We start from the raw sequence: 139,225 nt of genomic DNA, 5'->3' as shown, positions 1-139,225 counted from the left end.
TAGAATATGAAAAGTCTATCCTATCCAGACCATGTACCAATCTATAAACCTGAATTAAATCCCCACGAATTCTTCTATATTTCAAACTTGGTAAGTCAAGAAATTCTAACCTCTCCTGATAAGATAAATACTGTATTGCTGGGTATCATCGGCGTATAGATAATGACAGAGACAGAAGGTCGCGATGATGTTTCTTAAGGGTTTTGTGTACTTTGTGAAAATATAAGGGCCAAGCACTGAACCCTGTGATTGCTTATAGGCCCAGCAACGAGCAGCTTGGTTCTAAACAAAGAAAATCGGTGCTTTTTATTATTCATGCTGGCTAGAACTTTTTCACATGTCATGTCATCAGAATGTATAAAAGTCAAAACATGATCAGATTTATAATGTTTTTCTCCTCTGAATACGCTTTTATGCTCGTGGGAGAAGTATTTCATAAGGGCGTCCGCCATTGTTCCGATAGTTTAGAACCAGTTACAAAGTTACTATGTGTCATTATCAGGGAAGTGACGTCACGACTGTTGAAGCGTATTGTTTGGCATGCCAATTTTAACAAAACTCATCCCTCTCACAACTATCGGTCACACGCGCTAAACCATCCTGAGAAGAACCAGTTCTCAAATTTCAAACTTGTAAAACGTTTTAATTATTTAGTCTATCGGTTGAAGGTAATTTAATATTGGATTAACTTATTCAGAGTGGAACGGTATATTACTGAATTCAATGCAATTTATCATAATTACTATTATCGGTCATGCCTATTTTATATGTGCTTTATTCTATAGACGTTCGCAAGTTGAAAGACTTTTATAAAAGTCTTTTTTTTTCTATTTGATGAAATATCCTAAACTTATGTGCATAGTCATAATGAATATGTTTGGGAAGGACGATTGCATACAACTTTTTTCGGAAAAAGTTGCTCGTTGCTATGGAAACGACGCCATATTGGAAAATAAATAACAAACATTAAAAAGTCTAAGGCTTTTTTGTTTATCAACCGATTGCCATAACATATTGGCCACAGGTGGTTTGGACGAATTCAATCCCTCGTGGGGGCGGGGACCTACACTCCTCTAAGCTTGGTGAGAAGTTGCCAGGCTTTGATACCAGTAAGAGGAGACACTGGGTAGCTGCGAATCGGCTTCGGTCGAGGAGCTGCCTAACGGCCGGTGCGTTACATCAGTGGGGTCTAACTTCCTGTCCTTTATGTCCACGCTGTGGGCAAGAACCCGAAACGGCAGAGCATCTAGTCGTCGAAAGGTGTGTTGTGACGATGCTACCAGGCGGGTTCGCGACGGTGCACGAATGCGGACCGGACTTTGCTGATTGGGTCGATCGTCATAACATAATAGTGTGAACCATAAGAAGCTGCTGCCACAGGTGGACAAAAGGAAAACAAAGAGGCTCTAGGAGCCCGAATCTTTAAAAATTAAGTCAAAGTTATTACTCGATTATTCCCCTTGAAAAAAGTTACATAATTGCAAATTACTCATAAAATAATTTTTTTTTTCAAAATCCGGCTACTTGAGGACCTGCGTATTTGTAGAACACTCATTTGTAGAAAGTTTAAAGAAGATTGGTTGAAAATTAAGGGAGGAGTTGGTTGTTTAGTGTTTAGTGAAGGAAATTGTACTTTTGAGAAAGACGCATTTAAAGTCAAAGTAAACTAGTTTAGGGAAAAATTCTTACCATCCAGACTTCTCGCTCTCTGATTGAATTGTGACCACATGACATAATTAGGAACAAAGTGATTGGTTGTTGAAAAGAGAGGAGAGTTTTGACTTTTCATTGATAAATGTTTGTCTTTACTTAGTTATAAAGACCATTTGATATTCTTTCACGAAATCAGTCATTCCTTTCCACTGAAACTAAATATGGGCATGGATTTAACCATACCATGGGTCACAAAATACGTTATTTTGAGTTTTTTTAAACTGAATATGAAGTTCTCATGCAAATTTGTATGCTGACAAATGGTCACACGACAACCTATAAACCTGAATTAAATCCCTACGAATTCTTCTATATTTCAAGCTTGGTAAGTCAAGAAATTCTAACCTTTCCTTATAAGGAAAGCCAAACCAAAATCTAATTAAATTTTAGCGAACTGCGTCAAATTTCATCATTTTAATGCCCCCCCCCCACCCCCTCCCCCTTAACAGAAGGTCACGGGCAGCCCAGAACAGTCCTTGGAACCCCAGAACTATCCTAACCACAAAAGAAACAATTCGTGAGGAACCATAACCAACCCTTGAACTTGCTGACAGTGCACAAGACCACAGCCCGTCCCAAGAAGGGTACCGGACAAGCAAGCCCTGGTTTGGAAGTCTTCAAGAACCACAAGTTGAGATCGATAACCGGCTGGATTAAAGATAAACCAAACGGGTTTATGCCATTCTCAAATCAACAACCCAGTGACACAGATGATTATAATTAAATAAATAAAGAAAGAAAGAAAATAATAAATTAGATCCACTAAATTAAAATCATTCTTCCTGTGATTAAATAAATACAGGATTAATAGATAAAAATGTAAAATGTACATCATCCATCATAACCTTCATTCTTCTTCTTCTTCTAGGTTCCATGCCTGGTCTAGGCTTCGGATACTGCATGAATTATCTCTCTCCATTCCTCCCTGTCTCTTGCTTTTTCAAACAGCTCTTGGATTGTTCTACCTTCCACTTATTCCCTCTATCTAACATTTCATTAAACTTTTGTATAGAATTGTTATTATTGTATTGGGTGTTACTATTGTCTTGGCTCACTTGTCATTATTACAATTAGTTATAAGGGACCTTCTTAATCATCCCTGAGCCGTTTGTGGTGCAGGTTGAGTTGAATGGGCGCAGCTGGTAACGATAGCCATAGCGTGCATACTAGATTCGAACCCAAACCATTGAGTTCATCATTTGGATACAAACCCACTTCTAACACAAAACCTCCGCCACAATATTTAACGACCTGAAAACTCAAAACTTGCTTATGAAGCAGGGTTTTTTTTTTTTTTAACATTACAAAAAAAAAATCAATCTTCAGCGACTGGGGATCGAACATGAGATCTCTTGATTACCGGTCTGACATGATACCATTACACCACAGAGGTTACTCGATGGTTTGGACAATTTTAATGCCTATAGATAACATAGCATCAATATCCGTCTCGATCTTGTGCGGCTATGTGGTCTAGTGGTATGACACTCGCTTTCGGATCGGAAGGTCCTGGATTCGGCGCATAGTTGAGTCCTTGGAAAATGCTCTTTACTCACATTCTCTCACCTTACTCAGGTGTAAACTGAGTACCTGGCCGTTAACAGCGTTGTCTTTATCCGAAAAATTGTAATATCGCCTAACAAGCGTTATGTCCCGTCCTACATGTTAAATGTTGCTGTTGACCAGGGACCCTCTGTAAAGCGCTTTGAGCACGTTTAGTGGATATTGCGCTATATAAAAGCTCAATTTAAAAAAAAATAATTTCAAAGGCACGCGTTCAAATGTTTATCTTATACCAGTGCCTGTTCCCAAAATTTGTCACTTAAATTAATTTTTTTGCATGTGTGTTGTCGCCTTGCGATTGCATTGCCTTTCTGACTAATGTTTTTCTTGCTACTTCTCTCGTAAGCCGGTCGCATACTAAATGGTTAATTACTGTTTTTCTCTAAATTTTTTTTTTATACCGGCCATTATAGTATCAATAGCAGGCGTTTACGGAAAAAATGTATTCACCATTTCCATTACGGATGTCAACCATGAAATTACGAAGGATTCATCTGGGACAATCAGACATTGTCCAATTATTCCATCAACGGCTCCGTTCCCAGTAAAGGATTTGTATTGTAATTTCACAAAATGTCTTTCTAAATTTTGGCCAGAAAAGTTGAATTAATATACTGATCAATCAAAATAACTCTCAACTTGTCAAATCTTCTTTAAAAAACACAGTTTTAATTAAGGAGTTTTGGCAAATTGTGAGGCACTGAAGTTAATTGATATTTACATTATGAAGTAAAAGTTTTGTGGTCCATAATTTGATGAGTTTTCTTTTCGTAATTTAACGAGTTTTCTCGACAAAATTAAATGAGGTTTTTGGCCACTTGAAATGAGTTTCCTTGCCAAAATTTAATGAGTTTTCTGACAAAAAAAATGTAATTTTTTCTTGGCAAAATTTAATGGATTTTCTTTCTAAAAAGTAATCAGCTGTTTTGTTGGGGGTTTTTTTTGTTTTTGTTTTTTGGCCGAAATTAACCCATTGCTTCTCAAGAAAGGTTTTCCCTTTTAACTCTGTACTACTAAATGAAGGGAAATAACTCTTATGAATTACTGACCTTATTTTACAAAACCATTTACTGTTTCGGTACCATTGATGAAACCCTAATTAAAAGGATATTTTCAAATAAAGAAAAAAAATCCCATTAATTTGATATATCACATGCATATTTGCGACAAGTACAACATTGGGGAAAAATATTTTTAAAATAGATGAAAATACAAATTTTGAATGTGCTTGATTACTTTTAAATATTTTCCTTTAAATAATCAAATATATTTGTGAAATCGCCACCTGAATCAACACTAAAGCACTTTCAAAGACCAAAGATGTTTTTTAGAAATCAAATGCCATCTTTCAAGTTTCAGATAGATTTGAGTGGGGAAAAAATTCTTTTCAATTTTAAAAATCCGAGTTCAGCTTCAATCGTAGTTTTTAGAAACGGTAAACATCTACTTTCACTTTCATTACTCCTCAACATCCGGGATACTGGCTAAAAAAAAAACAAAAACAAAAGAGGTGTTCATGTCCTTCCATGAGCTTACTTCAATTCACTGAACCTGTTCCATGGCCTTAGCGGGCGCATTTGGGCGCATTGAGAAGCACGATGTTGGATTTGGGCGGGCGCATTGAGAAGCATTTAATTGAAATCCTTTCAAAATCACTTCTCATAAAGGGTTGTCAGAATTTTGCAACCTGGTCAAAGTGTTGTCCCTGTATATATTTCGGAGATCTATCTATTTGTCTGACAATCGGTGTGAATAACTAAGGCTACTTGCGTGTGTAGAACCAATGATCTACAAAAACAGTTACCCAATAAACTGACCAATTAAATAAAATGTTCACAAGCATATTGATCACTGTGCGGCCATGTGGTCTTGTGGTATGATACTCGCTTTCGGATCGGAAGGTCCTGGGTTCGAGCCACTAAATGTGCCCAAAGCGTTTTACAAGGCCAACAACAACACTTAACATGTAGGACGAGACATCACACCCATTACAATTTTTTTCGGACAGAGACAACGCTGTTGACGGCCAGGTACTCATTTTACACCTGAGTACGGTGAGAGAATGTGAGTGATGAGTATTTTCCAATGACTCAACTATGCGCCGAGCGAGGCTCGAACCCAGGACCTTCCGATCCCAAAGCGAGTGTCATGCCACATGACCACATAGCCGCACAATTAATTGTAGTCAATTGTGCAGCCAATGAGATTATAATTTGTTACTATGAGATGAGGTTTACTTTCTTTTGTTGATCATTGCTTTAAATTTTGACGTTTATTTTTAGGAAAGCTTCGGTTTGATGATGCGCGTCTTGTTACGTGACGTCATTTTTGAAAGCTTCGGTTTTTCGTAATCGGCGCCTTGTATTGTGACGTCACTATTGGACAGCTTCAGTTTTGGTAATCCAACGACTCAACTATATACGCCGAGCAAGACTGGAACCCAAGACCTTACGATCCGAAAACGAGTGTCTTACAACAGACCACATAATATACCCATTACAATAACAATGAGCCCATAAGAAAATTGGTTATCAGACCTGCAAATAAGTACACGTCGGTATAAAACATCCCAAGACATCAACTTTCTTTGCCCCAAATTTGGAGTCCAGGAAGGATGGGTTTTTTTTGGGTTTTTTTTGTTTTTTTTTTTTTTGTTTGTTTGTTTTGTTTTTGTTTTTTAGTTGTTGTTTTTTTTTGTTTTTTTATTTTTTTTTTTGTTTTTTGTTTGTTTGTTTTTGTTTTTGTTGGGGGGGGGGGGGGTGATATGACCGAGTGGATACGGTATCACTTCTCCATCTGGGAGACCTGTGATTGATCCCCGCGATCGACATTTCATTTTTATTTTTCGTGAGCAAGAAACGCGGTGTCCATTATAACTCATGTTGGGAGCTTCACTGCGGCTGATGCTAATACTTTCTAGGTTTTCATTTCTCGAGATAAACCATATAAAGTACAAGTCTTCATGAGTATGGCTTGCTGGAAGAAACAAATAAAGTATTACGAAGCGCATTGAGCATGGTGAATTAGTCGAATTGCGCTTTTTAAAAATATATTCACATCCAATCTACATTATTTTATATTGTGACATTCAATGTATTTTATTTATTTATTTTTATCACACAATTTAATCAAACCGAACGCTTAGAATTCAGTGACTTGGATGGAGTCAAAGGTCAAAGGGTTATCTGTGTTATCGTCTTTAGTCTTGTCATCGAGTTAGAAGAGATATTCAACAGCTTTTGATAACTATACGTCAAGTTTAAGCGATAATATTATCTGTTTTTCACTGACAATACACTTTTTTTGGTAAACATAGATGGTAAACTGGACTCGGAAAACGAACAATACCAACAAAAAAATAAGACGTTTCGGTCCTTAACTAGGTGCTCATTTTAGCAGGTCAGATAACCGAACGCATTTATGAGCCCGATTTAACATTGATGTAACGGACAAAAACGTTACTTCGGTTTGGGAGTGTGTATTTCCATTACAACAATGAGACCATTACAATCTGGTTTATCAGACCTTCAAATACGTACACGTCTTTCGTTGGCCTTCCTCAGTGGACAAATAAACACGAACAAAATGCAGACCTGCCAACTTGATGATTTAAAAATTTGTAATTTTTAGGAGATAAAACTTGTAATCACTGAAGTTAACTTTAAAAATTAACTATTTCTCTTTAAGAAAAAAAAAAAAACGAGGATTAAACAACACTTCAAAATACTTAAAATGATGTCGTCTGGCATCAACTTTCATTTTCAATAAGATTTAATGACTTAGAGACGCTAATGAAGTTCTGAAATTGGAGCCGAACTTTCGTAATTCTACGAATTTTTCGTAGTCATGGGCAGTTCTGGAAATGTTGAGAGATTTTTTTTTCAAAAATGAATTTCATTATATGCCTGACATTGGGGCTTGTATTTTGACGTCATTATAATGTTATGTATAATGTTGGGGGTTAAGTGGCCGAGTGGTTAAGGCATTGCACTGTGACCCGGAAGGTCCCGGGTTCGAGCCCCGCTTCAGGTACTTTCGTTTTTTTTCCTTGGGCAAGATTATTAACCTCCAATTTGCTCACTTGGACAACATGGATTGGTGATTCCTGTTGACATCAGACATCTTATTTGATGAATTATCTATATTCCTTCGTGGAATGCTTAGCCGAGGTGACAATAACTTATGATGTCGCGGCGGAAGGGCATACTTTTTTTTTAATTTTTAATTATGTTAGTGCTCTGCCTCGTGATATCTCGTTAGCTTGTCGTGCTCCATGGAACAAGTGATTCCATTGATTCAACTATTGAATACAACTCACGACATATGTTCTGTTCGTGATTGTCGTCTTCTTTTATGAGGTAATTCTTTTTTTTTTTTTTTTTTTTTTTTGGTCAGTATTTGACTATTCGTTCACGAAGGATTCAATTGGAATCAATAGTCTGGTGTCACGTCCGCCCAGCAACCAGCAGCTTGGTTCTAAACAAAGAAAATGGATAATCTTTATTATTTATGCTGGCGAGAACTTTTCACATGTCATGTGATCAGAATGTATAAAAGTCAAAACGTGATCAGATTTATAATAATAATAATAATAATAATAATAATAATAATAATAATAATAATAATAATAATAATAATAATAATAATAATAATAATAATAGTAATAATAATAATAATAATAATAATAATAATAATAATAATAATAATAATAATGATAATAATAATAATCTTTATTGTCCAAATAGGCAATTATTGTTATGTTACACATCTCTTGTAATTAAAATAGTAATAATAATGATGATAATAATACTGATAGTAATGATGATAATAATAAAGTAGTAATAATAATAATAATAATAATAATAATATAATAATAATAATAATAATAATATAATATAATAATATAATAATAATCATCATCATCATCATCATCTTAATCATAATAATAGTAATAATAATAATCTCTCTCTCTCTCTCTCTCTCTCTCTCTCTCTCTCTCTCTCTCTCTCTCTCTCTCTCTCTCTCTCTCTCTCTCTTTCTATCGATCTATCTATTTCTTGTAATTCCAGTCACCATTGTTCAGTCAATGATTTTCTCCTCTGTATACACTTTTCTTCTCGTCGGAGAAGTAATTCTTAAGGGCGGTGATGGAAATAATGGCGTCCGCCATTGTTCCGATAGTTTAGAAACAGTTACTATACGAGGGAAGTGACGTCACGACTGTTGATCTGTCGCCATCGTTAACTTATAGCCTGACACTAGAACCCACGAGAACGTACAGTTCGTCGTCATTTTTACAGTTTGTGCAGCGTCTAGTGAGTTGTCGTTAGTAGAGCTCAAGGAAACAAGTGATCCCGTTGGTTGATCTATTGAATAAAACTCAAGATTCGTTTTCTTTTGTGGCCAAAGACTTGTCTTTTGACATCATTTTGTGGTCAGTGTCAGGCTATAAGTAAACAATGGCTACGGTTCAACCATATGACGTCACTCAGCTCTTTTTTAAATTGCTTTTTGCCATCAGCGTTTATGAATAATTCTCACTTAACTGTATTAACCAGACTATAACAGTTCAAGTTTACACATAGTTTTGTGTGTTGGTCCATTATACTTCCGGCTGGCAATGTTGTGAGCTTCTAAGCCAAGCGCACACTATAGATAGAACGAAGATGACGTCACTCTGGTCTTTGTTATTGTTTTTTGCCATCCATGTTTATGAGTAATTCCCACTAAACTGTATCAACCAGACTATAAAAGTCCATGGTTACACAAAGTTTTGTGTTGGTCCGTTATACTTCCGGATGGCAATGTTGTGAGTTTCTTAGCCAAATTTACACTATCTATAAACACGAACAATAGGACTTGTATTTTGACGTCATTTTAGGTAAGTGTGCTGCCCATTGAGTTGTTGTAAGCTAACTTGAGCTTGAGCTTAACTTGAGATTTTATATAGCGCAATATCTACTAAACGTGCTCAAAGCGCTTTACAAGACGTCCCTGGCCAACAACAACAACACTTAATATATAGGACTAGACATGACGCCTTTTCGGCGTTGTTTCAATCTTTTTTCGGACAGAGACAACACTGTTTACGGCAAGGTAATCATTTTACACTTGAGTACGGTGAGAAAATGTGAGAAAAGAGCCTTTTTAAAGGACTCAACTATGCGCCGAGCGAGGCTCGAACCCAGGACCTTCCGATCCGAAAGCGAGTGTCATACCACTAGACCACATAGCTGCACGTGTGTTGGTCCGTTATAATTCCGGATGGCAATGTTGTGAGTTTCTTATTCAAGTGTACACTATATATAGATAGTATGCACTTGGCTAAGAAGTTCACAACATTGCCATCCGGAAGTGTAACGGACCAACAACACACAAAACTCTGTGTAACCTTGAACGTTTATAGTCTGGATAATACAGTTAATTGAGAATTATTCATAAACGCGGATGGCAAAAATAAAAACAATAACAAAGACATGAGTGACGTCAACTTCATTCCATCTATATTAACAATACATCAAAAGAGGGAAAACGTGTCTTGGGTACGATTGTTTTGGCTTGCAGATTATAGAGTAGAGAAGTCGTGACGTCACACCCTTTGTTCTTTCGGCATTCGGAGGACTAATACTAATAACGGATAGGTTACATATTGAATCATAAGGTGGCATAACTATTTTAGTAGCAGGATGTATAGGCAGATACTTTGGATTACAGGACGTAAAAGAGCGAGGAGGGATGATCTTTATTGACGACCAGCATATATTAAGACTAGAAAATAAGATGTCATCACTCTGAAACCAGAAGATCAATTACACAAGGTATGATATTCAGTCAACCTTTAAGAGTGGTTTTACACTTCCAATGAGATTGGAACCAATTTTTTTGAGATCACACTTTCGTTTCTTATTGATGAGTATTTTACTTTACTATTTACTATCGGTACAAAACATAATATATTATAGTGTTAGACTTAGTAGACTGAAGTCGAGAAAGAGCTTCGTGACGGAAGAAAGCATCAACCCTGACCATGCAGCTGTATACAGACTTACATGGAGGGAGTGGGACAATCATGCAAATGAAGCCGTTGAAGATCCGAGCGAAGAACCGCCCTACGGAACTGAACTCCCAATAATGAATGGGTAACACTGAACAGAGCACGGGCAAAACCCGGGAGAACACCTGGAAGCATGAACAAGTGGGGTAGAGAATGCCAGGATGGGCCAAGCTGCACTGACCATGACCTTAAAGAGTCTTCTCCCCAGCTGATGCTGTGGAATGGGTTCGGAGTTGGAGCGACAAGCCGTAGCCATCGTTAACATATAGATAGCATGCGCTTGGCTAAGAAGCTCATAACATTGCCACCCGGAAGTAAACGGACCAACACACAAAACTGTGTGTAACCATGAACTTTTATAGTCTGGTTCATTCAGTTCAGTGAGTATTACTCATAAATGCGGATGGCAAAAAACAATAACAAACACCATAGTGACGTCATCTTCGTTCTATCTATAGATAGTATGCGCTTGGCTAAGAAGCCCATAACATTGCCATCCGGAAGTATAACGGACCAACACACACAACTGTGTGTATCCATGAACGTTTACAGTCGGGTTAAAACAGTTCAGTGAGCATTACTCATAAACGCGGATGGCAAAAACAATATCAAAGACCTGTGTGACGTCATCTTCGAACTATCTATAGCCTGACACAAGAACCCTCCAGGACTGGCAGTTTGGCGTCATTTTTTAGGTTTGTGTAGCGTCTAGTGAGTTGTCGTTAGTAGAGCTCAAGTAGACAAGTTATTTCATTGGTTGAACTATTGAATACAACTCACGATTTGTTTTCTTTTGTGGCAAAAGACTGGTATTTTTACGTCATGTTTTGGTCAGTGTCAGGTTACAACTTTACGATGGCAACGGACAAGCTATGATGATGATGATGATGATGATGATGATGATGATGATGATGATGATGATGATGATGATGATGATGATGATGTTAGACTTAAATCGACCCCGGAATGTAACGAGTTAAAAAAAGACATGTCAGACAAAGGGGAAAGATTTTAATGCGCGCAACGGGATTCAGATAAGTGGTGAGACGTTGAGTGGTTGATGAAAGCAATCGCCTCCCGTTGATTTGTGTCTTGATGGCTTCGACAAAAGGTTTGTCACGTCATCGCCGATTACAGCAGATACCCACGATAAATGATAATATAATGCTTTCAATCCATTTATTTGTGTACATAAAATACGGCACATCGGGAGACCAATTAGTGCCCATTAGGCTCTCTACCGACGTGAACTGAGTACCGCGTCCGATATAATAATAATAATGATGATGATGATGATGATAATAATAATAATAATAATAATAATAATAATAATAATAATAATAATAATAATAATAATAATAATAATAATAATAATAATAATAATAATAATAATAATTACTTTATTCATCCAAAAAAATGGAAATTCGTTTACAGACGTGGCATGCACAAAAAGGTATAAACACAAAGTTGAGAATCTATGGCGACAATGTATACATTATATATATGCAAATGCACAATAATGTAAAAATACACAACCAAGAACCTATGGCAACACTTTATATATTAATTTGATAAATTGAGATAGGCCATACCTCTGGTCTTTAGTCCGAACTTGTGTGTGTATATTTAAAAGATAGTATTAATTTAATTTAAATCACAGTTGCTCGTTAAAAATTCGTACACCATGTGGCAAAAATGAATTAAGGTGACGTGTTGTCTTTGTTTTTATAGATATAAGGCGACGGCTCCTCGTGGAGAACTTAATATTTTGTGAAGGGGGTGATCGCCATCCTTCATAACTTTCTCCATTTTACTTAATTTTTTTCTAAAAGAACATCTAGCAGAACATTTAGCAAAGTTGTTCAACAAGTCACTTAAGCTCCCCAGCATCTGGAAGGATGCAAATGTAACTCCAGTTTTTAAAAAGGGTGAGAAGAGCAAAGCAAGTAACTATCGTCCGGTGTCATTAACGTGTGTGATTTGCAAAATAATGGAATCCTTGATTAGGGACAAATTAGTCAAATACTTAATGGAACAAAAGTTGCTGTCTGGGTATCAACACGGTTTTATATCAAAACGCTCAGGTATCACTAATTTGTTAGCTGCTCTAGACTCTTGGACTAGGTATTTGGACAGCGCTGTGTACCTTTATTCGCCAAAGCATTATATTGACAGTGTTCCACATCAACGCCCCATTAAGAAACTTGGATCATATGGATCAGTTCATGTTTGCTGGCTTGGATCTCAGAGTTCCTGATTGAGAGAAGACAGCGTGTTAGGGTGAACGGCAGTTTTTTTGACTGGGCACCAGTATCGAGTGGTGTTCCACAGGGAAGCTGCCTTGGTCCAGGTTTGTTTGTAATCTTTATTAACGATCTTCCAGACGTTGTTGACTCTCTGTGCCAAATGTGTGCAGATGACACTAAGGTGTTCTCTAGAGTAGACAAGGAAGAGTTCATAACTCAGCTCCAAAGTGATCTTGACAGCTTGGCACAGTGGGCTGATACATGGTAGTCTTGCACTTGGGATATAGAAACAAGCACCATCAGTACATAATGAGAAAACATGACTCTAGCGAGACTGTCATACTTCATTCAGCCTACTGAAGAGGAAAAAGATTTAGGTGTGTTAGTAGATCAGGAACTGAAGTTCTCTAAGCATATAGAAACCCAAGTAAATAAAGCACAGGATCGTTGGCCTCATTAGGAGGTCGTTCACTCATCTTGATAAAGATAGCATGAGACAATTGTTCACTGTACTTGTACGTCCCCATTTGGAATTTGGCAATGTAGCATGGGCATTACGACTGTAGAAAAACAAAGACCTCATAGATTCAAACTCTCCAAGGGAAAGTTGTTCTCTAAACCTTAGGCAGAACTTCTCAGTTCGGTTAGTCGACAAATGGAACCGCTTGCCTGCAACAGTTGTCGACGCCCCTTCATTGCAGGCATTGAAGTGCCGTCTCGACGCTCATTGTGAATCAGAAAAATACTGTTTGTAGAGTTGAATTCAGACACCTCCTTCCACTATGTGGCATGCCCAGTTTTGAGAGACGTGAATTAAATACATTCATGAATGCACAAGAGCAGATAAAAGGCTGTAAAAGCCTACATAAATCTGGACTTATATCATATCTTATCATAGCATATCATATCAATATAAAATTCAAGCTTTGTGCTCGAAAGAGTAAAATCGTAAGTGGATCAAGAATCGAGAAGGATGAGAACTCGGCCCATTCGAAATCAGCTGGTTTTACCGGAAAGTGACAATGAGTAAGTTCACAAAGCTCTCTACGCATAACACGTTGAGTTTTGAATCTTTACATTTTAAAAATAGCATTGCCAATCTGAAACAAAACGAAAAAAAAAAAACAAAAAAAAAAAACAAGCAAACAAACAAACAAAACAAAAACTTTTTTTTATTTGGTTCATTAATTGTTTCATTTATTGCTTATAGATAGAATGGGCTTGGCCAAGGAGTTCACAACATTGCCATCCGGAAGTATAACGGACCAACACACAAACTCTGTGTAACCATGAACTTTTATAGACTGGTTAATACAGTTTAGTGAGAACAACTCACAAACGCGGATGGCAAAAACAATAACAAAGGCCTGAGTGACGTCATCTTCGAACTATCTATAGATAGTATGCGCTTGGCTAAGAAGCTCACAACATTGCCGCCATCCAGAGTATAGATAGTATGCAGATGACGTCACTCAGGCCTTTGTTATTGTTTTTGCCATCCGCGTTTGTGAGTTGTTCTCACTAAACTGTATTAACCAGACAATAAAAGTTCATGGTTACACAGAGTTTGTGTGTTGGTCCGTTATACTTCCGGATGGCAATGTTGTAAACTCCTTGGCCAAGCGCATTCTATCTATAACGGACCAACACACAAAACTATGTGTAACCTCGAACGTTTATAGTCTGGCTAATACAGTTTAGTGAGAATTGCTCATAAACGCGAATGGCAGAAAGCAATAACAAAGACCAGTGTGACGTCATCTTCATTCTATCTATATTATAAATTACGGAACACCAGGAGGCCGATCATACATTACATACGTGTTAAGTGGTGCTGTTGACTGCGGACCCTTTGTAAATTGCTTTGAGCACGCTTAGTAGATATGCGCCATATAAATGCTCAAGTTTTTAAAAGATAAAATTTGCGTGTGAATTAGTTACAGTATGAAACTATTGATTCGAGCCACATATGCCAGTTGAAATAGTCTTTTTTTTTTTTTTAATCAATTCTTTTGCTGTTGATAACAATAGAGAGAGATGACATTTTAGTCAGAGAAATTATCAAGCATTGTATAATATCAACGAGAACTTTGCAGGTCTGATAGTCAAGAGTTGTGACGTCACTTCCCTCGTAACGACGCATTATAACCGGTTCGGGAATAATGGAGGAAGCTAATATCTCCATCATCTGACGAACATAAAAGGAGAAAATTATTATAAATATGATCATGTTTTGACTTTTACACATTCTGATTGCTTGATATTTGGTAAAATTAAAGCCAACATAAAAAATGAAGAAAACCGACTTTCTTTGTTGAGAACCAGCCGGTTGGTTGCTAGGCGGACGTGACGTCAGACTGTTGAACCTTCTTATGGGATTGTTAAAACACTGTTTTAGAAGTGCTAAAACAAACATACCAACAAAGGAAACTAATGCCCTTAATAGTGGATCGACAACTATCCTTTTTCGGACACATAGTAAGGAAAGATAAGAATGAATACCTGGCAAGTTGTGGAAAAATACCTGGTAAACGCGCCCGGGGAGACAAAGAAAAACACTCATAGACCAACTGAAGGGCTTCACCAACCTAACAATCCAAGAGCTGTTTGAAAAAGCAAGAGACAGGGAGGAATGGAGAGAGATAATTCATGCAGTATCCGAAGCCTGGACCAGGCATGGAACCTAGAAGAAGAAGAAAACACTGTTGTAATGGACAATATTTTGCGTTGTTTTGTGAATATTTCCATTACAACAATGATACACAACAATTTGGGTTATCATGCTTGTCAATACATTGTGCACATCTCAAAGCAAAGTGTAACTTTAAATGATACAACGGCGATAACTCAGTAATAACAAAGCTCTAGAAAGCATAAATGGGTAACGTCCCTTTCTATTTCTTATTATAATTTAATCAGTGTCACTTTGCCTTCGCAATATACGATTATAAAACTATGCCCGACGTTAACATATTTGCAGATCTGATAATCAGACACAACTATAAATCCGTTTTAACACTGGAATGGAGACGAGAGACGGCAAATCACTTTCTGCCAGACTTAACATCACCCAGATACAAGAAAGTAAACTTTGCGTCATTTCCTACAGTGACCGAAAAGAAACTTGCTTTTTGCTTGTTAAGAGTTTTACGGCGCTTGCAACACGTTGAGTTCATATCAGCGCCAGAATAAAAGAAAGAAAATGGGATAGTAAAAAGGTTTAGAATTACAATTAATGCACTCAAGAAAAGGTAAGACAAAGGAGAATCGGTTCAAATAGGAAACAGATGTAGATTCCAAGAGCACACTATCAACGTACTTAGTTTGATTTTGTTTGTTTGTTGCTTTAGGTCTCTTCCAACACAATTGAGGTTATATGAGAGACCGCTGAAACAAAAAAACAAGCAATCTAACAAAAATAGTACAAATGTAAATCAAAATCATAACCTAAAGATATCATAAGCTAAATTATAAATAACCAAGAACAAACAGGCAGAAGATTTACAGAAAAAAAAAATATCCCCTGTCAAAAATACAATCACAAACCAAAGAAGCAGGATAGGCTAGTAAAGAGAAGAAACGACATCACTATCGGATCGTACACCCATGCGAACATCATAGGTATATGATTCAAGGGTGATGCTCCCATCCAACCACCCGCATACTTAGTTTGAGATCACAAAAAGTCTCATCCAGACACAAGCACAGGTCCCTATTAAAGGAATACACTCAAATGTTTTACAAATCATATTATATAATATGTAAACAAAACATAATACAGTGTATAATAGATGATTTACAAGGAAAAAAATCATCATCTCCCAAAACTAACCATCCATTTGACTGTTTTCTTCTCAGCAGGGGCATCCGGCCAGGGTCAGGACAAAACTAAGTAAACTCATTCCAAGACAAAGACAGAAAGAAGTTAGAAAAAAATATATAGGGGGAGAGAAGACACAGTAACTACCTCCCTGCCCACTATGGGAGGTCAGGAACCCCACCCAGGACCTAAAAGAAAAAAGAGATACATATAAACTCTCACAACTAAAAATATGGATAGTAAATATAAATAATTTATTTCATATTTAAAACAGTGTAAAATTATTGAAAATCAGACAAGATTTGAATTTCAAACACTATGGCCGTCATGAAATATTCTACAAGCCAAGGGAGACCACCGACGTAGGCAATGACACTTTTTGGTCAATACAGAGTATGTCGGGGTCTGTCAGGCATACATATATAAAAAGAGAGTGAGAGAGAGAGAGAGAAACAACTTAAAATCAAACCGTAACTATTGGTAAAAATCAAAATAAATCAAAGTCTTATAATTGTTGTAGGCGTTTGGTGCATCTATTGATACATAGGTATTGTATAACAAATATATTTTGAACAAAGTAACAAAGACACGAAAGTTACCAAGTTCCTTTTAAAAACAGATGCGTTTGAGATCAACAGTGTCCCTCTCAACAACTCATCAACTAGCGCTGGTGAAAATTTTTAAGAAGTAGTAATTTTTTTTTTTTAAACCACCAGTCCAGCGGCAGACAACTGCTACCCACCAATCCAAGGACAGACAACTGCTCCTAAACCATGAGGGCATTTCCACACACCACAATCAAACATCTTTTGATCTTCTGGAAAGTTCAATCATTTTTTTAGAGACAGGACAAATATCTGACTTCCAATTACCTTAAACTTAATATTATATTATATATAATTTTAAAAGAACTAGTCTTTAAAATAATAAATAGCAACACATAACATCATGATGATGATAATGCTGATGATGATGTTTTGTTTGTTGTTTTTAAGGGTTTTACGGCGCTTGCAACACATTAAGGTCATATCAGCGCCAGTAAAAAGGAAGAAAATGGAATAGTAATAAGTTCTAGAATTACAATTAAAGCACCCAAGAAAAACTAAGACAAAGGAGAATTGGATCAAATAGGGAACAGATGTAGATTCCAATTCCAAGAGCACACTGTCGTAGTATTTAGTTTGAGATCACCTAAAAGTCTTATCCAGTCACAAGCACATGCCCCCACTAAGAGGAATACACTCCAATGTTTACAAATCATATATAATATGTAAACAAAACATAACATTACATAACAGAGGGATGATTTACAAGGAAAAAAATATCATCTCCCAAAATTAACTCTACATTTGACTGTTTCACTTTCACCAAGGGTATCCGGGCAGGGCCAGGACAAAACCGAGTAATCTCATTCCAAGACAAAGACAGAAAGCTAGTTGGAAAACAGATATAGGGGGATAGAAGACACAGTAAGTACCTCCTTGCCCACTATGGGAGGTCAGGAACCCCACCCAGCTGATGATGATGAAATGATGATGAAGATGATGATGATGATGATGTTGGTGATGATGATGATGATGTTGGTGATGATGATGATGACGATGATGATAAGACCGATATTGACAATATTATACTTAGGATTGGAATTGAAGAGTGGTTTTCCAAAACTTCCTAACTCCGTTTTTCCCGTTTTGAGATATTGAGGATTATTTCTCCTAAAATTTCTCATTAATTCGGTTTGTTATTTTATCACATTTAAGCTTCAAATTCATACAAATCTAGGGAAATTCTTCTGCCAACTGATGAATAAAATAAATTTTACATTTCAATTTAACTCATGAATGGAAAATCTCATAAGTAGAAAAATCGACTTAAAACTAGCCTTCAATTGTAAGTATCAATAAATATCCACAACCAAGCACTCCACATAACTATCACTGTAAAAATGAGAATAATCTATCTTAATCTTAAAGATCACGTCAGAGTTGCGAGACACAAGTCCTTCTAAGCCAAGAAACCCATAGAGTATACACTTATACCTGTGGGGTCGTTTGTTTTGTTTTGTTTTTGAGGGTTTTACGGCGCTTGAAACACATTTAGGTCATATCAGCGCCAGTAAAAAGGGAAAAAATGGGATAGTAAAAAGTTCTAGAATTACAATTAAAGCACCCAAGAATAAGGCAGACAAGGGGGAATTGATTCAAATAGAAAACATGTAGATTCCAAGAGCACACTATCAGTGTACTTAAATTGAGATCACCTAAAAGTCTCATCCAGACACAAGCACAGGTCCCAACTAAGAGTAATACACTCAAATGTTTAGAAATCATATATAATACATGAATAAAACAAAATAGAGTGCATAACAGAGAGATGATTTACAATGAAAAAAATATCATCTCCCAAAACTAACTATACATTCGACTGCTTCCCTCTCAGCCAGGGCATCCGGCCAGGACCAGGACAAAACCAAGTAATCTCATTCCAAGACAAAGACAGAAAGCATGTTGGAAAACAGATATAAGGGGATAGAAGACACAGTATGTACCTCCCTGCCCAATATGGGAGGTCAGGAACCCCACCCAGCCTGTGGGGTCAAAAGACGGTAATTTTGATCACAGTGGGTTGTCCCTAAACAGGGTTTTTACAAAAATGTACCTATGTCCTTTTAAAAAAAAATTAATGAGCTTTTATAGAGAGCGATATCCACTAAACGTACTCAAAGCACTTTACAAGGGGTCCCTGGTCAACAGCAACATTTAAGATTCAGGACTGGATATTTATTACAATTTTTTCGGACAGAGACACGCTGTTAATGGCCAGGTACTCAATTTACACATGAGTGCAGTGAGAGAATGTGAGTAAAGAGCCTTCTCAAGGGCTCAACTATGCGCTGAGCGATGCTCGATGCCAGGACCTTCCGATCTGAAAACGAGTGTCATACCACAAGACAACATAGCCGTACGCCTTTATATGGTGAGGGTTTTTTTAATTACTAATGATATATAGGAAAAACTTTGGGGACTTTACTCCTTGTTGCTATAACGGATGTCATCATAAAAAAATGCACTGTATTTTTATCCAGAACAATAAGTGGAGCAGGCACTGAGAGCAATAGAGAATAAAAATAATTTGTAGCAATTGGGGAGTTGAACCCATGACCATACTGTTATGGCACCTCTGCCTGGCCCCAAAAGGGACGCTTTACAATCGATTTTTGTTTATTTGTTTTTAAGGGTATTACGGCGTTTGCGACACATTTAGGTCATTTCAGCACCAGTAAAAAAGGAAGAAAATTGGATAATAAAAAAGTTATAGCTTTACAATTAAAAGCGCACAAGGAAAATGGCACAAATAGAGAACAGGCGTAGATTCCAAGAGCATACTATCATTGTGTATTGTTTGAGATCACCAAAAAGTCTCATCCTAACACAAGCACAGGTCCACACTAAGAGGAATACACTCAAATGTTTACAAATCATATGTTCAAAATTATTTTAAAAATTATACCATATATAACAGATGTACATGAAAAAAAATATCATATCCCAAAACTATCACAATACATTCGACTGTTTCCTTCCCAGCCAAGGACTCCGGTCAGAGTCAGGACAAAACTAAGAATCTCATTCCAAGACAAAGACAGAAAGCAACTGGAAAACATATAGGGGGAAAGAAGACACTGTAAGTACCTCCCTACCCATTATGGGAGGTCAAGAACCCCACCCAACGCTTTACAATCGATGCCACCACCTGGCGCTTTACAACAGAGACAGGACCGTTACGGACCAGATGCTTATTCCACTTGAGCTTTTATATGGCGCTATATCCACTAAACGTGCTCAAAGTACGGGTGGCGGAATGTGTGTAAAAACCTTTTCCACGGACTCACTATGGATCATCCAGAGCAGGACTCAAAACTAGAAACCTACAAGTCTGAGGTCGACTGTCATAACACAAAGTCGAACAATAATAAGTACATTGTAAACAATTTAGAGTGATTAGAAAATTCAAGAAAAGGCAAGGATGATTATGATTATAGAGAAAATAACATCACAAATTACCCTTGTCCGACTGAAAGAGAATTAGTAAATTGACCTCAAATAACATGTCGAGGGCTTCGGCCACAAACCATTCAACGCCAAGAATACACGTTTTCTTACTTCAGACCAAGATTCGTCTTCATCACAACAACACGACATGTTTATAAATATTGGGTGAAAACCATCCAATGAAAATGCCTTATTTTGACAAGTGACAAAACAGTTTATGCTCATCGGACGATTATATTGTCCTCCTATATTCCCCCCTGAGTTTGTTTTTGTTTGTTTTTAAGGGTTTTACGGCGCTTGCAACACAATAGGTTATATCAGCGCCAGTAAAAAGGAAGAAAATGGGATAGTAATAAGTTCTAGAATTACAATTAAAGCATCCAAGAAAAAGTAAGACAAAGGGGAATTGGGAAAAAATAGGGATCAGATGTAGATTCCAAGACCATACCATCAATGTGCTTAGTTTGAGATCACCAATAAGTCTCGTCTGAACACAAGCACGGCCCCCACTAAGAGGAACACACTCAAATGCTTACAATATAAATTATAACAAATATAAAAATACATAACAGAGAGATGATTTACAAGGAAAAAAAAATCATCTCCCAAAACAATAACTATGCATTTGACTGTTTCCCTCCCAGCCAGGATTCCGGCCAGTGCCAGGACAAAATCAAGTAATCTCATTCCAAGACAAAGACAGAAAGCATGTTGGAAAACAGATATAAGGGGATAGAAGGACAGTATGTACCTCCCTGCCCACTATGGGAGGTCAGGATCCCCACCCAGTTCCCCCCTGAGAGAAACATAAATATTTACAAATCATAATATAAGTAAAACAAAACATAATGCAGTGCATAACAGAGAGATGATTTACAAGACAAAAAAATTAACATCTCCCCAAAACTCTAACTATATATTTGACTGTTTCCCTCCCAGCCAGAGCCAGGACAAAACCAAGTAATCTCATTCCAAGACAAAGACAGAAAGCAATTTGGAAAACAGATATCTGTCATCTGCAATTTTTGCCAAATTCGGACCTAAAATTTGCCAAAATTTGCCCCAAAAAACCCCAAAATTTGCCAAGAAATTTGCCAAAAAGACCAAAATTTGCCAAAAAATTTGCCGAGGAGAACTAAGCGTTTCAGAAAAAATTAACACGTGATACAGAAAAAATATATATTAAAAGACCATTTATTATATTTAAGGAGGCTACATTATGAATAGCGTTGTTACAAAGATTTTAAAGGATCATTATCCGTAGAGAGTAGCTTCCCTTGGTTTGGGCCCAGGCACAGAGTTGGCCCAGGCAAAGCTGCAACATTTCTCAAGTTTCGCACTTTTTTTTTCGTTATTTTGTTTTCGCTTCTTTTTTCCCCCAAAATTTGCCAATTTTCCCAAAATTTGCCACGATTTGCCAATTTTGGGAAATTTGCCAAAATTTGTGGATCGCCCTGATATTTGCGAGAGCAAATTGCCATTTGCGGCCGCAAAAAATGCAGATGACAGAGATATAAGGGAATAGAAGACAGTAAGTGCCTCCCTGAACAATATGGGAGGTCAGGAACCCCACCCAGCTAAATCAAATTGTCCCAATTGTTAAACAGAACAAAACACGGAAGGGACACAATTACGATATATGGAAAAGCAGAGACATCAAAATTGGATAGATATAACATTACCCCTATGTAAGGGGAATTCTATTCACTATTGCCTCTTATTTGAAATGGCACATTTTTGAAAAAGATTAATAAAAAATTTTAAGGATGCGTCTTATGCTTTGTTCCATCTTGCTTAAAACTATTATTTCACTTCCAAAATAAAGAAATCAATAAATAAAAATAAAATAATAAATAAATAAAATTCCCCTCATTCATCCCCGAGGGGAAATTTGTCTTTTGGGTCTATTCCATAGGAAGTCTGGAATAACCCAGGCATCAGCCGCAGTGCAGCGCCGTAAAGTGAGCTAGGGCGAGGTGACTTTCTCAACGCCACACAACAAGGTGGGTAGTCAAACTTGGTACCTTTTGGGTACGAAGCAAAGACAGTACCGCTGAACCACGCTGCCTAAAGACGAATTGACGTCCAACTTTGTGATCATCAAAATCAAATTCATCTTCTGATAACTTTTTTTTTGGTTCTTGTTGTTATGATTATCAATTCAACAATTGAGTAGTCTTTTTTTCACTTTAAATAAAAAACTCAATGAGAAAAGTTTTCAAAATAATCATGGATCATTATTCTTTCTGCAAAAGCAAACGATGGTTGAGTAAAGTATAAAATTTTATAAATAAATAAATAAATAAATTGTATTCATATGTGATGAAATTGGGTATATTACGATATAATAGAGAGAATGTAGTGAATACGTATCACATCTCCGATAATCTGACAACAATCTGATGAAGAAATGATTGGAGTCAACTTTAATCACTCTGTAAAAGATAGGAGTCTTAGAGAACTCATACACCAGAGAAAAACAAAAAACAAAAACAAAAACAAAACAAAAAACCTTCAATAAATTAGTTTGCATATCACATACAATTCAAGAAAAGTGACGTGACACATCACTTTCGGAGCTTTAGACATTTCAACGTATGGACTTTGTTTAGGAAATGTAGAGACGACTCGGATAAAACTTGGTCTTAGCATAAAATAATTAAAGTAGTCCATCAGAGCCATTGGGCCGATGGAGATGGAATTTATATCCCAGTTTTTACAGTGGGAAACAGACAATAGCAATTGTTGACTACCATGTGGATAGGATACCAGTCTATCGCATGTCTTAGGCGCATAATTTTCACTAATATTCAGATCAATAAGCAAATATATGATAAAAAATGTTCAACTGGAGGGCTGCATTCACAATGAAACGGATTTGATATGTTAATCAAAATTCAACAAAAATATTCAAACATTCATTTGTCTAGCATTGAGCTAATAATATAAGAATATAAAAAATCCAACATTTAACAATGGAATGATTACATTTTTTAAAAAACCTTTTCGTCATTCTTGACATCATCCTGACAAGAAGGAAAATTCAGATCTAAAGAATGTGAATAAACATGATAAAACGATTAGAAATCAAGAGACTTTCTTGAGCCGTATTTTGATAAGGCAAGTTTCACATGTAAGGGAAAATAATCACAATAGAACTGGTACAATACAATCGTATTCAGAGATTCACCAGGCATAAAAATAGACATTACAAATACATATTTTACTCAACACGGTAAGTAGTAAGTATGCATGCTTGTAAGATTATGACTAATATTATCACCTTGGACTGCCATGATTCTCCAATCAATCATCTAAATGCCAGTCAAATTTAGTTTGTGAAAGTTGTAAGTCAGAAATGTAAAATTTACCCCCCAAAAAAGTAAACGACAAATTGGAAATAAAGACGACAATGAAAGTTTAAGGGAAATGTCATGCGAAATCAAGAGATAATATTGAGAGTTTATTCATGCAAACATGCCTGACATGAAGACGACTGAAAACACTGGAGTTTAAAATCTAACACAATATAAACAAATTATAAACACCATCAAATTTAACTTTTGATCAATTTTGACAACCTGTATAAAATAAATTTAAGCAAGAAAGAGGATGTAAAAGTCAATCTAAGGCAAAGAAAAAAAAGTAAAAAGTCAAGATACTTAAATTTTAATTGATAAAAAGGTAAAGCGCTCTTCGATAGCTTTCCTCTCGAGGGAATGTCAACTTTAGCTGGTTTTGATCATTTTTTCTTTTTATTGTCAGAGCAAAAAGTTGAGTTTGATTAAAAGAGATTCATGACAGCCTGGATATAAAAGTCATTTTAAAATAAATTGAAACATAAGTTTTCATTGAGATTTTCTTCAAAATAGCAAGTACCGATTTAAATTTGTTTCACACCAATATTAAATTTTTTGTGAAGATAAAATAAACTCATAATATAAATAAAACTATCACAAAGCTTGACAACACGCGAGATAAAACACATCCACCACACAAGATCACATAGCGTATTTCACCGTCCATTCTTTCGCTGATTTCATGTACTCATCTCGATTGAATTTGTATTTTTGGGCAATTTCCGGCACCAGTGGGTCTTCGGCATTGGGGTCGGACATCAACGAGCATATAGACAATAAAACTGTAAATAGAAGAGGTAGGACGTGATAGATGAATGATGTCTTTAAAATAAAAAAATCCACTATATAAATTTATTAAATCACTACCAATTTTCAGGACCTTCAGAAGTCCAGAACATGTTTTTTTTGTTGGTTTTTTTTTTAATGTTTTACGGCGCTTGCATCACATTAAGGTCATATCAGCACCCGTAAAAAAAGAAGAAAATGGGAAAGTAAAAAGTTCTAGAATTACAATTAAAGCACCCAAGAAAAGGGAAGACAAAGGGGAATTGGTTCAAATAGGAAACAGGTGTAGATTTCAAGAGCACACTATCAAAGTACTTAGTTTGAGATCACCTAAAAGTTTAATCCAGACACAAGTACAGGTCCCCACTAAGACTAATACACTCAAATGTTTACAGATCATATATAATATGTATACAAAGCATAATACAGTGCATAACAGAGAGATGATTTACAAGAAAAAAAATATTATCTCCCAAATCTAACTATACATTTGACTGTTTCCCTCTCAGCCAGGGTATCCGGCCAGGGCCAGGACAAAACCAAGTAATCTCGTTCCAAGACAAAGACAGAAAGCATGTTGGAAAACAGATACAGGGGGATAGAAGATACAGAAAGTACCTCCCTGCCCGCTATGAGAGGTTGGGAACCCAGCCAGCTATATAGATTTATTCAATCACAAACAAATTTCAAGACCTTCATAAGTCCAGAACAGTTATTTTCGACTTTACATTGCCATGCTGATATATTTTCCTATTCAAGGATGTGCAAAAACAGTCTGTAAATGATACATAACAAGCTATTTAAGATTTTGTGATTATAATCGTGTAGCAATCCAAAAACAGTCAATAAGAATAATTATACATGAAAATTGGAATTAAAAAGAAAAAAATAAAAAGAATAAGAATAATCTGTATATATATATATATATATATATATATATATATATATATATATATATATATAATATATATATAATATATATATATATATATATATATATATATATATATATATATTTATATATATATATTATTGTAATATTTACCACGATGTTGGAGTAAGTCTAGATCGATGTTTCAGGACTTCTAGCCATCGTCCGGACTGCGTGTTACATGAGTTTGGTTTGTTCAACAAGCAACAACACATCAAACTCATGTAACACACAGTCTTGACGATGGCTAGAAGGCCTGAAACATCGATGTAGACTGACTCCAACATTGTGGTAAGTATTACAATAATAATTCGCTCCATTGTTACATGTTGAGCACTATTCGTACCATATTTGTATTCAACACGATTCAATATATATATATTTTTTTTTTTTAATTATTTTTTTTAATAAGAAGAATCGTAAAGGTATAAACAAAATCATTCCTTTCATTTTCTTTTTTAATGTTTTACCTTTGGCAATTGTCAAGGCAGGAGACCACAGAGTCTTTAAGATGTCGAGGCATATGACCCCATTACTGTCGATGTTTGGATGATAAATCTTTGTTGTGAATGTCACCTGCCAAAAAACGGGATTGATTTTTTTTAAATGTTTTTTAGGATTTGATTCTTTTTTTTTTTTTTTTCGGCTATGTGGTCTAGTGGTATGACACTCGCTTTCGGATTGTAAGGTCCTGAATTCGATCCCTGCTCTAGCATAGTTGAGTGCTTGAAAAAGACTCTTTACTCACATTTTCCCACCGTACTAAGGTGTAAAATGAGTATCAGATCGTTAACTGTGTTCTCTATCGAAAAAAAATAGTAATATCGCCTAACAGGCATTGTGTCTCGTCCTATAATATGTTATGTTTTTTGGTCAGGGACCCTTTGTAAAAAGCTTTGAGCACATCTAGTGGATATTGCGCTATATAAAAGTGTAACACAATTTCAGTGCTGCAAACGTAGTAAATGTGTATAACAGAGAGCAAAAATGATAGGTAAGATTTTGAAAAAATGCATACAGTCCTTCAAATATTATGATTAAAAAAACTAAATCTGATAATAGGCAATTAGACCATAATGACAAAACTATAATCGATATTTAAATCAATGATAAACTCTCTGTCTATAGTCCAGATAAATAGTATTGACTAAAAAAAAAAAAAAGAAGCTTTTATATAGCGCAATATCCACTTATCATGCTCAAACCATTTTACAGAGACCAACAGCAACATGTAACATGTAGAACAAGACTTGACGCCTGTTAGGCAATATTACAATGTTTTCCGACAAAGACAATGCTGTTAACGGCCAGGTACTTATTTTACACCTGAGTACAGTGAGAGAATGTGAGTAAAGAGCTTTTTCCAAGGACTCAACTATGCGCCAAGCGAGGCTCCAACCCAGGACCTTCCAATGCGAAAGCAAGTGTTATACTACACGACCCTTTGTAAAGCAGCTTAAGCAAGTTTAGTGGATATTGCGTTATAAAAACAAGCTCAAAGCTCAACAACAATAGTTGTAAGTAGCCTGTCCCAGGATTTTACATAACTCATATGATATAAATAAGGATTTTAAAAATGGAATAAAAGCTTCAATTCAATTTACAAAGACAGATTATGTGGACATTTCGGGTTTTCCCCTTTGTTGACGAAACATGATGAATGAGAAAGTAAAAATGAACGAGAGCTGAGAGGATGGTATTGTTTTTAAGTTTATCAGAACTGAACTCACCTTGGGAGGTTTAAAAGGATAATCTGTAGGGAAATGTATTGTAAGAAAGAACACGCCGCCGTGATAGGGAGTGTCACTCTAAACGATGAAAGAAAAAAAAAGATAGGAAAAAACATATATTTTTTAAATAAATATATTTGTCAGAAAATTTTAAAATTAATAAATAAACACAGACTAATATACCATTGGCCTTGGTATTATAGAGAAATTTACTAATAAAATACTAAAAATTGTAAGACAGAAAAAGACATTATTATTATTATTAATATTATTTTTATTTTTTTTTTATTTATGCTTTTTTAAAATTATCATTATACTCATCATCATCATCATTAAATACTATCTTTTAAATATACACTAACAAGTTCGGACTAAAGGCCAGAGGTATGGCCTATCTCAATTTATTAAATTAATATATAAGGTGTTGCTATTGGTTCTTGGTTGTATATTTTTACATATTTGTACATTTTCATATCTATATATATGTATACGTTGTCGCCATAGATTCTCAACTTTGTGTTTATACATTTTTATGCATGCCACGTCTGTAAACAAATTTCCATTTTTTTGGAAGAATAAATTATATATTATATTATTATTATTATTGTCACCATTATTATTATTATCATTATTATTATTATCATTATCATCATCAATTATTAATACAGCAGTAAAATGAATGAAGGAGAAAAAAGGGTAGGTCATCTGAGATGGAATATTGATATAAAAATAAAGAGGATGAGCAGCAAAAGCAGCAGCAGGAGTAGGAGGAGGAGAAAAGAAGGTGGCAGTAAAAGAGGAAATGTTGAACAGAGACGAACAAATTAAGGAAAACAAAAAACAAATGATACAAATGTGCATTATATGCTTACCGGACCCATGATAGTGGCTTGCCAATGGAACACTAGAGAAAGAAAAAAGATAATATATAATATATATATATCATAAAAACTGATGAAAAAAAACCCCCAAAAAACTATATAAACAATAGTACAGTGGAATTTGCATAAAGTCAACACTCTTAATGTCAACACCTCTTGTTGGTCCTAAATTTGCTGTTCTTTATCTAATTCTGTTCCCATTGATAGTGGATAAAGTCAACCTTGCTTAAAATCAACCAATCTTTCTGGTCCAGCGTAATGGCTTTACTTTATCAGATATCCCCTGTATTTCACTACATTGTTCATGACTTTCCATATTACAAGATGATTTCTAAAGGGACTACTTTTGTTATTACAATTAAATTAATAAATAACAGAGAGATGATATACAAGGAAAAAAATATCACCTCCTAAAACTTTAACTAAACATTCGACTGTTTCCCTCCCAGCCAAGGACTCCGGCCAAGGTCAGGACAAAACTGAGTAATCTCATTCCAAGACAAAGACAGAAAGCAATAGGATAAAAAGCTAAAAGGGGATAGAAGACACAGCAAGTATCTCCCTGCCCACTATGAGAGGTCGGGAACACCACCCAGAGAGGAAATGTTGAACAGAGACGAAAAAATTAAGAAAAGCAAAAAACAAATGATACAATTGTGCATTCTACGCTTACTGGACCCCATAATAGTGGTTTGCCAATGGAACACTAGGGAAAGAAATGCGGCTATGAGGTCTTGTGATATGACACTCGCTTTCAGATCGGTAGGTCCTGGGTTCAAGCCTTTTTCGATGCATAGTTGTGTCCTTGTTCTCTATGTAACGTGTTGCTGTGGGTCAAGGATCCTTTGTAAAGCGCTTTGAGCATGTTTAGTGGATATTGCGCTATACACAGCGTCATATTTTCGACTCTGAGCGCTACTTCAATCGCCTCACATCAGGCTGACCACCTGATACCTGATACCCTTGCTCTCGGGAAAAACGTAATTGACCGTGACACGATAGGTATGTAAGCCGGACGTTGGCGTGGCATGCGGGTGTGGTGCATCACTGTGATGCAATTATTTGCTTTGAAAACCCCTCTTTTGCCCCCTTCCCCCCACCAAACCTTCAGAACGATTCATTTTATTTTCATTATTCATGTTATCACCACGTTCAGATTTGTTTCTGTGTAATTGTTATTGTTTCTTGGTTTTCAAGTTGGAAAATAATATTAGTTAAAATACGACTGCTTATCGCTCTTGGAATGATATCAAATTTGATGTAAGTGATGTGATTAATTTAATTAATAGCTCTGGTTTGGATCCATGACGTTTTATTTTTTTTTCGTGATTCCCTATTTTGAAGTATTTGTCTTTAATATAAGTTTTAGAATAAGTTCGCGATATGAGCGATTTAGGGATAAATGTTAAATATTCACATTTGTGCTCAAATGTATTATCTCAATGTGTTCTCGGGGGAGGTGTTAAGAAAAAAAATCTATTTATTGCCATTTTTATCTACAATGTTTTAAGCGTTTTAATGGAAGTTATCATACAGAAATGTTTTATTATTTGTTTATTCCTTCCAAAATATCAGGTTACATAAATAAGAGACATAAAAAAACTACATATAATGGATCATTCACGGGATGTTCATTTAAACCACCTCGATAGACTGTGTAGGATTTGTGCACCATTCTCCTTATCAACAAAATAAAAAAAAGTTGGGACGAAAAAAAAATTTGTGTGTGGGACATAGAGAAAATATTTATCTTGTTTTTGGTGTAGATGTGACTGGTGACTGTGAAGATAGACATCCTAAAAATATTTGTAGAAAATGTATTGATTTAGTCAGATCAGTTAAAAAACGCTGCTCTGAGTCATTGCGTCAACAAGCTATTGACATTGCGAAACAAAATGGAACACTATGGTGCCCCTTTAATCCAAACACAATTATCGATGACTGTGTGGTCTGTAGTCACACTTTATCACTGGATGGACGCTTTAAAAAGTCAGACGATACGATAGTATCCAATGACTCTATGGAAATGACCCAGTCAAGCCATGAGGAATCTACATTAGAGGAAGATCACCGTGAGCCATCACAATATGAGGAAATATTAGAATTTGAGTGTCAGCCTACATGCAGTCGATACTTGAACGAACAAGCCACTATTTGGAGGCCTTTCGAAACTTCTACTCCATCGAAAAAGACAAGTGATGCTGCAACCGCTATGACACCTCAAAAGTCCGATGAAATCAATACATTGCCGAGAAAACGTAAGCATGAAGAGGACAATATCACCGAAGCTGAAAAGAAAATAGCTTTGAAAGTATTGAAAGCAATGTTTAAAACGAATCCTGTTGCCACGTTCAAACAAAGAGGGGGGAGCTTTTCCGTAGTGCGAGTGAGTGTGCCTCGAAAAGAAAGTGAGAAGGCAAAGACACCGACCAAAAGAAAACGTGTCAAGCTTTTGGAAAAGATTAGAAATGTCATTGCCGGTGAGAATGATGAGTCTATAAATGTACAGACGGCATCTGAATTAAAGAAATTACCCATCAAAAAGAGGCGGATTATCGCTGAGCGTGTTGGCATCAAGGACAAAGCATTCATTCCCCATGATGACACTTTGGCAATGAAGGAATGCATGGGATTATCCTGGAGACAAGTCAGGAAACAACGAACGTTTCTGAAAGGAAGGGGAATAAAGATGGAAAATGAAGGAGCCAGTCGAAGTGCATCAAAAGAAATAACGGGGAATATGGTGACCGTGGAAAGCATGAATTTTATTGGAGACGAAGACTTGACAAACGAAAAACCATTTGCCTTCGTCAATGATATCAGTACTTTGTTAGAGGGTCTTTTAGATTCATACAATAGTAAAGATCTCATTTCATCACACAGTGACACCATCCCAGGTGATAAAGTGTGGGTTAAGTTTGGTGGAGACCACGGAAAGGACTCATTCAAATTGACCATGCAGCTTTTGAATGTAGGCAAACCAAACACAACAACAAATACCGTAGTGATAGGATTGGCATATATCAAGGACAGTTACGGAAATATAGAACTAATGATGGAGAAGATAGAGCCCCAGATCAATGACATTCAGAACAATTTAAGATGGAGAGGTAAAACTACTTTTATTTTCATCAATGGTGATTATGAGTTTCTGACCAAAGTGTACGGTCTGTCAGGTCCCCAAGGCACCTTTCCATGTCTGTGGTGTACACAGCCAAAACGATATTTTAGTTCAAGAGCAGAAACCCCATTTCCAAAAAGAACACTAAAAGGGATAAAGGAAGACGCCTCATGCTTGATGGAGAAGCATAATGGAGATAAAAAACACGCACCCAAGTTCAACAATTGCTTGAGATGGCCATTGATAAACATTGAACTTACACACGCAGTACCTCCATACCTTCACATAATGTTAGGGATAGTCATCAAGCACCATAGACTTTTAGAACAGGCAGTAGACAAGTTAGACATGAGAATTATCAAGGATGATAACAGGAATCTATCGCAAAGAGGGAAAAGTTTGAAAAGATTTGGAAAGAATTGGCGTCATAGAAGGGATTTGAAAAAACAACTGAAAGACACAAAAACATGCTTGATCCTTAGTCGTACAGAAAGGGACAGACATAGATTCGAACTATCGTACAAAAAATTGAAAAGAAGTTATAATGCATTAGGATTTGAAACCCTCAGTTCAAGATCTGGCCCAATCTGCTCGAGCCTGGATGCGATTTTAGCCAGACACAAGATAACACCCCAAGCCTATCATAGTCGGGCCTTTGTCGGCAACCACTGTCACAAGTATTTGACTGCGGAAGTCAGAGGGCCCTTATTAGAAGCTGTTGTGGAAGAAACATGCAAACACACATGCAATTTATCAACAATTGACTTGGCTGGGGAAATCAAAGCTAAATTCACACAACTGAACACCCATATACCAAATTGTCCATGATAGCATTTCGCATTCCAGGCCTATAGACAGAACCCAGTTACACAAGACACAAGAAAACATCGATAATTATCTCCACTTTTTTAGAACACACTTCACAAACATGATCATTCCAAAACAACACATACCGGAGCACCATTGCGTTCCATTCATGGCCAGATTTGGGTTTGGTCTTGGGCTCCATGGAGAGTAAGGCACTGAAGCCAGTCACCAAATCATAGGAAAATTGGACAAAAGAATGTGTGGTGTTAAAAGTGACATTAAAAAAATCAAGCTCATCATGGAAGCAAATATTCTCTATACATCACCACGACTACGCAACCAAGGAAAGTCACCAAAGAAAGCGAAAAAAAAGTAATAAGGGAAATTCTCAATTATCTTTTAAAATAAAACAAACAAACTGATGCGCACATTTTGATAAAATTAACTATTATGATTAAAATTTCATATTTGGATTATTGAAAATTATTTGTACAAAGTAAGATTTTATAAGATTGACAATTCCAAGATTATTGTGAAGCTAGCTTCAGTAAACCTCTAGGCAGACTTTCAACAAATTCAGTAATGGGATATAGATAACTACTTCAAGAGCATTTTTTGGATTAACTATGAAATTCACAAGAGAAATTGAGGGTGAGTTATAATTGTAATAGTTTTAAGAGTAATATAAAACAAAAAAATCAGATGTCCACGGATTCATTGTCTTGTAATCGACACTTTAATTGAAAAGTGTTAATGATAATCAGTTTAAAAAATGACCTACATTTGTTTCGTTCTAACTATCATTCCATCATTCATAGACTAATGAAACTTCTCATGTCATAACCATACATCATTACTAACAGTTTCCACCCTACATGCTTTCAATAGCATGTTTTGATTTAACGGGAATGCCCAACTGTTGATTGCATACAATTACTATAACATGCATGTCCAGCAAGCGCGCCGTTCGTTTTCTCGCCGAAACTGGGTGAGTCATCACCTGGCACATCTGGCATCACTTAACCGCGGTAGGGCTGTGGGGAGGCCGCGGTATTAAAGTATCGCAATTTGGACACTGTGTATATAATAAAGCTCAAGATCTGGCAGAAAGTGCTTAGCGATAGATAGCATCCTATCCAAAGGGTAACAAGCAATTGCTATTGTCCATTTCATGCTAAAGAAACCGGGAGAAACTCCAGCTCCACAGGCCTAATGGATCTGAAGAGCTACCTCTTTGTCTTTTCCTTCTTCAGTGTCATGAATACTTACTGTCATCCTGAATGGGGCCTGCTGAACAATTGGGAGGCGGATCTCTCCCTAGATCTTGAAGCTCCTAAAATGGGTCAAAAATAGAAAAGACATTCTTATTATGTATTTGTCATCGTAGTAGTCGTAGCAGTAGCTCGTCCTTTAAGTAAGGCAATGTTGAGAGTGAACACAAACAACAAAAAAATGCATGTTCGTTGAATCTGAAATCTTAGTTAATAGGGAGTTAGAGTCTCTGAGATTTCAGTATATAATATGTTTTATTCTATTTTACTATTTTAACAAAAAATTAATCAATTGATTAATTTCTGAATTCAATTTGATTTTGTTAATGTCTATTTATCTATTCATTTATTTGTTTGTTTATTTAGTTATTTATCCATTTATTTATTTATCTTTAAAACTTTTAAATTGCCATGTGAATATAATTGTTTCCATTACTTTCATGATTTTGTAGACTGGTAAAATGTATGAAACCTTAAATAATGTTAAATCATGACAATTTATCAGAGACATGTATGATTATCATCGTTGTTGCTTTCATGATTATTTTTGTAATTAATATTTAATTGTACTATGAACTTTGCACATATGATTCATTCGATCATGACCAATTTTCAATTACCATTATTCTATGATAATATTTTTCGATTTTACATTGCCGTATTGATATATTTTTAATTACATTGAAAGTTGCGTAAAAATGTATGTGAATGATACAATGCAAGCTATATGAGATTCTGTAATTGTTAATTATTGTATACGGCATTTAAAGGATAATTCCTATATTATTATTAAGCATTTAGTAAGATAATATAAGATAAAATAAAGAGTAGCCTAATGATTGTGAGAAGATGGATCCTTACAATGGCAATGACCGCAATGGCAGCAAAATTCTAGCCATGAGTCCTTGTGTAAGACAGTTTACACTTATTACCCAACTTGAATCAGGTGTGAATAAATAAGTAAATTTTTATAACCCATTTTTGTAACATTCTTTTTTTTTAATTTAATTTAAAGGAGGTTTCCCGTCCGGCGTAAGTTCCTCTTGCTAAGGGAAACAGTTGAAACGAAACAGCCCACAAGTATTCCTGTACGAAGTGACTATTCTCATCCCCCTAGTCTAGGATGCTAGTCTTCATAATAGTAGTCCACAATTGTTGTATGTTTAATCCAAAGGTTGTAATGCAGTAATTTGTTAAGTTTCTTGTCACAAGTTGCACAATTAAAAAAAAAAATCAATCAAATCCAAATCGCAAAAAGCCGGCGACATTTTTTTCGGTAATCCAATCGGCCGGGGGGGGGGGGGGGGGATGAGAATAGAGGCAGCCATTCCTGTAACTAACTTGAGTTTGAGTGAGTGACAGTGACTTGGTAACTCAGTTGACTCAATGGGTAACACAGTTCCTCCCAATCAAATCAATAAGTCTCTAGTCATCCTAACAACACTAATTAATTAACTATCTAGATAGACGTAAACTTTCAACTTTAACTTTAACCCTACGCTGACGCTCTCCTCTTCGTTCACGTTGAATCAAGTTCAGCAAGTAAAGTGTAAAGAAAGTGCAATAAATATGCATTGGCAATATATTTCACCTTTGTAATTCGTTTCAGAGCCATGAGACATCAATCTCAAACTCAACATAAACACATACACAAAGTTTGCTGAGGACGTCTGAACTAAATTGTATATGATATGGTTTTCAACTTCAACTTCTTGGGCTTCAACTTCTACTTTCTTTTCTTTTCTTTCCTTTTCCCGGAGGAAAATAAATCGAATATAAACTCTCTTGTTTTGAAAATTGTAAATACCTATATATACCATTAGAAACGGAAGTATTGCCAGGAAATTTTTGTGATTAATTTCAAACAAAGATGGATGAGTCAGTTTCTATTTTCCAGAATCGATTAGCTTTGATGGCCAACGTACACATTTTTAAAAGTCTGACAACTCATATTATTAGCATGGGCTCATTGTTGTGATGGAAATACTCTCAAACGCTAAAGGATTTTTATTAGTAACAATATAATATTAAACCAAGCCCACGATTGCACCCCACTGCCATACTACTTGTAAATTTACGTGCACTTTTAGTCTCTTTATACTCTTTTAGTCTTAACTAATATTAATGTAAAATTGCCGTTCACAGATTAACATACAAACACACACACACACACACACACACACACACACACACACATACACACACATACTTTTAATAAAGCTAAGATAAATTATGGGAAAAAAATTGCTTGCTACGGCGAATGCACTACAGATAATGTAAATTACCACTCCAGTGTATATAATTACGTGGTTGACGTCATAATCTTTTCTGCTGTTCATAATAATATTTGAATTTGCCAGCCGCTTGTCAACAAAAGAAAGAAAAAAGTACTGCTATTTCGTCTAGATCTCAAATGACACTCGATTTGAAGTCCTTGTGGGGGGGGGGGGGGGGAAGGTTCATTACCCATATTTTTCTCACCAAACTCATGTGTAAATTAGTACCTAGTCGCTGACAGATCTGCCTGACAAGATGAAAGGATAATAACTCCTTATTAATAGCAGCACAGTCTAATATTCAGTATTGTTGTTATTGGCTTGAGGCCTGAGTGTAATGATGGGGCTTGATTTGATAGTGTTGTAATGGAGTGCCTACCTACATCTTTATTTGGTTTAAGCGTATCTTTTATCCCAACTAACAATAAGACTTTACAAATTTTGATTATAAAACGTGTAAATAAATAAGTTATTTAATTTACGCACGTTAGTAGCAATTCAGGATATCCACTGTTAAACCTTTTCTTGAGCATAAATTCCATTAAGTGGCTATTACGATAAATATAATCTTGTGAGAGAGAGAGAGAGAGAGAGTGTGTGTGTGTGTGTGTGTGTGTGTGTGTGTGTGTGTCTGTGTGTGTTTATTTATTTATAAATCTTCTTTATGAAGTTCGCATTTCGTGTTCTTCTACTTCATCTATAAATTCCGAAAGCTCGGGGTTTTCCCCGAAACTGAAAGTAAAGACAGCGCTCCTCCGCCATTCAATCAGACCGTTGCAATGTTACCCTTTCGACGAATACTGCATGCAACATGAATTTGATACACACACGTAGCTCTCTTCGGGCCTACGGCGCTTGAATCCTTTTTAATCGTTAGGTACAAGATTATCATTTTTGGTCTGATTAAATTCAAGCGTACCAGAGGATTAACAAAAATGAGTCTAAATGTCATTTGATTTGTCTACTTTTGAGAAGAAGAAGAAGAAGAAGAAGAAGAAGAAGAAGAAGAAGAAGAAGAAGAAGGAAATTGATTATTTTTGACACGAAATGAAATTGACACCATAAACCGACGTGCACACATTAGCACTGAGTTGGGGGGGGGGGGCGCGTGGCTCAGTGGTATGGTCTTTGCTTTGTACTCGAAAGGTACCGAGTTCGATCACCCGCCGCTGCGCTGTGTGGCCATGAGCAAGTCACATCACCCTAGCTCAATTTGCGGCGCTGCACTGCGGCTAACGCCTGGGTCATTCCAGTCTTCCCATTTGAATTGACCATAGAGACAAATTTCCCTGTGTGAGATGAATAAAAATAATTTTATTTTGTTTATTTTTATTCATTTATTTTTAAAACAGTTTTAGCTATCCGACCTGAAAATAAGCACACGTTGGTTTCACCCATAAACCTAGGCGCTGGGCCTCCTAACACTAATTAAGGACATATCGTCACTTGTCACGTATGGCTAATAGGCCTAATAATTTCATCACAGTTATATTAGATTTCTTGAAAAAGTGACGTAGTTCTATATATAGATCCTGGTTTGACTACCTAAGCCTTCCACGTCAATGTTTTCACTCCACGTGTAGTCTACTTAGTTCCAGGTCTGCTATCCCATGTTGTTATAGGCCCATTGTTGTAATAGGAAATACTGTACTATCAAACCAACCAAATTTATTTTCCATTACAGCTATGTTTAAAGCAGGCCCGTTATTACGTTCGGTCATCAGACCTGCAACTAGATATGTGCATATCGGTTTCACTCAACCAGCGACAGTTATTATTATTATTATTATTATTATTATTATTATTATTATTATTATTATTATTATTATTATTATTATTATTATTATTATTATTATCATTGTTGTTGTTGTTTTATTATTATTATTATTATTATTATTATTATTATTATTATTATTATTATTATTATTATTATTATTATTATTATTATTTATTATCATTATATTATTATTATTATTATTATTATTATTATCATCATCATCATCATCATCATCATCATCATCATCATCATCATCATCGTCATCATTATTATTGAATATCGCACACCCATCTGTCACTCTAAAAGGAAAGATATGAGAAGAAAAACAACCTTTTACATGCTGACCAGAAAAAGTTTCACTTCAATCATGGACGTTAAAGGTCATTTACTTCAATAAATGGGGGTCCCGATAGCTCAGTTGGTAGAGCACTCGCTTCACACGCAAAGGGACCGGGTACGGTTGAGATTTTTTTTCTGACCCTCCAGTATTGGATAGCTTGGTCTGTTAGATCTGGCGGAAAGTACCTACATTGCGAAAGACTAGCATCCTATCCAAAGGGTAGAACCACTGGGTCACCCCTACAACACTCAACACAAAGCTCTATGGTAAGGCTGAGGACCTAAAGCGGACCACAGACTTCATAGCAGATATCGGACTGCAGCCATAGATGTCCATCAGAGGAACGAAGAAGAAGAAGAAGAAGAAGAAGAAGAAGAAGAAGAAGAAGAAGAAGCTATGGAAACCGGGATAAACTCCGGCTCCATGGGCCAATAAATGGCTCTGAATGACTACTTTTTTTAAAACTTCAATATATATCGATCGAATAAGTGACCTTCGATATGTCAAGAAATTATTACAGCATTGGTATCGGGTACGTACTTTTTCACTAAAATTTCTTAGTTCATAGATTTATATCAAGAGGTGTTCAGCGAATATCTTTTTGTTCATTCATTTTTCAATCAAGGTAGCTGCTGTTGTCAGCTAACGGAATGACACAATGTTATAAATTAGTGACCCGCCATCACAAACTGGTGTTTTGTCAAGATGTATATATTATCTTATTGGACCCTGGCAAGTGACAACTTGAATTTAGAACTAAAATGAAAAGAAATAGACACGAACTTTGGAGTGGTTTGTTTTATTTTGTTTTGTTTCATTTGGTGTTTGTTTTGTTTTTATTTTCGTTTTTTTTTTGCCTTTCTATTTTTGGAAAAGGGGGGGGGGGGTATTGTTGTTGCTGCTGTTATTACGTTGTGTATGTGTGTGTGTGTGTGTGTGTTGTTGTTGTTGTTGTTGTTGTTGTTGTTGTTGTTGTTGTTGCGTGTTTTTGTTTGTTTGTTTATTTATTATTTTTATCCGATGCTTATTTTATTTTCCTTGTAATGGCGACCCTCTTAAATGCACGATTTATTATTTCGCCAAAAAAAAAAAGAAGAAAAAACAAAACAAACAAAAGCAACAGTAAAATTGGGCGATACCGCTATGTCACACCGATGCTAAGCGGCGCCGTTCTAAAAAATCATGAGCTGGTGGCTGGTACGCTTTTTAATCCAATACTCACCAATAACAAAGAGCTTAGTGACGTCACCATTCATTCTCTTAGCAGCTACCCTGGATAATCGGCAATATATCCCTGGGAAAGATACTTTACTCACAGCAACCTGCTCCACTCAAGTGTGAATGCTATTCTGGCTTAAAGCAGTGAAGGATCATAGTAAGAATGATAGAACGACAATGACACCAAAAAGGCGACTTTGAACGTATAATATAAATTAAAGTTTTTTGTTTTTTTTTTTTGCCATATGGCCTGCTGGAGAATACACGGAGCAACGTGAAGAGCAATTAGTATTTTGAATCGATAAAAATTTCTGCTACTTTTAAAAATAAAAGTTCATATTACATGCATTTTAAAACAATAAAATAATATTGTATTTTCCAAAAAAGCTTACTCTGTTGAAGTACTTTTGGTTGATAATTACATCTGGCATCACACATTTTAATTTCTCTCAAACGAAATATACTTCCTTTTTTTATTTGTTTATTCACAACTATTTATTTGGAAAGTATAAACCGCCTTTGTAACTTAAATTTGTCTTGAAAGATGTGCTTATTACCACAATTAAGCATTTACTGAAGTATCAAGAATATTTAGTATGCGTTTGTTACGGTGTACGCCGCTAAAGGCTACAAATAAAAGCATTCTTCTTCTTCTTATTATTATTATCTTAAAATATATTTTCCAGGAAGTAAAATTGACAGTAGTTCCCCCCCCCCCCCCCCCCCCACCCAGCACACACACACACACACACACACACACATGGTAATAATAATATAATAAATTATGTATTGCATTGTCATACCAAAGTTCACCCCTCCCCCCCAAACACACACACACACCCACGGACTCTACCGTCCTGTGTTATCTATGCACACACCCGCTTGATTTTTGATGAGGTTAGAGTTGTCAGATTGTTTGATTGGCGCCATACTAAATAAATACTTACTAATAAATCCTTACCATGGCAACTGGTGAGGTTTATGTTAGAATGAAAATATAAGTAATAATATTACTATCATAATATTCTATTCTGTCTTCGTGGTCATTCAAAACGCATTGATGCATATTTTGCCCTTGTATTATAGAGTTTAAATCGCAATAATGAAACATTTAAAACCTGGTATTGCCTGAAAAAGGATGTTTACAGAGAGCTTTAGCAATCATACTATTTAGCTCTATTTCCACACCGCCAAAAGTTTTTGGTTTCCTTTTGTAGTAGGAAAAAATCATGCGCAGATCTTCTTCCTTTCCTACTTCCTGCCTGATCGTTCATCTCGTAGGGATGGGTACTAGTTGCTATTTGCATCTAAAGGATAATATTGGGTACTAAAATCTAATTTAATTCGATATTCCATACCTTAATCGATACTGACGTCATGTAGTTTTTCTCTCTTGCCAATTGATGCTGTGCGTCAGCCGGATATAACGAACCAACACACAAAACTATCTATAACCTTGAACATTTCAGTCTGATTTATAGAATTTAGCGAGAACTACTCATAAAATCTAATGGCTAAAATCAATAATAAAGAGCTGAGCGACGTCATTTCGTTCTTTCTATACGATAATGTGCTTTACCAACGCTGGATTGGCCCCATTCAAATATCATCATCATCATCATCATCATCATCATCATCATCATCATCATCATCACCATCATCATCATGATAACCGCCTAAAATAGCCTATATATCGCCAACTGCGCGGAATAACTGGCCTAAGTATATGACAAAATGTTTACCATTAAGATACTCTTCTTGATAATCCGATAGTTTGCACTGAATACATTTTTCCAATTCTCTTGAAAATATTTATCACTTGCATTAAAATAATTTAATCCATAGGCGCGCATGAAATAATGAAATGAAATCTTGCAAACTTAAAAACGTTGCTTGTATATCTACTGCGTAATATCCACAAAATGTTCTTAACTCACTCAACCCTAGAGAGGTTTGCTACTTTTCAAAATTGGAAAAAAATGTATTTAAAATGAGCATGTGCATAGATCGTTTTATTCAACTGCCATTAACATGCAAAAACTAAAAATATTAGCTTTGATACTAAGCCTATAATTTGTGTCAGAAAAAAAAGTAATAAATAGGCATGGGGTAAAAGTGAACTGGGTAAACTACGGATATAGTCGGTGTTAGGGTTGAGTTGAGTGAGAGATCCCAAACCTACGGCAACATATAACAAGCACGGTGAGGCATGACATCTGTGAGGTGCTATTATTATTATCTCTTTTTTCCCCCCGACATTTTAGTTTGTGCATGTTAATGATAGGTGAATAAAACTATGTACATGTTCATTTTAATAAATTTTTCCTATTTTGAAAAGTAGCAAAAATCTCTAGGATTTAGTGAGTTAACCCAGAACGTTTCAGGCTAAAAGCCTTCTCGGTAGGTACATCGCATGTTTTCGTAAACCAACCACTCTTACAATATCCACCGCTACCTAAAGCCAGTTACTCTTCATTCATCTGGGCGAAGTGAGGTAATATATGTAAAGTATCGGACGCATGTATACACCTGATCCGTCTGGTCATTGGTCACTTTTACCATTGTTTGACATTGTTTCAAGACGCGATATTGCTAATTTTACTGTGAGGGATTCAGAAAATGGAAAGTAGAGTTTTCTTTTTTTTCTTTTTAAAAACTTAATAATAATAATAATAATAATAATAATAATAATATATAATAATAATAATAATAATAATAATAATAATAATAATAATAATAATAATAATAATAATAATAATAATGATGATGATGATGATGATGATGATGATGATGATGATGATGATGATGATGATGATGATGAATGATATAATATATATAATAATAATAATATAATAATAATAATAATAATAATAATAATAATAATAATAATATAATAATAATAATAATAATAATAATAATAATAATAATAATAATAATAATAATAATAATAAAAATATAATAATAATAATAATAATAATAATAATAATAATAATAATAATAATAATAATAATAATATGGTTTTTATATAGCACATTACCCCGTATCCACAACAAGCTCAAAGCGCGGCAACTTTCTCTCAAACATACAACCACTCAAACATGCAGTATGAAACAAAGCAATATAATTCTAGTGTTGCATATTAAAAAGAATTTAAGATGTTTTTTTAAAAAAGAATTCAGCATTATTACTGTCTCTTCTATATCTTGGAAGGGAGTTCCAGATAAGGGGTGCCGAATATTCAAACGCCTGCTCGCCAATTTTTCGAGTCATTTTTGGCTTCACAAGAATTTACGGTTTGCGTGTGTAGATTTAATCTCATAACGGAATTCATTTTGTTGAATTTTCAGAAAATAACCTTAGTTTTTATCAGGTGTCTCGATTAATTAATTGCTTTTATAAATATTGGTTTCTTCAAATAAATTCTAGTATCGGATACCACCGTATGTTGTATCTATTAGCGCCCATCACCATCATCTCGGTCAAAACTCGGAACATTGGAGAAACAGGGACTGAAATTCACTCACACATTACAACAGAAAAATGGCCCTCAAACGTATAAACAAGGTAAAATACTGTCGAGAGACTTGCTTAATTTATGTCCATGCTATTGTATTCGAATTTCAATAGATATTACTCAACCTGATTGATTTTTAAATCAATAAGGTACGAGATTTATTCATCGTTGGCTCCCCCCTGGTTATGGTTCCTTTACTTTCATGTTCTGGTGTAAATGAATGGGTTTGGCAAGGTAGTCTGATTTTCAATTATGAAAAAAGAATAATAATAGCAATGTCCCTCGTTCTACACAGACATTTTGACCTCTTAAATATATTTTCCTTGATACTCTACTAGTTTATGATTTTACGACTAAAATTTTGCCACTCATTTCTTCATACTGTACTGTACTTCATCTTCATGGTAACAATTTTATCATCTTTGTAAACGAAACTTGTCACTGTGGGTTTGTGTGTGTGTGTGTGTGGGGGGGGGGGTATAATTTAAAGGGAATTCAAAGGTCTTCCAGAAAAGCATGTTTCTAAGACTAAGTGGCAATTCGGACTCGAGTCTGAATAGTCTCCCGTAGCTATTGGGATTCCAAAATGTGCGTGCGCATACAGAGGGGAGGACGACACATTGTGGGCAGTAGGCAGAGGGTGGAGCTGATAAAGAAATAGAAAAAGAGTTAAGAAGAAATTCTATTTTGTCCATATCACACAGACTCAGCTCATACCCCTACATTGGACTGTAGAAGAAGGATTGTTGCCTGTCTCACACTATCACAATGTTTTTTTTCTTAAGACATCACGTTACTTTGTTAGAAAATCATTTAATTTATACCAATACCACAGTTACTTTGACTTTTGTTACTTTTGAAGAGTTTTCACTCTTTTCTTTTCAATTTCTATCTGTACCCAATAGGATTCAATAGTCATAACGTCACTTCCTTCCTAATGACGCATGGTAACTTAGTAACACTGGCTCTAAACTATCGGAACAATGGCGGACGCCCGTATGAAATATTTCTCCGGCGAGCATAAAAATGTTTCCAGAGCAAAAAAAAAAAACACATAAATTTGATCACGTTTTGACTTTTACACATTCTGATCACAAGGCATATGAAAAGGGAACGAAAAGTTCAAGCCAGCATGAAGAATAAAAAGTAATGATTTTCTTTGTTTAGAACCAAGATGGCCGCCGTTGCCGGGCTGCGTGACATCAGACTACTGAATCCAATTAATCTATGATTTTGTCTATCTTGTCAAATATAGCGGATTAATTAAACTACCTGTTGATAGTTACTAAAATCGTAATTTTGATTTGCATTAATTTTATGTAATTATCAAACATTAAAATATTGAAAAAAAACAACTAAAAAACTATACTGCCACCAGAGACTATTCAGACTGAATATCGTTTGATCGTACATGCGCATTGGAATTTGAGTCCCAATAACCATCAGAGTTCTATCGTGTTTATCAAAGTCCTTTTTTCCGTTGTCATTCGTTCGCAGTTAATTGTCTCTCTGACTCTCTGTGGGTTATTTATCTTAGAACTAGAACCATACTCATTTGTGACAATAGGCCAGGGCCTTTTACAACCATAACCAAAGGGCGACGGTGACCTTAATTTTATTCACAGACCTGTCTCTAGTACTAGTATTGCCATACTCGTTTTGAATAAAGTAGAATCCAACAAATTCAATCAAGTCATTGGAAACAAAAGATGTGATCCCATTTCAAGCTTAATTTTTTCGTCACATTCATGTACATTTATTAAAAGTAAATATAAATGCTCATTCCTAGTGGGTCTTGGTGTTATTTGTCTAATTTTTAAAAAATTGAGCAGTTTTATATAGCGCAATATCCACTAAATGTGCTCAAAGTGCTTTACAAGGGGTCCCTGGTCAACAGAATATTTAACATGTAGGAAGGGACATGACGCCTGTTAGGCGATATTAAAATTTTTTGGACAAAGACAACGCTGTTAACGGCCAGGTACTCAGTTTACACCTGAGTACAGTGAGAGAATGTGAGTAAAAAGTCTTTTTCAAGGAGTCAATTATGTGCAGAGCGAGGCTCGAACCCAGGACCTTCCAATCCAAAAGCAAGTGTCACACCACAAGACCACATAGTCGCATAACATTAATACTAATACTTCTAATAACATGTAAAAAATATGTGTAGGTATCAAAATGAACAATTTTTTTTGGCACACTTCTGTGGATTTATCATGCTCAATGCACTTCACAATGTTTTATATTTATTTCCCTATTATGCCATATGAAAGAATATTTCCATTTCAAACACTGACGCTCACCTACTATTAGGGATCCTTTTTGTATAACGGTTACTGCCCATAGCCAGGTACTTATTCATACCTGGGTCAAGTGGGGTAATGTGTGTAAAGTCAAGGATCTCTGTCACCCATCCAGCCATTGACCATGCTTAAGATTACTCAACTTGTGTGACAAAGTGAGACACTGTACTGCTTAGCCACTGACTCACACACTGAATCAGTTTTATTGTTATTTTTAACACCACATGATGAACAATGAGATAGGGTTAACCGTATATTGACTTGCATCCACTGAAATAAGATTCAGATACAAATTGTATTTTTTGGGGATTGATTCTTTGCAAAACTGTCCTTCTTCCCAACCCTCTTTCTAATGATAGTTGTACCTCTTTATATTGCAAGTTTTCTAATTTTGTTTTCCAAACATTTTCAGGAATTACAAGACTTAGGCAGGGATCCACCAGCAAACTGCTCAGCCGGTCCAGTGGGTGATGATAGTAAGTATAAATATGACTACTAACAAGAGCTTCTGAATCTTTATAGATGAGAATCAAGATGGTTCGGGATGACCTTTAGACCAGTCATCTGATGATGTGACATGGCAGTGAATTCCATTCTCTAATAGTAATAGTTTGCGGGAAGAAAACACGATTTTGGAGACAAGAGGGGAAATAACTTCCTTTTAAAAATTGCATTTCCCCTAATTGATGTACTGGCAGTGAGTTGTGTGGTGGAACAAATAAGTGTAGTTTCCCCACTCTCTACTTGCTTACTTGCCCATTATGCCTGTTGACATGTAGGTCAGCAAATTTTTCCCACTCTATTGAAAGTTAATCATCTCTCTTGCTCTACTCTAAAAATTGGGGTTAATGCAGTAAAAATGAGGCTCAAAGGCAATTGTTAAAAATTTTCCTCCTATTTCATTTTTTGTTACTATTAACACTGATGAATTTCAGCCCTAAAGTCCCCTGTGTAAATCATCTCAATGTTACACGTTTGTGTTGAGAAATGGTGTTTTAAATTATATGAAGGGTGAGAATTCCGATGTTGCCTTGATGTTTATTTCAAATGGCAACAAAGAGACAATGAACAGATGTGACTTCTTTCTTATTTAATCCATCTGTTAAAACTAATGCTACTTATTCATTGTTTTAATGATCTTTCTCATGGACCACAAATTAATGCGACTTGCTGAACTTTTGCCCGTTCAAACCGCCAAAGTAGTTCCATTTGAAACCTCTAATTTTATTTTTTTTAAATTTTCGAGTGGCAAAGGATTTGCAGAGCTTCCTCTGTAAATCATTTGGAGGGTGTCATATGAGACAGGTCTTGGGTTCAATTCCCATCACCCCATGAAGTTTTTTATCCTTTATTTTCTTCTGACAATTCTCTACTCATTTTATTTTTTGTTATAATAATGAATCAAAGTGTCTGCCCCACTGCCTATTCTGAATAAATAATTCCGTTTTTTTTTTTTGGTGTTTTTTTGTTTTTAAAGAAAATAATTTGATTGCTTTTGCTTTTTCTCCCACTCCCACATATAAAATTTGTTTATTTTTGTTTTTAAAATGATTTACTTTCTTACATGTGGAGCCAAGGGTAGAATATTCAAGCACCAAAGATTGATGCTGCTTAAGATTTTAGTATTGGAAATGGTTGTTAAGTAGAATTTGATTCTTATGGCTGTTAATGGCAATAAATACTAAGAGCTTTGCATAAACCTCTATATTACCACAAGTAAGCTGCTTGATGTTGATGTAGACTAAGAAAATGGTTATGAAATTTTAGTAGTTTCTTCAAGTTCACATTCACATCATTGCGACTTTTTTCTCTCTGATATTGTAATTGGAAGATAGCACTTGTGATGATAATGATTATGATGATGGTAGTAATAAAGATTATATTGTGTCCTAGATATTGATATTCCAATTAATGTATTTTTCTATTTCTAATTTTTCCTCAGTGTTCATGTGGCAAGCTACTATACTTGGGCCAGTAAGTTTAGATTTTTTAAACCAAATGATTTCAACCGTCTAATCCCTACTGTTACGAAAAATTTGTAGGATTACGAAATTTTGGCTCCAATTTCAGAACTTGATGAGCATGTCAAATTCATTAGAACTTATTGAAAATTAAAGTTGATGCCGGTGTGCATAATTTTAAGAATTTTGATATGTTATTTAATCCTTGTGAGGGTAAATTTTTTTTTTAAAGGTTAACAATAGCGACTACAATTTTTATCTCCTGAAAATTACGGATTAAAAAAATTTCAGGCTGGCAGGTCTGTGTAAATTCTGTGCTGCCCTTTTGATAGATATAATATCCGGCTATGTGGTTTAGTAGTATGACACTCGCTTTCGGGTCGGAAGGTCCTGGGCTCAAGCCTCACTCGGCGCTTAGTTGAGTCCTTGGAAAAGACTCTTTACTCACATTCTCTCACCTTACTCAGGTGTAAAATGAGTATCTGGTTGTTAACAGCGTTGTCTCTGTTGGAAAAAAAATTGCAATATCGCCTAACAGGCTTCATGTCCTGAACTGCGTGTTACATGTTGCTGTTGCTCAGGGACCCCTTGTAAAGCGCTTTGAGCATGTTTAGTGGATATTGCGTTATATATAAAAAGTCAATTATTTATAATACAAGATTATCTGGCTGTCAACTGTTGACAAATTAAGAAATTCTGCTCAAAATTTCAAAATTATATTTCTTCATTTTGACACAAAGACCGCAATAATTTAAGTGCGAGAATAAATTTTGATAAATTTGATCATGAACTTAGTAAACGGCCAAATTAATTAAAACTGGCTCAAAGCCTTTTATTATAATTGAATAAGGAGATAAGTAGCTGATTGGCATGTCTGTAAGTCTACCGGGTTTATTTTTTGCAAAAAGGCCCTTTGGGCCAACTACCCCAAATCTTCCATGAAACAAACGTAAAATGTATGTGTCTGCTCTCTAAATTCTAAACCACACCAATTTATTATTTGTTTAAACAGCATTTTTTGTTCTCCCTTCCCCCCCCCCGCTACCCCTCCTCCTTTTTTTTTCAGGCAGATAGTCCCTACCAGAATGGTGTTTTTTTCTTAACAATCCACTTCCCTACAGATTATCCCTTCAAACCTCCAAAGGTAATGTTTTTTAACAGTTTGTTATTTTTCCTCCATACCCCCAAAGGTAATATTTTTTATGGTTTGTAATTATCCGTTCAAACCTCCAAATTATAAATAAAATTTTTTATTTTTCCATAGTTTATGATTCGAGAATATTGCTTTATGGTCTCTAATTATGATTTTAAACCTCCTTAGATAATAATTTTCTTATGGTTTGAAATTTACCCCTCATCCCTTTGTAGTTTACGGCATTCATATTCACATTTTTAATGCCTATTCAAATGTTTCGCCTTGATGGAACAATATTCTTAGAACTCCTTCAGTCATTATTTTTTGGGGTTTTTTTTTTTCACTTTCGTGGTCTGGTGGTATAACACTATAGTCTTCATCCCTGCAGGTCTATGGTGTGAGTCCTCTGAGCGGCGCAAAGTTGTCCTAGCAAAAGGCTCTTTATCCACATTCTCTCACCATACTCAGGCATAAAATGAGAACCTGTATAGTAATATTGTCTCTGTTGAAAAAAAAAATATGGGTCATGTCTTGTCCTATATGTTAAGTGTTTTTGAAGGCGTGGTACCCCTTGTAAAGCGCTTTGAGCCCATTTAGTGGATATCGTGCTATATAAAAGCTCAAATTTATGAATTTGCATGGATTTATTAATTTTAAAAATTAGTTCTTTACATGCATGGCTCAAGGGTACATTCTTTTCTTCGTACCCGAAAGGTACCGAGTTCAAAAACCGTCTGCGCTGCGTGGCCCTGAGCAAGTCACCTCGCCCTAGCTCAATTTGCGGCGCTGCACTGCAGCTGATTCCTGGGTTATTCCAGTCTTCCCTTGGAATACACCTTTGATACAAATTTCCCCTTTGGGATGAATAAAGTGAATTTTACTTTTTTAAAAAAAATTATATTAAATTTTCCACTTACAAATTTGAATTTTTACAATTTCATCAGATCGCCTTCACAACCCGAATATATCATCCCAACATCAACAGCAATGGCAGCATTTGTTTGGACATCTTAAGAAGCCAGTGGTCCCCTGCTCTCACTATATCAAAAGGTTTGTTTATTTCTAATAGGGTTCAACAGTCGTGACGTCATTTCCTTTGTAATGTCACATAGTAACTTAGATACTGGTTCTAAACTATGGGAACAATGGCGGATGCCCTTATGAAATACTTCTTCGACGAGCATAAAAGTATATCCAGAGGAGAAAAACATTATAAATCTGATCATGTTTTGACTTTTATACATTCTGATCAAATGGCATGGGGAAAAAGTTCTAGCCAGCATGAAGAATAAAAAATACAGATTTTCTTTGTTTAGAACCAACCTGCTCGTTGCTGGGTGGACGTGACATCAGACTATTGAATCCTATAACAAGAAATGATAGAGAAGAAAAGTGCCAGAAGGCAACAGAGAATAAATAAACACTTAGCCAGATGATGGGGAGTTGAACCCCAGACCCTGACAAGTACAACATCCTTTTCCTGGCTGTGTGATAGGTGCTGTACAATCGATGCCATCCAGGTGCCTTCTTTCATTTCTTATTATTTACAAAATTGTCTGCTCTACTCACTCTGCTATATGATATTCTTCCTTTCCTGTGGTTTGCTGCAACTTTGCCATTTCAGCCCTTTGACTGCCTACAGCAGTGTTTTTTTTTTTTTTGTTTTTCTTTCATATTGGCTTAAAAGCTTATTACCTACTTCAAACATTGATGAATAAAGATAGATAGTAGATGTCCTTCGAAAAGCTGTTCGGACCAAAATAAGTTCATCTCGTTTTACTATAGTATTTTTTGAGAAAATAGCCATTTGATACAATACTAATCTATTTTGAAGTACTTTCCACAAGATCTGACAAAACCAGCTACCCAATCCCTCATCCATCTGGACTTAGCGTGATGTATTAACGGTTTAATATTATTATTGGTTGAAGAAGGGTTTTTGGTCCAAAATGTTCTGTGTGTCTGGAATTTTGTTCTTTTTTGAAGCTGTAATGTTCTAAAGTCAAGTTAATACTTTTAAAATTATGAAAATTAAGTGACTTTTGTAGCATGCCAACACTTCATACCCACAAAAAACCCATTCCTTTTGTGGATACCAACTCTTCATACCCATAAAACACCTATTACTTTTGTGGCGTAGCAACACTTCATACCCACAAAACACCCATTACTTTTGTGGCATACCAACGCTATATACCCACAAAACACGGATTACTTTCAAGATTTCGCCCATTCTATTCCAAAAGGCCAACATTCTTAAAAATAACCGCATCTCACCTCTTGTGTACTTTTTAAGTCAGTCCGATTGATAGTTTTGGAGATGGAGCAAAACAAAAAACTGTATGTGTTTTCCAGACTTTGCACCTTTTTAAGTCCCCTTTCTGAAGCACTTCAAAATCTTAACTCAGTACTCAAGTGGTTAACATGCAGACTTTTTTCCTTAAAATTCGGATAATTTCCCTACAAATTTTTTTCTTAAAATTCAATTTTTAAAAACTCCCAAATAAAGAATTTTTTCTTTAAATTATGATTTTTTCACAAATACAATTTTTTTTCCATTAGAATTCGGATTTTTTTTTCAAAATACATTTTCTTTTCCTTAACATTTAGATTGTTTTCCCAAAAACTCCCCCCCCCCCCCCCCCCCCCTAAATTCGGATTTTTTTTCCCCGCAGAGACTTTTTATTTGATTATTGCTAGTGGCAAATCTGATAACGTCTCTATGTACTATGAGTGTTTATTTCCCTTTTTTTGATGTATTTCCTTATCAAAGCTTTTTGTCTTCTTTGCAGTTCTCTTGTCCATATGTTCATTGCTAACCGACCCCAACCCTGATGACCCGTTAGTTCCAGACATTGCACGGTTGTATAAGACTGACAAGAGTAAATACTTTGAGACCGCACAAGAATGGACGAAGAAATACGCTGCATAACGCTGAGACACCAAGAGAAAGAAAGAAAGAAAAAAAAAAAAAGAAGTATGTTGTGAGCTAACATCATGAAAGCCTGTTTGTTTTTTTCTGTGGGTGTAATTCCCCCTTTGGGCAGGGGGAACATTGGACCCCCCCAGGAGCCAATGGAATGTCCATCGGCTCACAGCCTTGCTATCTCTTCTATCCCACTTAAATTGTTTGTCTTTGCCATGTTGCAGTGTGTCCTTGTTCTGGAATGGGGTCATTTGGTTTGGCCAGGACCCTTTCTGGAGTCTATTTCTGAGAGGGAGACAGTCAGATGGATTTATTTATATATCTTTTATTTTTTTATTTTGAGAGATGATATTGTTTCCCCTTGTAAATCATCTTTTTACCATTTATTTAGATTTCTAATTATACTGCTTATTTTGTAACCATCTGACTGTATCCCTTTTTACTGAGATCCTGTAACGGTGTGGGATTTTTGTATGGTGTCAGGCAAGCTACAAGGATATATGTTACAATGAATGACATAATCTGTTGGTTGGTGAAAAGATTTGAACTGAGGTATTGCCAAGTTTAGTTAGAAAGTAAATTTTTATCAAAAATGAGTTCTTGTCATAAATGATGAACTCAACCTTTTTTGTACATCTTTGGGAAATATGAAAGCTTAATTTCACTTCTAAATATTTTTTACAGCCAGTCAAGTTGAAAAAGTATGAAATTTGAGAAATGTTGCTGGATACCTTTCCCATACATCTGACCATAATTTCATGAAAAATCACCGGATTTACTTCAAATAAAGATTAAAATGCTCTGGGGAGCATATTCTTTCAGAAAATGCAAAAAAAAAAACAAAAAAAAAACATGCAGATCCAAAATTTTCACCTTCAGATTGATTATGTCATGCACTGACACATATTAGTCTTTGGTCTCTACCCCTGATCTCTGTTGAGCTTATCCCCTTTTTCTTACACTTTCTTTCCTGCTCAATAGCCAGACCTAAATCTTTTGATTCTTCTTCTATCACCTTTCTTTTATACCGGCGCTGAAATGACTTAAAAGTGTTGCGAGCGCTGCAAACAAACAAACACCCTGTTTTCAACATAATTGGTGTATACAAGTAAAACCATGTAGAGTGTTTGAAGTAACACAATCATTGATTGTGATGTATGTATGATGTGTGACCCTAACGGTGGTCACTCTTTGCTACACATTGCTGTACATTGACAATATATTTTTCCTCATTTAGGCCAGAAATTATTTTGCTTCAAAAAGTTATTATCTGAGAATCTACGTGTGTTCTGTATTTCAACCAGTCCCCTCTTAATATTTTTTAGATGCATTTGGTTGTTTTTCTCTCCATTTTTTTCTTTTTTTTTACTGGCGCTGAAGTTGCCTAAAAGTGTGGCAAGCGCTGATAATTTGTTAAAAACAAAAGCTGCAAGAAATAATTGGCAAATGGTCCAAAATTCTTAAACCTGAGAGTTCAAAAAAGTTCTTGGTTTAAGAATTTTCTACTCCAAGTCTTGAGTACTGTCTTAATACTTTGTTATTTGGATGGTAAAATTTTTCATAGCCAAAATGAAAAATGAGGAATAAAAAAAAAAACCCTGTGTTTTCTTAGTGTACCACATAGACCGAATATGTGGATTTGGGATACACATCATAGCAGAACGGAACAGAAACCATTGCAATCAATTTTGTGAAAATTTTTAATCAATGGAGATTGCGTCATTTGAATAATCAACTTCTTTCACTTTTCATTTCGACTTTTTATGTCAAAGTTTTAATTTTATTATTTTTTAATTTACATGATGTGTGTGTGTGTGTTTTTTTTTTTTTTTTTAAAGACTACCCTTAATGCAATCATTTCAGACATTGAGAAGAAAGATAGGGATTTTCTAACAGTTTTAGTTCGAGTCACAAAAGGTATGGTTGCTATTTTATATAAACTTGTTACACTCCAATAACTCTTGTACGTTTATCTTATCCAAAAATATTTTATATTATATTTTTTCCGTACACTTGGACTTTTTTTGTTTGTATTTTTTTGTAGTTGTTGTGTCGGTCCACCTCATCATTGGTTTCCATTTTCTCTATCCTTATTCACTGAATTGTTTCGACTTGACTGAAAGAAAGGATGTGTGATAACAAGAGCAAGTGAAGTTGTTGACTTTTTTTCAGGATTTTTAAAATTTAAAAAAACGAAACATTGACTAATTTATGTGTTGTTCCTACTCATCGCTGCCAAATGTTTCGAATCCTATCTTCTTTATTACTACTACTCGATATGTTTTTGTTACAAGTCGTTTATTGTTGATATTAGCCTCTATGTTAATCGCATGTTTGTTTGTTTTTGTTTTTTTTTCAAATCAAGCCATGAATATAAATAGTATCCAAGCATCCAATCCGAAACATTACAAAATTAATTTAAATAATTTTCATTATTTTAGATGGAAACTTATTCATCTATCTCACTATAACAACAACCTCATAAATGTTTTATTTTGTTAGAAGACGATGCCCGACGAGAACCCACATGCAAATTTGGTATGTAAATAAATATTGGTGTATGAATGAGCACTTGCAAAGCAAAATGACTGTATATATTATGCCTGCGTAACTTTTATGTTTAATAAATTCTGAAATTAAAAAAACGAAAATGATTTATAGTCTGATTTTTTTAAATAAAAAAAGTGTGCTGATTGTATTAAAAATTAGCTTTTATATACTATCACTAAACATGCTTTACAAGGGGTCCCTAGTGCGGTCTTCAAGAAAGTCTATGTCTACACATTACAAGTTACAAGTAAAGATTAGGTCTTTATCTGTAAAACGGCAGCCAAGCTAACAGCAACACTTAAAATGTAGGATGAGACATGACGCCTGTAAGGTGATTTTACAATTCTTTTTTCCCAACAGAGACAATGCTGTTGATGGTCAGATTCTCATTTTACACCCCGAGTACGGTGAGAGAATGTGAGTAAAGATTAAAGAGCCTTTTCCAGGGGCTTAACTAGGCGCCTCTCAGAGATGGACTCTTACTCGAACCCAGGACCTTCCTATCCAAAGTCAAGTGTTTACCACAAGACCACTTAGCCGCACCATTACAATTGAAGAAAACTCAATCGATTTGTCGTCACACGCCTGCAAAACATGTGCAGTGAAACCACCAGTTTTACCTAGAGTTGAAAGTGTGTTTCACCTGTGTCAATTAACATTTGACATTCTGGATATTTATTCTGTGCTGATGGTTTTCTTGGGATCCACGGAAATTGGCAATTTTTTTGGTCAGAAGAGGAAGTTCCTCCTTATTTTAACAAAAATATTTCCCCCCTATCAAATGTACTGACACTGAGAGACTTTGATGTGTGGTGGAACAAATGAATGCAATTTCCCTCGTTCCAGAAGTTAGCTAGAGCACCAATAATTATATATATATATATAAAAGATCATCTCCCAAAACTATAGCTATACAATCGACTGTTGTTTCCCTCCCACTTAAGCACACCAGCCTGGGCACCAGGTAATCTCATTCCAAGACAAAGACAGAAAACAAGATGTACAGGGGGAGAGAAGACACCCTGCCCATTACGGGCGGTCAGGAACCCGACCCAGAGAAGAAGGTGTCACAAACTAGATTGGGATACCTAATAGAAAAGATAGCAAAGACAGTTAGAAGGAAAGCGAATAAAACGGCTTAGTTTATAGTCATATGTGACCCATCGTCTCAAAACGGTATTATGTCGGAATGAACCAGATGCTTAAAAGCCGAATTAAATGTTAAACTGGTCAAAAATATAAATTGTTGGCAGTAGCACCCTAGAATATGGTATCCATTCTCCACAATAAAACATACAAATTCAACACAAGTCTGATATTTCTGGCTATAAATTCAATTTCCAACATCTTAACCAACCCGACTTAATACCATTTTGAGGCGAAGGGTCGCATATAAATTGGATATTGCAGCTTTTCATTCAGGAAAGTAACAAACAAACGCATAAATGAATGTATCAGTTTTATTTACAATCTTCTTGTCATTTTTATTCATAAAAATTTAAGATTTAGTGTCTTATTCAATGCATGGAACAATCTAACAAGAACAGTAATATAAATAAAGGTCTTTAACAGCCATAGGCCTTTGGAGCCATAAAATATCACCGTTTCTATAGCATTGAATGAAGGACAATAGCAATTGCTTGCTATCCCTTTTTTTTTTTGTTATCCTTTAGTCAAGCTGAGTAAGATAAAGATCTGAACAAGTGTGTATGAAACGAAACGGTGCCAAAGCAGAGAGACAAAGGGGAACTGGGAGCAAATAGGGATCGGATGTAGAATCCAAGAGCATACCATCAATGTAGGTACTTAGTTTGAGATCACCGATAAGTCTCATCTGGACACAAGCACAAGATCCAACAAAGAGGAATCCACTCAAATGATTACATTACACATTCAAAATAAATATAATAATACATAACAGATGAAGATTAACATGGAAAAAAATAACATCTCCCAAAACAATAACTGTCCATTTGACTGTTTCTGTCCCAGCCAAGGACTCCGGCCAGGGCCAGGACAAAACCAAGTAATCTCATTCCAAGACAAAGACAGATAGCAAATTGGGGAAAAAAAACTATAAGGGGATAAAAGACCCAGTAAGTCTGGCATGGCAGTTTTTTTGCATCGCTCTCGGCCGCAAAATATCACTTATTTGCATTGCGGCTGCAAAATCTACAATTTTGCAAAGAAAAAAACAATAATAATAATTTTTTAAAAGAGCAACCCCCCCCCCCCCCCAAAAACAAAAAACAATATTAATATTTTTTGTTAAAAGATAAAAAAAAAAAACACGAATTTAAAAAAAATTTAATTTGATAGCTCGTGTAGAACAAAAGAATGTGAAAGATAATTAATCAAGAGTAGTTTCTTTTTACTATCCCATTTTCTTCTATTTTACTGGCGCTGATATGACCTTACATTTGTTACAAACGCCGTGAAACCCTTAAAAACAAAATGAACCAAAATTTTTTGCAAATTTTGCTGTTTTTAGCTTGCAAAAGTTTGGATTTTGTTTGCAAAAGTTTGGATTTTGTTTGCAAAAATTGGGAATTTTTTTTTTGCAAAAAACCGCCATGTCAGGTAAGTGCCTCCCTGCCCATTACAGGAGGTCAGGAATCCCACCCACCAGCCAAGATTACTCTAGAATCAATGACACATCATGTCAATGAATGTTGAGAAGAAAAACTCAAGTATTGCATTCGAATAAGGTTTCCTCACACTCTTTTGAATGTTCCAAATTCTTTACTTATTATTATTTCCAAAAAAGAACTAAATACCAAACACAGAACGTTTCGGGCTCAAAACCCTTCTTCAGCCAACATAATAAAAAAAACACTTAAAATATAAATACATTACTAAAAATCCAGAATTGGTGTTTGGTATTTTGTTCTTTTTTTTTTGAAGCTGTTATATTCATTTTTGTTTTTTACTTTTTACAGTCCACAGCTTCTAGCAGCTTAGTATTACTAAAATCTCTAGGGAGATCGGACAGCACAGAGGTAGACTCTTAGGATTGTGTAAGTTGATATATTTGGATGTGTAGATCAAAGACATCTGGCAAATCCTCCAGATTAATATCTGCTTTCCCTTGATTTAGACTCTACACATTGATTCCGAATTTACAGATTCTGTACATATACACATCAATTCTGAATTTACATATTCTGTGAATGATCTCTCTCTCTCTCTCTCTCTCTCTCTCTCTCTCTCCCTCTCTCTCTCTCTCTCTCTCTCTCTCTCTCTCTCTCTCTCTCTCTCTCTCTCTCTCTCAAAGCGTATTGTTTTGTGCATTGGTTTCGTGCCAGAACAGGAATGTCAAGACGGGGCCAACTCTGTCCAGGAACCAGGCCTGTGGAAAAAGGAAGGCCGGTGAAATAAATTTAATAATTAACGATACAGTTTTAGTCCTTAACACAGGGAGTTTAGTTCTCTTTTTCTTTGTATAGGTTGAAACTGATGCTTGAATTGAAGTTCGAAGAAAAAAAACTTCACAATTCAATCTCCAAACAAATTACTGGACACAGAACTCAAAACCCTTCTTCAGCCAATAACAAAAACAATTTTAAAAATAGATTTTAAGTGACGTATTGAGGGGGCAGCTTGGCTCAGCTGTATGGTCTTTGCTTTGTACCCAAAAGGTACCGAGTTTGACTACCTGCCTCGTTGTGTGGCCTTGAGCAAGTCACCTCGGCCTAGCTCACTTTGCAGTGCTGCATTGCGGCTGACACCTGGGTTATTCCAGTCTTCCCTTGGAATAGACCCTAAAGACAATTTTCCCCTTGAGGATGAATAAAGGGAATCTATTTATAATTCATTATTAATGTTTGATTGAATTGTTTTTGTTAATGTTAGGCTGTCCGTATTTGTCCATCCAGCACTTTGTTTGCTGTCCTCTCCTTCTCCCTACAACCCAGGTCCCTTGTCGAATGTTATTTGATAATGTCTTATTTGTGAGTAATTATTTAAACGTATACCTACCATCAATTGTAGTAATAGGGAAAAATAAAAAATCAACTTAAAATGCCATCCTCTCCTTCTCCCTCCCACCCAGAACCCTTGTCGGATGTTATTCGATAATGTCTTACTAGTGAGTATTTTATTTAAACACATACCATCAATTGTAGTAATATATGGGGAAAAAAACCAACCCAACTTACAATGCCATCCTTGACAAACTGTCCTCGCCAATGTTTCCATTCCAGCAGTTCTGCCATTGTCAGGTTCTTTGTTTTACTTTTTCCCTGCTGTAAAAGACAATGATTGGAAAAAAATTAAATATATATATCTATTTTACAAAAATTTACAGCATTCTGAGATGCCATTGCCTAGGCATTCCACAAGGGAATATAGATATTAATCTATCAACAAATATCTGATGTCATATAACAATATAAAAAAGAAAAACAGGCCTCCATGTCTGTTTCGGACACCCCACCTTTCGTGTTCCTTGGGGGGGTCCAATCAAGGGGACTGGCAGGTAACGTTACTCCCTGGTCTTCTCAATGTATTACCAACCCATCTCCATTTCCTTCTCCTGATTTGGTTGTTGATATAGGCTCTTACTCTTATCCAGATTTAGCGATTTTAAAAAGTTGGCCGCTATGAAGTAAGTTATTCTTACCTTTTTTCCTCCACTATTCTGACCTAATTGACAAGGCCTGTCGTCTTTCTGGGGCGTCGGCTGTTTTGGTTGTGAGACACAAGACGATGGATCTCCCTGACAGTCACAGGCCAGCATAGAATGCGTCTCACAATCTGTCTTCTCATTCAAGGAGAACAAATCCTGAATTGATGAAAGAAAAAATAAAGCTGTTGAAAGAAGTCTCGTGTAATTGTGCGCCTGTGTGGTCTAGTGGTATGACACTTGCTTTCGGATCGGAAGATCCTGGGCTCGAGCCCGCTCGGCGCATAGTTAAGTCCTTGGAAAAGGCTCTTTACTCACATTCTCTCACCTTACTCAGGTGTAAACTGAGTACCTGGCCGTTAACAGCGTTGTCAATGTCGGAAAAAAAATTGTAAGATCGCCTAACAGGCATCATGTCTCATTCTACATGTTACGTGCTGCTATTGGTCAGGGATCCTAGTAAAGCGCTTTGAGCATGTTAAGTGGATATTGCACTATATAAAAGCTCAAGTTTTTTGTTTAAAAAAATTTAATTTACATGTATTGTAATGTAACGGGCAAATTATTTTATTTCTTGTCTATTTCTTTCTTGCTTTGTATGGCACTGTTTCATAGACAGATCTTTGGGAGAATTATATAGCACCGATATCCATTTACAATGCTCAATGACAATGATACCTTATAGTAGCAATTAAAAAAAACAACAACAAAAAACAGCCAGTAAAACTGCATGGCAAAGTTGAGTCCTTGAAAAGACTCTTTACTCGTATTCTCTCACTGTACTCAGGTGCAAAATAAAAACCTATAATATTGCCTAACAGGTGTCATGTCTCATCCTACATGTTAAGGAGTTGCTGTTGGTTTGGAAACCCTTGTAAAGTGATTTGAGCACGTTTAGTGGAAATTGTCCTAAATAAAAGCTCAAGTAATAACTTTTGGCTTCCCCTGACAATGTTTTTTTTTGTTTTTAAGGGTTTTACGGCGCTTGCAACACATTTAGGTCATATCAGCGCCAGTAAAAAGGAAGAAAATGGGATAGTAAAAAGTTCTAGAATTACAAATAAAGCACCCAAGAAAAAGTAAGACATAGGGGAACTGGGAACAAATAGGGATCAGATGTAGATTCCAAGAGCACACTATCAAAGTACTTAGTTTGAGACCACCTATAAGTCTCATCCGGACACAAGCACAAAATCCAACAAAAAGGAATACACTCAAATGCTTACATTATAAATTCAAAATAAAAATATAATAATACATAACAGAGAGATGATTTACAAGGAAACAAATATCATCTCCCAAAACAATAACTATGCATTTGACTGTTTCCCTCACTCCCAGCTAGGACTCCGGCCAGGGCCAGGACAAAACCAAGTAATCTCAATCCAAGACAAAGACAGAAAGCATGTTGGAAAACAGATATAAGCGGATAGAAGACACAGTATGTACCCCCCTGCCCACTATGGGAGGTCAGGAACCCCACCCAGCCCCTGACAACAAAAGAGATGATTGCAAACAGTTTGATGATCAAACCTTTAAGTCGTCGACAGAGAACTGGACATTGTTTTTATTCTGTACATCCATGATGGCCCCGCTCAGGCCTTGCTTGGAAATTTGTCTTTGATAAATCTTTTCCTCTATGGATCCCTGAAATGAGATATTGCATAGAAAGTAAGTCATTTAAATCTAAAAGACATAATGATGATGATAATAATAATAATAATAATGATAATAATAATTATTATTATTTAATGATAATAATATAATAATAATTAATAATAATAATAATAATAATAATAATAACAATAATAATTATAATGATATAATAATATATAATAATAATAATAATAATAATAAATAATAATAATAAAATAATAAATAAATAATAAATACATAATAGATAATAATGTAACAAGACGTACCGTTGTGAGAAGACGATAGATTTGAACTTTGCCCTTTTGACCGTCCCTCCACACTCGGGCCATTGCCTGGAAAGAAAAGTGTTAAAACGAATGCTAAGTAGTTACGGGCTGTAGATTGTCTTTGTTTTTTTTTAAAATCCCCTTTATTACTCTTAATGCTTAAGGGAAATTTCTTTTCTATACAGTCTCAAGAAAATACTGAGACAGACCAGAAATCGTCCACAATGCAAAGTGATTGAGCCAAAATGGCTTGTGGAAAAAATAAGATAGCCACATCTAAGATTGAACCCTAGTCCTACTGGCTTATGTCTTACTCATCTCATCCCTGGCATTTACAGTGTTGTAGAATTGCTAATTTGTCAGAAAAAATATTTAGGTAAATTTTAGGGATTAAATGAAGAGGATGATGATAATGTTGCTGCTGATGATGATGATGATGATGATGATGGTAGCGGTGGTGATCGTGATGATTTTGCCCTTATTGGTGTTGATGATCATGATGATGGAGTTGATGATGATGATGATGATGGTAGTGGTGGTGATTGTGATGATCTTGCCCTTAGTGGTGTTGTTTTTGTTGGTGTTGACGATGATGATGATGATGTAGGTGGTGGTGATCATTTGCTCTTATTGGTGTTGGTGTTGTTGGGTTGGTGATGATGATGATGATGATGATGATGACGATAATGATGATGAATGATGCTAATAATAAGAAGAAGAACAGTTCAAAAGCACATTATGCCAAGGCCTCAAAGCACTGATGATGATGGTGGTGTTTTTTTTTTTTTTGTTCTTTTTTTTGTGACATGCAAAATACTATAAATGCAATAATACAGAAATTCTTTGCTACTTAGTAAGAGTGTTAGTACAAAAAGGTGCCTAACAGGCAACTGTTACGGAATGAAATGGAAATATGGTTCCATATGGCCTGCTGGGGTAATAAATGAAACATTGTGAAAGACATTGAAATTAAAACTTGAGCTTTTACAGAGTGCAATATCCACTAAACGTGCTCAAAGCGTTTTACAAAGGGTCCCTGACCAACAGCAACATGTAAAATAAGGAACCAATCATGACGCCTGTTAGGCGACAATACAATTTTTTTCTGAGACAAAGCTTTTAGCGGCCAGGTACTCATTTTACACCTGAGTACGGTGAGAGAATGTGAGTAAAGAGTCTTTTCCAAGGACTCAACTATGCGCCGAGCGAGGTTCGAACCTCATTCAGCGTTTAGTTGAGTCCTTGGAAAAGGCTCTTTACTCACATTCTCTTACCTTACTCAGGTGTAAAATGCGAACCTGGCCATTAACAGCGTTGTCTCTGTTTGAAAAGAACTTGTAATATCGCTTAAGGGTGGGTGCGGCATTGAAAAATGTGAAAATTGGGCCAATTTGACCTAATTGGGTTATTGCTATTTTTAGAACCTATCTTGTGATAAAACATCATTTTTTTGCATGAATTTTATTATTGGGATATGGTGCAGGGCAATTCTGAGGCTATTTGTGAGTATAAACGTCATTGTTGTGAACTTTTGGTTGTTTTTTGCAATTTTCTCAAATTTTGTTTTTTAAAAACATTTTTCAATTTTTCTCCTCTATTCTCCGATAGATTTTCTTGAAACTTTGCCCAAATACTCACAATGCCATGTTCTTTATTTCGTATTGATGAATTTTTGAAATATTGATTACTTCAGAAATTATTGGCTTTCAAACTCAGAATTTTGACGAAATTTCAGATAAAGTATAGTGACAAGAAAGAAAAATTTATATTGTAAAAAGTATTTCACTAATCAAAAAATCATCAATAGGAAGTATTTGTCTTTGGATAAGTAATTTATTTCCAAAGTTATATGCTTTTATCTTTGTAAATAGTCTCGAAATATTGATTCAAAGTTATGTAAACAAAATCCAAGATGGCGGCCGTTACCATGGCAACGAACTTTCTTTTTTTTAAAATGACGTCATATTTCTCCATTATTTTTTATTACAAATTGCTGTGTGAAGTTTGAATCAATTTGCTTGGAAAATAAAAAAAAATTGGTCTATGTGCCGCACCCACCCTTAACAGGCGTCATGTTCCGTCCCAAAAGTTAAATATTGCTGTTGTCCAAGGACCCCTTGTAAAATGCTTTGGGCACGTTTAGTGGATATTGTGCTATATAAAAGCTCAATTTTTAAATATTTTTTTTCATACAAAATCTACCTGTAAGTCATTGGCTGGGTTCCAATCGATGTCGTATAGAATCAGTCTGGAGGCTCCGATCAAGTTCAATCCCACCCCACCAGCTTTGGAACTCAAGAGAAAAATTCCTGCAAGATGGAAGTGGGTTTTTTTTTTTTGGGGGGGGGTGAACTGCCGTTATTCTAAAATTTAAAGATATGAAAAAAATGCTTTTGTGTGGAAATGGTTCTGGGGGTCCCCGAAAGAAAGTTCACTTGGTAGAACACTCGCTTCACACGCATTGAGATCCAAGGTCGATCCCAGGTGAAGTCAAGATTTTTTTCTGACTCCCTGTCTCTCCAGTAGTGATTGGGTAGTTGGGTCTGTTAAATCTGATGGAAAGTACTTTTTTTGCAATAGACTATTGTCCATTCCAAAAGGTAGCAGGCAATTGTTATTGTCCATTTCACACTATAGAAACCAGAACAAACTCCATGGAAAGTTCTCCTTAAATGTACCGTATATACTCGTGTAAAAGACACCCAATAGATAAGTTGGAACCCCCTACTTTAGAGCAAAGATTTTAGTCAAAATACTTTTAATATTGTATAAGTTATAAGACACATCTATTTGTGACTCAAATCAGTGATGATAAAGAAAAAAAAAAAAATTCCCTTTCATTCATCCCACAGGGGAAATGTGTCTCTAGGGTCTATTCCAAGGGAAGACTGGAATAACTTAGGCATCAGCCGCAGTCTGCGCCACAAATTGAGCTAGGACGAAGTGACTTGCTAAAGGCCACACAGTGCAGCAGCGGCTGATCGAAATCGATACCTTTACTAAGCAAAGACCGTACCACTGCCCCTTGTGATAGCGGCAAAAAGTCAAAATGGAGGAAAATTACTCTACGCATCAGAGCAAAATATTTGCTGCAAACAATATAGTTTATATTTATATTGATTATAAGGGTTATCTCGACAAAGATGTTTGACGAGAAGAGGATGAGAATCTAAGATTACAAATACAATGCATGTGCAAACTATATTTTACATACGGTGTGTTGTGTTATGTCGGCTGTTGAATTTGTCCACCAGTTGCTGTCTCTGCGTGGTCGGTGTTTGTCCATCCAGTCTCAAGGAAGGATAACCCTGGTCCTCGCAGAACATTTGTAAGATATCCAAAGTCTGGGGTGGGAAGGAAGAAAAAAAGGTTTGAAAAGGAACAAAATTGACGTCACCTAGCTCTTTGTTATTGATTTTAGCCAGCCATTTTGGCCTTATGAAATTGAGCTTTTCTATAGCGCAATATCCACTAAACATGCCCAAAGTGCTTTACAAAGGCTCCCTGACCAAAGCAACACGTAACAAGTAGAACGAGACATGACACCTGTTTTTTCTGACAAAGCTGTTAACGGCCAGGTACTCATTTTACACCTGAGTATGGTGAGATAATGTGAGAAAAGAGCCTTGTCCAAGGACTCAACTATGCGGCGAGCAAGGCTCGAACCCAGGCCCTTTCGATCCGAAAGCGAGTGTCATACCACAGGACCATATAGCCGTTATGTGCAACTGAGGCATCAAAACAATCAAGCTATAAACATTCAAGATTACACATAGTTTTGTGTGTTGGTACATTATATCCAGCTGGCAGAGTTTGTATTTTGGCTAAATGCACAGCATCAATAAATATGTGCCCCATAGCCTCACATTGGTATTATACTGATGTGCTTTAAATAATAATTAAAAAAAAAAAAAGATTTTAATAGTCAGAAAGCTGATCCATATCCATTTGTCTTTAGTGTTTCAGTCATAGTGTTTTGTTGCTCAAATTGGGAACAGATATAGATTTTAAGAGAACAATATCAGTGTTGTTAGTTTGAGATCAACTAAAAGTCTCATCCAGATGCAAAAGACAGGATCCCATCAAGAGGTTTGTTTGTTTTTAAGGGTTATACGGCGCTTGCAACATATTAAGGTCATATCAGCGCCAGTAAAAAGGAAGAAAATGGGATAGTAAAAAGTTCTAGAACTACAATTAAAGCACAAAAGAAAAGGTAAAACAAAGGGGAATTGGTTCAAATAGGCAGCAGATGTAGATTCCAAGAGCACACCGCCAAAGTACTTAGTTTGAGATCACCTAAAAGTCTCATCCAGACACAAGCACATGTCCCAACTAAGAGGAATGCACTCAAATGTTTACCAATCATATAATATAATATGTAAACTAAACATAATACAATGCATAACAGAGAGATGATTTACAAGGAAAAAAATATCATCTCCCAAAACTATAACTATACATTCGACTGTTTCCCTCCCAGCCAAGGAACTCCGGCAAGAATCAGGACAAAACTATGTAATCTCATTCCAAGATAATGACAGGAAACAATTGGAAAACGGGTATGGGGGATAGAAGACACAGCATGTACCTCCCTGCCCACTATGGGAGGTCAGGATCTTCACCCAGCCATCAAGAGGAATATATGGATACAAAACACAATACTGCAGTACATACAAGAGAGAGAGAGATGTTTTACAAGGAAAACAATATCATCTCCCAAAACTAATAATAAACACTTGACTGTTTGCCCCTTAGCCAAGAACTCCAGCCAGGGCCAGGAAAAACTAAGTAATCTCATTCCAAGACAAAGATAAAAAGCAACTCAAAAAAAAATATAGATATATAAGGGTATAAAAGACAGACTATGACCTCCTGTCCATCATAGGAAGTCAGAAGACCCCACCCAGTTTGAGAGGATTGGACACAAACTATTTACAATACCTTAGTATGATTGGCTACCAAAACCACTTTTTCATGACTTGACGCTTGCCAGATGGAGGTGAGAATTCCAGCTAAAACTTCAAGCTTGCCAGATTCTTCCACATTGACAGAGTTCAGGTCAAAACTTGATGGAAACAATTGTAAGAGGTTGGCGTAGATGGAGTCCTTGGGGAAGGATAAATAAAATCGGATTAGATTGGGTTTATTTATTTTGTTTTTTAGTAGTCCTTCAGAGCCGGTGTTTATCCTAGTTTCTATAGTGTGAAATGGACCATAGTATTAGCTTGATATACTTTGGATAGGATGCTTGTCTATAATAAAATACTTTCCACCAGATCAAAAAGACCCAGCTACCCAATCATTGCTAGGTGGATAGGGAGTCAGAAAAAAAAATCGACTTCGTTAGAATTGACATTGGTCCCTTTACATATGAAGAGAGTACTCTACCGAGTATCAGGACTCCTAAAAGGTACTATATATAACGTCAATATCTATATTTTATCTATATGTAAATCTTCAATCTAGATGGCAATGAAATACTTGAATGCAGACACCTACTACATAAATTATTTTACTCTCTCAGAGTTGAAAAGAAAAATTTGTTTCACAGCACATGGATTCAAGACTTCTGAAGTGTTATTGGAGCCGGAAACATATTTCTATAGAGTTTGTTAGATAAAAAAAAAGTATAGGATCATAAAACTATCCTCTCAAGTTTTGTTTGGTGTTAATTCTCCATTGCTATTTCATCTTAACAATTCAAAACAGCTCAGTAAATCAAAACAATAAAAATACGATCAGAGTAAAAAAGTTGTGCCTTCATTATTGGGGTCATTTCTTGAAAACGGTAACTGGAATATAATTGAGAATGCTTAACAGAACAAAAATTTAAATAATTTCTTATCATTTGGTAAATTATATGTTCCACTGTGTTAATTAATTGATGAGTCATCTCAACTCAATTTATAATCCTACACATTTGCCAAATACCCTGTGCTATGGCTCATTTTTCAAATTGTGCAAGTAAAGATGGAATTGAGCTTGAGCTTTGAACTTTTTTTAGTGTATCACAATTTCAATTAAATGTGCTCAAAGCGCTTTGCGAGGGGTCCCTCGCTAACAGTAACACTTCACATGTAAAACGAGACATTACGCCTATTAGGCGATATTACAATTTTTTCAGACAAAGACAAAACTGTTAATGGTCAGGTACTCATTTTAAACCTGAATATAATGAGAAAATGTGAGTAAAGAACCTTTCCCAAGGACTCAACTATGCACTGCTCAGAACTGGATTCAAACCCAGGACCTTTCAATCCAAAGGCAAGTGTCATACCACAAAACCACATAGCCGAATTGACTTCCCAACCCAAGGAAAACAGTCATAGTCCTACCTCTCTGTCTTCCCTGTTCCCCCGACTCATTTCAAATTCCGATGCTTTCCTGTACACCAGGCTGGGATGATTACACACTTCCTTTAAGGCCCCGATGCAAATGAGATGTGGAGCACCAGACAAGTTCCCTGTGAGGCAACGACGGATGACCTGACTACAAATCAACTGTCTGTACAATGCCAGCTGTAAACCACTGGGTCTACAAAACAGAACCAGCTCGACTGAAAATAAAGGTATGAAAAAATATAAAATTTGGAATGCTTATGCATTGAAAAGAGCTTGAAAAAAGCATAATACAGCCTAAAAAACATAATTAAAATGCACAAATCAATAGAATTCAATAGTCGTAACATCACTTCCTTCCTAATAACGCATGGTAACTTAGTAACACTGGCTCTAAAATATCGGAACAATGGCGGACGCCCTTATGAATATTTCTCCGACGAGCATAAAAGTGTATCCAGAGGAGAAAAACATTATAAATATGATCTTGTTTTGACTTTTATACTTTCTGATCACAAGACATATGAAAGGTTCTAGCCAGTTTGAAGAATAAAAAGTAATGATTTTCTTTGTTTAGAACCAAGATGGCCGCCGTTGCAGGCGGCGTGACATCAGACTACTGAATCCAATTTGACCAAGATTTTCCCTTTTAAGGGGGCAGGGGCACCAGGGAGACAGGCATGAGACAAAAAAAAATTATAATTAAAAATATAGTCTTTCCCTTTGGATATAACACTAAAGAGTAATTTATCTATGACATAAATGTTTTTGTGTATTTGTGTTAAGTATAATGTGAAAAAGTGCATTTTTTTTTTTTATAATTTCAGATTTTCATAGATAGAATTGGAATACTCACCGACTACAAATTTTTGTAAAAGATTTGCCTGACAGTGTTTCGAAACTTTGCCAGCATGTAAAAATTATTGGCAATGAAAGGAATATATTTATAGCTCGTTACAGGAATAATATAATATGGAGTATGATGAAGATGGTGAATGGTGTTATAAGGGAATGGTGAAAGTGAAGGATTGTAACGAAAATATTAGGAAGGTTGTTGTGATGATGATGATGATGATGATGAAGATGATGATGATGATGACGATGCTGATGATGTTGTTGTTGATGCCGGTTTTTTTTTTGGTTTTTTTGTTTTTTTACGACAACTACTATGTTACTAGTGTGCATCTTGTGTGAGTGTGTCTATGTCAATATTGTATTGTTATAAATGTGTAACCAAATGACAAATTGCCACTTTTTTGGGGACAATAAAGATATATTATTATTTATTATTATTATTAATTAGATAACTGCTCCTGAATTATCAATTAAAATCATCATCTGGTGGGAAGAACTTTGCGATAAACTTGAGACTTATCCAAAGGGTATCAAGCAATTGCTATTTTCCGTTCCACACCATCTGGTCTGAGGGACTACTACTACTACTACTAATACTTGTACTTCGAACCGTCTAATTTAGTCCCTTTCATTCTTCGAACCCCTCACCCTTTGGTGGCAAATACTGGTTGTTGATTTCCTGAGTCCTTCGTAAAACAAACATTTGAGTCAACCTCGTCAGTTCCTCAGCCCTGTCTTTCCCCAGTTCTTTCTGGGAACTCGAAGCCTTGGGCTGTCTGGATAAGATAATGGGGTCCTCATACACTCTCTTGAAGGCCCCGCAGGAACCTATAACAAGACCACAGACGACAAATAATGTGGAACTCCTTTCACAAAAAAAAAAAATCGCATCACATTTAAGATTTTTCTAAGACTACAACAAACTATGGGGGGTCCAGATGGCTCATTTGGTAGAGCACTTGCTTCACACACAAAGGGACCGAGATCCATCCCGGGCGCAGTTGAGATTTTTTATCTGACTCCCCTGTCCACCCAGCAGTGAATGGGTAGTTGAGTCTGTTAGATCTGGTGGAAAGTACTTTGTGATAGACTAGCGTCCTATCCAAAGGATAGCAACAATCGCTATTGTCCGTTTCACACTATAGAAACCGGGATAAACTCTGGCTCCATAGGTCTTATGGCTCTGAAGGACTACTTTTTAAGTTTTCAAGTTTCAAAAGTTTATTTTTAGGCAATTGCCAATATAACTCATAGAAGAATATATTTTCATCAACAAATCAAGTAAGTAAAATCAATAATAAAGCAAGGCAAACAATGATAATAAAAAAGGACAACAAACTTTATAAAATATAAGACTAATCTAAAACTCTTTTTACAATAGCGTGAAAGTCAAATTTTCCCTCTGTCCAGATTTAAAGTGATGTGTCAATGTTTTCACTGTTTCCAAAATTGGCTGAACAAGAGTTTTGAACCTAAAACGTTCCATGTTTGATATTTTAATATATTTTTAAGCCATTACTATTTATTTTTTGGACAATACTTTTTACAGTCCACATCTTTTGGCAGCCTAGTATTTACAATGTTAAGGTCAATCGGTATCTATTAAATTGCATCTGTAATTTTAACATAAATATAGTGTTGTAAATATAACAGAAAAAAAAAAAAAGAGATTTTAATTGAGTTTTAATTTAGTGCACTAAACATGCTCAAAGCGCTTTACAAGGGGTTTCTGGAGAACAGCAACACTTAACATTTAGGACGGGTCATGACGCCTGTTAGGCGATATTACCAAATTTTTCGTACGCTGTTAACGGCCAGTTACTCTTTTTACACCCGAGTACGGTGAGAGAATGAGAGTAAAGAGCCTTTTCCAAGGACTCAACTACGCGCCAAGCGAGGCTCAAAACCCATGATCTTCCAATCCGAAACCGAGTGTCATACCACAAGTCCACATAGCCGCACATGTGTCAGACAAAAAAAAACAACCTACCTAAAAACCCAGGATTACAAAATTCAACTATGGAGTAAAACTCTTGTAGATCATTCTGGACAGGAGTTCCTGTGAGGACGATACGTCTCCTGGTTGGAAGACTCGTGATCATCTGTGGAATTATTAAAATAAATAGGGAAAAAAAAACAAATAACTGGATGAGACACAGAGACCTGCCTACTTTCATTTTAAATAAGTTTTATTGACTTAACTCACTCAATCCTAGGCCTCTATTTCTATGCTGTCCACTCTCCCTAGTGATTTTTGGTAGTTTTCAAATTGAAAAAAAAATAGATATATCATTAACTCAAAAGAAAATTGTCATGTTAGTAGTTTTATTCAACTTACCTTTCATAATAAGCCTATAATTTGTCAGAGAAAAGTGTATATAATGAGGGGGCAAAAGTAACAAGGGCCACATACTGAGATGGTCGGTGTTAGGTTGGGTGAGTTAAGAGGTGCTTGTGAAGTTCTGAATGTGGAGACAAAATATCGTAATTCTACGAATTTTTCGAATTGGTTAGGCAAGTCTGGACACCGGTGTTGATGGCGAGGTTATAAAATTGAACAATCGAGTAAAACTCCTGTAGGTACCATATACCATATTATCATAATATCGAACATAACCATTGTCATTATATCATAATCATATTACCACATTTCTTAATTGTTGTCACTTGAATGTTTATTAACATTACCTTTTAAAAATAATAAAAATGTAAAATTCTTATCGGGAAAATCTATCTGTAATCGGGAGTTAGGGAACAGGGTAACCAGATCAGGAATTTTCCAATCAAAATGGGAAGGGTTGGCAGATCAATAATAATAATAATAATAATAATAATAATAATAATAATAATAATAATAATAATAATAATAATAATAATAATGTACATTTATAATGCACAAAGAATCTTCTAGGGAGTGGCTTTGGGCGCTTTTATAATAATGAGTTAGGGGTACATTAATTCTAGAGGGATCTAATTTAATCAAAAGCAGATTTAATTGAGTTTTCAGCTTGACATTGAATCCACATGGATGGGAAAAAAGTTCTCATCACATCCAGTAAGGAAAAAAGGATGGTAAAATGATTCAGATCAGTCCGACATATGTGCATTTGATAGACCTGTGAATGGCAGCTGACAAAATTGAAAATTTTTCACAGAACGTACGGCAAAAATGTTTTAAGTCCATTAAGTACAGACAAAATGCAAAACAATCATGAAAAGAGTAAAAGGATTCTAATGATATTGTCAGAAATCCAACAGTTGTTGGACATTTCACAGGTCTGGAAAAATGAATTAATAACAGACTTGCCTACTAGTACGGAAAATTAGTAAAGTACGAAATTTTAGCCTGAATTTCAGAATTTATGAGCATCTCCAAGTCATTAATTGAAAATGAAATTTGATGCCAGACTACATCATTTTCAGGATTTTGAAGTGTTATTTAATCCTGGAGAGGGTAAATTATTGATCTATATAAAGTTAACTATTGCGGTTAATATTTTTATCTTTAAAAAAATACGAATTTTTAAATTTTCAAGTAGGCAGGTCTGTAATAATGATAAGCATATTTCTATAGTGCTTTCATCGAAACCTCAAGGTATTTATAGCTTATATATTATGGGAACACATTTTAAAGACTTATTGACAATAGATGATAAAGTTACTGTTGAGTTAAATGACATTGTGATCCCACCGATGTAGTTTTGATGGCTGTGTTCTTAAGACGATGGCCCTCATCACAGACGATCAGATCAAATCGTGCGTCCTTGATTGTGTCAAAACATCGCACCATCATTTCATACGAGATCACCAGCACAGGGTAGACACCAGTCTTAACAAAGTCCTGAAAGGTATGGAGGATAAAATATAATAATACAAATCAAAACAAGTAAAAAAAGCACATAAAATCTGACCAAAATAATGAACAGAAATAAATAAATATAGAAGTTTGGGGAAAAGACCAAAATATCAAATATGGAATGCTTTGGGCTCAAGACCCTTCTTCAGCCAATAACAAAAATAGTAAGAACACAATACATCACAACGACTAAAATTTGTGCTGCACATAGCGAGATTTGAACATTTGACCTACGAGTAGTAGTCCGAGTGTCAAACCAATAAACTACAATCTGCTTATATCTTCCTATCTTCAAGTTCAATCATACAAGTCAACTCCAAGCAGCCGAAAAAAAATCACGACTGTGAGTGTGGTGAGGACTAGAGCTGTAACGATTATCCACTCATAACCGGTAATCCGCGGATAAGACATGGACGGATGCTCAACTATTAATACAGACCCGTTCAACAGATAATCAACTTTATTCGTTACAGGCCTGTGCAACGAATATAATCATGAGTAAATCATTGAATAACTGATCCACTCAACTAAAGGTAGTAAAGCTGAACTGAGTAGGAGTGCAATGTATCGTGTGATGACGTAGACCTAGATGGTGTTGGCGACACTGATGTCGTTGTGGCGGTGTCATCAAAGAGTTATCTTGTTGCTCACAGCTGTCACTTGTAGTATTTTGAAAAATAAAAATTAGATTAAAAAATTTAATGACCATTTATTGTACGATCGCATTTCCATAGGTGTGTATTGCTTTGAAGAATTTCAAGTTGGCATTCTTAATGAGTCTTTAGTTTTCTAAACAGCAAAGCCACCTCAACCCCCTCTCCTTAACTCTCACTCATATTACAATTATTATCCTATCCCAATGAGCAGTCTATGCTCCACCCATTACTATATTTACTACTACTAGATTATTCGATGATTATCTGATTATCCGCGGAAAATTTTGATGATTATTCGTTTACTCGTTGGTCAGTAAATGTACAGATAAGATCCAAGTCTAGTGAGGATAGATGGACATGCCTAAGCCTATCCCATATAAAGACATTTTAAAGTCAACATCGTGAATGAAATGAGAGTACAACATACTTACATCCACTCGTTTATCACCAGATGCAGCGAAGACATTCAATCTTTCAACACCAAGCCACTTCTTGAATTCCATGTACCAGTTCTGGAATGAAGCAACAAATGTTACAGTAAATGACATAATCAGTCGGATGGTGAAAAGGTTTGAACTGAGATATTGCCAAGTTAAGTTAGAAGGTCATTTTTTTAAAATCAAAAATGAGTTCTTGTCATAAATGATTATATCAACCTTTTTTGTACATTTTCGGGAAATATCAAAGCTTAATTTCACTTCTAAATATTTTTTACAGCTAGTCAAGTTGAAAAAGGATGAAATTTGAGAAAAGTTGCTGGATACCTTTCCCATACATCTGACCATAATTTCATGAAAAATCACCCGATTTACTTAAAATAAAGATTAAAATGCTCTGGAGAGCATATTCTTTCAGAAAATGCAAATCCAAAATTTTCACCTTCTGACTGATTATGTCAATGACTGACACTAATTTTAATTTTGGTCATGTGAATCTTAGGCCGAGCAGTAGTGCCCCGAGGACTGCTTCCATGCTTCCTAAACTGAGAATCAGGGACCTGTTCTGAGGAGAACCGCTGACGGTTTTCACTTCTTACTACTACCTTTCTTTGGTCTCAAGGTTCTTTGTCTAGCCGGACATTCTGTCGCCTCATTACTCACTACCCTTTCATGAGTGGGGTGGTCCTGCCACAGGCACGTAACACCAATCCCTTTTCATAACCTTGACCCGCCCCTCCTCTCTGACACACACACAGACACACATCTATACATTCTTACAATCCATGCTTAGTTGATAGTATATAACACTATGTACATTAGAGCATCATTTTCCCACTCAACCGTGGCAATGTCCCTTTCCACTCTTACTTTCACTGATCGGTTTCACAACAGGGTGAAGTCAAAATTGTTTTTGATTTTTTTTTAGAACCCCCATGCCCAATATTGATTGAGCAGCTGGTTCTATTAGAATTGTTGGAAAGTACTTTACAATAGACCAGCGTCCTGTCCATAGGATAGCAAGTAATTGCAATTGTCTGTTTAATTCCGGCTCCATGGGCCTTATGGCTCTAAAGGACTTTTTTCATTTTCTTATAAACCACTATTGTAATTCTATAATTTCTATATCGTTACCGTTACTAGGCTTCCTGGGGTGACTATCAAGACTTTCTTTGCTACAGGCTTTCCTCCGTATGGACCTTGCTTTAACACTGTCCTGGGACCAAAAGAATAAAATGAATGGAGAATATTTCATAAGGTCTTCATCAATTGACTAAAAAAGGTTGATGGGAATTTAATTCATATTGGAAAGTCCTACAAGATCTGAAAAAGTCTGTATGAAACAGTGTCAGACAGAGCAAGAACGTTTGTTTTGTTTTTAAGGGTTTTACGGCGCTTGCAACACATTTAGGTTATATCAGCGCCAGTAAAAAGGAGGAAAATGGGATAGTAAAAAGTTCTAGAATTACAATTAAAGCACCCAAGAAAAAGTAAGACAAAGGGGAACTGAGAACAAATAGGGATCAGATGTAGATTCCAAGAGCATACCACCAATGTACTTAGTTTGAAATCACCTACAAGTCTCATCCAGACACAAGCACAAAATCCAGCAAAGAGGAACACACTCAAATGCTTACATTATGCATTCAAAATAAAAATAATAATACATAACAGAGAGATGATTTACAAGGAAAAAAATATCATCTCCCAAAACAATAACTATGCATTTGACTGTTTCCCTCCCAGCTAGGATTCCGGCCAGTGCCGGGACAAAACCAAGTAATCTCATTCTGAGACAAAGACAGAAAGCATGTTGGAAAACAGATATAAGGGGATAGAAGATACAGTATGTACCTCCCTGCCCGCTATGGGAGGTCAGGATCCCCACCCAGAAAGCAAGAATGAAAAGTACAAGAAGAAAAAAAAAAAAACATCCCAAAAAATCAGTCTTCCTCGACTGGGGATCGAACCTCAGATCTCCTGATTACCACTGAGACATGATACCAATATACCACAGGGGTTACCAGATAGTTGGGTCCATTTTAATGCCTATATTCTTCACAAGGTCTGAGGTTCGATCCCCAGTCAAAGAACACTGATTTTTTGGGATGGTATTTTTTTTCTTGTATTTTTCTCTCTTGCTTTGTCTGGCACTATTTCATACACACATTTTCAGAAGTTTATCTTACACCAGTGGCTGCTCCTTCATTTCTAAATTTAATAAAGTCCTGCAATGAAGCAGCAAAACAATCATATTGTGTAAATTCTTTCAACTTACCATATGAGAGAAATGCATTGAAGAGTCTTGCCAAGACCCATATCATCCCTATGGAACGAGATAGAATATAACATAAATGCAAGCGAAAATAAAACAACATTGGTGAGGATATGGAAAAATATTCTAAACATGAACAAAATAAACTTCTTCAATCAATCAAATAAATAACAATGTGAAATTGAATGTAAACTTCAATTTAATATACGAAAACAGATAAAAAGGACGTTTCGAAATATATAACGGCTACAGCCACTAATGATTATACTAATACTTACATCCCTTATATTTTGTATCTATTTCTAATTCCATTGTATTTATTTTCATACAATAGTCTACACGTTATTATATTTCACTTTCTATACTGCATTACACAGTTCCTCACCGCCTCCCCTCTTTTGACTTAATTAATTGCGCACCTTTTATAAATATCTATTGTTCTATCTTAATTTGTGCTTCCTTACCAAGGAGCATAGATACCATTTCCTGCCTATCAACATTTTAATTTATAAATCTTAACAATGTCACTACCACAATATCTCATTCGTCTGTAGTGTTTCATTCATCCTGTTTTATTGATAAAGGGGAGACCTGAAACATCTATTTTATCTGTTTTCGTATATCAAATTGAAGCTTACATTCAATTTCACATTGTGTTTAAATGCTTTTATGGCATTTTAGGGAAGAAGAAAAAAAGAGACAAAAAGAATAAATCGAAATGTTAGGCAATGCATGCTCAAGGATTTGATAAATAGCAAACAGAACAGGTGAGATAAGACAAGACTCACGCAAGAATAGCCCCTTGGCCTTCAAAGTCCCTCATTCCCATAATACACTCGTATAGGAAGACAATGCCATGACGTTGGTGATCCCGTAGAAAATGTGACAGATATGGATCCACAACGACATCGGAGATGGGCAGACCGCTTTTGTTGTGACGCCACTGGATTCATGAGATAACATCCAAAAAGAAAATAAATAAATTTTAGTAAAAGAAAAAAAAAAGTCATAAGACTCTCAGATTAAGTTACAACATGTCTGAGCTTTCAGTTATAGCAAAATATCAACTAAATGTGCTAAAAGTGGTTTGCAAGGAATCTCAAGCCATCAACACAACTGAATATAATAGACAAGGCATGAAGCCTGAAATGTGGTATAATAATCACAATTCAACAAAGACAATAATGTATAGCCAGGTACTCACTTTACACCGGAGTACAGTCTTCCAAGGACTCGATAACTTTGCACAGCACCATCCACAGCAGGGTTTGAACTTGAGGCCTGCAGTATCATACCACAAGACCATAAAGAGGAGAATAGTCCAATAAAATGAATTAACAGATACTCTTGCTCCTATTGGGTTTCCCGTCTGCTCAGTTGGTAAAGAACTTGCTTCAAACACAAATGGACCAAGAACAATCGCATGTATAGTCGAGATTAATTTGACCATCCTGTCCACCCAGCAGTGATTGGGTAGCTGGGTCAATTAGATCTGGCAGAAAGTTCTTTGCCAATTGCTATTGCCCGTTTCACACTATACAAAGTGGAGTAAACTCCTAATTGTTCTGAAGGACTACTTACTCCTAATTCTATATACTACAAAGACAGACGATGTCTTAACAAAGGGTCAATGAAACTTAACTGAAAAAAAAAAATGCAAATTCAAAACTAAAATCGTAATGTACCTGATGATCAGCACCAGGTCGAGGCATGACAAGAGCATTTGGAGCAGTTGGGTCATATCGTACTCCAGAGTTAGTTTCGGGTGTAGGTATAACCTGTAACGAAAATCAAAACAAAATTTTTCTAACCCAAATATTGTTTAAAAGAAAAAGATTAATGGCCTGATATGATACAAACCAATGAAAGTTTTTAGATTAAGCACTGAAAAATTCTTAACCAAAGAAGAAAAAATTGATAAAAATATCCATAATTGTTTTGTTTTATCTGAAGGTCTGAGGTTCGATCCCCAGTCAAGGAAAACTGATTTTTGGCATGCTTTTTATTTTCTTGTATTTTTCTTTCTTGCTATGTTTGGCACTGTTTCATACACATTTTTTCAGATCTTTAAAGACTAAATTATAATAATAATAATAATTGAGCTTTTATATAGCGCAATATCCACTAAATGTGCTCAAAGCGCTTTACAAGAGGTCCCTGGCCAACAGCAACAGTAAACATTTAGGACGGGACATGACGCCTATTAGACGATGTTACCATCTTTTTCGGACAGAGACAACGTTGTAAACGACCAGAGTACAGTGAGAGAATGTGAGTAAAGAGTCTTTTCCAAAGAACTCAACTATGCGCCGAGCAAGGCTCGAACCCAGGACCTTCCAATCCGAAAGCGAATGTCATACCACAAGACCACATATCCGCTAATAACTAAATTGAAACGTTTACCTGAGAAGGCAGTAAGCCCTTGCCGTGTTTGACAGGATTGACAAATGGTTTGAAAGAACCTGGGGATAATAATGTGGAATTGAACAGAATACAGTAAATGTCTTTATATTAATAATGAATTAGATTTATATATTGTACGGTATGCATTTTTCCGAATTTTTATTTGCTGTTCTACAGCTCTTTATATCAAAACCCAGACCTGCCTTGTATTATGAAAAATTAGTAGAACTACGAAATTTTGGCTCCATTTCAGAACGCCATGAACATTTTAAAGTCATTAAAACTTATTGAAAATGAAAGTTGATGCAAGACTACATAATTTTAGTGATTTTGAATTATTTTTTCATCCCTGTGACGGTAAATTGTTGAATTTGAAAATTATAAATATCAAGCACAATATTCATCTCCCAAAAATTTATGAATTTTTAGATTTTACAAGTTGGCAGGTGTATCAAAACCTCAGAGGGCTTTGTAGACCTATACTGCCGTTGTAATTTAAAATGCAGTATCTGGAATGTTAAACAAATAGCACACACTGTGTTCTGTAAAAAAAAACAACCCAGCAGCATACAAGTCATCGAAACCAACACTGGTTGAACATGGTTGAGTCCTTGGAAAAGGCTCTTTACCCACACTCTCACTGTACTCAGGTGTAAAATGAGTACCTGGCCATTAACAGAGTTGTCTATGTCGGAAAAAAAATTGTAATATAGCCTAACAGGCATCATGTTTCATTCTACATGCTACGTGTTATTGTTAGCCAGGGACCCCATGTAAAGCGCTTTGAGCACGTTTAGTGGATATTGCGCTATATTAAAGCTCAATTTTAAAATTTTATTTTTAAAAGCTCAATAAAAATGCCAAAAACCTCGTTATAGCACCATCTGCCAACCCAATGCCAAAAACGCTTTATATGAAAAATACTTATCATACCGCCAATGCTACTCAATAAAATGTCTTCCAAATTTTTTATCACAATGGAAAAATAATAAATCTGTGAGATACTTTCCATTTTGATGTTTTTTTGTTTGGTTAAATAGCTGTTTAGACCTAGTTATTAAAAGTATGATTTCTAATTAGAGTCCTGACAGTGATTCCAAATACTGGTTGAGTCCTATACAACATTGACCAAATTCATTATACTGCCATACTCGCTACACCACCAATTGTGTCTTGGTCCCAAACGTGGCGGTATAACGAGGTTTCACTGTATATAAAAATAAAGAAAAAATAAAACATACAAATAGTAAAAATTACTAAAACAAGCACGACTTTATCTATTATTCTTTGTTGATTAGGTTTAAAAAAACAACATTTCATTAACATACAACAAATATATCATTAAAAATAAGACGATCTGTGACAGCTTTGTTCTTTGAAATTGGCTCTGATCTTATGCTAATATAATAATAATAATAATAATAATAACAATAACAATAACAATAACAATAATAATAATAATAATAATAATAATAATAATAATAATAATAATAATAATAATAAAAAAAAAATTTAAAAAAAATTGAGCATTTATATAGCGCAATATCCACTTAACGTGCTCAATGCGCTTTACAATAATAATAATAATAATAATAATATGTCCTTTAACATTACACATAAAAAATCAATGCCAATAAATATAGAGACAGGATCTAAGAGATAATATATATATATATATATTTTTTAATCACACCTGTTTTTGACGAATTCAGTTTTGATTCTGACGTCGATTCTGAACAAGACCCAGCAGCAGCAAAACATTTTCCAGACCTGAAGTGCTCTTCTTTTAACAGAGACATCACCTAATCAAAATCAAGGCGAGTCACATTGAATAAGACAATGAGACTGTTTTCATTAAAAACATATGGTGATCATACAGAATTCCGTACACGCAGGGAATAAAATAATTCACAAAACTCACTCATATCCTTTACTTTCTTGTTTATCAAACCATCAACACGAATCGAATGGTTGCAAAAAATTCACTTTTATCTACAGAAAAAATAAGCGGTCAAATAAAATTGAAAGAACGAAAATAATAAATTCATAAATTACATAATCTAAAACTAAAAGAATAATGATAATAATAATAAAACTAATAATAATAATAATAATAATAATAATAATAATAATAATAATTTAAAAGTTGGTTTTCAATAGCTATGACAAATTTTATCACTATGGATTGCCATATATAAAATTGATAATATTGTTCACCTGGATTTCTTTTCCTCCAACAATGAGAGTTTCATCCTCAGCAAGGGTTTCTAGTTGAGCAATTTTGTATCCTGACCCCTTCCCGATGCTGATAGTATGAAAAAAAATTAAACAAATTTTTTTTTAAAACAACAAACTTACAATAATGAGTATTCGAGATCAAGAATAAAAGCAGGGATAATTCAAATCCAACAATTGTATCTATCTATCACAAGATGAGAAAAGCCACACTCAAAGTTGTAAATTTTAGAGTGAAGTCATGACAAAACCACTCACTAAATCGTTTTCAAAATAGAAAATTCAATGTTTTGAGTCATTCTAATGTCCCTTTAAATACATTAAGTTATATAAAGCCTTTAACTACCATAACATCTTCTTGCTTTCATTCAAATATCATGTCGAATTCATCATTCACTCTTTCGATAAACGGAAACATGAAAAGTTCAAATCAATTGCCTTCCATAATTGAAACTTAAAAAGATTTATTTATTTTTATTTTTTTGAGTTTGTATAAGGAACAATTGCTTATGAAGTCAAAGAAGATGTTATATAAAATAGAGTTCTAACACCGTATATTATATGTTTTTTTTTTTTGTCAGATGGTTAATTCCTAAAAATCTGAATTTTTACATACACTTTGCCCTCCATGTCATACAGAGTAGTTGATCTTCCTTTTGTTGACAGCACAGCTTGGGGAATAAAACGAAAATATGATGAGAATATTGTCAACAACACATGGAACATCTTGGATTTAATATTAACTTCTAGAGGTAACATGTTCTTTCTCCCTGGAGGATTGTTCTTGTTTGCTGGGTATAAGCATACACAGAGTTTATTGAAAGCAGAGAAATAAAACATCAATTTTTGGGAATTGTGAATGATTAGATTAACTCACTCAATCCTAGAGATTTTTGCTGCTTTTCAGAATTAGAAAAAATGTATTAAAGATGAGCATGTGCAAAAATAGTTTTATTCAACTATCATTAACACACAAAAACTAAAATCATTAGCTTTGATACTAAGCCTATAATTTGTCTAAGAAAAATGTAATAAATAGGCATGGGGTAAAAGTAACCTGAGTAAACTACGGATATAGTCGGTGTTAGGGTTGAGTGAGTTAATATTTTTCTTGTTAGACACAGATTACTGGTCAGTTCTCCAGAGATCTCAGACTCAGGCATGAACGAGTACCTTGTTCTAGACGGATTTGTAAGAGTGTTAGTACAAAAAGGATGCCTTACAGGCGACTTGCACTGTGTGAAGTGAGAAAGTGGCCCATGTGCCTTGCTGAGGGAATAACTGAAACAATGTAAAGTGCATTGAGCATGATAAATCCATGGAAATGCGCTATATAAGTGTTCATACATTATTCATTGATTAAAATTATATTTGATTTGTTTTGTTTTGTTTTTTTCTGATTTAACAAAACAAATATGAGGATGGTTAGTCTGTCATCTAATCACTTTATACAATAATAATAATTATTATAATAATAATAATAATAATAATAATAATAATAATAATAATAATAATAATAATAATAATAATAATAATAATAATAATAATAATAGTTTTTGTTGAGTGCTCTACCAGATCACAAGGAAGTGCTCAGTACACTTTACAGGAACATTAACACAATAATTCGGAAAAGAACAAAGTCTTAATTAAGATGCTTCTAAAACATTTCTTCCAATGAACAGTGCCATAATTCTTTTGGTAGTTTGTTCCAGAGCATTGACATGTTTCTAATTTTTTTAAATGTTTAAATTGAGCTTTTATACAACGCTATATCCACTAAACATGCTCTTAGTGCTTTACAAGGGATTCCTAGCTAACATCAACGCTTAACATGTAAGACGAGACATGACATCTGTTAGGAGATGATACATTTTTTTTTTCAGACAGAAACAACCCTGTTTACAACCAGGTACTGATTTTACACTTGAGTACGGTGAGAAAATGTGAGTAAAGGGCTTTTACCAAGGACTTAACTATGCACCACCAGGGACTCGAACCCAGGACCTTCTGGGTGAGTGTCATACCACTAGACCACATAGTTGCACAAAATAAAAGTAAAAGAGCATCCTCAACATACCATCTCCTTCCCATTTCTTGTGCTTTTTCTTAGACAACTTGCACCAGACCACATTGAAGTAACGCATGACTGGTTCCTCAGAGACATTCTTTTTGGGAATATCTTGTAGGGAGTCAGCAGTGCCACAGGGGTCTGTAGCCAATGGCAGTCTCTCGCTGTTGTATTCCAGCTCTTCCAAAGGTTTTCTGTTGTCCTGACTCTCATCATCAAACTGCAGAAAAAAAAAAATGTAATAGAATGCATGCTTGAGATGGAGTCTTTCAAAAGATTTGAAATCAACGTGAACCAAAACGAATTCCCAGTTCTTTGGACAATAAAGTGCTATTATTATCATTATTATTATTGTTCTTATTATTATTATTATTACTATTATTATTATTATTGTTATTATTATTATCATTATCACTATTATTGTTATTATTATTATTATTATTATTATTATTATTATTATTATTATTATTATTATGATTATCATTATTATTATTATTATTATTATTATTATTATTATCATTATTATTATCATCATCATCTAATCGGGAACCCCCCCCCCCCCCCATACACACATAAACAAAAAAAATAATTACAAAAAATATAAAGAACTCTTAAAAATTGACTCTCAATTTTTAAATACTGATGGGAGACTAAAGAGGTGCATATAATATGAAGAAATTGTTTCTAAATGCTCTATGGTATATCCGGAAATAATGTATCTTTTTAACACAAACCTCACTCAACCCCCCCCCCCCCTCCTCCTCCCTCTCCTTCCCCCACCCCAATCCCAATGGAGTAACACCTTTTTTCAAACTTGAGGGTTGGAATTAAGGTTCAATTACCGTAAAGCAAACCTGCCAACTTATAATTACAATTCTAAAAATTTGTAGTTTTTTCAAAGTGGAAACATACGTTTTTTATACAGATTTATAAATAACAAATTTGTCCATGCAAAATATTGAAATTTGCTACAAACAGGTTTTGATTGATGCTATAATAATAGCACCAAAATGATAATTTCAACATTTTCTATTGAAATAAAGATGCTAATGTTGCCCTGCAGTTAGAGCAAGAATTGGTGCTATGAATTGTTTCTGATAGTTGACAGGTCAGCATTATGTTAAGAGTCTTGTAAATTACTTTGCAATAAAGAACCATTATTCTTGCAACATGAGGTCCCGATAGCTCAGTTGGTAGAGCACTCACTGAGATTGATCCTGGGTGCAGTCAAGCTTTTTTATGAATGATATTAATGATGATGAATAGGATTCAACCCGAGAACTTAAGATGAGAAGCTGATATACATTTCTTTCTCTACAATGTATTTTCCAGAAATAAAACTCACAACGTCATGGATGTTGTTACTTCCATGCAAATCTTCAGGCAAGGGGATTGCAGTTTTAGTTTTAGTCTCAGTTAGAGAAAGAACAGCAGACAAATCTCTCCTTGGTGGATTTCTGGAAGTAAATAAAGGAATTATCTGAAGATCAGATTTATTAGTGAGGATTCATGGGTTAAAAAAATTTGGCTAGAAAACTCTTCCCTCAAATATCAAATCTGTAACTGTAAAAATGACTCTCATCTTGTCAAAAGCTGTCACCGTCGCCGTCAGTCAAACTATGGACTTTAAGTAAGGAAGCCTAGCTTAAACTTGAATGTGAATGAAGTCGGAACCATAGTTACCTGTTCGTATTTGATAACTCTTTAACTTGAGCATGGGATTGATACGAAAAGTTGGGGCTGGGTATCTTTAAATTTACACTTTCATTTCCGTTTCCATTCTGTTGAATTCGAGGGTGAAATAAATGCTGTTTGTTATCCAAACAACGAGAGGATTTTCCTTTGCTGTCTCTGTCATCCGATTTAATTACATTATTAAAGAGTATATTTTTGTTGACGGGTTGATGGACACAAGAAATGCTGTTTCGGTTATGGTTATCATCAATAGCAGACGACACTCCTTGCCCGGCTGATGACCCCCCTAAACTGGAATCTTTTCGAAAGGCTGGAGCTGGTGCTGTAAACTTCATCCGTTTAAACCCTGAACTTGCTTGGCTTGGTGCAGCAGATCGACGCATTTTGATTAATTGGTAGCAGCTATCTATTTCTCTAGAACAATTAATTTATTTATTATTTTTCTTCCATGTTCATTTTGTTTACATTCACAGGTGCCGCCATTATCCATTTTCTTGCATCACATCATAAAAGAGTTCTTATTTTCTGGTTACTGGTTAACTAAAGTTTCGCTTTATAATTTTAAACATTAAAAAATATTTTTTACTGTAAGCATAGAATTAAACGAATTGGGTAAATTCCTTGACTGTAAGCTAAATCTTTTTTTTTTTTTTTTAAATATACGAAACTGTTTAATTTTTTTCTTGATAAGCACTGTGTGTTTTGGAATTCCCAACAATTTCCAGATAATGCGTAAATGCGTACATACTGACGTATCCGTGAACTTGTTTAGGTGCTTGTGTCACAAGTCACAAGTTTGCTACGTAAACCCCCCCCCCACACACACACACACATTTGTAACCATTGAAGGCCGAGGTGCAAGGCGAACGCAATTACGGGCTTGATTTGACATTATAGTAATTTATTAGAGCGTATTTCCATTACAAAAATGAGACCATAACAATTAGGGTTTTCAGACCCGCGAATAAGTAGATAAAGGAGATGCTTGCAAAATTTAAAGATCAATGATACACAAAATAATATTTTTCTTGTTCTGTTTCGTTCTGTTTCGTTTTTATTTTTTTTTTAAATTTCTTTGTTGTTTTTTTTTCTTCTGTGTTTTAAAAAGATAATTTCTTTTCTTTATTTATTTATTTAATTTTTCTTTTCTTTTCTTTTTTATTTCTTAAATGTTTCTTCTTTTTTAAAATAGCTAATAACGACCTGTCCATATTGGCAATTATACATCCATCTATTTATCTATCTATCTATTTATCTATCTATCTATCTATCTATCTATCTATCTATCTATCTATCTATCTATCTATCTATCCATCTCATTTCATCTCGAGACGAGACAACGATATGAGTCATATTCAATCTTTCTTGAGCACATCTTGAAAGTCCCGACAATTTCCAATTTACGCACCAGTGTTTGTTTACATAATTTGTCACAAGTGTGAGACAAGTGTGTCGATATTTTTAGAACGCACTTTATGCCAATTTTTCACATCTCCTTGACGGGATGCTGTTGTTTAACCCTTTATGGTCGGGACTGAATTGCAGTCAAAGTTTAGCACATCTCATCACTTAGATCATACCTAACATCCATGTGTAATAATTCAAAATGATACTAGGCTGCTAGAAGCTGTGAACTGTAAAAAGTAATAAACAAAAATGAAAATAACAGCTAGCTGAAAAGAGAGAGAGAGAAAGAGAGAGAGAGAGAGAGAGAGAGAGAGAGAGAGAGAGAGAGAGAGAACAAAATACCAAACACGGATCATTTCGGGAAGAAGGGTTTTGATCCCGAAACATTCTGTATTTGGCATTTTGTTATTTTTTAAAAGTTATGATATTCATGTTTGTTTATTGATATGTAATAATTACACGAATGTTTTCATCACGAGGGCAACACAAGATGCGACTTAATAATAGTAATAGCAATTAATTCTGCCAGAATAGAGTTTTAAAAAAACAAGCCAAAAAAAAAAAACAAAAAAACAAAAAAAAAACAAAATAAAAACAAACAAACAAACAAACAAAAACCCCAAAGTCGTGAGCTTTTGTGTAGGGCAATATCCACTAAAGGTGCGCATCGTTAAGTTATAGCCTGATACTGAAATCCAAAAGGACTGGCAGTTTGACGTCATTATTTTGGTTTTTTTTTTGAGCTCATGGAAACAAGTCATTTTATTGGTTGAACTATTGAATACAACGATTTGTTTTCTTTTGTGGCAAAAGACTGGCATTTTCACGTCATTTTTTGGTCAGTATCAGGCCATAACTTTACGAAGGCCACGAATAGACACTTAGATAACCACGCCTCTCGGATAGTCGTCATAATGTAAACAATGGTAATGATTGCTTAATTGGCAATAATTTGCATTGGTTTGAGACAGAGTCTACTTATAGTACCTCTAAAGATGTCACTGGTTGGAGATTATTTCCATTACAACATTGAGACAATACAACGACCATAGTTACTATAATTACGTCATGGCTATGACACTCATCATATTTTGCATTTGTTTGAGAGTATTTAACAACATTTAGACCACAAAACGACCATAGTTACTATAGTTACGTAATGGCTATGGCACTCATCGTATAATCTCATAATAATAATAATAACAATAATAATAATAATAATAATAATAATAATAATAATAATAATAATAATAATAATAATAATAATAATAATAATAATAATAATAATAATAATAATAATAACAACAATACTAATAATAATAATAATAATAATAATAAAAAGAAGAAGAAGAAGAAGAAGAAGAAGAAGAAGAAGAAGAAGAAGAAGAAGAAGAAGAAGAAGAAGAAGAAGAAGTAGGAGCTTCAATTCAATTTACGAAGACAAATGATGTGGAAGTTTCGGGTTTTCCCTTTGCAAACAAACCACAATGAATAAAACTGTAAAACGAATTAATAAGAGATGAGAGAGGATGATCATTGTTTTTATTTATTCATCCCACTCAGCTCTTATTCGTCTTTATTGTTTCATTTATCTTGTCTTGTTGACAAAGGGGAAACCCGAAATCTTTTTTTTTTTTTAGTTATTATTTCTTATTATCACCCAGAAATAAACTTATTCTATAAATTAAGGAAAATTTATCTTTAAAAAAAAATCCACATCCTTTATTGTTAAAAAAGCGCGTCTATTTTAAATACTTCCTAGAAAAGTCAGATACCCAGTAAGCCGGAGACATTAAATAGGACTGTGCCCGTCCAGGGAAGTAAAATAAGTAGGTGCTACACAGTGCGGTCCGAACGTAAATAAATACAGTGCTCCATTTGACTTCCCTATTCACACGGCTTTTTAGTTCGCACCGGTAAGTCGAGATTTTCACAAGTAGTAGTAGTAGTAGCTTCGCTTATTTATTCAATACTAGGTATGTTTTGTACAATTTATTCTTTTAAATAGATGAACGAAATCCTTGCATACTTTACGTTATGCACGGAGTAGATGTGATTATAAGATGGGGATGCGTTTCGCATCGATCTGTGTCTTTGGATGTAAACTGATGTAAACTAATTGGATGTGTCTTCGTCTCCTGTTCGTGTATAATTAGTGTGTCATAGACGCTATACATTTCTGTAATTCACTCACAACAAACACATCAAACATACCAGCAAACAGAACTATGTGTAACCTATAGCGTTTATATTACTATTCAAACATTTATTTAGTGAGAACTGATTTTTTAAAAATTGAGCTTTTATATAGCGCAATATCCACTTAACGTGCTCAAAGCGCTTTACAAGGGGTCCCTGGTCAACAGCAACATTTAACATGTAGCACGAGACATGACGCCTGTTAGGCGATATTACAGTTTTTCGGACAAAGACAACGCTGTTAACGGCCAGGTACTCATTTAACACCTGAGTACGGTGAGAGAATGTGAGTAAAGAGTCTTTTCCAAGGACTCAACTATGCGTCGAGCGAGGCTCGAACCCAGGACCTTCCGATCCGAAAGCGAGTGTCATACCACTAGACCACATAGCCGCACATTATCCAGAGGTGTTTTAAAAACGATAACAAAGAAACTCCGTGTGTTGTTTCACTCTGTTGGAAGGAAACTGAAAGAACTTTTAATTCCGAGATAAAAACGTCCCCGTTCGATTCCTATAGATAGAATGCGCTTGGCCAAGGAGTTCACAACATTGCCATCCGGAAGTATAACGGACCAACACACACATTCTGTGTAACCATGAACTTTTATAGTCTGGTTAATACAGTTTAGTGAGAACAACTCACAAACGCGGATGGCAAAAACAATAACAAAGGCCTGAGTGACGTCATCTTCGAACTATCTTTACGGTTTCGGCAACTAAAACGAAATGAGTTGCACTCACTTTGTTATGAATAACAATGTGAAGTTGAATGGAAGCTTCAATTTAATATACGAAAGCAGATAAAATGGATGTTACGGGTTTCCCTTTATCAACAAAACAGGATAAATAAAACACTACAGACGAATGATATACATAAATACTACTAGGTATGTTTTGTATAATTTATTCTTTTAAATAAATGTCTGAAATCCTCGCATACTTTACGTTATGCACTGAGTAGTTGTGACTATTAGAGGCGGATGCGTTTCATTATCTCATTCGTCTGTAGTGTTTCATTCATCCTGTTTTGTTGACAAAGGGTAAACCCGAAACGTCCATTTTATTTGTTTTCGTATATTAAATTGAAGCTTACATTCAATTTCACATTGTTATTTATTTCTTCGAGCTTCGAGCAGCAACATTTACGTCACTTTGTTATGATAAAACAAGAGACCGACTGAGAGGAAAAGCCACATGTAGGGCAAGACGGACTGGAGTGGAAATCGAATGCACTCAGTTTACAGTCATAGACGTAAATAGCATTTTTAAAAAGGCTTGATGGCTTTTAATATAGAAGAAATGTCTTGACGTCACACCTTCTACTTTTCAGGTTCCTAAATCATTGGAAGTGTATATGTTGCCTGTCCTTCGGAGGACGAATAATGAATAGATTTCATATTGAATCATAAGGTGGCATAACTATGTGTTTTTTAAGTTAAAGGCTGTATAGGCGGATTCTAAGAATTACAGGACATAAAAGAGCGAGGATGGATGATCTTTATTGACGACTAGCATATATTTAGACTAGAAAATAAGACGCCATCATTGAAATCAGAAGATCATTTACACAAAGTATGTATTCGGTCCTCCGGAAGAGTAGTTTTACACTTTCAATGAAATATGAACCAGTTTTTTGACATCCCACTTTTCTTTCCTATCGTAAGAGTGTATGCATGAAATACTAAAATATAATCAACGCATGCGCAAAATCCGCCACGCTTAGGTGGCAGTCCTTGTGTGTTTACGTCCTTATCATCATTAATATTTTGTCACCAATCAAGGGAGTGAATTAGGCAGCACACGTATTCATTCACTTCTATGCACAAGTTTTGCCTAAGTCCGATAAGTAAACTGGTAGTGGTAGTGAAAGGGAATATTAATATAACCACCAAACCTTGTCCCTTGGCCTGATTCGGACAGTCCGAATGTTGTCATTCATCAGTAAACAATGGCAGTGACTGTTGAACTTACCCGAGTTAAACATGCGTTACTTTTGATTGTATGCTTTTTGTGTAAAATACTCACAAGTTCTACTCGTCTTATCAATCGTACTAACCCACAAACTATGTGAAATTCAAATTTTTATCGTCTAATTATGAAAACATCTATTGAGAAATAATCACTCAACTGACGGTCTGAAATACAAAGACAAAGAGCGAAGCAGCCTCAATTTCATACTATATTCACTCTATTGTTTGTAAACAACACACCCAAATGGGTGATAGTTCTCCATAAAATAAATCAAGATACATTTAATGCTACGCATAGTTTTGTATGTTGGTATGTTTCTTCTTGCCGTCAAATGTGAGTATTTTACCTAAGCGCATAGCATTAATAAGAGATGTACCTTTTAAAACAGGAAAAAAGTTTTTACTCTCTCTCTCTCTCTCTCTCTCTCTCTCTCTCTCTCTCTCTCTCTCTCTCTCTCTCTCTCTCTCACACACATAAATATATATATATATATATATATACATATATATATATATATATATATATATGTGTGTGTGTGTGTGTGTGTGTGTGTGTGTGTGTGTATATACCAGGCATAAACTTGCAATAAAATGATATGTTGCTATTGACCCAAAAGCACATCAAATTATCAAATATCTTATGTCCTTATTTCTGACTACTGGTGTAGGACCGCTGGAGTTACCCTACTGACACAAATTTAAATAATCTAATTTTCGAACGTTGGCCACAGCATACAGTGCTATTAATAGATGGTGCGCAAATCTGTTGGCTCCCCATGCCCTTACAGAGAGAACGTCAACATAGCATTTTGCGCATGCGTCTCTCTTATTAACTGAGGAAATATATCGTTTGGTTAATGAGATATCACTATATTGAGAAATCACTTTTCAAGATGTTATTATATAGCTACATTCTTTTATATAATAAAAAATATAACCAATAAACTTATTTTGATGAAAAGCTTTCAGTGACGTGTTGCAAAGAATGAACAGTAATAAGGAACGCACCCAAGATTAAGATTACCCGCCATGAAATCACTGACTTCACGGTTCGGTAACTCAGACAAAAAGATGACTGAGAAACGATTTTACTGGTGCATGACTGAGAACTTTTCATCAAAGTAAGTTCATTGGTTATATTTTTATTTTATAAAAGTATGTATTAAATAACAGTTTAAAAGTTATTTCTCAAATATAATTAGTGATATCTCATTAACAAAACGATATATTTCCTCAGTTGATAAGAGAGACGCATGCGCAATGCTATGTTGACGTTCTCTCTGTAAGGGCATGTGTGAGTTCCAATATTATCATCTATTATAAATGATAAGGGTTCCAGGCAAGCTTTTTTTTTTTCTTTTTCTTGATACTGAGATGGCAAAGTTGTCACCTGTCCAACATGTAGCCTTCCCATTGTGGGAACGAGCCCGAAAACGCAGAGCATCTATTTGAACGGTGCGTTGTGACGAAGCTTCCGGTTGCGTTTGCGACGGTGCCACGAGAGCGGTACGGAATTTGCTGATTGGTCCGATTGTCATAAAATACCTAGTAGCGCGAGCACCATTAGGTACAAGCTGCTACTGTGCATGATCTGGTGATGGGGGCTGCCTGACAACCCTCACTTCATGGTACCAATAAAACACGGCACTGGACCTGCATACACATGTACACCTCGGGTTTGAACCAATGACGTGTGCATAATGTTTTGATTGATTCCAGCCCTGGCTTTAAGGCTTATAATTCATATATTGATTTCTAGATAAGAACTGATAACGTTTTGGGTTTTTCATACGACGTTCACAAACATAAATCACGCCCCCCCCCCCCCCCACACACACACCTCCCCCAATAGCAATGGAGTACTGAGACACAACAGAAGTCATGTAGCTGACGTAGCTATTATGATAATATGATATCGGTGGTTTGAATTACAAATGTTTATTTAAATTTTATTTCCAATGCTTATTGAATCGACTTTTAAAATAAATGGTTCATCGTGACCTTTTTCAATTTGACTCAGGAATCGTATTGTTTTCGTTTTGGTATCGATTAACAAAACAAACAAAACATTTCACATTACAAAAACAACAACAAACAAACGAAAACAAAAAAAAAAAAACAAAAAAAACAAAACAAAACAAAAAAAACCCCACCCCCCAAAACAAAACAAACAAACACACACACACACACACACACACACACACACACACACACAACAACAACCCAAAATAAAAATGAATAAATAAAACAAAACAAACATCACGACCAACAACATTTTTAAAAAGTCAATTCAATTCAACAACACGGTGACGTTCATAAACTATGATTACAGACATTACGGATCTACAATAAAAGAAAATATCATCCTGTACAACAACAACAACAACAACAACAACTTCATCATCATCATCAACAACAACAAAATCATCAAAAGCAACAACAACAACAACAACAACAACAACAACATCAAAAGCAACAACAACATCAAAAATAACAACAACAACAACAACAACAACAACATCATCAACAACAACGACGACAACAACAACAACAACAACAACAACAACAACAACAACAACATTAAATAAATCAAGTATGAGGGTATAATTACCGATCTACGATCAAAGAGAATTGACCTGGGAAGAAAAACATAATTTAGACAATACATTGAATGACGTCTGTGCCGAAACCCCACAAACCAAAACAATTTAGTTTTTGTTTCTTTTCTTTCTTTCTTTTTTTTTTTTTTGTTTGTTTGTTCTTGTTTTGGTTTGTTGGGTTGTTTTTTTTTCCGTTTTGTTTTTGTTGTTGTTGTTGTTTTTTGGTTTTTTTTTGTTTAATTTATATATTTTTTTGACCTGCTTTGGTTTATTATTGCTTTTGCATATTTATTCTCATTTATTGTTAATCGTAAATTCTAATTAATATTATGGTATAATAATGTGGAAAATTGGCAAGTGCCTAAAAATTAACCCTTGTATTGAATTTTACTCTTAAATCATAACTGTAACTGTAACCCTGAAATGAATACCTTTATCGAGGAAGGTAAGTTTTATTTATTTAACTTTCGAAGCTCCCCCCCCCCTTCCCCCCAAAATTATTTTTAATATTTAATAAAATACAACTTTGATTTCCTTATCTACCTTATTCTAAAAAAAAAAAAAGAACAAACAAAAAACAAAAAAAACAAAACAAACAAAGACAAACAAAAACCTTAAAAAACAAAACAAAAAACAACTAAAAAAAAAAAACAAAAAAAAAATAAAACACGGACCTAAAGTTTTTGCAAGAAAACTTTTCCTTCAAATATCGAACGATTAAAATAGACCTTGTCTTGAAAAAAAAAGACAAAAAAAAACAAACAAAAAAAACAAAAAAAAAAAAACAACCAAAAAACAAAAAAAAAAAAAAAAAAAAAAAAAACTAAAAACCCTCAAACCGGGGACTTCCTTGAAGAGGTTTGAGAGTTTTTGCCAGACGTGTTACCATTAACACGAGTGATCCCCAGCCGAAGTAGATTGGTCTTTTGTGATGCTCTCTGTCTTGTATATTTCTGTCTTGATTTGTCCGGCACCTTTCATACACACTTGTTCAGATTTTTGTTCTTACATACACTGGTTGCCTTGTTCCCTTCCTTGTTTCTTAGAAGCGTTATAACTAAAATAGAAATGATAAGATTGGGGAATTCCCGTTGTTGATTTTTTTTCCTCTGGAGAACTTACATTCATGTAAAAAGCTTACCTGTAAGACTATACTATAAGCATTTTGCAGTCATGAAATATTTATATGCATGTTCTATATCATTATAGATAGAATAGAGTTGACGTCATTCGAATCTTTGTTATTGTTATTTGCAATCCACGTTTATGAGTAATGCTCACTTAAATGTATTATCTTGACTATTAGTATTCAACGTTACACATAGTTTTGGGTGTTGGTCCGTTATACTTCCGGATGGTAATGGTGGGAACTTCTTAGCCAAGCTCATACTACTATCTATATCAATAATTCCTTGACAGTACAGCCCTCTACACACTAGAGTGTGTTTGCTTGTAGTAAACCCATGGCCTGACACGTTCTTAAAAATCACGTCTCGATAGATAGTGTGCGCTTGGCTAAGAAGCTCACAAAATAGGATTCAATAGTCTGATGTCACGTCGCCCAGCAACGAGCAGCTTGGTTCTAAACAAAGAAAATCGGTACTTTTTATTCTTCATGCTGGCTAGAACAATTTCACATATCATGTGATCAGAATGTATAAAATTTAAAACAGGATGAGATTTAGAATGTTTTTCTCCTCTGGATACACTTTTATGCTCGTCGGAGAAGTATTTCATAAGGGCGCCTGCCATTGTTCCGATAGTTTAGAACCAGTTGCTGAGTTACTCTGCGTCATTGCGGGGGAAGTGATGTCACGACTATTGAAGCGTATTGCCATCCGGAAATATAACGGACCAACACACAAAACGTAGGTGTAACCTTAAGCGTTTATGGTCTGGTTAATACAATTTAGTGAGAATAACTCACAGAAATCGGATTTTATGAACGTTTTCTAGTCTCTGACTACCAAGGCTCTTGCCTAGAAGTGGACGTTGTCAGGATGGTGATTATTTCGGCTATTTTGTGCTGGTATCATCAAGCTCTCTATTACTCGATGGCAGGTAAGATTACCAGCCTTCAAACTTTCAACGCAATAAATATCCAAAGAGGAAATTAGCAACACATCCAGTATAGATAATATTTCGTTCGGTTTCATGATGAGTCAATATTGACTTTCGACTAGTCAGACTAGAATGATGTCGAAGTTTGACTGTCATTTCTATATTAGGCCAATGAAAGGTTCAATGAAACTCAAACAAAATTAAATAAAAAACAAAAACAAAACAAAAACAAACAAACAAAACAGAAAGTGTGTTCTGATGACTCATATTATTTCAGTCAGTTACAATGCCAGCACAAAAACTATTGTCTCCACTACACTTTCTCATCTTTAAAAAAAATTTTTTTTGGTTGTTCTTTGAAACTAACCCTTTCATTTTGAGTCTCCGTTCACTCGCAACTCGGGGAAAAAAATGCTCTAGTTTTTAAAATAATGTTGTCGATGATGATGATGATGATGATGATGATGATGATGATGATGACGATGATGATGTAATCATACCAACCATAATACTCGTAGTAAGAATATGAGGAAAAAGAAGGAGGAGGAGGAGGGGGGGGGGTAAAAAAGGATAATAAAAAGCTGAATTGTCAACAGGAGGAGATGCCCTCGTGGCAGTGGTGATGGATGATGAGGAGGACGTGGTTTCAAGTTTCATTCAGTCGTTCTGGTTGCAATCTGAAATCAATATCGTAATCTTTATCATTAGCTATTTCGGTTTAGTTCTCCGTATCGAAACCGAAACTGAAAACGGAATCGAAAGAAAATAAGAAAATCGATATCGATGCCAATATAAAACAGTACAAGGATGTAGTTGTACTCTAGCTACCTAATATTTATTTTGTTTTACCTATAACATGATTGCCTGTATTTTCATTTCTTTTATACTTGATATTAAAACGTTCAGGTACGCCATAATTTGATGTCTGCAATTTAGGTGAGTACTAGTACTATTCAGTATGTATGATTTAAAACAATATCGATGCTATGTGGGCGGGTATCAACAGCAGCCTTAAAAATCGGGGTGTGTCTTTTTTACGAAACCCGCCGAAACCCTGCGAAACCCGCCGAAACCCTGCGAAACCCGCCGAAACCCGACGAAACCCGACGAATCCCGACAAAGTTATGGGAAGTAGGTGGCTGTGGGGAGTGAACCTAGAACTCAGGGAAGTGTACACCATTGGGGAGTGAACCTGGGACTGGGTTTCGGCGGGTTTCGTAAAAAAGAACCAGTGCTTTTTTACGAAACCCGCCGAAACCCGCCGAAACCCGCCGAAACCCGGCGAAACCCGACAATAGCCAGCAAAGTTATGGGAAGTAGACAACTGTGGGGAGTGAACCCGAGACTCAGGGAAGTGTACACCAGTCGGGAGTGAACCTGAGACTAAGGTTATCGGCCGGTTTCGGCGGGTTTCGTAAAAAAAAATTAGTGCTTTATTACGAAACCCGCCGAAACCCGACAATATCCAGCAAAGTTATGGAAGTAGACAACTGTGGGGAGTGAACCCGAGACTCAGGGAAGTGTACACCAGTCGGGAGTGAACCTGAGACTAAGGTTATCGGCCGGTTTCGGCGGGTTTCGTAAAAAAGAATTAGTGCTTTATTACGAAACCCGCCGAAACCCGCCGAAACCCGACAATATCCGGCAAAGTTATGGGAGTTTGGCAACAGTGGGGGGTGATCCTGGGAGTCAGGGAATTGCATACCAGTGGGGAGTTAACCTGGGACTGTGTAAAAAGGATATCAGTGGGAAATAAACCTGGGACTAAAGGGAGATGGATACCATTGAAAGTTGAAGCCGGATATGGGAGTTGAGTACCAGAGGAGAATGAACCTGACACTATAGAAGGGGGCGCCAGTGGAGAGTGAACCTGGGACTATGTAAACAGGATATCAGTGGGAAATAAACCTGGGACTAAAGGGAGATGGATACCATTGAAAGTTGAAGTCGGATATGAGAGCTTGGTACCAGAGGAGAATGAACCTGACACTATAGGAGGTGGGCGCCAGTGGAGAGTGAACCTGGGACTCAGGGAATTGCACACCAGTGGGGAGTTAACCTGGGAATATGTATAAAGGATATCAGTAGGAAATAAATCTGGGTCTAAAGGGGGATGGATACCATTGGGAGTTGAAGCCCGATTTATTTCCCACTGATATCCTTTTTTAGATATTCACAGGTTAACTCCCCACTGGTGTGCAATTCCCTGACTCCCAGGTTCACTCCCCACTGGCGCCCACCTTCTATAGTGTCAGGTTCATTCTCATCTGGTACTCAACTCCCATATCCAGCTTCAACTTTCTATGGTATCCTTCTCCGTTTAATCCCAGGTTTATTTCCCACTTATATCCTGTTTACATAGTCCCAGGTTCACTCCCCACTCGCGCCCACCTCCTATAGTGTCAGCTTCATTCTCCTCTGGTACCAAACTTTCATATCCAGCTTCAACTTTCAATGGTATCCATCTCCCTTTAGTCCCAGGTTCATTTCCCACTGATATCCTGTTTACATAGTCCTAGGTTCACTCCCCACTGGCGCCCACCCCCTATAGTGTCAGGTTCATTCTTCTCTGGTACCAAGCTCTCATATCCGGCTTCAACTTTCAATGGTATCCGTCTCCCTTTATTCCCAGGTTTATTTCCCACTGATATCCTGTTTACATAGTCCCAGGTTCACTCCCCACTGGCGCCCACCTCCTATAGTGTCAGGTTTCTCTCTCCTCTGGTACCCAACTCCCAAATCCGGCTTCAACTCCCAATGGTATCCATCTCCCTTTAGTCCCAGATTTATTTCCTACTGATCTCCATTTTACATAGTCCCAGGTTCACTCCCCACTGGCGCCCACCCCCTATAGTGTCATGTTCATTCTCCTCTGGTACCAAGCTCTCATATCCGGCATCAACTTTCAATGGTATCCATCTCCCTTTAGTCCCAGGTTTATTTCCCACTGATATCCTGTTTACATAGTCCCAGGTTCACTCCCCACTGGCGCACACCTCCTATAGTGTCAGGTTCATTCTCCTCTGGTACCAAACTCACATACCCGGCTTCAAATTTTAATGGTATCCATCTCCCTTTAGTCCCAGGTTCATTTCCCACTGATATCCTTTTTACATATTCCCAGGTTAAATCCCCACTGGTGTGCAATTCCCTGAATCCCAGGTTCACTCCCCACTGGCGCCCACCTTCTATAGTGTCAGGTTCATTCTCCTCTTGTACTCAACTCCCATATCCAGCTTCAACTTTCTATGGTATCCTTCTCCGTTTAATCCCAGGTTTATTTCCCACTTATATCCTGTTTACATAGTCCCAGGTTCACTCCCCACTCGCGCCCACCTCCTATAGTGTCAGCTTCATTCTCCTCTGGTACCAAACTTTCATATCCAGCTTCAACTTTCAATGGTATCCATCTCCCTTTAATCCCAGGTTTATTTCCCACTGATATCCTGTTTACATAGTCCCAGGTTCACTCCCCACTGGCGCCCACCCCCTATAGTGTCATGTTCATTCTCCTCTGGTACCAAGCTCTCATATCCGGCTTCAACTTTCAATTGTATCCATCTCCCTTTAGTCCCAGGTTTATTTCCCACTGATATCCCTTTTACATAGTCCCAGGTTAACTCCCCACTGGTGTGCAATTCCCTGAGTCCCAGGTTCACTCCCCACTGGCGCCCACCTTCTATAGTGTCAGGTTCATTCTCCTCTGGTACTCAACTCCCATATCCGGCTTCAACTTTCAATGGTATCCATCTCCCTTTAGTCCCAGGTTTATTTCCCACTGATATCCTTTTTACACAGTCCCAGGTTAACTCCCCACTGGTGTGCAATTCCCTGACTCCCAGGATCACCCCCCACTGTTGCCAAACAGCCATAACTTTGCCGGATATTGTCGGGTTTCGGCGGGTTTCGGCGGGTTTCGTAATAAAGCACTAATTCTTTTTTGCGAAACCCGCCGAAACCGGCCGATAACCTTAGTCTCAGGTTCACTCCCGACTGGTGTACACTTCCCTGAGTCTCGGGTTCACTCCCCACAGTTGTCTACTTCCCATAACTTTGCTGGATATTGTCGGGTTTCGCCGGGTTTCGGCGGGTTTTGGCGGGTTTCGTAAAAAGCACTGGTTCTTTTTTACGAAACCCGCCGAAACCCAGTCCCAGGTTCACTCCCCAATGGTGTACACTTCCCTGAGTTCTAGGTTCACTCCCCACTGCCACCTACTTCCGATAACTTTGTCGGGATTCGTCGGGTTTCGGCGGGTTTCGGCGGGTTTCGGCGGGTTTCGGCGGGTTTCGTAAAAAGACACACCGTTAAAAATTGTGTTTTCTAACCGTCAGTCATAGCAAAATATTAGGAACTACTGCCATTTATGTCCGCCAGATCAATCGCATCAACACACACAAAACTGTATATTATGTAAGCTTAAGTGTTTATAGTATCATAGAGTGACTTTGAGTGAGAACTAATCGGGGGTCCCGATAGCTCAGTTGATAGAGCACGCGCTTCGTAATCAAAGGGACAGAAATTGATCCCGGGTGCAGTCGAGAATTTTTTTCTGCCCCCCCCCCCCTCCTGTCCACCCAGCAGTGTTTAGGTTGCTGGGTCCGTTAGATCTGGCGGAAAGTACTTTGCGTCCTATCCAAAGGGTAGCAAGCAATTGCTATTGTACGTTTTACGCTATAGAAACCGCGATAAACTCCGGCTCCATGGGCCTTATGGCTCTGAAGGACTACTTTAATCGCCAAAGTGGGGGTCTAAAAACAATATATACTATACTATACCTGCGAGTAAAGGGTTCCGTTCACCCTCAATGCCGTCCTTAGACGCGGCTATGATGCGGCTATGAGGTCTAGTGGTAAGTTCACTCTCGCATTCGGATATGAAGGTTCAGGGTTCAATACCCGCTCTGATTGCCGCAAAGTTGAGTCCATAGAAACGGCTATTCGGCCACATTCTCTCACCGTACTCAAGTGTAAAATAAGTTCCTGGCCGTCAACAGCGTTGTCTCTGTTTTAAAAATAATGTAATATCCCCTAAGAGTCGTCATGTTCCATCCTACGTGGATTGTTAATGCTCAAGGATTTGTAGACAACGGTACAAATCTTATAGGCAACTCTTTTCTCCCCAGGAAGCCAATGTAACTCACGGAGAAAGAGGGTTGCCGACGGATTTTTCATTTGTGTTTATTTCGTATAATGAGCGTGGCTGCGATATTTTGACCAACCTGACGTTTACACATTTTGTCTTTAGTTAAATTCGCCAAGAAGGAGTTACAATAGTTAAATTTGGAAAAAACAAGGGAATTAATCAAAAGTTCAGCTATAAGCTCTGGTATTAAATGGCGAATTTTGCTTAATTTTTTTTCATTTCTATAAACATAGATTGTATGGCGTTATTCACATGGTCATGGAAAGATGTTTATCAATGATGACGCCAAGGTTTTTTGCTTGATTGAAAAATTCGATTTTACTGTTTCCGAGAGTAATAGCTGATTTATTTGTCTTTTTAATGATACTCGGCCTTCCACACATCAAGATCTCAGTTTTATCATCGTTTAGTTTTCACTTGTTTTGGTACATCCAAGATTTAATTTCGTTAAAACAGCTCGAATTTCGTTGTGTTAAGAATTGTAACTTACCAAGCGGTACTGAATTATAAATTTGCATATCATCTGCATAAAAATGATAACTCAGATTGAATCTGGATATCACACTAGAAAGGGGCTGCATATACACAATGAAAAGCACAGGGCCAAGAACAGAGCCTTGTGGCACTCCAAAGATGAGTAAACCTTGCTCTGCCTGAACACAATTGGCCAGGACAGTCTGCCATCGATCCTGTAAAAATGATGTAATTCCTTTTACGCCGAACGTATTTTCTAGTCTTCTTAACAATAATATGTTATGGTCAATGGCGTCAAAGGCAGCTAAAAGATCTGAGGGACAGAACATATTAATATAATATTGATTTTATTAGCATCGGCATTAGATAACAAGTCATTCAAAACTTTAAGAAGCGCCGAATGTTCGTCCAATTTATAAGTTAGCGCACCTACTAGCAAGTTCTTGTTTGTATAGCTCGAGGAAACAATAAATTATCTCATTTGGTTGAAATATTCAACACATTTGTTTTCTTTTGTGGTCGTGAACTTGTCTTTTGGTCAATGTCAGACTTATGAGTTTCTGAAGGCCACGGGTTAAATCGGTGTGACCTTCATTTATAAGTTATGGGCTTTTCTCATATTAACCTATAGATAGAACAAAATTGACGTCACTCAGCTCTTTGTTATTTTTTTAGCCAGCCATTTTTATGGGTAGTTATCACTAAACTGTTTCAATCAGACTATAAGGTTACACATAGTTTTGGATGTTGCTACGTTATATCCGGCTGGTGAAATGTGAGCTTTTTGGCTAAGCGCAATGCCTCGATGGTTGCTTTTGTTTCTGATACTAATGAAATAAGGGAGAGAGAATTGGTCTCTCGGCCCAACCTAAATGAGATCCACCAACTCAAAATCGTATTATTTCGGGGAGATTTAATATGTTGAACATTGAAGTTTTGGTCAAAATTATTATGAGACGTGGTAAGATAAAGATACAGACTTTTCTGAACTCTTGTCTGACGCGATCTACAACATAGTAAGGTAGATAAAGAAGACGGGCAAATGAAAATGTGCGGCAACAGGCAGATCCGACGGAGGTAGTGAGGCTGTATTGGGCATATCCTTAAGAAGCCAGTTTCCAGAATCAGACGGCATGCACTCATACGGAACCCCTCAGGGGAATCGAAAGAGGAGAAGGTCAAGTAAAAGTTGGAGACGCAACATAGAGACTGGACTGAAGGAGAAGGGGACGAAATGGAAGGAAGTGGAGGGGGCAGCCCAGAATAGTGTCTGGTGGAATCCCGTCATTAAACAGTTAACTGCTGTACTCTAGAAATACACATTGAAAAGAAAAATTGGCCAGAAACTCGTCCTACAAATATCGGTCGATTTAAATAACCCTCATCTTGGTAAAACCTTCTGTTCTGGATTATAAACTTATCACCCTGACTGATCTACCTGACCTTTTATAGATTGAACGAACTTGACGTCGCTCAGGTCTTTGTTATATTTAATGTTTTTAATATTTTTTTTTTGGTGCCATCCATGTTTATGAGTAATTCTCATTAAACTATTATCCAGACTATAAACGTTTACGGTTATTCACCGTTTTGTGTGTTGGTCCGTTGTATTTGCGGATGTTGTGAGCTTCTTAGTCAAGCGTACAGCATCTATATTCTAAAAATAGAGGATGTTGCTTATCTTTCAAGATGTTCAAAACTTTTTATATAGGAATATTCCTCATAGAGGGTATTTTGAACAGGCAGGGTGGACTGCACAATGCATTCGGCTCTTTTTACAATTTTATCTATTCTTTCTCTATCCCCCAGCAGTGACGGGTTCACCCCAACAGCTGATTCCAAATGTTATAACAATATATTTATAAATAGTAACAGATAGGAGTAGCAGCGGGGCGATAATATAACACTGGGGATGCACACCATTAACTCCAAGACCCTCACTCACTTAGTTCAGATGCGCTGGTTAAGACTTATCGTGTCAATTTCTGTCCCCGCTCTCTCTCTCTCTCTCTCTCTCTCTCTCTCTCTCTCTCTCTCTCTCTCTCTATCTCTCTCTCTCTCTCTCGCTCTCTCAATCTGTCGCTCTTTCTTTCATTCTTTCTCTATGCCTTTCTTTCTTTCTCTATCTCTCTCTTTCTTTCCTTCTTTCTCAATTTCTCTCTCTCTCTCTCTCTCTCTCTCTCTCTCTCTCTCTCTCTCTCTGTTTCTGCGTGTGTCTCTATCTCTCACTCTTTCTCTATCCGTTTCTTTCTGTCTTTATATATATATCTTTCTTTCATTCTTTCTCCATCTCTTTCTCTCTTTCTTTTTCCTTTCTCTTTTCTCTATCTATATCGCCCCCCCCCTCTCTCACTCTTTCTATTCTCTCCCCCCCCTCTCTCTTTCTTTCTACATTCTTTCTTTGTTTCTCTCACTCTCTCTCTGTTCTCTCTTTATTTTTCCTTTCTCTTTTTCTCTATTTATCTCTTTCCCTCTTTCTTTTTCTATCTCTATCTTTCTTTCTTTATTACTAACTTTCTCTCCCCCTCTCTCTTTCTTTCGTTCTTTCTATCTCTCTCTTTCTTTCTACATACTTTCTTTCTTTGTTCCCCCCCCCCCTCTCTCTTTTTTTCCTCTATCTTTCTTTCTCTATCTCCCTCTCCTCCCCTCTCTCTTTCTTTCATATCTACCCTCCCCTCTTCTCTCTCTTTTTATTCCTTTCTTTCTCCCCCTTTCTCTCCTCCTCTCCCCTTCTATCTCTCCCTCCCTCCGTTTTTTAAATATGTTTTTTTATTACATTAAATGAAGGATTGCACGAAAGAGATAAATAAACCATGGGATAAACGAACGCAAAAACTAAAGAAATACGGTAAGCGGCAATGACGGACAGGGGGAATTCCCGAAAGTGAGGGTCTTATCGTCAATGGCGGACACGTGCAGTGAAGTTATGGGATATGGAAAGCGGTAGAATGGTACGGGCCTATCTTTCTATTTATATTTATACACCTATGGTTATAACATTTTGAACTAGTGACAAATAGAACATATTAAGGATTTCTTTTGTAACGTGAAAACATAATAGTTTTCAAACAAACAAAAATGATCTCGAACTAAGCTTTGAACAAATAATATTATTATTTACCTGCAAATGCCAGTTAAGCTTGATGTCACCGGTACATCCTAGATATTAATTAATTGGAACAACAATTTCTACAAATTGATTCTCAATTCTTAGGGGCACTGTTTGATTTTTGTTTAGTCGAAAATCAATTATCTATTTTGTTTCTTTTTAACATTAAGTTAGGGTATAGAAAATTATCCTTACACCAGTTTACACATTTTGCCACCTCTTCAAAGTAGGTTAAGCAGACTCTTGAGTCACGAATAAAACCCTGAATAACCGAATCGTCTGCAAACTTAATAATTTTTGTATTATCATACTGATAACCATAATGTGCACCTATCTAAATATGTGTCTATTGTCCTGCGTAAGTCCGATGTCTTATAAATTTTTTTTAGTCTTTTCTTTAAATTACGTATAATCATAGAGATAAAGAGCCCGTGCGAACTGTACTGTTAGCGAAGTGGAAGAAAAAAATATTCCGGAATTCCCGAAAACAGAACGGTTTCGCCCATGATTGCCAGATGGCCATGTGAGTGACCAAAATTGGCTACACAGACATTTTGAGTTTTTAAAATTATTTTTATATTTATAATTTCTTATTTCTTTTCTAAATAACAATTTTATTAGTCTTTTTGACTATTTGTTTATAAAAACCGATGAACGTTTCAAGGGTGGTCAGATTGTTAGTAAATGATCTGTTTAATCACATTTAAAGTCGATTTTGGCTAGTATCATGGCCATCTGATCTGGCAGATTGGTTTCGTTTTGATAGGTTTCAAAGAAAAATGCTAAATGAATGCAATGGCGACGTTATAAATATGAGTAAGTTCCCTTTTTTGTTTGTGTGGGTAGGGTAATTTTCATGCTACAAACTGCGTATTCTCCTAGCTATTTCCAATATTATAATCAGTTTCTTTATTCTAGCTTACGTGTGATTAAGTAAATTTTTCAGTCCGATTTAATTTAACAAAGAAACGTCGATTCAAATTGAAATATCTTCCACTAAAAACTCAACTTTACGAAGCTTCTAAATTAAAACTCGTTTCACCACCATGTACTAACCCGAACAGATATAAATACCAGTAACACATGATATCATCTGGGTAACCAGGTCACTGTCCAGTTAAACCATGGCCCCAAATCCAAAGAGTAGTGTGTATAATTATACTAGATATCTGGAACACATTTCCTTGTCGAACTTGGTAAGTTCAAATTTCCCAGTACCCTAATGAAACTGTTTTCACTTCCTTGTTATGTTACCATGAAATATATTGTATGTGTTGTTTATGTTTCATCTCTTGACTGCCTGGTGCGGGTTTTCATATCGGGTGTTGTTATTCTCAGACATGTCTGCCAATAAAGAAAACTGATTATTGGCAAACACTTGTCTGGCAATAATACGAAGTGACTATTTCTCGGAATGATCGGGAAAATAAACTTGATCTCCTTTCTCCAAATGGGATCAGTTCTCAGGATTTTTTGGGGTTTTTGTGAGAGTATCTGTGTGAATGATGAATGTGTATGCATTTTTTTTTGGGGGGGGGGGGGGGGGTTCTTTTTGTCAGTGCTTGGGCGGTCTGTCTTTTATTCCCAACTTTCTGATAGACTTCTATCTTGAGTTTGTGTTATCTTGTTTTACAACCTCTGTTCCCGTCTTGAGACTTTGGCTTTGTTATTTAGGTTTACTTCTGTTCTCTCTTTGATAGTGCAGCGCGAAAAGCAGAAGTGAATGCGCCATGGTGTATTCGTGACAGTACAACTTTTTTATAAAATCTGTCTTTGTCCTAATAAACACTAGATCTAGCTTGATGATTCGTGAGAATTCCCTGACCACTCTGTTTGAGCATTTACTTTTGCATCGACTTCGTGCCGTAACCCATCAGTTATTGGAGGCTCAGACATGTCTGAGAATAATCACGGCGTCTCTGTTTGATTCATTTGTTCTTTTATTGTGAACTTATTTATATTTTAAAATTATTTATTATATTTTTTTTTTTTTCATTTTGACTTTTAATTAAGAGTTTGCCCTTTTAAAGCTATGATTAATACTATTATAGGTGTCTGTGCCCAGAAATAAAACAGGCTGCAGTATGCTCATACACTTGTGAATGTAAAAGAACAAAACTTCTCATTCAAGATTGGATTTAATATTCAATCTTTTTTTTGTTCGACATCATTCAGTTTTACTCTAGACTGACATCATACATCTTAGTGTTTTTACCATAAGAAAAATACAGAAGAATCCACATATAGTCAACACTCTTAAACACCTTCAGGGAGTCCCAATAGCTCAGTTGATAGAGCACTCGCTTCATATGCAAAGGGACTGAGGTCAATCCCGGGTGCTAGAGATTTTTTCTGGCAGCTGGGTCTGTAAAGAACTGGTGGCAGGTACTTTGTGATAGACTAGCATCCTATCCAGAGGTTAGCAAGCAATTGTTATTGTCAATTTATGAAGGTAGCTATTGTTTTATTTTGATGAAATGTTTTAAATTTACTCTCCATTCATCTGCAGATACAGTACGAAATGTAATTTTGACAATTATGTAATGCAATGTTGGATACAAATGATTCTAAGGAAGAATTAAAGACAAAATTGAAAATTATGGAAAAGCAATTGGAGAATGAAGCAAGTGAAAAAGAAAAACTCCAAACGCGTCTGAGAGGATATGAAACAGTGGGTATGTATATCTTCTATCTTCAATGGCTTGTATTTGCAAAAGGCCCACAGGCATCACTGCAAATGTTCTCTTTCAGTCCAATCAAATCGTATAGGGAAACATTTGTATCTAAACATTGCAGAGTGTTGTGTAAGGTGTGTTGCTTAATAGTGATGGATATAAATATAATAATGATATAATAATAATAATAATAATAATAATAATAATAATAATAATAATAATAATAATAATAATAATAATAATAATAATAATAATAATAATAATGATGATATTAATAATACTGATAATAATAATAATATTATTAATAATAATATAATAATAATAATAATAATAATAATAATAATAATAATAATAATAATAAATAATAATAATAATAATAATAATAATAACAATAATAATAACAATAATAATAATAAATAATAAATAATAATAATAATAATAATAGTAATAATAATAATAATAATAATAATATATAATAATGATGATGATGATATTAATAATACTGATAATAATAATAATGTTAATAATAATAATAATAATAACAATAATAATAATAATAATAATAATAATAATAATAATAATAATAATAATAATAATAATAATAATAATATAATAATAATGATAAAATAATAATGATAATAATATAATGATGATGATGATGATGATGATGATGATGATGATGATGATGATGATGATGATGATAATAATGACAATAAATTAGTTTTTTAAAAATAAATTCATCCTTATGGAAGGCATAGCTAAATCCTGATTTCTATTGATTGTAATTAATTGTGTGGCTATGTGGTCTAGTAATATGACACTGGCCATTTGACCAGAAGTCCAGACTATGAATCTGAACAGCACATAGATGAGTCCTTGGAAAAAGCTCTTTACTCTTATTCTCTCACTGTACTCAGTGGTAAAATGAGTATGTGGTCATTAATAGCATTGTGTCGGTTCAAACAAAAAAAAAGTATCTCCTAGCAAGCGTCATGTCTCGACCTACATGTTTACTATTGCTCATGTCTATGGACCCCTTGTAAAGTGCTTTGAGCATGTTTAGTGGATATTCGCTTTAAAAAAGCTCAAGTTTGTTTTGTCTTAAAATTGTTTGAAGGCAGATAGGGTGATTTGCTGTCTTGTTGATATTTGCGTTCTTCCTGCTTTCATCGTTATTGCCTTAAACCCTTACTTTGATTCTTACAGAAAATCTTTTTGTATTTATTTTGACGGTTTACAAATTCATCCTCTACTTATCTTCCAGCCAAGCTTGCAAGTAAAAATCAAAATGAGAACACTGAACTTAAAAGACAAGTGGATGAACTTCAGAGGGAAATTGCTAATTTGAGAGCAGGCAAGAACGTTGAGCAGAGACATTCCCTCGGAGGATCATTGATTGCGCATGAACATGGCAGAAAGTCAACTGAAGAAGATACACATGATGCTGTAAGAACTTTGTAATTGTAGAATTTTCAATCAGCTTGTAAAGATATTCCAAAAGACACTAGTAGGTAAATTTGTTCTGTCAGAGGAATCACCCTGGATCAGTGGGCAGTGAGGCACTCGCTGTGTCTTCAATACCCCTATGTCTGTTTTCCAACTTGCTTCTTGTCTTTGTCTTGGAATGAGATTACTTGGTTTTGTCCTAGTCCTGGCTGGATACCCTGGCTGTGAGGGAAACAGTCAAATGTATATTTAGAGTTTTGGGAGATGGTTTTTTTTTTTTCTTGTTAATCATCTATCTGTTATGCACTGTATTATTTTTTGTTTTACATATATATGATTTGTAAACATTTGAGTGTGTTCCTCTTGGCGGGGACCTGTGCTTGTTTCTAAATGAGACATTTCGGTGATCTCAATCTAAGTACACTGATGGTGTGCTCTTGGAATCTACATCTGTCTCCTATTTGAACTAATTCTCCTTTGTCTTACTTACTCTTTGGTGTAATTGTAATTGTAATTCTAGAACTTTTTACTATCCCAATTTCTTCCTTTTTACTTGTGGTGATATGACTTAAATGTGTTGCAAGCGCCATAAACCCCTTAAAAACAAACAAACAGAACATGAATACACCATCTAGCTTTATGTCTTTATAAAACATCTTGAATTGACCCTGATATTGCTACAAAGGTGTGCTAAATAAAGCTATTAAATAACACAAGCAGACTTGTCTTATTGAAATTGGAAAAATCTGTCGTTTTCAGGGATAATAACACAATAGATATTATATAACTACCCTTAATAATTAAAAATTTGCGTTTAAATTCATGAAATTGATGCTTTAAAATCCTTCATATACTAGGTCTGTCAAGAAAACTTTGTTTTCTAGAAGTTTTATTGGATTAAAGATCTATATATATATAATTATCAATGAGGGCCCGAAAATTCGTATTTCTATGCAATTTTCGTAGTAGTTAGCAGGTCTGTCCTGGTCAAATGGCCTGGAAGCTTCACTTTGATTAATGGAACAGACGATGTGCTGCAGGTTTTGGCTTTCCTCTTTCTCAACAAAACAAAATGAATGAAACACAAAAGACGAAATTTCATCTTTACTGTTACGTTCATTGTGTTTTGTCATCCTGATATCATCCTTCATTGAATACCTAGCAATAACATCTACCATGTTGCATGGAAGGTTTGATATTTTAAAAGCTTACAACATTGCTGTGTTTCCTCACGGGCATTTTGTCCCCATCTTATACACTAAGTGTCGCTGTTGATGGGAACCTTTGTAAAGTGTGCTATATAAAAGCTTCACTTTGATTAATGGAACAGACGATGTGCTGCAGTTTGGCTTTCCTCTTTCTCAACAAAACAAAATGAATGAAACACAAAAGACGAAATTTCATCTTTACTGTTACGTTCATTGTGTTTTGTCATCCTGATATCATCCTTCATTGAATACCTAGGCAATAACATCTTACCATGTTGCATGGAAGGTTTGATATTTTAAAAGCTTACAACATTTGCTGTGTTTCCTCACGGGCATTTTGTCCCCATCTTATACACTAAGTGTCGCTGTTGGATGGGGAACCTTTGTAAAGTGTGCTATATAAAAGCTCAATTTATTTTTCTTTGTAATTGATGTCTCCAAATAAAGCTTTTCTCTTTCTCATCATGATGGCTATTTCTTATCTCCTTCAGATTTCTGGGGAAGCCCTCACGGACATGCAGTCTGTCCCATCATCTGCTTCTCCTCGAGGCAGTTCAACATCATTTACAATCCTCGGGAAAAATTCCAGAGAAGCTCAAATGCATCACTCATCATCATCATCATCTTTGTCCTTAGGACACATGGAGGCAAATAGAAATAGTCACGAGGAATTCCAAATGCTCCGTGCACCAAAACCCAATGGATCAAATTCAAATGCTTATGACCTGAAAAAAAATGAAGATGTAAATTCAACACCAGAGAAAATTCCAATCAATTCCGAAATCTTGAGTCCACGATCCACCACTCATCTTGCAGATGTACAAGGACAACGAAATTACAACACACTAGATGAATATATTCAGGTTTTTCCAGAGAATTCTCAGTCTGGCGGTTCCAATTTTTACAACCCTTCATTAGATTCGAGGGTAGGCGGAGGTCAGAGCTGTACAAATTCTTCAAGAAGGGGGCCAATGTCCATTATTGCTGTTGGCAATGGAAGCCTTCCATCTTATGAATATGTACAGGTAGAAAAAGCAGACCAAAAGACGGAACTAGTTCAGAGTCAAACAAATAAATCTATTACTCTCGATGCTTTGCTATTGACTCCCTCTGGTTCTGGACAACCGGACCTCTATAATGGAACGGGAGCTCGTCCAAAACAACCCTCAGAACAGCCAAACAGATCAGTAATCGGAGAGGAATCGAATGGACATGGCAATGTCCAACAACCAACTCCGGATGTTAGAAGTACAACGACGAATGCGATGGTGAAAATTCCAAGTGATTATTCCAATACGTATAGAATCAACAATGCACCGATGTTGTCTTATGGGAAACAAGAGTCTCAGACAGAAATAAGCGCCTTGACATCTTTTGGAAGTTCGCTTAATTCATTTAGTCCTGACAAAGAGAAGACCGAAATTGGACTGTACAACGATTTGAATGCTGGCGGACAAAATGTGCAATCAAAAACGCAGGTCAGAATTTTGTATTTTTTGTCTTGATCATTTATGTTTATATTATTTTACTAGCAAACCCACTATATCTACAATATAAAACTAATCACTGACATGTATGTTACCTTCACAATACATTTATTGTATCTGTATAAGTTCCTTAAAGAAACATACATGTAAATAAATTATCCAAATAAATCAATAAGCCTTGCAAAAACAAATGGACAGAAACATTTCTGCTGGTCAGTAAAAAGAGAAAATGGAAAAAAACGACAAAAAAAGAATAGTAGGACAATACTTAGCTGAATTTATGAAGCTTCTTTGTTGAATGAGATGGCGCATAGGTACTTTAGCTGATAACCATTTATTTATTGTTGACACAACTGCTAGATATTACTTGAGATTAGTTCAATGACAATACTCTGTTACCAGTTTTGTCTTCAATCTATGCTATATATTTTAAAATATCGAAGTAATAATAATAATAAAAATAATAATAATGATAATAATAATAATAAATAATAATAATAATAATAATAATAATAATAATAATAATAATAATAATAATAATAATAATAATAATAATAATAGTAATAATAGTAATTATAATAATACTTTATTGCATCCCCAAAAAAAGGAAATTTTTTACACAGTCGTGTTATAATTTACATAGTAAAATAAATAGAAAGCAAAAATTGTCATAATATATGTACATATGTACTTAAACAGTGGATTCACAGCCAGAGTTGAACGTTATATAGGAATGATTTAAATACTGTAAAATAGTTAAAATTGTCATTGTGAGTATTGTAAAAGAAATAAATTAATAAATTAATATTTACATTATTAGGTCGTTAAAAGACCGCAGAAAAACCCTTCAAAAATCACAATCTCATAATTAGATATTAAGTGTAAGAGATTCAGGGTTTCTATTAAAAGGTTTTAATTCATTTCATCCCTTTTTGGTGTTAGCGTGCACAATAGTGAGTATCAATTATTTTTTTTTGGCTTAAAGAGACATAAGTATAGCGATAACAGTGGGACTGTCCTGACTTGTTGATCATGAGGGAAAGAAAAACAAACAAAACTGTAATGAATCACTACAAGTTATTGTTATTTTTAGTTGATTCCTGGTTAACTCTTTACTTTCACTTTTGACACTTTTGTTTTTGATCATCCACCATGTAAAACAAGAAAGAAGAATAAACTATGACATGGAACTAATTAATCTTCAATCGTTCTTGTTTTCGAGATATCAAGGTATATAAATATATTATAAAAACAAAAACAATTGAATAGAAAAAAAGTTGGTGGCGGGCTGAATATAATTGAAGACTTGAACTTAAACTGGAAAGGTCATTCTTCTAATTGAGCAATGGTTCTCCCGGGGCTAAAGTGTTGAGGCTTTTGGTTATCAAGAAGTAAGTAAGACTGTCTTATTTTATGTTCGGACTCCCACCATTTCTCATTCGTATTGTGAATGTGAAAAATAATAATAATAATAATAATAATGATAATAATAATAATAATAATAATAATAATAATAATAATAATAATAATAATAATAATAATAATAATAATAATAATAATAATAATAATAATACCTATTACCGATGTTCCATGTCGGACACGACGTTGGAGATCATGGTTCGCCAGCTCTCTCTCTCATCTGCGAGTTTCGCACATTGATTTATGGGGCTTCCTACGTACGCTGCGACATTTCCAAGCCAGCTTGTCCTTCTTCGTCCTCGACCGCGCTTGCCTTCTATCTTTCCCTCTGCAATGGTCTTCTGTAGTAAGTCGTGCCTTCTGATGTGGCCGAAATATCGGGTTATCCTCTTTCTAATAGTTGAAATGATTGTTGTTGATGTTATTCCTAAAGTTTGGAGTACTTGATGATTTGTTTTCTTTTCCTTCGAGGATACCCTTGCAATTCTTCTATAGGTCCTCATCTCAAATAATAATAATAATAATAATAATAATAATAATAATAATAATAATAATAATAATAATAATAATAATAATATGATAATAATAATAATAATAATAATAATAATAATAAAATTATTAAATTATATAATAATTTATAATAATAGTAAATATAATAATATGTATGATAATAATTAATAATAGAAGGAAGAATTTGAGTCAGCTTTCATCTCGAACACCTTGTCAGTAACAGTGTTGTGTGGTTTCTTGCAACAAACCCCCATTGTAATCTCGCTTTACATGCGTAATTTTTGTTCTACATGTTAAATGTTGCTGCTGGCTTGGGACTCTTTGTAAAGCTTTTTGTGATCACAATTCGTGGATATTGTGCAGAGAGTTGCTCATTTTTTTTGTTTTGTTTATTTTCTATTTATCTTTTACTCAGACTTCAGCCACTTCAACGTCCTCCCCAAATGTAGCAACAACAGAAGAATTCGTCATAGTTGAAACAGCTCCACCTATTCTACCGTCGACAAACCCAATCATACCACCAATAATGGTTAGTGTTTTCTTTAATTTTTTTTCTTCTTTAAAAAAAATAATAGTAGTTTCTTAGCGTTTCCGTAACTGATAATGAACAAATTGGATATAATTATCTTGTCTGACACTGTATGTATTATTCACACATTTTCAAGGTCTTAACAAATGGCTTATAAAGTATTACAATGAGAAAGCGAGGGTGAGTTGTTTGTTATGAAATAGTAAGCAATGATAAATCCATGTTGTTTTGAAATTTATTTTACATTATAAATAGATATAATAAACATGAACATTTCTATAGCACATTTTTATGAATTTCCCATGTTCAATGCACTTAACAATGTTTCATTTATTCCCTCAGCAGACCACAAAGAATGATTTTCCTATTTCATACACTTTAAGTCGCCTGTTAAGCGTCCCTTTTGTACTAACACTCCTAAAGACAGGTACTCATTCAATCTTAGTTGAGTGAGGTAATATATTATTTGCCTTACCCAAGGGCACAATACCGGGACCAGAATTTTCCATGATCGGTGTCACCCGTCCGGCCACTGACTGTATTTAGCAATGTTGATCATAATGTTGTTTTGATTTCTGTTTTTGTTTTTTCAAAAATTAAAATCTCTGTAATATCTCCAGCCACCTCCAGAAGATAATGAATTGAAAGAAGCCAATGTCCTTCTGAAGTCAGAAGTTGAGAATCTTCGTAAGAAAACAACTCAGGTAGGAACGTTCAATAATAATAATAGTAATAATAATAATATTAATAATAAAATAATAATAATAATAATAATAATAATAATAATAATAATAATAATAATAATAATAATAATAATAATAATAATAATAATAATGATGATGAGGATTAATGATGATGAAATGATGATGATGATGATGATGATGATGATGATGATGATGATGATGATGATGATGATGATGATGATGATAATAATAATAAAAATTAATAATTTATATTTTCTTAATAACACCTGATTTAAAATCAGTCTAAGCCCTTTAAGACCTTTCACCGACATAAGAATTTTTACTGTAAATACTTTGCACATAAATTAAATACTATGTATATATTTTACATAAAATATTGACATCCCTTACTCAAATTGTGCAGCTTCATATGGCAAACAAGGAATGGAAAGACCGCTGGGACATGCTCAAGAAGCAGACTGAGGGAGAAAATGTTCAGCTACGAGCCCAGATGAATCATCTGGAGCAAGAAAAAGACAGGATGAAGCGAGAAACGGAATATCACATTGCCTCACTAAAAGAGGAACTAAATAATATGAATGTAAGTTCTTTGTGTCATCTTATCTGGTAATCTTCTATTTCTTGATTGGGTGGCTTTGTGATCTTGTGGAATTATACTCGCCTTTGGATAGGAAGGTCCAGGGTTCGAGTCCTTGCTCTGAGTGGTGCATAGTTGAGTCCTTGGAAAAAGCTCTTAAATCACATTATCTCACCATACTCAGGTGTAAAATGAGTAACTGGCCGTTTACAACATTGTCTCTATCGAAAGAAAAAAAAAGAAAAGTATAATATCGCCTAACAGGTGTCGTGTCTCGTCCTACATGTTAAGTTTTTCTGTTGGCTAGGGACTAGGGATCCCTTTAAGTGCTTTGAACACGTTTAGTGGATATTGTGCTATAAACATGCTCTAGTTTATATGAATGTAGGTTCTATTTATTATCTTCCCTGATAATTTTACATTTCTTCTTGCTGTGACGATCTAATTTGTATTTAATATTTTCCAGATAATTCTACAATTCTTGTTGCTGTAATATAATGTAAAATTCTATTCGATTGTTTATGCTGAAGCATCAAAAACCTAAGAATAGGGAATGCAAAAGAAGTAGAATTTTTACTTATATTATTGAAATGCATAAAGATAACATGGAAGGCAGGCAGCATGGGACAGTGTTCTGGTCTTTGCTTTGGTCCCAAAAAGGTACTGAGTTCCACTCCCTGCTGTGCTGTGTGCTCTTGAGTAAGTCAGCTCGTCCCTTGCATAGTTTGCTATGCTGTGCTGCTTCACCTGATGCCTAGATTGTTACAGAATTAGAATCTAGACCCTAAAGATAGATTTACTCTTGGAATTTATTTCTTTGAATTTATTTATTTATTTGTTACAGGGAATTACATAATCAGTCGGATGATGAAAAGGTTTGAACTGAGATATTGCCAAGTTGAGTTAGAAGGTCAATTTTTATCAAAAATGAGTTCTTGTCATAAATGATTAAATCAACCCTTTTTGTACATCTTCGGGAAATATCAAAGCTTAATTTCACTTCTAAATATTTTTTTCATCTTGTCAAGTTGAAAAAGTATGAAATTTGAGAAAAGTTGCTGGATACCTTTCCCATACATCTGACCATAACTTTATAAAAAATTACCCTATTTACTTCAAATAAAAATTAAAATGCTCTGGTGAGCATATTCTTTCAGAAAATTTTAAAAAAATGCAAATCCAAAATGTTCACCTTGCTTCCAACTGACACATTTATTTATTTATTTATTTATTTATTTATTTATTTATTTATTTATTTATTTATTTATTTATTATTTATTTATTTATTTGTTTATTTATTTATTTATTTATTTATAATTTATTTAAATTAAAGGTCAAACTTAAATAAATATTATATCTATATATAAAATGAATATGGAATGAATCAGTTCGTTTCAATCAACTTATTGCTACACCCCTCTGTGAACAGAGAAGGACAGATTTGATTAAGAATGGAATATCTTCCAATATCTGTTGTTGAATAGTTATTGTTTGAAATTTGATCATTTCATACTTTTGATATGTTTCATTTATTTATATATATATATATTTGTTTTTTTTCATACTTCAGCAAATGAAGAAGGACACGGAAAAAGAGTATCTGCATCTTCTGACGGGGAGATCCCAAGAAAAACAATTACTGGAAAAGCTCAAACAAGATTATGGAACGTTGCATCAGGAAAAAAGAGCCTTGGAAATTAAGCTGGAGGGCCAGGAAGCAAACAGGCCTGTGGTAAGGACGAAGTATTATTTTCACGTGGTGTATTTACTCAATACTTAGCTATGATTTCCAGCTCAGATTCTTATAGAGGGAATGAAATTGACGTCACTCAACTCTATGTTATTGTTTTTAGCCAGCTGTTTTTATGAGTAATTTTTACTAAATTGTATCAATCAGACTGGGTAGGGTTCTCGACCTCCCTAAGTGGGCAGGGAGGTACTTTCTGTGTCTTCTATCCCCTTGTATCTGTTTTCCAATTTCTTTTTGTCTCTGACTTGGAATGAGATTACTAAGTTTTGTCCTGGCCCTGGTCAGAGTCCTTGGCTGGGAGAAAAACAGTTGAATGTATAGTTATAGTTTTGGGAGATTATATTTTTTTTTACTTGTAAATCATCTGTTATGCACTGTAATTTTTTTTATTTTTGACATACGACTTGTAAACATTTGAGTATATTCCTCTTAGTGGGATCTTGTGCCGGTTTCTGGTTGAAACATTTAGGTTATCTCAAAGTTAGTTTTGTCCTGATACTGGCTGGGGTACTTGGCGGTAAGGGAAACAGTCGAATGTATAGTTATAGTTTTGGGAGATTATATTTTTTTGTCTTGTAAATCATTTCTGTTATCTTTTTATTTTTAACATATAATTTGTTATCATTTGAGTGTATTCTCGTAGTGGGATCTTGTGCTGGTGTCTGGGTGAAACAGTTAGGTAATCTCAAACAAAGTACACTGATAGTGTGCTCTTGGAATCTGCATCTGTTCCCTTTTTGTACTATTCCCCTTTGTTTTACTTTTTCCTCTAGTCCTTTTAATTGCACATCTGGAATGTTATTACTATCCAATTTTCATCCTTTTTCTGGCATTGATATGACTTAAATGTGTTGCAAGTACCACAAAAGCCTTAAAAACAAAACAAAACAAAGACTTTAAATGTTAAAGGGTGCACATAGTTTTGTGTGTTGGTACATTATATCTGGCTGGCAAATGTTGTGAGTCTCCCAACTGAACGCATAGCATCAATAGATCCTCTTCGCTTGACTAACTGTTCTTTATCAAGCCAGGCCCTCATACAACCGGTGTTGATTTTGTGTCTATATAGTCATACAGCTTTTCTTGCCCCTTCCAGTATTTGTTAATTCTATTTTGAATGAATTCAAAATCTTTATCCAAACCATTTCATCAGATATTTTGTGTCAGTACATGACATAATCAGTTGGAAAGTGAAAATTTTGGATTTGCATTTTTTTTTTTCATTTTCTGAAAGAATATGCTCCCCACACATTTTGATCTTTATTTTAAGTAAATCGGGTGATTTTTCAGGGAGTTATGCTCAGATGTATGGGAAAGGTATCCAACAACTTTTCTCAAATTTAATTCTTTTTCAAATTGACTAGCTGTAAAAAAATATTTAGAAGTGAAATTAAGCTTTGATATTTCCCGAAGATGTAGAAAAAGGGTTGATTTAATCATTTATGACAAGAACTCATTTTTGGATAAAAATTGACCTTCTAACTAAACTTGGCAATATCTCAGTTCAAACCTTATCATCATCCTACTGATTATGTCTCCGGTATCCGTTTCAAAGTTGGTCATATTCATGTTAATGTGCTTCAATGTTATAAATAAAAGCAATTTTTATATATTAATAAATATCAGAATACAATGGACATTCTTTTTTTTATGCTTAAATATATGACAGAGACTTATCTACAAACGGTATCATTTTTAAAATTTGAATATCTGGAGAGCGCCTTTTATTATTCAATAAAATTGTAATAGCAGACTAAATGAAAGATTTTTAGGATTTGCCACACCAAAAAAAAAAAAACAAAAAAAAAATTATAGTCATAAGCTTTGACCCATTTGACACCTATAAATTTTCCTCCTTTACAACGTGGCAATCTTAGATATGTATAGAAATGTGGAGGTGATGATGTTCAACTCCTGCAAACTCACAATCTGCTGTCTTAAGGGAATAGACCATATATTTGGCTACATATTCCAAGTAAACATGCTGTCTCTTTTTCCTTAAGAATATGGAAAAATATAAAGGAAATTTAGTTGAAAAAAGAAATAAAGGTTTTATAAACAAAAAAAAAATAAAATAAATGAAAACAACAACAAAGAAACAAAAAAAAAAAAAATCCCAAAAAAATCCCCCAATAGTTTTATAAAAATGTTCCTTTCTTGTATTAATAAAATATTTTGTAGGGTTTTCTGCTCTTACTGATTTTTCCTTTGACAAATCAAAATTTTTACGAGAAATTTTATCGATTTTTTTCACAGGAAGGTGCCAGACCTGTTGAGGTCACCAAGACAAATTACGAGTTAGAGACAGAGCTAGCCGTTGTGAAGAGACAGGTATAGAGAATAAACTGTTTAGAAATCAAAACGACAAAAACAAATGCAAATAGCAGATTTGATCTTAAAACGTAATGTAGTCAAATGTTACCCTGTTGTGACAGGCAAATCAGCAGCTCTGTGGTCTAGTGGTATGACACTTGCTTTCGGATTGGAAGGTCTTGGGGTTTGAGCCTCGCTCAGCGAATAGTTGAGTCCTTGGAAAAGGCTCTTTACTCACATTCTCTCAACGTACTCAGGTGTAGAATGAGTACCTGGTCGTTAACAGCGTTGTCTCTGTTCGAAAATATTGTAATATCGCCTGACAGGCTTCATGTCTCGTTCTTCATGTTTCGTGTTGCTGTTGGTCAGGGACCCCTTGTAAAGTGCTTTGAGCACGTTTAGTAGATATTGCTATATATAAAAGCTCAAGATATAAAGAGGCCATTTTACCTTCTTGAAAACATCTTTGTATGATGTATCTTTGCATTGAAATAACCTGTCAGATGTTACATTTTACTGGTGCTGAAATGACCTAACAATGTCACTAGCATCATTATCCCCCCCCCCCCCCCCCCCTCTCTCTCTCTCTCTCTCTCTCTCTCTCTCTCTCTCTCTCTCTCTCTCTCTCTCTCACACACACACACACACATACACCCACACACATATTATTTTATGTACTTCACCAATCTCTCCCTTCCCCCACATACAAACACACATATTCTAAATACTCTAGGAACCTCTTTCACCCCCCCCCCCCCCCCCCCCCCCCCCCCCACACACACACACAAACACACACATATATTCTATGTATTTCTCCAATCTCTCCCTTCCTCCCCCCACATACAAATACACATATTCTGAGTACTCCAGGAATCTCTCTCATCCCCCCTCTCCCCCCCCCCCCCCCCCCACACACACAAAACAAAACAAACAAACAAACATTAAAATAAATCCAATTTCTGTCACAGGTCACTTTGTTCATGGATGACTTCAACAAAGAGCACCAAGAGAGGCTTGCCTTGGAAAAGAAACTACAGAAAGAAAAAGAGGCAAAGGAAGTCATTGACACAAAGCTGAGAAAAACACACACTTTGGTATGAAATCCTGACATTTGGGTATTGAAGATCATGTGTTGTATTTTATAACATTCAACTCTATATTTATACTTTAAAAAGTAATAAAACAAAAATAGATCTAACAGATTCAAAAGAGAACATTATACCAAACACTGATCGTTTCAGGCTCAAAACCCTTTTTCAGCCAATAACAAACACAATTAAAACATAAATTCATCACTTTAACTCTCTCCTTACCAGCCATTTTCAGGATTTTCCCCAAAACTTCACACCCAACTAACACAAAAATTTATTTTTTATCACTCAAACACAATACCAGTAAAGTTTTTGGTTGTTTCTTAACGAATTTGACGATTTTCCTATAGTTGGTAAGGAGAGGGTTAAACCATGTCTATCTGGGCATCATACCTGATTGAGGTGGTGAGTGACATATCTGATTTAACTCACCGACTGCCACGGCTGATACATCTGTGGTTAAAAAAATTTTGACTTTTGACTCCATGGCTGAACCCCCTCTGTTTCATTCTTTTCTATTTTTTTTTCTACTTCTGGCCGAATTTTATCAGCCATGGAAGTTTAACGGCGAGGTAGTTCATTTTTAAAAATCTTTCATTTCATACCAAACTTGATGGGGTACTTTTTAACCTTGACCTTGTTTCTAGCAGGCCAAAGTAATCAATAACCTGGTATTTTTTCATTTAGTTTTTCAACATAATGGAGAAACGAAATCAATTATTTTATTTGTACTTCTCGAGTGAAAAACACTATGAATCTACTTTTTTTATGTTTTAGTTATTATTCTGATTATGTTGGTGATTGTTTTATGTTAAAAGAACATTAATTTTACCAGTTTTTAGTTAGAACAGTCGTCAAAGGCAGTGTTACAGTGTTGACTCCGTTTCACTTTTTTTTTTTTTTGGGCATAAAATTGCCTCCTTATCAAAATATTACTGTGCAATCCAGAATTAAATTGCAACAATACAAATGGTATCATTTGAAAGAACAACACAAGCAGGCTTGTTTGCTTTTGTAACTGTTTTATTATCATAAAAATTGTGAACATGGTGAATTAAAAAAAACAAAACATGCCTAAACCTCGGCAGTCAGCGGCTTTGCAATTCTGAAAACCTTGGCAGTCAGTGAGTTAACGATTGCATTTATTTATTTATTTATTTATTCATTCAATCATTTATTTATGTATTTATTTTTTAATTGATTAATTTATTTTTGATTATTTATAATTTACTTATCTATTTACTTATTTATAAATGTATTTCATTTTTTATTTATGCTGTCTTGATAGCTGAAAGCAAGAGACGAAGACCTCAGACAAAAATCGAAGCGACTCGCTGATCTTCAGTTCCTAGTGGATGATCTAAAACTGAAAGTAAGAAAATTTTGCTGCTTAATGGTCGAAGAAGGGAGTCCCAATAGCTCAGATGGTAGAGTACTCTCTTCACATGCAAAGGGACCAAGATCAATCCCGGGTACAGTCGAGATTTTTTCTGACCTTCCTGTCCCCCCAGCAATGATTGGGTAGCTGGGTCTGTTAGATCTGGCAGAAAGTACTTTGTGATAGACTAGCATCCTAGCAAGCAATTGCTATTGTCAAAGAAAGAGGGTCTCAAAAGCTCCGTTTCATGCATGCTATAGAAACTGGGATAAACTCCAGCTCATTGGGCCTATAGGCTCTGAAGGACTACAAAAGGACAACAAAAAAAAATTGTGATGAAAGAATGACATTTCTTATAGATTACTAACATTTGTCTGCATTTATCTTTTTAAACATTGTAAAAATAAGCCTTTTAAAGTTACAAGCTGTGCTGTGTAGAGAAATATAACATATAAAGTGCCAACTGAAAATGGATAATGGACATATGCGGCTATGTGGTCTTGTGGTATGACACTCGCTTTCAGGTCGGAAGGTCCTGGGTTCGTACCTCGCTCGGCGCGTAGTTGAGTCCTTGGAGAAGGCTCTTTACTCACATTCTCTCACTTCACTCAGGGGTAAAATGAGTACCTGGCTGTTAACAGCGTTGTCTCTGTCCGAAAAACTTACAAAAGCCTGACTCATCGTTTTGTTGACCATATTTATCAGTGAAACAGGTTGTATAGAGTCAAAGTTATGAGAAAAGGGCTTATGTTAACATTATTACAGGGTCCTGATGGTAGAGCACTCACTTCAAACGCTTGGGAACTGAGATCGATCCCGGACGAAGTCGAGATTTTTGTTGTTGACCCATCTGTCCACCTGGCAGTGATCAGGTAGCTAGGTCTGTTAGATCTGGTGTAAAGCACTGGAGTTCTATCCAAAGGGTATCAGGCAATTGCTGTTGTTTGATTCATGGTAATCTATAGAAACCAGGGTAAAGCTCCATGGGCTTAATGGCTCTGAAGGACGATGTTTTTTGTTTTTTTTGTTTTTTTTTTGTTTACACTATTTTTTCATTTTTCAGATTTTCCCCTCTGAAATCTCATTTGTTTTGGAAGTCTTAATTTTGTTCATCTTAATTTCAAAACGCAGTTGAGTGGTGTAAAATTTCAATTTGAGTTTGAAAAAAGTTGTGATTAACCTGTTTTCCAGCAGTTCCAGGTCTGGATTTGTCTGCATAACAAATATTTCTTCTCGTCCCTTTCGCTATTTAATTTTCACACGCTACCTTTTTTAATTTTAACTACAGCTGGAAGTGGAACAGAGGAGATCATCAATTTACCCTTCCATGGACCTCGCGATGCAGCTCTCTGTTCAAGGAGAAAATGAAACCGTTTCATACGCACCAGGTTCAACTGAAGGGCAAGGAAATAAGGTTGCAAATATACCCGCTCACCATCATCATCACGGTAAGAACAGTGGAAAAAAACTCAAGGTTTTGTATTTGTGGTATGACACTCACTTTTGGATTGGAATGTCCTGAGTTTGAGCCTTGCTCAGCGCAAAGTTGAGTCCTTGGAAAAGGCTCTTTACTCATATTCTCTCACGGTACTCAGGTGTAAAATGAGCACCCGGCTGTTAACAGCGTCTATGTAAAAAAAAATTGTAATATCGCCTAACATGCATCATGTCTCATTCTACATGTTACATGTTGCTGTTGGTCAGAGACCCTTTGTAAAGTACCAGAGACCCTTTGTAAAGTACTTTGAGCATGTTTCATGGATAAAGTGCTATATAAAAGCTTAAGTTTTAAAGTCGACAATTTTAAAAAGACTTAACACGTTCAAGTTTCTCCTACTTGAGAATTGAGCAAATTTGAATTCGAGAGAGTTCATTTTGATTTTATTGATTGTATTTTATTTTATGTATCTTCAGTTGTTAATTATTCATGGCCTGCAATGATTAAATAACATGCTGAGCCATATGTATTGGCTATTTTTTATGGACTATTTTTATGCCATATACGTGTTCTATTCAATGATTTCCCTCAAAGTTCTGATCACTTGTTAACGTGGATGAATCATAACTAGTTTTCCTGTTTTATTGACTGTAAAAAGAGCTTCGAAAAAGAACAAAATGCCAAACATGGAATGTTTTGGGCTCAAAGCTCTTCTTCAGCTAATAACAAAACAAAAAAACAACTTGATTATATCACTGGGGCAGCATGGCTCAGCAGTACAGTCTTTGCTTCGTATCCAAAAAAGTACTGAGTTCGATTACCTGCTGCGCTGTGTGGCCTTGAGCAAGTCACCTCACCCTAGCTCAGTTTGCGGCGCTGCACTGCAGCTGACGCCTGGGTTATTCCAATCTTGCCTTGAAATAGACCCTAGAGACAAATTTCCTGTAATGACAAATTTGGAATTTAAAATTTTGATTGATTTGATAAATCCACATACACATGGTGTTTTTGACTTACAATGTTAAATCTAGCTCATAATTGTGTTTGGTTATCAACTACGTGTCAGTGCATGACATAATCAGTCGGAAAGTGACAATTTTGGATTGCATTTTTTGCATTTTCTGAAAGTCTATGCTCTCCAGAACATTTTAATCTTTATTTGAAGTAAATCGGGTCATTTTTCATGAAGTTATGGTCAGATGTATGGGAAAGGTATCCAGCATCTTTTCTCAAATTTCATACTTTTTCAACTTGACAAGCTGTAAACAATATTTAGAAGTGAAATTAAGCTTTGATATTTCCCGAAGATGTACATAAAGGGTTGATTTAATAATTTATGACAAGAACTTATTTTTGATCAAAATTGACCCGATGCTAAACTTGGCAATATCTCTGTACAAACCTTTTCACCATCCGACTGATTATGTCATTCACTGTAACAAATAAGCATGCCAAGTTGATCTCAACACTATACCCGTTTCAGGCGACGGCGGATCACGCATTTTAAAAACTGAGTTAAGTGAGTTAATTTTCTGTATTTCCACGTTCATGCTATGTATGGATTTATGTTTTGTTTATTTTATCCAGTGCACACCACCAAAACACAAAAATGGAGCTGTCCTGCTTGCACGTATGAAAACAAGAAAAGCCACAAGCAATGCGAGATATGCGGCACTTCTCAACCGAGTAAGAAACATTCTTGGTTTAACCAACGAACTGCCGTACTCTGGAAAGACACACATTCAAAAATTTAACCAGAAAACTCGTCCTTCAAATTTTGACTGATTTAAATGGCCGTCATCTTGGCAAAAATTCTCAAACCTGAGACTTAACTCACTCAACCCTAACACCGACTATATCCGTAGTTTATGCTGGTTACTTGTATCCCATACCTATTTATTACATTTTTCGGAGATAAATTATAGGCGCAGTATCAAAGCCTTTAGTTTTTACATGTTAATGATAATTGAATAAAACTATCTATATACATGCTCATTTTAAATACATTTTTTTCCAAATTTGAAAAGTAGCAAAAATCTCTAGGATTGAGTGAGTTAAGAAAGTCCTCGTGAGGTCCCAGGTTTTTGAATTTTTTTTTTTTTGCCAAGATGAGGGGTATTTAGATTAATCATTATTTAAAGGCCGAGTTTCATGGCCAAATTTTTTAATTCATTTTTTCCAGAGTACAACTGGTTAACTGTATCAGAGGGAGTTGATATCACGGTTGTAAGGTACTAGCTTTTGTTGCTAGAGGTTTCTGGTTCAAATATTGTCTTTTGGAGACGCCTGGACTTTTTCTAATAAACCTTTAGATTTTAAACCCTTTTCATTGCAGAAGTATAAAACAAACATTTGAGGTTTTATATAGCGCAATCTCCACTAAACATGCTCAAAGCGCTTTACAAAGCGTCCCTGACGCTTTACAAAGCGTCCCTGACCAACAGCAACACGTAACATGAAGAACGAGACATGACGCCTGTTAGGCAATATTTCAATTTATTTTCCGATAAAGACAACAGTGTTAATGGCCAGGTATTCATTTTACACTTGAGTACGGTGAGAGATTGTGAGTAAAGAGCCTTTTTCCAAGGACTCAACTATGCGCCGAGCGAGGCTCGAACCCAGGTACCACAAAACCACATGGCCGCAATAAAGACTTATAAATGACCTTACAACCTGCTGTTATTTGCATGATATTTTAATTTAATTTTTCCTCACATAATGTTGATTGAATGATAATAATATGACTTAATGTGCTGGTGTTTTTCACTCCTGAATAAAAGTATTAATTTATAGAAATGCAAACCACCCCGGTCCCATCCCCCATAACAACAACAACAAAAAAAAAGCCACTATCCTTCCAACCCTCCTACCCCCAAAAATACAACAAAAAAAAAACAACACACACACACACACACACATACACACACACACACATACACACACACACATACACACACAAACACACACACACACACACACGCATGCAACTGACACATTAGAATCAGTTGTTTATTTTATTTTTAATATTTGAATTATTATTATTTTTTTTTTTTTGGTGAAACACACATTGATATATCAAATCTTTTTGCTCAGCAGGAGAAGCAAGATATATGGAACTGAATTGAGCAGAAAAGTCGGTGAGTTAAAAATGTTATCTATAGATAGTATGCAGATGACGTCACTCAGGGCTTTGTTATTGTTTTTGCCATCCGCGTTTGTGAGTTGTTCTCACTAAACTGTATTAATCAGACTATAAAAGTTCATGGTTACACAGAGTTTGTGTGTTGGTCCGTTATACTTCCGGATGGCAATGTTGTGAACTCCTTGGCCAAGCGCATCCTATCTATATTGTTATACTGTTTTAAAACTTCTAAAGATTGTACATGTAGCTTTATAGATTTCTTATGATAATGTGTGCTTACCACTAAATGTGTGCTTACCACTAAATGTGTGCTTACCTCTAAAGGTGTGCTTACTTCTAAAGGTGTGCTTACTTCTAAAGGTGAGCTTACCACTAAATGTGTAGTAGTAGTCCTTCAGAGCCATTAGGCCCATGGAGCCGGAGTATATCCTGGTTTCTATAGTGTGAAACGGACAATAGCAATTGCTTGCTACTATTTGGATAGGACGGTATTCTACCGCAAAATACTTTCCAGCAGATCTAAGAGACCCAGCTACCCAATCACTGCTGGATGGACAGGGGGGAGGGGAGGGGGGTCAGTAAAAAATCTCGACTGCACCCGGGATCGATCTTGGTTCCTTTTCGTGTGAAGCGAGTGCTCTACCAACTGAGCTACTGGGATTCCCACTAAATGTGTGCTTACATCTAAAGGTAATTGTTAACATTTTCTATAATTGCATTTTGACATCTCTATCTCTGGCTATCTGCATCAAGGATTTTGTTAACTCTCTCTTTACCGGCCATTTTCCGGATTTTGCTGAAAACTTCACACCCAACCTATACACAAATTGATTTATTTCACTCAAACACAAAATCTGTTAGTTCTTGCTATACATATTTTGTTCTGCTAAACAAACTCTTCAACACAGTGTTGATATACTTTAACTATATCAAATATTTTTGTTCAGATATTATGATGTATAAAAGAAATCAGAATGAGAAAAATGTTGGACGCATCATAACGAATGTGACGATTTTCCCGTGGGTGGTAAGGAGGGGGTTAAAGATGTTAATTTTAGATTAATTTTTTGTTGTTGCGTACTTTATTTAGACTTTTATGACCTGATAATTTTGAAAGCATAGCAGTGTTGCAATATGCACACACACACACACACACACACACATGCACACACACACACACACATACACAGACACACACATACACACACACACACATACACACACACATGCACACACACACACACACACAGACACATACACATGCACACACTCACACATACACACACACACATATATACACACATGCACACACACACATACACATACACACACACAAACAAACACACACACACACTCTCTCTCTCTTTCTCTCTTCCCCTCCCCCCACCTCCCCCCTCTCTCTCTCTCTCTCCCTCCCTCTCTCTCTCTCTCTCCCTCTCTCTCCCTCTCTCTCTCTCTCTCTCTCTCTGTACATATACAAGTGAAAAGAAAATCCATTTAATACCCATTTTTTTTTCACTTTGCCTCTGGTTTTAATCTGCATTAAAAAAAAAAAAAAAATTTTTTTTCCCCAGACAAGTCCTCTTTTTACCACGAGTTTCTGAACTCCACCCAGTTCCATAATCATCCTGGTTTCATTGGAGCTTTAAAAACCCCTGTCACTGTTAGAGCTCCATCGCAGATGTCACAGAGGTGTTTTGTTCATGTGAAATTCCATCACTTGATTGAATTTGAGAAATACACATTATTTTTCCTACCCTACTTACTTTTGTAACCAGTTGAGTTAACGTGGAAAATTGTATCTATACAAATTAAACTGTAAGCAATGAATCGTTTATTGGTTACAATATATAGTATGAGAGTAAAGGAAAAATCATTCATTGACTGTAATATTTGTTCTGGAATACACCGGGAACAAACATGTATTTAAAATTTTGGCCATAAAACTCGGTCATCAAATATTGATCGATTAAAATGACCCTCATCTTGCTAAAAAACTCACAAACCTTGGACTTCACAGTGAAGTCCCAGGTTTGAGTGTTTTTTTAGCAGATCTGAAAAAATGAAGGGGTCGACAATATCATTTTCATTTTTTTCTTTTTTTTTTCGCCATTTTCTTGAAAACAGCTCGTACAAAATCCAGCACCTTTTTTTTTTTTCTCTTCCCGAATACGTCACTGCAAAATCTAGAAAATATGCATTAAAAATTTTGACCATAAAACTCATTAGTCAAATATCGATCGATTAAAAGGACCCTCATTTTGCTAAAAAAAACCCCACTCAAACCTGGGAATTCACTGTGAATTCCAAGGTTTGTGAGTTTTTTAGCAAGATGAGGGTCATTTTTATCGATCAATATTTGATGACCGAGTTTTATGGCCAAAATTTTAAATACATGTTTTTTTCCCGGTGTATGCCAGAACAAATATTACAGTCAATGAATGATTTTTCCTTTACTCTCATACTATATATTGTAACCAATAAACGATTCATTGCTTACAGTTTAATTTGTATAGATACAATTTTCCACGTTAACTCAACTGGTTACAAAAGTATAATTATGACTGATGATTCATTTGTTTTCATTCTACATAAAATTCGAAACCGTTAAACGATTCATTACTTTTACAGGAGAATGATTTATAGATTGAGATTTTCCATGTCATCTGCACTTAATACAATTTAAAAATATATAACATTATATATATATATATATATATATTTATGAGTGTTGGTGGGTACTCGTAGGTACGAAAGTGCTCGATAATGATGGTTAGAGCTAATATAAAATATAAATGTCACTCACATTATATATGGCCAAGACGTACGTTTCTGTGGCTTTCGTCCATGTCTTCAGCCGACTGAAGATATATATATATTACCATTAAATTCACCAAAATGTCACTTATAGTAGGACGTGGAACAAACAACTGTATTAATGATTGTAATTTTGGGCATAATCAAAATATTCCAAAAAAACTTTAACTGCGTTTTACTCCGGAGAAACGGTTTTCTTCACCATGTTATTAGTTGAAACAAAGAAGAAATGCAGCATACGTTACCCAACACTTCAATTTTGGTGATATATATATATATATATATATATATATATATATATATATATATATATATATATATATATATATATATTTATATATAAATTATAAAACAAAAACCATGAAATAATAGTGCTCAACTTTAGTATAAAAGGAGCTATTTATAAACATTTGAAAGATAATTAAGATAGTTTGACTTCTACAACGTTGTTATCGAGCTATAACAAAGTTGTAGAAGTCAAACTATCTTAATTATCTTTCAAATGTTTATATATATATATATTCAGACATTTTAATTTAGTATTATATTATTGTATCTAATAATAATAATTTTTTTTTCATAGGTATAAATATTCATAACATTATCTGTTAATTGATTGATTGTAAACCAGAGCTGCCAACTCTAGTTTCTGGGTGGGGTTCCCGACCTCCCTTAGTGGACAGGGAGGTACTTGCTTTGTCTTCTATACCCATGTATCTGTTTTCCAATTGCTTTCTGTCTTTGTCTTGGAATGAGATTACTTGGTTTTGTCCTGACCCTAGCCGGAGTCCTTGGCTGGGAGGGAAACAGTCGAATGTATAGTTACAGTTTAAGGAGATGATATTTTTTTCCTTGTATATCATCTCTCTGTTATGTACTGTTATTTTTCTTTTTTAAACATACGATTTGTAATCATTTGAGTTTATTCCTGTTAGTGGGATCTTGTGCTGGTTTATGGGTGAAACTTATAAGTGATCTCAAACATTACACTGATAGTGTGCTCCTGGAATCTACATCTGTTCCCTATTTTAACCATTCCCCCTTTGTCTTACTTTTTCCTCAAGTCCTTTTAATTGTACATCTAGAATGTTTTTACTATCCAATTTTCTTTCTTTTTACTGGCGCTGATATGACCTAAATGTGTTGCAAACACCATAAAACCCTTAAAAATAAAATAAATAGATAAACAACTCTAGTTATTTGTTTATCTTGTTATTTAAATTGAATAAATCCTGAAAAGTTTTCTAAAATTCCCTTTTTCCCCTGATATTTTTCTTTCTTGATGAATTAGGGATGTTAACACATTGATGCTACTTAATTGTTGATCATATGAAAATGATCTTAGATCTTTGTGCATTTTTGCCGCCTTAAGGAAAAAAAAACGTATGTTTATTTGTAATAAGAGGCCACATACTGTCTTTTTCCTTTAGACAGCAGTTTTGGTTTTAGGATTTAAAAAAAATCCTGATTTTTAAAATCAAAATCCTGATTTTAAAAAGTCCTTTCCTGTTTTACAGGCATTGTTGGTTGGCAGCTATTTTTTTTTTCATAGTCACTGCTTTATAGTATATGAGGGAAAAAGTCCACATGTCGCATTTTATGGAAATTGAGTTATTCTTATGGTGTAGAAGAGTAGACAATTCTCTAAAGAACTGAACAAGTGAGTATGAAAGGTGCTAGACAAAGCAAGAAAGAAAAATACAAGAAAAAAAAAGCCATCCCAAAAAATCAGTCGACCTCGACTGGAGATCAAACCTCAGTCCTTCTGATTACCGGTCAGAGTGGTAGCACATCTGACCGGTATCAGAAGGTCTGAGGTTCAATCTTCAGTCAAGGTCGACTGATTTTTTGGGATGGCTTTTTTTTTCTTGTATTTTTCTTTCTTGCTTTGTCTAGCACCTTTCATACACACTTGTTCAGTTCTTATCTTACACCTTAACAGCTGGGTGGGGTTCCTGACCTCCCATAGTGGGCAGGGAGGTACATACTGTGTCTTCTATCCCCATATATCTATTTTCCAACATGCTTTCTGTCTTTGTCTTGGAATGAGATTACTTGGTTTTTTTCCTGGCCCTGGTCGGAGTCCTGGCTGGGAGGGAAACAGTCAAATGCATAGTTATTGTTTTGAGAGGTGATATTTTTTTCCTTGTAAATCATCTCTCTGTTATGCATTGTATTATGTTTAGTTTACATATTATACCATTTAATTTGTAAGCATTTGAGTGTGTTTCTCTCAGTTCGGGCCTGTGCTTGTGTCTGGATGAGACTTTTAGGTGATCTCAAACTAAGCACTTTGATAATGTGCTCTTGGAATCTTCATCTGTTTCCTATATGAACCAATTCCCCTTTGTCTCACCTTTTCTTTTGTGCTTTAATTGTAATTCTAGAACTTTTTACTATCCCATTTTCTTCCTTTTTACTGGCGCTTATATGACCTAAATGTGTTGCAAGCGCCGTAAAACCCTTAAAAACAAAAAACAAAAACAAACACCTTAACAGGCAACCTGTGTAGTGTCCAAAACAGCGTTGTAACGTGTTCATTCTTCCACTTTTCCATAATTATTGTGGCAGCATGATTCTGTCTGCGCTGGAGCCTGATTACCAGATAGTTGGGAATGTTATACACTAAAGCATTGCAATAATCAATCCTAGAAAATATAAAGAGTGAAACTAGTGTATATACAGATGTTTTGGCAGTCAAATTTTTGCTCCATTTTTGGATTATTTTGAAAGCTACTTATTAGCTTAAAATTAGTGAAAATGGGGTCATTTTTTTTTCTTCTGAAAAATGGACATTTGTGTAAATTTACTACCCATAATGCAAATGTAATATAACATATTTTTCCTTTCCTTTTCTTTTTTACCTGAAAAATGCCAAAGACCGAAACGTCTTTTACTTTGTGTTGTATTTTTTATAAGAGTGATTTTTTACTCGCTTAATTTTACTATACATTTTACTGACGCATTTAGGCATCTCTAGATTTTGGTATTATTGTTCAAATTGTATTATGCGACACCAATTCTTAGGTATTTAAAGGTGATAATTCATTGAGATAAATGTGAATATCACGCATTTAGGGTTTTCTTTTTATACAAATTATTTCCTTCAAATTCAAATCACAAATTTCAAAATAAATAAATACAGATTTTCTGTTCGTTGATTGATTCTGGTTTGATAAGGTTTGTTAATCAAGCATCTTATTTTTTGGAGTCTTGTGTTTACATGTATGTGTGTGTGTGCATGTGTGTGTTTGTGTATGTGCATGCCTAAAGATTTAGATTTCATCAGTTTCTATGTGTTGAATTATGTTAAAAAAACAACAAAAAACAAACAAACTATTAAAAATTAACAAACGTCTGGTGCCTGATGGACAGATGAACAGCTTCTCAATGCGTTTACAAATTGTCCACACTTTTTCATTATTATGAGGATTTTTTTCTGCTCTTCTTTTGGCACTCATTATTTAAAGCAGGGAAACTGATGAAAGATGAATAATTTCTATTATTATTGTAACCTGTTAACTGTTGTAGTACATTAAAAATTTTGGTCAGAAAACTCGCCCTTCAAATATTGATTAAAATATTTTTTTTTAAATTGAGCTTTTTTTTAGCACAATATCCACTAAATATGATCAAAGCGTTTTACAAGGGGTCCCTAGCACTTAACATGTAGGACGAGACATGACGCCTGTGAGGCGATATTACTCTTTAAATAATTTTCAGACAAAGACAATGCGGTTAACAGATACTCATTTTATACCTGAGTATAGTGAGAATGTGACTAAATAGCCTTTTCCAAGGACTGAATATGCGCCGCTTGGGACTCGAACCCAGGACCTTCCAATCTGAAGGGGAGTGTCATGCCACTAGACCACGTAGCCGCATAAGGTCTAGTGGGGTCCCATGTGTGAGAGGTTTTACCAAGATAAGGGTGTCATTTAAATTGATTGGTATTTAATTTGAAGAACGATTTTTCTGGCCAAATTTTAAAATACGTGTCTTTCCAGAGTACGGCAGTTAACTGGTTCATAACCTAATATGGATGTCTGTTATGTGCGGCTTTGTGGTCTGCTGGTACGACACTCACCCTCTGACCTGTAGGTCGCTGGTTCAAGTCCAACTGTGTGCATTGCAAAGTTGAGTCCTTGGAAAAGGCTCTTTACTCACATATTCTTACTGACTCAGGAATAAAATGAGTACATTGTCTCTATTTAAAAAAAAAAGTTGTAATATTGTCTTAATGCTGTCATGTCTTGTCCTACATGTTAAGTATTACTGTTGGCTTGGGACCTCTTGTAAAGCACCTTAAGCGGATACTGCACTGAATAAAAGTTCAAAGTGTTTCTCTTCTTTTAATATATATATATATATATATATATATATATATATATATATATATATATATATATATATATATATATATATATATATATATATTTGTTGTATAATATCATCAAATTTTCTGGGGGAGATCTATATTGAGGTTTTTGTCCAACTGAGTCATGGATCACATGATTTGTTGCTGTCCAATGATTGGATATTTCCTAATATATAATGTAAACAGGTTGCTTTGTTTTACGAAAGTTGTAAAGAAAATCCATGGGTCAAGCTGGACAAAATGACCTATTGTGATGTTGGATATTACGAAAACTGTGAACTGTGCGGCTATGTGGTCTAGTGGTATGACACTCGCTTTAGGATCAGAAGGTCCTGGGTTCTAGCCTCTCTCAGCGCATAGTTGAGTCCTTGAAAAGGCTCTTTACTCACATTCTCTCACCATACTCAGGTGTAAAATGAGTACCTGGCCATTAACAGCATTGTCTTTGTCAAGAAAAAAAAATTGTAATATCGCCTAATAGGCGTCACGTCTCGTTCTACATGTTACATGTTGCTGTTGGTCAGAGACCCTATGATGTAAAGCGCTTTGAGCACGTTTAGTGGATATTGCGCTATATAAAAGCTCAATTTTGGAATTTTTTTGTTGAATACTTTTTTATTATGTAGGCCATTTTGAGCACGACATTTTACAATGTGACCAATGGGTCAAGCATGTGGACAAATATAATAGATCGTCCCCATTGACCTATAATTAATATGATTTCTTTTTGAAAAATGTTTTTTCAACTTCAAATTTGATGTGTCAGATTTTGGAAAAGTATTTAGAAACAAATGCCGAAGCAACCAGAAAAATGAAAAAAAAAAAAGTGTTTGAATCGAAATTGTTAAAAAATTGTAAAATTTTAAAATACAAATCTTAAATGAGTTAATTATCTAGCACTAGCACTAACATTTGTATACATTTTTTTGTAGAAATATATTTCTACTGTAATATTATTTTATATTTCCATCAATTATTGATTCATTTTTATTTTTCTTATATTAAGTGAAATATTTAAAATGATTTTCACCCTCAAAGGCCACTTCATGTATAAATTGAAGTCAAGAGGCACAATATGTTCTCGATTTGGAATCGAAGTAGGAAATCTTTATGGCTACAATATTGTCTTGTTGTCTTATGCCGTGATACTCACTATCAGACTGATTTTGAGCAACGCATAGTTGAATCTTTGAAAAAGACTGATTTTGAGCAACGCATAGTTGAATCCTTGAAAAAGAGTCTTTACTCAAATTCTCCCACTATACTCAGGTGTAAAATGAGTACCTGACAGTATATTGGCATATATAGTCTTAATAGGCGTCATGTCCCTTCCAGTAGTTGGCTAGGGAGCCTGTGTAAAGCGCTGTGAGCAGTTTTAGTGGATATTCAAGGGCAGCATGGCTCTGTGGTACGGTTTTTGCTTTGTACACAAAAGGTACCGAATTCAATCACCCACTGCTGCGCTGTGTGGCCTTGAACAAGTCACCTCACTCTAGCTCAATTTTCAGCGCTGCACTGCGGCTGATGCCTGGGTTATTCCATTTTTCCCTTGGAACAGACCCTAACGTCAAATTTCCCTGTGGGATGAATAAAGGGAATTTTATTTATTTTATTATTGTGCTATATAAATGCTGAAGGTTTTTTAAAAAAATGATACATTTCTTGCCTGAAATCCTATCATCATTGAATTGTAATCTAATTTCCTGATTATGATTACCTTACACTGGGGTCCATTAAAAAAAATTATTTGTAGACAAAGATGTTGTATTGTAGTAAGGGTTTTCAATACCAGAGTTTAGATTTCTGGGTGGTGTTCCCGACCTCCCATAGTGGGCGGGGAAGTTCTTGCTGTCTCTTCTATCCCCCTGTATCAGTTTTCCAGTTGCTTTCTGTCTTTGTCTTGGAATGAGATTACTTAGTTTTGTCCTGACCCTAGCCAGAGTCCTTAGCTGAGAGGGAAACAGTCGAATGTATTTGTAAGATGATATTTTTTTCCTTGTGAATCATCTCTCTCTTATGTACTGATATTTCTTATTTTAAACATATGATTTGTAAACATTTGAGTGTATTCCTCTTAGTGGGATCTTGTGCTAGTGTCTGGGTGAGACTTTAGGTCATCTCAAACTAAGTACACTGATAGTGTGCTCTTGGAATATACATCTGTTCCTTATTTGAATCATTCCCCTTTGTCTTACCAAATCCTCAAGTCCTTTTATTTGCACATCTAGAATGTTTTTCTATCCAAATTTTCTTCCTTTTTACTGGCGGCTGATATGACCTATATGTGTTGCAAGCGCCTTAAAACCCTAAAAAGAAAAAAAAAAAAACAAAAACAAAAAAAAAAGATAAAAAAAAAAAAGTTTATATTTCTTTTATTATTTATTGTATTTTGACATTGGTGGAAATGCGTGGAGATGATGATGATGATGATGATGATAAATTTTATATATTATTGGAGATGATGATGATTATAAGGATTATGATCATGCTGAGGATGGTGATGATCATGATGATATGATGACGACGGCGATGATGATGATGATGATGATAAATGTTAGATATTATTGGAGATGATGATAATTATAAGGATTATGATCATGCTGAGGATGATGATGATATGATGACGACGGCGATGATGATGATGATGATGATAATTCAGAAATGTGATAGTACAATTTGTCATACATGATGGCGCCCCTTGTCACAAAGCAAAGATTGTCAAAGATTTTATCCTTCAGTCCAAGGTGATAGCCTTGTAGTGGCCTGGAAACAGACCTAAACCTAAATCCCATAGAAAACATGTGGCTTTCTATGGAGAAAAGTATATCTGACAAACAACCTTCAATTTTCAAAGCTCTGATTGAAGCCATTGAGCTCGTCTCGACCAAATTCGTTTCCTCAAATCCCATCGAAAACATTTTTAGCATGCGGGTTGTATGTCAACCTTCCGATTGGCGAGTATGACAATGAGGTAGGAGTAGTTGCATTGACTCAATACCAGTTGGTCGTTCCTTTCTTTATTTTGAATACAATCAATTTCTTTAAATTATATAAACCATTCACCATTCTTAACATCCAGAAATAATTGTACGATAAGTGAGCGAAATATCTATATAAAATATTAAATGCAGAAAATATCTGTACCGATAAAAAGCTCAGTGGAGTTCTCTTATGAAGTCGAAAAATAATATATTGTCTTTTAAAAACAATAGAAATTGAGTTCAAATTTTATTCAAAACTCGAATCATAAATTTTGAGTTGATTGACTTATCATCCCGTTCATTGAACGGGGGCACCATTCGTAGAACGGGGGCACCATTCGTAGAACGGACAGATATGCTTGTATAATTATAGCACTTTTTTTATAAACAGAGCTGTCAATAAAACACAGAAGTATAATTTACTTCAATTTCTACAACAATATTGTAACTTGATCAAGGAACAATATTACTATAGAAGTTGACAATTTTATATTTAATGTTTTTTTTTTTTTAAAACTGTTTTATATTATGTATCTATAATCATGTATTCAATATTGTATCAAGTTTTTCATAGCTAAATTTTATATCAACCTTTTTTGTTTTCTTTTCTTGACTTATGTGAGAAGTTCTATAATAAATGTTTTTCAAAAGGCGTTGGGATGGAAATGGTTTCTTCTTCGAAGATTTGATTTCTTTTTCTTTTTGAACAATTATGTATTAGGGGGCGAAGTGGCCGAGTGGTAAGGCCTTGCACTGTGTGACCTGGAAGGTCCCGGGTTCGAGCCCTGCCTCAGGCACTTTCGTTTTTTTTCTTGGGCAAGATTAACATTATTAACCCCCAATTTGCTCATTGCACAACATGGATGATTCCTGTTGTCTGTATCTTTTGATGTGGTGGCGGAAGGGCGTAATTTAATTAAAATATTTTAGTTATGTATTACTCTCATGTATTCAATACTTATATTAAGATTTTAATGAATTATATTATTTTGTTTTCTTTTCTTGACAAAATAATGGGAAAAGTTCTATAATAAATGTCTTTCTAAAGGGTTTCTTCTTTGAATATTTTTTGTTTTTTTTTGCTTCAACTTAAATTTACCTTAGTTTGTTACTTCTGCTATTGGATGAAAATAAAAAGGTCTATTTCTTATATATACAATGTTTAACTCTCGTATCTTCATGCATAGTTATCGACCATTAGAATGGGAGCTAGTATTATTTAGATGTCCCACTTTTTAAAGTTGTCCAACTAATTTGTATCCGCAGATTTCTGGGTGGGGTTCCTGATATCCCATAGTGGGCAGGGAGGTAAATACTGTATCTTCTATCCTGTTACAGCTGTTTTCCAACATGCTCTCTGTCTTTGTCTTGGAATGGGATTACTTGGTTTTGTCCTGGCCCTGGCCAGAGTCCTGGCTGGGAGGGAAACAGTCAAATGAATAGTTATTGTTTTGGAAGTTGATATTTTTTCCTTGTAAATCATCTCTCTGTTACGTATTGCTATATTGAATGTATAATGTAAGCATTTGAGTGTGTTTCTCTTAGTGGGATCCTGTGCTTGTGTCTGGATGAGACTTTTAGGTGATCTCAAACTATGCACATTTGATAGTGAATCTACATCTGTTCCCTGTTCGAACTGTACCCCTTTGGCTTACTTTGTGTGCTTTTAATTAAAATGTAAATTAAGATTTGTTTTACGATCTCATTTTCTTCCTTTTTGCTGCACTGAAATGATTTAAATGTGTCACAAAAACTGTAAAACCCTTAAAAACAAACAAAACAAAACAAAAAACAACAAATCATCTGTCAGATAGAAGAAAATTGGACAGATCCGTAGATGGACCAAACACTTATTATAATTATAGGCCAAATGTACGGCTATGTGGTCTAGAGTCCTTGGAGAAAAAGGCTCTTTACTCACATTCTCTCACTGTACTCAGGTGTAAAATGAGTACCGGATTGTTAACAGCGTTGTCTCTGTCCGAAAAAAAATTGTACTATCGCTTAACAGGCGTCCTACATGTTTAATGTTGCTGTTGGCCAGGGACCCCTTGTAAAGCACTTTGAGCACATTTAGTGGATATTGCGCTATATAAAAGCTCAGTTTTTTTTATTTTAGGCCAAATGATTGTTTTTTACATCATATTCTTAGAGATTCACAAAGACACAGTCGATATTTAAAAAGGTCTTGTAAACACGATGCTCTACAAAAATGTATTAAAAAATCGTTTTGTCTGTGTACATCTGTCAATTTTCGACTTTTTAACAAAACAGAACTGCAACTTTCTGATTGACGATAACTTTATGGAATGAATTTAAAATAAAATAATTTTTGCTTTACTTTTGAAACGTCCAATGTTATTTACTTTATAATATGATTTAAAAAAAATACCTTTTACAAACATTTACAATCATTTTGTTGTTTGCGGGTGGTTGGATGGGAGCATCACCCTTGAATCATATACCTATGATGTTCGCATGGGTGTATGATCCGATAGTGATGTCGTTTCTTCTTCTCTTTACTAGCCTATCCTGCTTCTTTGGTTTGTGATTGTATTTTTGACAGGGGATATTTTTTTCCTGTAAATCCTCTGCCTGTTTGTTCTTGGTTATTTATAATTTAGCTTATGATATCTTTAGGTTATGATTTTTATTGACATTTGTACTATTTTTGTTAGATTGCTTGTTTTTTTGTTTCAGCGGTCTCTCATATAACCTCAATTGTGTTGGAAGAGACCTAAAGCAACAAACAAACAAACAAACAAAAAAAAATTTTGTTGTTTACTTTTTAAAATCTATTTTATGATTTGTTGTCGAGCCGACGATGTATTGCTTTCTATATACAGATAATATGGAAAACAACTGTAAACATATTTATTTCAATAAAGGATTTGAAGTGCTTTACTGTTGTTGTTGTTATTATTATTATTATTATGATTATTATTGTTTTGTCTTTTACTTCTTCTTCTTTTATTGTTTCTTCATCTTGCTGTTGTTATTATTGATTGTTATTCATTTTTTTCACTTGGAAATTTTTGAAGTTTTATTTTAACATTCATTGAAAGTTCCAAACTGGCCCTTGAAAAAGGTGAATAGGACTTGTAACCCGATGAGAAAAGCAAATATTACTGCTTGAAGCTCGAAGAACTGGCCCCGCGGTTTTTTGCACAGCTTTGCCATATTTGTCCCATAGAATAGAAGCTTCGATATGATTAACGGATACAGATGATGTGGATGTTACGGGATTCCCCTTAGTCAAGAAAACAGGACGAATGGGACATATCTGTCTTTATAAAACACCGTCCTTGTTTGTCTTTAATATCTCATTCATCATATTTTGTTCTCTCACATCTCCCGATCTCCCAAATTCTCTCGACTCAAAATCTGTGAAAATAAAGTAATGAGGTAAATATAATTAATCATGAATATATGGACATACTATGTTCAAATTGAATTTACACTCGACAAATGCTTAAATATTTTCAAATTACAATTTGCAAAAGGGCAAAAATCATGCATTTTCAGTTTATGCAGATTTTTTTCCCCTTCAAATTTGGACTCCTCCCTTTGATCATTGTACGGCTATATGGTCTATTGGTATGACACTCGCATTCGGATCGGAAGGCCCTGGGTTCGAGCCTCGCTCAGCGCATAGTTGAGTTCTTGGAAAAGGCTCTTTACTCACATTCTCTCACCGTAGCCAGGTGTAAAATGAGTATATGGCTGTTGACAGCGTTGTCTCTGTCCGAAAAATTGTAATATCGCCTAACAGGCATCATGTCCCGTCCTGACAAATGTTAAATGTTGCTGTTACCAGGGACCCCTTGTTAAGTTATTTGAGCATGTTTAGTGGAGATTGCACTACATAAAAGCTCAATTTTTTAAATTTTTTTATTTATACACATCCGGTATAATCTTCAACGGTATTGGACAGCCACGAAAAAATCCACAAACCTTCTCATCAGGCAGTTCAATATCAATAAACACGAGATTCTTGTCAATTAGGGCCGTACAACTCGTGTTAGGTGGCTGTTTGACAAATTTCAGATCTTCGTTGGTTTGCAGACACTCAGTGCCTTCTTTTGTCTGAGATCACTTCATCATAATAATAATTTGGTTAAAAATTTAAAAAAAAAACAAACAAAAAGCAAAAACAACAACAAATTCATAAAAATTCAACCACATTATACTAATTATTGCATTCTTTATTTTATAAAATATAAAAATCTTATTTAATTTTTCATTTTCTAAAACAAAAATCATTGATAAAAGACTGATGCAAAGATTAAAACCAGATGCAATTCGTTTTACAACGGTTTGGCAGTGCTCACAATACTTCACCTAATTCTCCTCCTTGGTCTTCTTCTTCTTCTTTTTTCTTCCTCTTCTACTTCTTTTTCTTCCTCCTCCTCTTCTTTTTCTTCTTCTCCTCCTCCTCCTACTACTACTTTTCCTCCTCCTCCTCCTTCTTCTTCTTCTTCTTCTTCTTCTTCTTCTTCTCTTCTTCTTCTTCTTCTCTTCCTTCTCCTTCGCTACCATTGTCATTGTCCTGATGACAATAAATGCTGCACTCCATTGCGCCCTCAATCACGTGAGCTGATCATAGATTGACACAGTTGTGATATCATTCTGGCAGTCATTGCGTTTCAATCTCAAATGGCCTTGGTGGGTTCATAATACTTAACAATCATCAGTTCCAGAGACCAATAAATAAATAAATAAATTAATTAATTAATGAATAATAATGATAGAACATTTAAAATCTTGTTTACATGTATTAACTCACTCAAACCTAGAGATTTTTGCTACTTTTCAAAATTAGAAAAAAAAATGCATTAAAAATGAGCATGTAAATAGTTTTTTTTTTTCAACTACCACTAACGTGTAAAAATTAAGAACATTAGCTTTGATACTTCGTCTATAATTAGTCTCAGAAAAATGTAATAAATAGGCATGGGGTAAAAGTAACCCGGGAAAACTACGGATATAGTCAGTGTTAGGGTTGAGTGGGTTAAACCACATCAGAGTATATATGCGCATAGATGAAAGGATGACAACCGACTCGTTCAAACAAAAACGTGTCTCATGAGCATTGCATTAAAATAAAATTACTGTGTCTTCTATCCCCCTATATCTGTTTGTCAACATGTTTTCTTTCTTTGTCTTGGAATGAGATTACCTGGTTTTGTCCTGGCCCTGGCCGGATACTCTAGCTGGGAGGGAAACCGTCAAAAATGTATAGTCATTTTGGGAGATTATATTTTTTGTCTTGTAAATCATCTCTCTGTTATGCACTGTATTATGTTTTGGTTACATATCATATATGATTTGTGGGGACCTGTGCTAACATAACACAATACAGTGCATAACGGAAAGATGATTTACAAGACGAAAGATATGAAATGACCAGCATAGACCCATCTCTGCATACCGTCAATGAACAGTGTGAAATGATCAGCATAGACCCCATCCCTGCATACCGTTAATGAACAGTGTGAAGTGATCAGCATAGACCCCATCCCTGCATACCGTTAATAAACAGTGTGAAATGATCAGCATAGACCCCATCCCTGCATACCGTCAATGAACAGTGTGAAATGATCAGCATAGACCCCATCCCTGCATACCGTTAATGAACAGTGTGAAATAATCAGCATAGACCCCATCCCTGCATACCGTCAATGAACAGTGTGAAATGATCAGCATAGACCCCATCCC

At 35.3% G+C, this 139,225-nt stretch overlaps 5 protein-coding genes across 15 annotated transcripts in view; 2 read left to right on the top strand and 3 right to left on the bottom strand.

Moving 5' to 3' along the window:
* Nucleotides 1-21,626: 21,626 nt before the first annotated feature.
* On the bottom strand, nt 21,627-35,121 carry LOC144973363 (ubiquitin-conjugating enzyme E2-17 kDa-like). 2 transcript variants are annotated; one of them, XM_078915702.1, is made up of 7 exons: nt 34,926-35,117; nt 33,333-33,396; nt 32,210-32,278; nt 28,127-28,158; nt 27,255-27,332; nt 25,995-26,100; nt 22,692-24,589 (listed from the first exon to the last, which is right to left on the bottom strand). In XM_078915702.1, exons 1-7 carry the CDS (start codon nt 34,947-34,949, stop codon nt 24,450-24,452), a joined length of 513 nt encoding a protein of 170 aa, XP_078771828.1. In that variant the 5' UTR covers nt 34,950-35,117; the 3' UTR covers nt 22,692-24,449. The 2 variants fall into 2 exon arrangements, with proteins under 2 accessions (XP_078771829.1, XP_078771828.1); XM_078915703.1 differs by lacking the exon at nt 32,210-32,278 and having other exon boundaries at nt 21,627-24,589; nt 34,926-35,121.
* A 7,273-nt stretch (nt 35,122-42,394) lies between these two features.
* LOC144973362 (ubiquitin-conjugating enzyme E2-17 kDa) lies at nt 42,395-53,435 on the top strand. Its single transcript, XM_078915699.1, has 6 exons — nt 42,395-42,509; nt 45,175-45,238; nt 46,705-46,736; nt 47,790-47,867; nt 48,803-48,908; nt 50,651-53,435. Exons 1-6 carry the CDS (start codon nt 42,486-42,488, stop codon nt 50,788-50,790), a joined length of 444 nt encoding a protein of 147 aa, XP_078771825.1. The 5' UTR covers nt 42,395-42,485; the 3' UTR covers nt 50,791-53,435.
* Nucleotides 53,436-54,778: 1,343 nt separating this feature from the next.
* LOC144973361 (DNA repair and recombination protein RAD54B-like) lies at nt 54,779-83,503 on the bottom strand. 2 transcript variants are annotated; one of them, XM_078915698.1, is made up of 24 exons: nt 82,687-83,503; nt 82,349-82,460; nt 81,013-81,223; nt 79,552-79,606; nt 78,918-79,005; nt 78,394-78,502; nt 76,701-76,759; nt 75,983-76,075; nt 75,086-75,240; nt 74,301-74,348; nt 73,157-73,238; nt 72,017-72,097; nt 70,765-70,914; nt 69,064-69,175; nt 67,722-67,901; nt 66,216-66,436; nt 64,822-64,986; nt 63,095-63,224; nt 62,083-62,189; nt 59,881-59,946; nt 59,492-59,605; nt 57,956-58,117; nt 57,492-57,578; nt 54,779-56,683 (listed from the first exon to the last, which is right to left on the bottom strand). In XM_078915698.1, exons 1-24 carry the CDS (start codon nt 83,079-83,081, stop codon nt 56,603-56,605), a joined length of 3,063 nt encoding a protein of 1,020 aa, XP_078771824.1. In that variant the 5' UTR covers nt 83,082-83,503; the 3' UTR covers nt 54,779-56,602. The 2 variants fall into 2 exon arrangements, with proteins under 2 accessions (XP_078771824.1, XP_078771823.1); XM_078915697.1 differs by having other exon boundaries at nt 56,515-56,683; nt 69,064-69,217; nt 82,687-83,181.
* Nucleotides 83,504-85,491: 1,988 nt separating this feature from the next.
* On the top strand, nt 85,492-125,498 carry LOC144973360 (uncharacterized). Of its 8 annotated transcripts, none has more exons than XM_078915691.1 (15): nt 85,492-86,021; nt 104,171-104,336; nt 105,601-105,782; nt 107,482-108,468; nt 110,822-110,935; nt 111,556-111,639; nt 112,043-112,219; nt 113,787-113,948; nt 116,223-116,297; nt 117,248-117,373; nt 118,659-118,742; nt 120,037-120,196; nt 121,774-121,872; nt 123,283-123,326; nt 124,906-125,498. In XM_078915691.1, exons 2-14 carry the CDS (start codon nt 104,210-104,212, stop codon nt 123,312-123,314), a joined length of 2,409 nt encoding a protein of 802 aa, XP_078771817.1. In that variant the 5' UTR covers nt 85,492-86,021; nt 104,171-104,209; the 3' UTR covers nt 123,315-123,326; nt 124,906-125,498. The 8 variants fall into 8 exon arrangements, with proteins under 8 accessions (XP_078771817.1, XP_078771822.1, XP_078771819.1 ...); XM_078915696.1 differs by having other exon boundaries at nt 123,286-123,326; nt 124,906-125,043; XM_078915693.1 differs by lacking the exon at nt 85,492-86,021 and adding an exon at nt 91,997-92,935.
* A 12,206-nt stretch (nt 125,499-137,704) lies between these two features.
* Nucleotides 137,705-139,225, bottom strand: part of LOC144973358 (short-chain dehydrogenase/reductase family 42E member 1-like) — a 255,897-nt gene continuing 254,376 nt past the window's right edge. For both annotated transcript variants that reach the window (XR_013645539.1, XM_078915685.1), the window contains exon 12: nt 137,705-139,225. This exon is cut by the window's right edge. The gene's annotated coding sequence lies outside the window, so the exon portion shown is untranslated.

The sequence above is a fragment of the Berghia stephanieae genome, chromosome 5 (genome assembly GCF_034508935.2).
Source record: "Berghia stephanieae isolate SIO BIC M18660-M18661 chromosome 5, UCSD_Bste_1.3, whole genome shotgun sequence".
Classification (NCBI taxonomy): domain Eukaryota; kingdom Metazoa; phylum Mollusca; class Gastropoda; order Nudibranchia; family Aeolidiidae; genus Berghia; species Berghia stephanieae.
The sequence above is the reverse complement of the archived record's forward strand: the minus strand, read 5'-3'. Positions and strand labels throughout refer to the sequence as shown.

What these genes read in the sequence shown, in the direction of transcription:
- LOC144973363 (XM_078915702.1), bottom strand. Translation starts at nt 34,949, where the DNA reads ATGGCTCTGAAACGAATTACAAAG. An exon ending in AGGCCCCATTCAGGATGACA is followed by an intron (nt 32,279 to 33,332) that starts GTAAGTATTCAT and finishes GACTGGCTTCAG; the next exon opens with TGCCTTACTCTCCATGGAGC. An exon ending in ATCCTTTTAAACCTCCCAAG is followed by an intron (nt 26,101 to 27,254) that starts GTGAGTTCAGTT and finishes GTTTTTTGGCAG; the next exon opens with GTGACATTCACAACAAAGAT.
- LOC144973360 (XM_078915691.1), top strand. Translation starts at nt 104,210, where the DNA reads ATGTTGGATACAAATGATTCTAAGGAAGAATTAAAGACAAAATTGAAA. An exon ending in ATGTGCAATCAAAAACGCAG is followed by an intron (nt 108,469 to 110,821) that starts GTCAGAATTTTG and finishes TCTTTTACTCAG; the next exon opens with ACTTCAGCCACTTCAACGTC. An exon ending in AGGAAGCAAACAGGCCTGTG is followed by an intron (nt 113,949 to 116,222) that starts GTAAGGACGAAG and finishes TTTTTTTCACAG; the next exon opens with GAAGGTGCCAGACCTGTTGA.
- LOC144973362 (XM_078915699.1), top strand. Translation starts at nt 42,486, where the DNA reads ATGGCCCTCAAACGTATAAACAAG. An exon ending in CGGTCCAGTGGGTGATGATA is followed by an intron (nt 45,239 to 46,704) that starts GTAAGTATAAAT and finishes ATTTTTCCTCAG; the next exon opens with TGTTCATGTGGCAAGCTACT. An exon ending in AAGCTACTATACTTGGGCCA is followed by an intron (nt 46,737 to 47,789) that starts GTAAGTTTAGAT and finishes TTTTTTTTTCAG; the next exon opens with GCAGATAGTCCCTACCAGAA.
- LOC144973361 (XM_078915697.1), bottom strand. Translation starts at nt 83,081, where the DNA reads ATGCGTCGATCTGCTGCACCAAGCCAAGCAAGTTCAGGGTTTAAACGG. An exon ending in CCAGTATTTGCCACCAAAGG is followed by an intron (nt 66,437 to 67,721) that starts GTGAGGGGTTCG and finishes CTTTATTTTCAG; the next exon opens with TCGAGCTGGTTCTGTTTTGT. An exon ending in AGTTTGTCAAGGATGGCATT is followed by an intron (nt 56,684 to 57,491) that starts GTAAGTTGGGTT and finishes CTTTTTCCACAG; the next exon opens with GCCTGGTTCCTGGACAGAGT.